Source organism: Muntiacus reevesi, chromosome 12 (assembly GCF_963930625.1).
Source record: "Muntiacus reevesi chromosome 12, mMunRee1.1, whole genome shotgun sequence".
Lineage (NCBI taxonomy): Eukaryota > Metazoa > Chordata > Mammalia > Artiodactyla > Cervidae > Muntiacus > Muntiacus reevesi.
Window position 1 is genome coordinate 75,108,822 of NC_089260.1, and position 125,009 is coordinate 75,233,830.

Here is a 125,009-nt window from a genome sequence, read left to right on the forward strand (position 1 = left end):
GCCCCAGCCCGGGGTCTGACCTAAAAAGGCTGGGCCAGGATGTTGGGTGGGCCTCATCTCCTGCTGGCTCAGCCTAAGCCCACACCTGAGCCAGGTGAGGCAGGGGTCCCGGGGGTGCTGGGGGGCTCAGATATGGACCCCAGGTTGGGAGCTGGGAGGGCCTCTGAGCACCACCCCAGGAGCCCACACCCACGGGCAGGCCCTCCCCGCAATGGGCCCTCAGGCTCCAGGGAGGCAGGAGCGAAGGTAGGGGCTCTGGGGACCTGGCAGAGACACACCCACACTGGGATCTGGCAGGGAAAGGTTTATTAAGCTTCAACCACAGAGTAACAGCGCAACAGACACAGGGAGCCCAGGAGGTGAGCGCGTTACAGACAGGACCTTGTGAGCGGGGAGGGGCACACAGCGCCATGCAGCCACAGCCCCCGGAGCAGCCAGCAGAGCGGGGGCTCAGCGCTGAGGCACACACACCAGGCTGCGTGTGCCCACCTGATACAAAATTCAGTAATGTGCGATATTACTCTTTATAATCCCTTTTCCTCATAAAACGTTATGTGTTTAACACACACTTATATCACTGCTAAAATCAGCAAGAGCTATTATAGTGCTCCAACTTAATAAGTTGATAAAAAAATGTTGTCCTGTGGCCAGTTCACAATGGAACTAAATAAGTCCTGTTCCGAGACACCGGGGGAGTTCCTCTCGTGACAAGAGGCATTTCCAATAATCGGGTCATCCGCCACCGAGACACAGTCCTGGTCCACAGCACATGGAGCCTTGCCCCTGGCCCCTGGGGACAGGCTGGGTGAGGGGCCAGGGTGGGGCGGCTGGCTCCCCAGGAGGAGGTAGTGATGGGGGCCCCGACGTGCTGCGTGCTGAGGGCCACACTGAGTGGACACCACGCCCTGGGCAGCTGCGCTCAGGAAGTGGACCCTGGCAGCCTTGGCAGGCCGGCCAGAGCCCCCAGGCCCGGAAGCAGGCAGAAGACGGATGGAGAGTCAGAAGCAGCTGCTTGCAGATGTAGCGTGAACAGTCGTGCATCTGTCACCAGTAGCAACATTCCTGGGAGGGTCCTCACCTGTGCTCGGGGTAGGGGTGGCCATGGCCAAAGGTAGACGGAGGCTCAGGTGTGAGCCCAATAGCTCGAAGGTACTCTGAGTCCAGTCAATGTGGTGTTTGACAAACTCACTCCGAGTGGCTGTCTCTGGCACTGGCGGCTCACACCCTCGGCCACAGGAGGGAACGGCTGGGACCTTCTGGAGTGTTCTTCAGACACACCACACAGGCAGTCCCTTCAGAGGCTTGACTTTGGGGTTCTGGGGGGCAGAGAGCTACTTCTCCACACACTCTTACGCCTTTAAGAAACACACCTGAGGACTATTTGGAGCCAATGACCTTCTTGGTCCAGCCACGGCCAGCCCCCAACGAGGGGCAGTGGGGAGTGGCACCCTACTGCCAGCCCTCCACCCACCCCCCAGAAACATCGCCAATGTTGACTGTTGGCAGAATGGGGACAGGGTGATCCCTGTCTTCACTGACTTTTTAGGGAACCAAAGGCGTGGATCAGATCCACCCCACCCTATCTGGGTAGTCCATTGATATGACCTGGCAACCAGCCAAATCCCTACCAAGCCCTCTGCTCACAACACCCAGCCCTGACTGGTACCCATGACGCCCAGGGCCCACAAGGCCAACTCCAGGCTCGACTCCGGCATCGGCTACCCAGCCAGCCTACCCCGTGGGTGGCACAAACCACTGGTCACCTTGGCTGGAGCACCAGAGGACCTTTCAAGTGAGGGGGCCACAGCCGCGCTCCTTGGAGCGGTCCGCTGGCGGCCCCCACTGCTATCTGAGGTACAGCGTTAGGAACCAACCACAGCCCCCAGCCACGGCCGGCCACCACTGCGCGGACAGCCCGCTCTGCTTTTCTTAAGACGCCAGGTGATGCCAGAGCCTCGGGTCAGTGCAACCTGGGAATAACCTCGCTGCGGGGATGGGGCTGAGGCAAAAGCACTCACTCCACAATACCCCCACGCAAAGCTCACCCCCAGTCGAGGGCTGGAGGCTGGCTCCATGACCGCTCTCTCCTGACCTGGGCCGTGAGGCACCTGCCCTCCCAGGCCCACATGGTAAGACACACTCCGGGCACACACAGGCAGAAGGCTTGGCGGCCTGCAGGACTCGAGATGGCTGCACACGTACCCACTTCTGTGCCAGCCGCCGACAGAGGCCTTTCCCCAGCGGGCCTCCGCCCCGAGCACGTTCCAGGGTTGTTCTTGTCCTTCCGTCTCTTTGCTGTTTTAGATCAGGTTTAAGGCTGGCATCCCCAGGGTGGTGGTCCTGCCACAAGCCCAGCTTGCTCCTACACATCAAGCCCAGGCCGGGCTGTGGACAGCGTGGGCCTGGGAGGTGTGGCCCTTCCGGCTGGTTCATCTCAGAACTTGACTCGGGCTTTCCCCCACACCCCTACATTCTCAGCTCACTGCCCCCCCGTTTTCTAGCTGTCAGGAGACCCCCTCGAGGATCAGAGCAGCTAAACAGAGGCTGCGATCTATAGTGTCACAGCAGGAGGACTTTCCATCCTAAAGCCACGAAGGCCATTGAACGGCATCAAAGGGACCTGCCGGGTACCTGCCGGGGGGGGGGGCGAGGGGAGGTGCGCTTGGGAGTGGGAAGGACTTGCCCGTCTGGGCACAGGATCCCCAAGGCCCTTCTCCAGCCGTCATGCACGTCGAAAATGCTCCCGTTTACCAGTCGGCTCTCCATGACCCTGGACTTCTGGGGGCAGACACGTGGCTTGTGGCTGCATCCACAATGGACAGGCACCGCTGCTCCTCAGGGACAAATTGCAGCTGCAAAGTGCCGCCAGCGACGGAGATGGGACGGGACCAGAGGCCGGTCAAGTACACGAAGCACGGCTGCTCCTCTCAATACACAGGAAATTCAAGTAATTTAAAAACTGCGTAGCTTCATCTTGAAATATATCTATCTATATATATATATTTGCTTTAGAATGATCATATTGCAGCATGACTCTCATGCGTTTTAAAGTACTTTATTTAAAAACACATCGACTTGAGGCAGCGAAGAGTTACAGTCCTCTCACTTTATCCGGGCGATGTGTGGGAGGCCTCCCTCTTTCTCCTGAGATCAGCGGACTTAGACTGACCGTCCCAAAGAAGAAAAGCAGAAACTGCTTACTTAGAAAGAGATTGTGGTTTGAAAAGCATTTCCAAACAGCTGCAGCATGTGACGACTGTGCTTCCCTGGGGTGCAAGTTTGGTTCTGCGCTGAAACTAGAAACGCCGCGCGGAGCTGACCTGTGGGGCGGACCGTGCCCCTGTCCGAGACCCGCTTTCTTCACGGCGGGGCGGCCCTGACTCCGGCAGCCAGCGGGGGTGAGCAGGTGCAGAGGTCAGATGGGCGTGGAGTATCCAGCGTGTGGGCCTGGCGGTGGGCGTGGGTGGCAGTTCCACGCCGGGAGCTCTGCCCCGTGGTCCCCCGACAGATGGTTCAAAGACAAAGTGCAACGCAAGTCACAGCATCTCCCGGAGCTTCGGACAAGACGATGGGTGGGTGGGCACAGATGCGGGCGGGCACGGCGACGGCGCTGCCAGCTCCAGGGCTGCCCCCGGCGGGCGGTCCAGCCGGACCAGGCGGGTCTCCCCACCAGCGTCCCGGGGGCCCAGCCTCCTCCCAGCTTTGGTGTCCCCGCTACTGCTGCCCGCCGCCCGGGTACAACGTGTCAAACAGGAAAGCAGGAGATGTGTTCTTCAAGAAAACCACAGTTTTGGAAAATAAAGACAAAAATTTTTTTTTCTAAAATAATCATAGAGAAAAGTACTCTCCAATAGCTGCAGCACCAACAAAATGTGACGTGATCTGACAGAACGTCCAAATACCTGTAGGCATCCACAGGGAAAAAATGTGATAGAAAGTGTTTTAGTCACTGACTACACGACCATTATCTGAAGACTTCAGATAAGATATAGCAAAATACATCAGATACTTTTTTGCTTTCAATTATAACTTTAGAAATGCAAAAATCTTTTTTTTTCTAAATTGCTTCTCTAGAAGGTAAATCTGCTTTATAATTTTAAAACATGCAGAATAATATACCTGCAGAACAAAAGGGACAGCTGAAATTAAAAGATCTTTTTTGATTAAAAAAATGATTCTTTTTAATTGTGGAAAAAGTAATTAATAAGGTATTTTTGCCTATTGGCGCAAACCTACCCTACAGCTACTGAGCCTCCACCAGGGTCGGTGAAGGGTTTTGGTGCACGCGGCCACCAAGGCCACAGCAGCCAGGCTGCTGGGCGCCACCCCCGCCTCCCCGCCGCCCTGGAATGTGTGTGCGGTGCAGCTCAGACCATCGACTCGGTCTCGACGAGCCCCTGAGGGCCCTCCTCCCGGGACAGCTTCAGCACCATAGGCTTCTCAGTACTGCCGCTCGCGCCTTCACCCAGCGGCTGGGAAGACAGGCCCTTCTGCTCTTCCTTGGCCTCTTCGGACACCTCTGGATAGATGACCAGGAAGGCGGCTGTCAGGAAGCCCAGGAAAGAGCCCACGGAGGCCACCATGGGGATGACACGCACGGTCCCCACCGCGTCGACCACGCTGCCCAGGGCGGAGGCCACCAGAATCTGGGAGATGTAGACCTGGCAGGAGAGGATGGCGCAGTCGATGCCGAAGCCACGCCTGGACGCCCCAGGGCTGTGATGCACGTACTGCAAGAGAGGCGGGCACGGCGTGAGGGCAGGGCCAAGCCGCGCTGGCGTCCCCAGGGTCTGGGCAGATCTGCCTTCCCTCAGAGGCTGCACACCTGCTCACCTGGCTCTCCCCCCACCCCCTATTTATACTGAACACGGTACTGGGGGTTCCAGCCACTGCAGGAAGGCAAGGAAAATAAATAAAATCTTTAAGAATTAGAAAGGAAGAGATGAAACTCATTACCCATGGAGGATGTGACTGTGTGTGCAGAAAGCCTGGAAGAATCTATAAATATGCTATGACAATTAATACAATATATATTCAGGGAATATTATAAAGGCTCAATACTACAAAGTTTTAACTCTCTCCAAATAATTGATGCATATAATCAATGTGTTTCCAATTAAAAAAAAGAAGTCCAGAAGCTGATTCTAACATTTAAGTAAAAAGGAAATGGTCAAGAGTAACCCAGTAACAATGTTGAAGAGCCAAGTTGGAGAACTTAAAACTACCAGGTTTCATTCAGGTCTTCTTGTAAAACTACTGAAGACAGTGTAGCCACTGTGAGCGGACAGACAGCCATGGAAGAGAAGAGAGACCCCCCAGCGGTGACCGTGGCTTGGCAGTGTGTGTGTGGGGCGGGGGGCCACCGGGTCACGTGACCATCCTTACTTGGGGTGCTGTAAAGTTCTGATTGACCTTAGACCACACACACACACACTCTATCCCAGGCAGACCACAGGCCGAGGGCGCGAGTGCAAGGGAAGACAAGGGCGAGAACGCTCCACGTGGAAAGTGCCAGCGAGAACCCCAGAGCCGCCACAGCAGGTCGCCCGCCCCGCACCTCTCGGAGGTCGTGGTACTGCCCGAGCAGGGCGTAGGGACAGTAGGAGATGCTCATGGAGACGATGCCCATGGTGCTGATCATGATCATGGCCACGTAGACGTTGGCGAACATGGCCATCACGGCCGTGCCGATGGAGAAGCCCAGTGTGCCCAGCACGTAGATGACCCTGATGCTCAGGTCGTAGTTGTCCAGGTACTTCTGTAGCAGGGCTGCAGAGAGGGGCCGCACGGTGATCGGAAGGCACAAGGCCTGCTCGCGCCCCTACCTCCGCTGCACTCAGCCTGGCTCAGGAACAGGGATGGGACGCCCCTGTCTTTCACCCCCCAGCCACCACGCACAGCCCCTGGATGGACCCCCAGCTCACCGTGCCCCAGTCCACTGCCAGGGGCTCCACACCTCAAAAGGAGGTCGCCCCTCATGGTTCCAGACCTGCAGCCCAGGTCTGTCCTGCAGCCCCGGGGGGACTCCCTGCCTTGCAGGGCCAGGCCTTCCGATCCTTCCACCAGTCCAGGCCCACGCTGGCCTTGGGCCCTGCCCTGCCTCGGGGACTAAGTTGTGGCTGGTTTTCCTCACGAGGCTCTACCCCTCTGAGTCAGGCTTTCTGACCCAGCCCTCCCGAGGAGCCCTTCAGTAGAGCAGACAGCACTGTGACTGTCAGGTTGGCTGTCTGCTGCCTGTGGCCGTTATCCTGTCATCCTCAGGTGAGACTGGGCAAGGGCCGGGCCAGGATCAGCCGGAGGCCCCTAACTGCGGCTCTGCCCCATTCCCGGAAGGCGTGCCTGCACGCCGCTGCTGAGCCTGAAGCCTGTCACTCCCACCCTCTGTCCTCAAGGACACAGTGGACCCCAAGGAAGGCCACTTATCTCCTCCAGCCACCCCGACCTCCGGCAGACCCCCGACACACTGCGTGCACTGAGGCAGGACCCGGGACGCCCACCCTCCCGGCTTAGAGTACAGCTCCTGCAGCGCTGCCATCGCCCTGAGCCCTGGCAGGCCCTCCCCGGGAGCCAGCAGGCGTCTGCACGGAGAACAGCTGAGGGGTCACAGCACTGCCGTCCCAGCAGCAGCGCTGCCGGCTCTGCCTCAAAGACGGCGATGAACGGTGACACGGCTGCTGTCCCTGAGGGCCGGCCCCGCTGGGGCTGGGCCTGTGGCCCATGGAGCAAGCCGCCTGTCAGTCTTTCTGGTCACGGAGCGCGTCCAGGTGCTCGGCTCCCCTGGCTGGGGGCCGCTTACCTGAACAGGTGGCACCAGTGGCCGCGTAGATGACCAGGCCCCAGCAGCCCATTTTCACGCCCGCACTGTAGGCCTGCCACTCCGTCGAGTTGGACAAAGCCTGTTCCAGACACAAGACGAGGGTTCAGGGGGTGGGGCTGGTGTGCTGCGCCTCCAGGGAAAGGGGTCGCTTACGCCAAAATCACTGACATGTCTCAACTGCGGCAGCGTCGGGAGGAACAGCAGCCTCAGCCTGGCAGCCTGCGTGGGGCGGGGAGGCCTCAGCCTGGTGGGCCGTGTGGGGCAGGGAGGCCTGAGCCGTGACCACCTTGGACCTCCTGGTGCCTCTCTGAGCCACAGGAGCAGAGCTGTGAGCCCGCAGATGCCCTGGGGCCCAGAAGCCACACCCACGTGGCCTGGACACCGGCAACAACAGAAAACTGCTTCAGCCTGCAGGTTCTGGGGCCATCTGTGTGTGGTGGGAGCTGGCCTGCCTGCCTCCAGCTCCCTGGCATTCTCACACTTCCAAAGTTGGGGGGGGGGTGCTCAGCACAGACCCAGGCCCGGATGCCCTCGCACTCATACATCGGGACCCCTGACCACGTTCTCAACAGGGGTGCACCCGGGCCGGCTGTCACTGCTCCCTCCCACGAGGCAGGGGGTCCCGGGTGCTCACCTTGGGGTCCCCCTCGAAGATGACCTGGCCCATGAAGTCGGTGTAGAACACGGCCTCGGCGATGACGGAGAACCAGGTGAGCAGGTGGCAGAGGCAGAGGCGCACCAGCTCGGGGGGCATCTTCAGCATGGACAGCCAGAGCAGCCGCACGGTGGTCTCGCCCTCTCCCTCCTCGCTCTCCGAGTCCCCGCTGGACATGGTGGCCCCGCTCTGGTGGCGGTGGCGGTGCTGCCGCGGCCGTGCCTGCAGGTCGTACAGGTCGCTCATGCTGCGTGAAGGCTTGATGAGCACCACGGCGTTGGCGCGCCGGTGGCGGTAGCGGTGGGAGCCGATCTTGCCGTAGTAGGAGAAGGTGCTGGAGGCCTGCCGGCGGAACACGTGCCGGCGCCGGCGGGCAGGGCCCACCGTGGCGGGGGCCTTCAGGGCCGCCCGGCTGTAGCTCCCTGGGCCGTCCCACAGCCCTGCACCGCCCCCGTTCGGGAGCCTGGCCGCGCTCAGGGGGTCCTCCAGCAGGGTCTCATCCTCGCCAGCGGGTGTGTGGAGTGGCTGGCGGGGCGGCCGGGTGGGGGCGCACTCCTGGCTGGTGCTGCAGGGGGTGCCGGGGCGGGACGCGTCATGGAAGATGGAGGGCTCGATGTCCTGCAGGAAGAGCTTGGGCTCCAGGCCCAGTGTGGCCTCACGCATGTGCAGCACTGAGTCGCTCTTGCTGCGCACCAGGCCCTCGTCCAGGAAGTCCAGGGCCAGCTCGTGCTCCGACTGCACCTCGTCCGGGAACAGGGCGCCGCCGTCCAGCACGCAGGTGCGGGGGCCAGGGGCTGGCGTGCCGGTCGAGTCCCCGCTGCGCTCCTGCTGGGGGCTGTACTGCTCCTCCTCGATGCTGGACAGGTGCAGGGCCACGGACACCGTGAAGATGATGGCCGCGAAGAAGAATAGCACCTGGTTCTGTGTCCGGAACCAGGAGCCCAGGAAGGTCTGGGTCCAGTCCAGCCCGCCCAGCACGTAGCCAACGGCCCCGCCGAGGCCTGGGGACAGGAGGGGACAGCGCAAACGTGAGCAGAGGAAGGGGATGGGCCGCGGGGCGGGGAGCCCAGACAGGTGTTCACAACTCCCCCCAAGGGGGGCTCCAGGGTCACTCAGAGAGAGAAAATGGGAGGAGCAGGGACAAGGCGACAGCTGAGCCCAGGTTTGGAATCCTGACCCGACAGCTTCCTGCTTCCTGAGTTAGGAGGGAAACGGGCGGCCACTCCGGGACTCTCTCCCCGCTGGCCGCCATCCCCAAAGCTCAGGAGCCCACGTTCCCATCCGATGGGAACGCTGCCTGAATGGAGGAGGCGGCCAGCAGGCTAGCACACCCCCAGCTCAGACCAGGCACTTGGCCCTGCCGGGTCCCTGCTTGCTGCCTCACCCACTGGGGTCCACGTGAAGCCGCCTCCCCCATACCCGAGGCTCTCAGACAAGCGGGTAAGGCTGGGGGTGGGGCTCAGAGCTGGGCAGGGCCCGCTCACCAGCAGAGAAGGCGTGGATGTTGAGGGCCATGTCCTGCTCCTCACTGTCCACCACGTCCAGCAGGTATGCACGGATGGGCCCCTCTGTGGCGTCAGCGCTGAAATCCAGGACCACCACCCCCAGCACGGTGAGCACGATGCCGATGGGCTGCCGGGTCGGGACATCACCGAGGGCCAGGCCTGCCGGGGCACCGAGGAACAGCAGCTCAGTGCCCACCGCGGCCGTCTCAGGGGGCTCTGTGCTCCTGGGCACAGCCTCTCCACACAGGAGGTGGGCTTCGTTTCTCCCGCCGCTCTGAAGCGGGTTATGAGCCGTAATCACACACCTGCCTCGGGTGAGTCTGCCCCCCTGAACCCGGAGACCAGCCTGCTGCCTGAAGGCTGAGCTGCTGCTGGCTGTACTGGATGAGGAGCACTCCGGGCACAGAGGTGTTGGGGAGCCTGGGGCACCCCCCAACTCTGCAGGTGGGGGTTCCCAGACAGCCCCGCCCCACAAGGGCCAGGACAGGGGCTTCTGGCCAGGAGAGACATGGCTCCAGGCCGGGGGCGCCAAGTACTGCGTGTGGGCCACAGTGGGCTGGGGCTACCCCCACAGACGGGTCCCTGCGGAGGCCAGCGTCCCCTCTGAACCGAGCCTGCAGGTGCCTGGAGGGCGGCTCCCTGTGGATTCCTGACAGCCAACTTTGGAGGGGCGCGGTGCACAGCTCAGGGAGGCCCCTCTTGCACCCCCTGCAAGTCTGGGACTGCGCCCGCCCTGCCAGCCCGTGTGGGCCCTGGAGGAGCTGAGTGAGGCTCTGCGGCACACGGAACTCTTCAGCCGTCTCCCTTCCTGAGCCTCCCAGCGTCCGTGACCGCCTGAGGACCAAAGTGGACACGGGCAAGTTCACCTGCGTCAGGACACAGGTTAAACTTTTGTCTTAGAAAGCTGTCACCAGAAAACAAGACTTTTGCTTTTTCACATTTCTGACAGGTGCTCTTAAGACAAAAGGTATTTTTCCACAAATAGCTGCTTTAACTGAAAACAAAACAACAACAGAAAAAAACAAAACAAACCCCCGAATATGTGAACCAAAAAAACAAGCAGCAAACTAGGTCTGGACATTTTCAATACCAAGTCTGAGAAAAGGAGAAAAAAAAAAGATAATTTCTGAAATAATGCTGGAAACAGGACGTGGTGTCAGATACGCATTAAAAACAAATGGGTCACAACAGGAAGCGCTCCCTGAGAACAGGTTCCCATGGTGTTCCCACGTGGGGCCCACGGCCCGGCCACCGCCCGGGGGCCAAGGACGCCTGCCAGCAGCCCTGGCCAGGACCGGCGGTCTGGGCTTCTCACACCTGCATGCCCAGTGCAGCCCGACTCCATGCCCCCGCACCCAGGGCAGGACACTCACCGATGGCAGAGCCGTTGAGGAACAGCGCCACTCCGAAGAGCACGCCCACGCAGAGCGCCAGGATGAAAGGCCGCCGGCGGCCCCAGCTCAGGGTGCAGCGGTCGCTCGCAGAGCCGATGAGGGGAGTGAAGATGAGGCCGAGGATGGGGCTCAGGAACCAGGTGAGGCTGTAGTACTGCTCCGGAAGGCCTGCAACACACACCACCATCATCCTTGGGCAGGCAGGCGGCTGGCAGCACGCGCCACGCACACACACCCGCCAGCTGGAGACCCCTCCAGGCAGGCACCCCTCTGCAAGGCCAGGAGTCTGAAACCAACCAAAGCCCACCTGGGAAGCATCAAGTGGCCCGAGGCCAGACCTGGGCCGTGGAGCTGGGCCCCTAGGGTGCACAGGGCCTTCGGAGCAGCACCCAGACCCAGCGGGTACAGGCCGCCGTGCATGCGTGGAGAACGCGGTGTCAGCCCCACGCAGCAGGCCCTGGGCGGGGGAGGGGGCGGCGGAGCAGGGCCTTGGAGCAGCACCCAGACCCAGCCGGCCTGGGCTGCCGTGTACGCGTGGAGGACGCGGTGTCAGCCCCATGCAGCAGGCCCTGGGTTGCACAGGGCCTTGGAGCAGCACGCAGACCCAGAGGGCCCGGGCCGCCGTGCACACATGGAGAACGCGGTGTCAGCCCCATGCAGCAGGCCCCTGTGGGGGCAGTGGCGTGAGGGTGAGGCCCTCTCGCTCCACTGGCGCTGACTGGGCCTGGGGTCTCGGGGGCTCTGCTAAATGCTACCCTCAGGGACCAGGCCCCCATCAGCCCAGAACATGGCGTACGGCAGGGGGCTGCAGCTTTAGAGACTAGAGGACCCGTGATCCTGGGACCCTGGGCCTCACTGGCCAAAATCTATCACCAGGGCCCTGCAGACGGACCCTGCGCCACTGATGCGCTCAACAGCCCCAGCAGTGGGCTTCCAAGTGGCTATTGAGGGCGATGAGAGGGGACACTTCTGTGCATGTCCAGCTGGAGCCAGGGGGTCGGTTCTGGTGCCTAACCTTCCCACCTGCCTAGAGGTAGGGATGACTGTGCCCGTTTGACAGACAGACAGTCTGAAGCTCCGAGGTCAGGTGATCTGGCCCCGTGTGGACAGAGCATGAAAGCAGGAGCCCCAGCACTTAAACCCAGGGCTGCCTGGTTCCCATGTGTAAGCACGGACACTCCCTGGCCCCGCCCTCCACTCTGTCGCCCGGTGATACAACCCTGAGGCCCGCCATCCCTGGGACAGAGACGGGTCTGGCCCGCTCACGCCCAGGATGCACCCGGCCGCATCCTGCACACTCTGCGGGTTCCATTCATGCCACAGCCACAGCGGGGAAGCAGCCTCCGCTGGAGGGGCCAGGTGGTGGTTGCCCTTTGGCGGGGGACGGACGGGGGCTTCAGGCTGGGGTGATTTGACCTTGACCTGGACGGGGGTCCCTGGTGACAGCTCACCCGGCTAGGGGACGCGGGTCATGCACTTCTGTGTGTCAACTTCAGTGAAGAGCTGACTTAAAAAAAAATACAAGGTGCTCTGGCACGCCAGCAACTCTGTCAGCGAATGTTTTACACCGCCAAGGGCGCTGAGGAACGGAATATTATGCTGAACTACCAAGAAAAATAAACTGTGTAGGAGGAGGAAATCATTTTCAAAGGAGGAGGGAAGCATCTTTCAAAACCGTTGCTAGTGTGCCCATTAAAATATTGACGCGTTCAGCCCAGAGTTCAAGGTGTTGGCCTCGACCTTTCTAGAACCTTAGGTAGGGTGAACTTCGCTCCTGCTTCTAAGTCGGTAGGATGAGCTGCTGGTTCAGGAGATGGGGAGCCTGCTGAGAGTGCTCCACTGACGCGCTGGGGTCTCCATGGCAGGCCTGGCTCCTTGATGCTCAGTGTCAGGGTCCGGCGCTGCCCACCCTCAAGAACGCGGTGTGGAGAGAGGGCTTCTCAGGAACGACTCCCTCCCTGAACCACTCCCAGGAGCCTGTGGTCGGCTTCAGAGACAAAGGAGAGCATCCTTTACCCCGGGGGACACAGTGTCTCTTGCTGGGCTTTTTCAATGTCACAACCTTACTACTGAACACTGACTAGCCTGGTGATGGGGCTGCAGCACGCACGCACACACGCACACACTCACACAGGCACGCGTGCACACGCCCGCCGTCTCCCCTGGGGGTCTGGCCTTCCTGCTTCAGGCACCAGGAAGTGTTCCAGACTCCACACCTGCCGACTCTCACCTCCCTGCCCGGTTCCCGGCAGAACCCTGAGGGGAACACGCCCTGCGGCCCCGACAGAAACCGCCTGCCCACCTCTGCTCTAGACGCAGGGCGGTCCTGGTGTCGAGTCTGCCTTCCCGGTGTGTGTCAGTGCAGGAAGAGGGCGTCTCGCGGCTCTGACCCCAGGACACGGGCCCCTCACTCTGGAGCCGGCCCTCCCAGCCCGGGCAGTTCTCTGCCCCTCGGGTGAAGCTCCGCGCGCACCTGAAATCCCCTGTATCAGGGTCAGCGCTGCCCCAGCTGACTCAGGCTTCCTGTCCCCTCCTTTTCACCCTTAACCCCCATGGATCACAGTATTTCTGCTCCGTCCACTCTCCCGAGTCTCCTCCTGCAGGTGTGCTCGGCCCCTGCTGCTGACAGCAGCTGTCGTGGGGCGACGCTGGGCCCACTGCTCCACTGCCTGCTTCCGGCTGCGCCTCCGGCCGGCTCTGTCCCTCTCGCTCCTGCCTTCTCTTGGTGACGCGAGTCCTCCTCCACGTTCCATGGTGATCCGCACACTGGCATTTCAGGTTTATTTGGCAGTGGCTGCTCTAGAGGCTATTGCACGTCACCTTCAGCCTGAGTGGAGACTGCTCCCCTCTGGTGAGACCCTGGCACCTGTATGTGCCCGTCCACCCCAGGTCCGTCTATGCTGAAGCGGCACACACGTTACGTCTGCAGACACGATGAACCTGGGCTGTGCAGGGAGCTCTGAACAGTCGCTCATTCTAAAGGAACCAAGATAAACTGTCTTTCTTCTTACCATCCCCATACCCTTCTTTCCTTCCTCCTTGGGATCCTGGGGTCACGGGGTATCACTTCCCTTTGGACTGAAGAACTGCCTTCAGCTTCTTCAGCATTTCCTAGAGGTCTGCTGATGACAGTTGACCGCAGTTCTCCTCCTTTTGTCCCTCAGGGGTATTTTTGCCACGTGCAGGACTCTGGGTCAACGCCTCTGCAGCGAGCTATGCTCGGTGTGAAGTCTGCGCAAGGTGGTCTCTGGGAGCAGGGCTTATGGGGGCCCGTGCTCTCTCTGTGGGCGCGTCTGTCCCCTCAGACGCGGGCCTGTGGGGCTTCAGAGACATGACCTGGGGAGCTCTGTCAATCCTTTCTGAAAGGGGTCATGCAACTGATAGCAAATCTCGGGAAGCTTGTCAAGCTGGGTGCTGCTCAGCAATTCACCCCAAACCTGCGTCCTGCTCGCCCAGGGAAACCACCGCCATGCGGCATCAGCCGCCCACAGCCCTGGCCCCACAGGAGCGGCTGTGGGTGTGCACAGACTGCCTGCCTGGCAGGTTCCCAGGGCCTGAGCAGGGTCTGCCGGCTCACGACCCAAGGGGCTGGGGGAGACCACCCGGAGTCAGCGCCCCCAGCCCCGCCACCGCTTGGCTCCGCCAGCACCACCTTGGGCCCGTCCCACAGCTGCCGTGGCGGCTGGCCTGCGTCTCCTCTGGTGAGGCTGTCACTGTCACCCCTCTCCCCACCTCCCATCCCCCTCCACCCACGGCAGCCTGGACCCCTCTTCAGCTCCCCCAAAACTGCCCTCGCAGGCCACCAGGCTGCCTGCCTGCCAGTCCAGCCGGCCCGCATTCAGCAGGCTTGGCCGAAGCCCCATGAGGGCAGAGCACGCTGGCACACGCACCAGCTCCCCTGGCTCAACGCTCCAGGGCCCACCCCCGCACCCCTGCACCCCCGTCTCCTCCTCACCCTGCACGGGACGCCCCGACCAATGCCAGGGAGGCCTCCGCGCAGAGGCAGCTGGGCCAGGAGCTGGTCAGGCTGCAGAGCCCAGGGGGCTGCCTGGACCGTCGGTGGGGTCCGTCTCTGTGCTTTGTCCCCAGTTCTCCTGAAAGTCACAGCGGGGGTGTAAGCCCCCATCAGCTGAGCGGTCAGGCATTGGGGAGGGCCGGGGGCACCCAGTGCTGACCACAGCAGGGACATGTCTTCGTTTAAACACAGGGGCGACAAAGATGAATGCTTCCCATCACGTCCCCGGGGCAGCGACGAGCCTGAGAACACAGCCCCAGGCCGGCCCCTGTCTGTCCCCAGCACGGCTGCCGCTGGGACGGCCCGGACGTGGCATTTCCCAGCAAGGCTCTAAACACACACAGCACCGGTGCGTAGTAAATAATTTTTGTTTTCTTCCAGGCAAAACTGAACAACAATGGTGGGACCAGGAAGGCTGCCGGTTCACAGGAAACGCCGGGGGCGTCGCGGCTCGCCGAGGGCTGAGTGAGGTCACGGGCGACTGCGGCCACGCTTGGTCACGCGCGGCCTCCCATTCAACACAGTCGCTTTTTGATAAACTGGTCCTTCTGGGGGGAGGGGGCCAAGGTACCGGGAAAGCGGCCTATAAATTGTTTAACAAAAGATCTGAAATGGGAATAGGAACTTCATTCTTTCTCTCAATAGACAAAGCCTTCCTCATCAAGATACGCTTGTATTGTCAGACAAAAACTTCACGATAACACCAAAGCCGTGAGAACCAGCTCTCCGTGGGAACTGCTCAGCAGCCTGGGGTGACCTCGGAAGGGTCTAACCAGCCCCGTGGGGAGCCATCACCAAGTGGCCCCAGTGAGGGGCACAGGTGTGAAAGAGCAGCGGTCTTGCCTCCACACACACACACACACACGAGACCCTGGGCACAGGCCGGAGGCAGGGTCCTGGGGAAAGCGGCCCACGCCCCAGATCCCCGAGCCAGGAGGGTCTGCGCTGGGCAGCAGGCAACACCTCCTCCAGCTGGAGGGAGGACCACAGAGCTGCAAGGAGCCTCCTAGAGTCCCAGGGGGGCAGGGAGAAAGAGGAGGACGAAGGAGGAAAACTAGCTCAGGTGCCTCTTCTGGGGCCTCTCCCTTGGGACAGCAAGCCCTGGGGTCTCCAGGTGCGACAGGCTGGGCCCGAGAGCCCAGAGCTGAACGAGACGTCCCTGATCACAGCATGGAAGGGCTGGGACAGGTGCCTGAAGGTGCAGAGCACAGAGCCCGGGCCACGCCGGGCCAGTCCCATCAGTGCCGGGGGAGAGCCGTGTGGCGTGGCTGCTTCTGTCCAGTTGGGGTGGACGTGCTCCCTGTGGGGGGACCGTGGTAAAGAAGTTGTTCCAGAGGGAGGCGACCGCCTGGGAACAGCATGATTCAAACTTATTGAAGGCACGATTACTTAAGTAACGGAAGGTTCTGAACAGTCCTCTGGTAAAAATAAACATCCTCCAGCCCGTGTTGGCCCTGAGGCTGGGCCTAGTTCCCCAGGAATAGACTGGCAGCCCCACATGGGGGCTGCCCAACACCCGGCGGGGGCCCTGGTCCTCTGCTGGCCCAGGAGAGGCCTCCACAGCCCAGCAGGGTGCTCCTGGCCAGACAGGACTGGACACTGACGCCTGGAAAACCAGTGGGCACCCCTCTGGGGCCCCTGGGCCCGGCTGTGGGGGCCTCTCCTCCGGGCAGCTCCCAGGAGCACGGTCCCCCGCAGACAGGGGCACGGGCTGCTCTCCGCCGCCCACCCATCCCAGCTCTGACACGGATGCTGCACCAGGCCACAGTGCCCAGGTCACGGTGGGGGCATCAAGTCTGTCCCAAGCCTCGTGGTGGCCACTCGGCCCCGACTCAGGCTGGTGCCTGTACAAGGCCTGGATGTGCTGGCAGACAAGGTCTCTCCCAGCCCCGAGTCCATGGTCTTAACTGGGGAGGGACCCCAGGCACCACCTTACATGCTGTGATTCACAGTGCTTTGGTTTTAACAAGTGGAGCTGTGAGGGGTGCAGGGACTCCTGGGGTGCCAGCGGACTTCCACTGCCTCGGCAAAGCTCACGACACCTACGTGATGTCAGTGAAGCAGGAGCTCACACACAGCGCGCCGGGATCGCCCAGGGGCTGAGGACAGTGGCGTACAGATGAGCAGGCAGGAAGGCACGCGTGTGTGCTACCTTCCTGTCAACACAATTCGACTGTAAGCGTGTAATTAACTTTTAAATAGTGGATGCGCTCAGCCAAGGGCCCCGAGGAGTCCTGGAAGTTGGGGAGCCAGCTCAGGCACACCCCGGGCTGCAAACAGCAGGGCCTTCGCAGCCTGCCTCCTGAAAACACAACGGGAAAACTAGCAGGCTGTCCGGAAGCTTTAAAAACGGAGTTCTTATGAAAGGTTGTACCACCTTGACCAAGAGAGAGCTCGAGCACTTTTGAAACCCGCTGACCAGGGCTCTTTCTCACAGCTGCAGGCGGCACAGCTGGCTGGGCCGCCGGGGGCCACCTCCCCTGGGAGAATCTGCACAGTGATGCCATCTCCAGGCTGGGGGAGGATCAGGTCGCTGGACTAGCGGCTGCTGGCATGGTTACTGTGGGGTCCGCACATCTTGTTTCTAAGAGCAGGGAACACCTAGCTCTCTCCTAGTTCATGGCAGCCTCCGGTCTGGCCCAGCTGGAAGAAAAGGAGAGGCTCGAATCCTTATTCTACACTTTCTGGCCATGGAACCCTGGGCAAGTCACCTACTTCCCTGAGCCCCAACTCCCGTGGCACAGAGCAGCCTCATCCAGGGCTCAGAGGAGACGGCCAGGTCCCTGGGGCAGCCCGGGAGCCTTGCTCATGGCCTGTTTGACACTGAGCTTCTGTGCCCAGCCTCGCCTCTCTCCATGCTGCCCGCCCTGGTGGTCAGGCAGCGTACCGCTCTGTCCGACCCTGGTCCTAGACTGCTTGCCTCCGGCACGGTCTCCCCACAGGCCACAGCCACGGTCTCACCATGCTCTGCCTGCAGCGTGGCAGGGCCCAGAGCCGCGACAGGGGAAGGCGGCGGCCCGGACTGGCCCCCACACCAGGCCCCGCGCTGAGCCTTCCTCCCGGCCTGCAGTGGCCACCCTGCACGTTGACCTTGGAGCTTGGGGTTAAAGGGAGTGGGCTCCTTTCGTGCTGGCCGGCTCTCCCTGAGGACAGGGGCTATGGGCCCCTGCAGGTGGGGGCTCACTCCAGCGATGCCAGTGACCTGCGCCCCAGCACTCTGCTCACCAGACCCAGAGGCGAGGCTGGGCCTGACCCACGCTGGCCGCACCACTGGCCACCCGCCCCACATGGAGAAATCCACAGCATGAGACGTCTACCCTGCTCTTCGTTTCAGTGAAACGATTAAAATGCATGAGCTGCACGTGAGGCCCCGTGCATCCACCATGAGTGTCCGATTACAGGGGTGGGCGCCTGGGGAAGCGCTCCCCAACCAGGGGGCAGGTGCGTCTACACGGGCTGCGTTTCCCGTCTGGCTCTGGTTAACTCCCGCTTTTCAGTCACACTCTAGCACGATGAAGGTGAAGGAAACGAGGATGCACTCACAGTCTGAGAGACTGCGGGGAGGACGTGGGGACCCAGGGCTCCAGCCGGACCTGCGGTGGAGCGCTCTGGGCAGCAGAGCCCCAGGGGCGGCGGGAAGGGAGGTGCTCAGGGTCGGGGTCTTGGCCGAGGCAGAGCTTGGGGCCCGCACGGAGATTCCCCGGCATCGATTAGAGCAGGCAGCGACACCCGCTCACCGTGCCAGTAATAAGCGACAGGGACAGGGACACGCGTGAACATCTAGAGGGAATCTGAGGACACTTAACTTGGTCGAAACTGATAAAGCCCAACACTTGTTAGAATAGGTGCCGCCTCCCCCGACACCCTGAGCCGAGCCTGTGCCAGCTGCTCTACTGCCCAGGGCAGGGGTCTTCCAGTTGTGGTCAACAGCCCAGCAGGCAGGCGTCCAGCCCTCAACGGCCTCGGAGCGAGGCTCAGGCCTTCAGTTTTCGCCCAGTTTTGCAGCGTGACCTACACCTCCTGGGTGTGAAGCGCTTTTCCAGGTTTGCAGATAAAGTACTTCTAACACAACCATTCCCAAGTCCTCACAAGGGCTGGCAGTTCCTTCAAGTTTCTTTCTGTGATGTTTCTCTGAAGCTTACAAGCTTTAAGATACACTCACATGCTCTCTCCATTTAAACGGGGGAAAACGACCTACACTGCATCCGAAGACAAACCCTATCCTCACACCATTCCCGTCATTTATACATGTATGCATTTTGCATGGGATTTAAATAGTTGGCTTTTTAATGACAAAATTACTACCATCTGGGACATGTCTTGCTGGTGGACACACTCTACACTGACTGCTTTTAATAGCAAGAGAGCCTTTGTTCCAAAATTTACCATTTAAAAAACTCCTCTCTGTGATTATCATCTTGTTGCAGGTTTAAGAGAAACACTAAACATTTAGAGTGATTCCCTGGAGAGCTCTGCCTTGACGAGCAGCAGGAGGCCTGTGGGCTGGGCTCCCCCGAGAAGGGACCACGGAGAGGACAGATCACCCTGAACCCGGCTCTGCACTACCCGGTTCCTTATCAGTCCAACACGTACTTGTAAGGCCCTGCTAAAGTTTATTTGACTTCTTTCTGGCTTTCGTTACAAAGTGACATGACCCCTTTCTGCAGGAATAACTGACAGCATCTTCTGTCCTTTCAGCCAAGTGCACGCTCACCCCTCAGTGTCCACAGAAGGCTGGCCCCAGGACCCTCCCTGAGCATTTTCACAGGTGCTCAAGTCCCTGATGCAGACATCTGCACGTAACCTACAGGTATCTGCACGTCCTCCCATATATTTTAAATTGTCTCTAAGATTACTTACCTAACGCAACATAATTGGTCCATTCATGCTTTACTAAGGCTCACGTGTGTAATACTGGCAAAGGACAGAATCACTCAAATTTCTCTGGAAATCTAAGGCCTGCTGTGATCTGGCCAACCAGGAGCCAGAGCTTCCCGCACAGGACTTGGCACCAAGCTTGTGCCATTCAGACTGAGTCACGGCTCCCCTAGCAGGCCACACTTCCCTCTGTGCCTCTCCCTGCCACGCCGCAGGCTGGAATGTGGCAGCGACTCCCCTTCACTCACTGACCCCTGGGCACCTGGCGACCAGGAGGCCCAGGGCCGCCGCCCCGCCCCCTCCTGTCTGTGCCCAGCTCTCGCCTCCTGTCCCGTTCCCAGCGCCCCCACGCTCGCCTTCAGTGGAGAGGGCAGTGGCCTGTATTCTGACTGCCCTTCCTTCTCCAAACCATAAATCACAACCTTGACCCCAGGCCCGTGAGCACAACGCGGCACCGGGCTGGTGTGCGGAACCGGCGGCCTCCCCCCAGGCCTCCCCTGACCGGCGACCCTTCGGTCCCTGGAGCGCGGAGCCCGTCACCCGACAGGGACCCCCACGTGCTCAGCCCCCGGCCCCAGCGAAGCAGGAGCCTTGGCTGCTCACCCCGCCCAGGCATCTGGCACGACGCCCGGCACCTGGCGGGTAGGTGCTCAGTAAGTGTTTGATGAAAGAAAAACAGGCGTGGAATTCCTTGGGAAAAACGACGGCGGCTGACATTGCATTGTCTCTAAAATACAATGATCTGAAACACAAGGAAATCCAGACTTCCCAATCCAAACAAAACAGTCCTGCACGACAGTTCTTCAATTATTTCATCGAACTCCAGGAGATTCTGACGGACTCCTGCCTGTCCTTGCAGCATGCTGCTTGGGCTCTGAGGGGACCGCAAGGGTCCCCCGGCCCGGGTGGCTGTCACGTCAGGGCCCCCAGGCACGGACAAGCGTGTGTGTGTCTGGAACTCCCCTCCGTGGGTGAGCGTGGGCCCTCCGCCACCTCCCAGCCCGGGCCATGTGTCACCCTTCAGGCTTCCTCAGTCTCTCGTCAGCAGGAAATCCAGTTTTCAGTCAGAGAGAATGGCCAGTCCAATTTTTTTCCACATTTAAAAAGCGGGGGTAAAATATCCACCATGTAAAAGTTGCCTGTCTAACCGCTTTGAGGTGTCTGGTTCAGTGACTTCAGGGACATGTCCCCTGCTGTCCCCACAAGACCTTCGCCTGTGAAACTTAAAACTCCGTCCTGTTAAAGCCCCCCGGGCCCCGTGCTCAGCCCCCACGTCCTCCTCCTGGGTCCTGAGTGGAGGTGCAGACACACAGCGCTCGTCCTCCTGTGTCTGGACTGTTTCACTCGCACAGATGCCGGTGAAGGCCCATCTCATCTGTTTACTGTCCTCCTTGGCGCCCTAAGCCTGGCGGGCACACCCACCCCTCCCCTGATGGTGCTCTGGGGTGGGGGTGGGCGAGGGCCTGGAGCCCAGGGCTCTCTGCCTGCGTCTGCGTCCCAAACCGGGGCAGCCTGGGGACCCCTCCCTGAACACCGGGGGACCCTGCCCTCTGGGCCTGCAGACCAAGTATAAGCCCAGACAGGGCGGGCGGGTGCCGGGGAAACCCATCTTGAGAGCAGCTCCGATAACATTCTCTAGGCCTGCACAGCATCAGCTTCCACAGATGCGAAAACAACTGTCAGATCAGAAGCAACACAAAGACCCGTTCCCCCACCCAGAGGAGGATGGCCAAGCCTGCTGGGGTTGTCGCTGCTGAAGAACAACGGAAGCACCAAGGCAGAGCCTAAGCTCACATGCTCTGGGCTGCCCTCGGCCCAGGACCGAAGTCCCACATGGGGGGTGGGGGGCGCCCGCGCACCGAAGGGCGGCGGGCTGCGGACGGGCACAGGGCCCTCTGCTCGTGGGGATGGCCAGGGTCCTCACGCCGTCTCCTGTGCCGGCTGCCAGTCTGAAAGCCTCCCGCCAGGGGCTGGAGGGCCTGTGGGCATCGTCTCAGGAGGCAAGGTAGTGACATGGGCTGGGCGGGGTGTGCCCCCCGGCGCGGGCCCAGAACCACCACTCCAGCCTCCCCCACTTGGCCTCTTCCCAGCCTCCTTCAGCCGTCCCTCTTTCGGGGACACGGCGGCCCGATTCTCTGAAATAGCCCTTAAGTGACGCAGCTTTGTGCAGAGTGCCAGGTGACCTGCAAGAACCAGACAGGGGTGCCTCAGGAACCGGGTGGCACAGAGACCGAGGGCAGCGGGGTGCCAGCTCTTGGACAGAACCAGGAGTGCCCCTGCAGAAGGCCTGGGGGTCACTGTAGACAAAGGGAATTCCCAGAAGCGCGTCTGAGCTGGGGAAGCACTAGGCGTGGAAAGCAGCTGCTGTGAGGGCCATGCTGGAGGCCTCACGCTAAAGGTGCCTCATGACCTGTGGGCAACATCCACGCTCGCTTGAGAAGGGTGCAGGGCACGCGCGTGTGCTCCGAGGCACGTCTCCTCTTGATCCCATGCAGCATGCCAGTGCACACGCGGGCACACTCCTCACTTTGGATACAGCACGAGACCACAGCGCTCAATTCTCACCAAAGACGTGTGTGTTCCCGGGCACTGCCCGATGGATGGCAAGCGCTCGCCTTGAGTCGGTGGCACCAGAAGGCACACAGCTTTAGAGACAGGCAGTGAGTTCCTGGGGGGCGGGCGGGGGGGCTGGATTATGGGGGCGGGTGACTCAGCGTGGCCGCCGGGTCACGGCCCCACTCAGGTCCGCCAGCGCTGGCCTCAATGTCCGCTTTGCTCCGCAATCCAGGGAGCAGAGGAAAGTGACTAGCACTTGCGGCACTTCAGGCTCGCGTGCTTTCTTTAAAGCTGGCTGCTAAAGGGTAGGTTTTTCCCACAGGAAGAAAAGGTGAGGCTCCAGTTCTGACACATCACATCCTAGGGATTCTGATTCACATTAAGTTAGGACTGAAAGTGGGAAGAGTGCTTTAAAAAAAAAAAAAAGACAGACATACGAAATGAACAAAGTTTCGCCCCTCCTGAATGAGACAGACAAGATTAAACCTAAGCTTCCCCATAAATAAATGTACGAAGCACTTGGTCACTCTGGGACAGCACAGTGCACCGCCCCCCACAACCTCCATCAGGAGAGAAACCGGCATCTGTCAGTTAAGAGGCCACAGGACACCCTTCTAGGACTTTCCTTTTCCTTCAAGGGTATTTCCGGAACCAAGAAGAAAACAGTGGGGGGCGGGGAGGGGGAGATGTCTCCTTCCCAAGGGGAAAGCTGCCTGGGACCAGACCGCATCAGTCCAGAGGGCTCCGGAGCTTCGTGGGGGTCCGCTCTGGCTCTGGACAGGCTATTCCCAGACTCTCCTCTGACAGGTGACCCCTGGTTCCCACTTGACCCTGACTCTGAGGCCAGGCTTGTCAGAAGCATGTGAGTGCACACACAACACATGCACACATCACACACACGCGCACCATATACAAGTGCACACAATACACGCACACATTGTCCATGCGTGCACACATACACACACACACGGCGTGCAAACGCGGGCACCTACCTGCAGTGCCAGGCTCGCACCAGGAGTTGGTCTGCAGCAGTTCCTGGGCAGCCTCTCCTCAGCCCCCAGACCACCGGCCCTGCAGGAAGCAGGCACGGATGCTGCTACTCCTAGCGGGGCCCGTGGGCCCCCCTGCCCCCTGCATGTCACATTCTTACCCTGTTTGCCTGCAAGCGTGTGGGACTTACTCACCAGAGTCCCATTTGGCACTAACAAAGCAACAATTTTTAGCTGCTACTCTTCCCTCCTTGGCTTCTCAGGTGGCTCAGATGGTAAAGCGTGTGCCTGTAATACGGGAGATCCCCGGTAGGAAAGATCCCCTGGAGAAGGAAATGGCAACCCACTCCAGTACTCTTGCCTGGAAAATTCCATGGATGGAGGACCCTGGTAGGCTAGGACCCCTGTCCATGGGGTCACAAAGAGTCAGACACAACTGAGCGACTTCACTTTGAGCCTGAAGCCTAAGAATGTTCATATCTTTAAAGGTCCCCTCCAAAAGCTGAGATGTTTGACTAACGGTGTGGGGATCTAAGGTATAAGAGATGCAGCCTCTCAGACAGGTGAGGGAGGGGTGATGGAGATGCTGAAGGCACCTGGGTCAGCCTCAAGGTCGGAACCAAAGTGGGTGGGCCCATTGGGAGGATGCAGCAGGAGCCTGGAGAGACCAACGGGCTTTCTGCTCCAACCTGGACCTGGGCTCTCATCTGTCTGGGACACGCTCTGCTGCTGGTGGGTACGGCGTGTCTCAGGTCACACATGCGGGAGAAGTCCATAAGGAGGCTCATGAAACCTGCTCCTCCAGGGACAGAACCAGGTACTGACACAGGAGACGGACGGAAGTCTCACTTCCCTGACCTCTGAATCCCGAACCTGGTGAAAAGTGCTTTGGGTCCAACACAGCAGAGGACCAGTTTTTAAAGGCCCCTTCCCTGCAGAGGCGGAGAACCCGTGGCTGCCCCAGGCCTGCGGCACGTTCTTCCAGCTCACGGAGCTGTGGTCTCAGGGCTGCTGCCTCTGCATCTTCCCGAAGGGGTGGGCGCCACCTGCCCGCACCGCCCTTCTGCCCCCTCTGCGGCCTGCTCAGTGGGGCCAGGAGGGGCGGCTGTCCCGGCCACACCCACCTGCCCCCTGCCACTGTCCCCAAGGCCTGCTGACTCGGTGCTGCCCTTGCAGCGCCGAGGAACGGTTCTGCTGCTGGTCTAGAGACAGCAGCAGAAAGAGGTGCTTACGTGGAGTCAGGAGCCCTCGCCGCAGGTCCCGGCCTGGCCAGGCAAGGCCTTCCTGCGTCGGGGCCCCCAAGGACGAGCGCTGCGGTGTCCTTGATGGCGGGGGCACCTTGGACACCAGGGCCAGCAAACACACAAAGATGGCTCACAGTGCTGCGATTTAAATGGCACTTTCCAAAATTATTCACCTCTTTACGAAAAGAGCGTGGTGATTTGACTTCCTATTACACCCCCCACAGGGCAGGTGGCCAAGCAGCCACCAGTGTCAGCAGGTCCAGGATCAGAGAGAGGAGTGAGGAGGGGGTGGGCAGAGACCCTGTCCCCTAACCCCCTTCACAGAAAGATATGAAAACAGAACGGCTCCATCACCCCAGAGCTGGAACCAGACAAGCCCTGCCAAGGCTATCGGTCAACACACGTGCAACTAGCTGAGGATCACAGGAGACAACTTGTCACCAAACACCAAAGCCCCAAGACTCGAGTTCATGTGAAAGAAAAACAAAAACGCACAGCTGAGAATGACAACTAGGACTATCAACAGTCCAGCTCATGTGACAAACCGAATTTAAGAAACAAACCAAAGTAAGTACTGGAATTACAATTCTTTAGTTCCCCACGCCCAGGAATGCAATAGGCCAGGCCCAGATGCCTTCCAGATCATAGCAGGAGTGGTTATCTTTCCACTGAGAACCCGAGTCCTTCCTCGGGGAGGTGGACGGGAGTGAAGGAAGCACCGTGGGGTCTGAGTTCTGACCACCAAGATCCTAACAGCTTGGGTGCGGGCCCCCTCAGAGGGGGCTGGAGCTCACCTCCCTGCCAGCAGGCTCCCTCCACCTGCTTCTGGGCAGGTCCCCCACACCCTCACTGCACGGTACTCCCCAGTGGCGGGCGTCCCAATCTGCGGCCACCCATTGAGGACTGACATGGTAATTTTGTGGCATGCCGAAGGGTAGTGGCTTTTCTAGAATCTGTATTTTCTATTTGGCTGGAGTAACTCTCTCCATAATTGCAGGTGTCTCTGGAATCAGCTCCTCCTGCAGGCTGGCGGCCGTGCTGGGCAGGCGTGGAGCTTGAGGAGCTCATGCCTGGCTTAGAAACCACCACCTTGTCCCAGGTTCCTGCAGCCTAGGCGGCCCTCAGCCTGCACATGCCCTTGGGGCAGTGGGGCGACAAGGTACCTTGAGGACTGACAGATGGGGTCAGTATTGAGGTTAGAGTCGACCTCCTGGGCCCATGTGTAAGTTCAGGCCGCGGCCAAGGTAGGGAGGGCACTCCGTCTTCCAGCTGTGGTTCCCCAGGTCCTCAACGCAGCAGACCTGCGATGTCAGGTGAGGGGCCAGGCAGAGGGCTAGGGATCTCAGCGGAACACAGCTCCCAGCAGACGGAGCAACGAGCTCTGTTCATGGATGGCCATCGGACCAAACCAGAAAGTCCGGGATGCTGAAGCTGAACTCAGGCCAGATGCTTCAAGCTTTAAACACAGCCCATGTGCCCCTGGTGGGCTCTCCCAAGGCAGGTGCACCAGCCCTCCCAGCCTCTGCTTCCTCATGTTGTCACCAGACAAAAGACCTGCCGGTGGCAGGGTGACCAGCGCTGCGTCCACAGTATTTACCTGTGCCAGCATCTCCACCGGAGACAGGCCCAGTCATTCACAGGGCAAACACGTGTGACGTGAATGAGAGGCAATGCATGTGGCTCTGTTGGGGTGGGTACTGAGTGGCTCCCTGGGGAATCCCACGGGCCTTCTGTGTCGCATGCATCAATGGGTCTGGAGGCTCCAAGACCCTGGGTGGGATCAGGCTATCAGGGACCAACTCTAGAAGGCAGGAAACCAGGAGTCTGGGCTTTCTTTCTTTCTTTTTTTTTTTTTTTAGTGGAGTGCAGAGTCTGGGCTTTCACAAAGGCACATGGACACGTTGAGCATCTAAGCTGTGTCACTCATTCTTTCCTCCCACAAATACTCACTGAGCCTCCCCTGAGCCCGGGGCACTAGGTGAGCATCTGAAACTGCCCTGGGCCCGGGAGATAGGGGCGGGGGGACGGGGGAGATCATGCAGAACAATGATGAGAAGACCACACTTCAGTGGTTCCTCGAAGCCTCCCAGGTGGGGAGGACATGCACAGGCTGGCCACAAGAGCCCAGCCCAGTGATGGACTCACCACACAAGTGATGAGCAAGTCGATCACCCCTGGACAGAACTGGATGCCCAAGGGCAGACATATCTGATAAAGGGCTTTTTAATGAAGAACCCTTGCAACTTATTAATGAGACAAACCACCTGATTGAAATATCAGCAAAAAAATCTGAGCACGCACTCCACCTAAGATACACGATTGCCCAATAGGCACAAGAATAGTCGCTTAACATCGGTATTCATCAGAGAAATGCAAGTGTTCTCAAGGACGTGGGGAACGGTTGGAATGGTCTCTTCTGTAAAGTAAATGCCGCACTCCTAGGTCTCTACTCATGAGAAATGAAACACAAGTCCACACAAAGACTCGTAGGTGAGGCTCAGAGCAGTTTTATTTAGAACAGCCCCCAGATGGAAGCGATCCAGACGTCCATGAGCTGGTGAATGAACAGGGGGAGGGGCGGGGGGCGACCAGTGGACCACCTGGTGCAGCAGGATGGGCTGCCGAAGCATGGCAGAGGCCAGGCCACCTGCTGTGTGATTCTGCTCATACAAACTTCAGATAGGGCATCATCACGGCAGAGGCAGGCCCCCACCACGCAGGGGCACTGACGCGAGGGGCCACAAGGAGGCTGCTGGGGCGGCGGAAGCACTGTGGTGGTGCTTACACCTGCAGACACCTGTCAGGTGGGTCACACTGTCCACACCGAGACAATGGCTTCAGCTACACACACACACACACACACACACATGCATACACACACACATATGCGCACATATACACATGCACACACATACATACTTATACACACATACACATACACGTGCACAGACACACATACATATATGCACACACATGCACATACACACACATATACACATATATATACACACACAAACACATACGGATGGATGGATTTGGCAATGCTGGGTCTTAGTTGCAGCATGTAGGATCTTCAGTTTTCATTGTGGCATGCCAGATCTTTAGTTGCAGCATCTGAACTCCTAGTTAAGGGATGTGAGATCTAGTTCCCTGACCAGGGATCGAACCCCAGCTCCCTGCATTGGGAGCTTGGAGTCTTAGCCATTGGATCACCAGGGAAATCCCTGTTTCAGCTTTAATCATTATTAATATAAAAAATCCAATAATAAACATTGTATTTCTGGGTGTGACAGACCACTTTAAGAAACCCTGACTCAAATTAGAAAATTCTGACCACTACATTGCCTCTAGGTCCATCTATGGTTTTTCCAGTAGTCATGTATAGATGTGATAGTTGGACTATACAAAAAGCTGAGCACTGAAGAATTGATGCTTTTGAACTGTGGTGTTGGAGAAGACTCTTGAGAGTCCCTTGGACTGCAAGGAGATCCAACCAGTCCATCCTAAAGGAAATCAGTCCTGAGTTTTCATTGGAAGGACTGATGTTGAAGCTGAAACTCAATATTTTGGTCACCTGACGCGAAGAGCTGAATCACTGGAAAAGACCCTGATGCTGGGAAAGATTAAAGGCAGGAGGAGAAGGGGATGACAGAGGATGAGATGGTTGGATAGCATCACTGACTTGATGGACATGAGTTTGAGCAAGTTCCAGGAGTTGGTGATGGACAGGGAAGCCTGGCGTGCTGCAGTCCATGGGGTCGCAAAGAGTCGGACACAACTGAACTGAACTGAGCATTGCCCCAAGAGTGAAATTCAAGTACAACCTTGAGAAAAGGATCAGGCCTTATTGTCTGGCGCCTATCTAAGCCCATCTCAGAACAACTCTCATTAAGCTCCGCTCCTTTAGCCCACAGAAACAGCTTCTGCCAGAGTCCTGCCCTCCTGTGCACTGTCTAGGGTCAGTGACAAGGGTCACCTTCATTCCCTTTGGGTCGTCCTGTCACAGTAAATATGATGACAATGGTCCTGCTTCTCATCGGCACTGGTGCATGGTCACATGGAACAGACACACTTGCAACTTTCAGGAGCTACAATTAATGCATAACCTAGGCATTATATAGAAAAATTTGAACATACATTACCCTGGATTATCTAAAATGGATGCAAGTCTCGTGTAGTATGTATACATGCAGAACCACACAGTGAAATGTAAGCTGTGTGGAAACTGAGACGCAGAACCTGTAAAGTGTGAAAGTGCCAAGGAGCTGTGTAAGCACCAGGGTGCTGGGCCATCATACACGTGACCTGTCATCAAGGAAACGCTCCCAAACCTCCACTCCTGCTACCAACCTACTTCTCAGTAATCAGAGCCATAACTGTAAGAGATCATAGAAGTTAAATATGGGACCTGGCTCTGACCACCTGAGTCTGGCCACACTGCTTTCGGAATGACCTCAACCATGAACCCACACCCCTGCACATCAGAGGTGTGAAATAAACGCCTGGTCAGGTTCTGTGTCGCCGCACACGGCCCGCCTGGGGTCTGGCCACAAAGGTGGTCTCCAAGCCTCTCCCTGCACCGCTGCCCCCCACCCAAGAGGTCTTCCCAGGCCCTCCAGCGGCCGGCGTCTCACCTCAGCTCTCCTCCCAGCAAGGCAGGTCTTGCTGAGCTGAACACGTGCTGGCTCCCAGCACCAGAACGAGCCACGTGGGGACTGCCAGACACGGTGCTCTGTCTGCCCCCAGCGGCCTGGCACCTGGGGGTACGGAGGAGGCAGAGCAGAGTGAATGCAGGGATGGCCAGCATGCAGATGGAAGGCAGAGCACGGCCCATGCGGTTCATAGCTCCCCGGGAGAGGGTCTCGACTCGTCCAGGCGTGGGCCGTCCCTCCAGCCTCACGTTGTGAAAGATGACAGACAGACACCTAGGGTGTCACAGGGAAAGCAGGCGGAAGCACAGGGACGCGAATGCAGAGAGTGACCAGCCTGCCCCTTCAGTAATGTGGCTGACGACATGGTGAGGGCCAGCATGGCACTGCTGAGCTGGGACCTGCACCAGACCCTGCCCACAGCCCTGAAGGGGACGCCGCTTCACCCACGACCTGCGCCAGGCAGGCCTGAGCGTGCGCTCTAAACAAGAAGCACGCCATCGTGTTCAGAGACAGACACATTCCCAGGATAGCCAAAATAAATAAGAGTTTTAAAATATTTTACAGCGCACATGTGCAATTCTAGAATGAAGCATGCTTCTGAATAGTTTGGCTCCTTACCCGGATCTCTTACAAAGTTGGGAGTTTAGCGATTTTAAGACTTTCTTAGACAATGAGACAATGAGAAAAATTAAATATTCTGACCATGTTATTTTAGGGCCTGAGACATTCCCTGCGGTAATGTGGAAGGGATGACACTATTTTCAGAGTGTATCTCTGAGAATCTCAGTATTTCTGGAAATACCCATCATTCAGGCACCTAACTTTCACAATAAACTTCTATTTAAGCCAATAACAAGATGAAAATAAAGAAAACAGCATGCTTCAGAGTTTTCTACAGCGAGGCCTTATTCTGAGTAGGTGCCTGCCCTGTACGTGACCTGCGATTCATCTCACTCTATGAAAAAGCACTTAGGGGGGTTGCTCACGGGCTCGGCCAGGATGACGTGGTTGGTGGCCACACTTGGGGCGAGGCTCACAGGCTCAGCCAGGATGACGTGGTTGGTGGCCACACTGGGGGTGGGGGTGGGGGGCTCACGGGCTCGGCTAGGATGACGCAGTTGGTGGCCACATTGGGGGTGGGGGTGGGTCCAGGGCTTGGCAAGTGGCACCTCGTGGGAGGCAAGCGTGTGCCAGGTCAGAGCTTCAGAAGGTCACATGTGCCCAGACATCCAGTACCACCTGGCCAGGGCCTCTGACCCCACATGAATGTCTGGAGGACCACCCCCGCCGGCCCTGCCCCGCTGACACAGGAGGCTGCCACGAGGGGAGACCGGGGACGTGGTCAGCCCGTGTGCACCCGCGTGCAGGCACTTACCGATCTGTAACAGGACTGGCGTGACCAGCGCCGTCTCCATGGCGTAACAGAACTCCCTGCCGAACATCACGGCCCCGTGCATCACCCACAGGCGCATGGGGATGCGGTCGATGGAGCCCTCGCTGACGGTCTCATCCCGTGTCTCCGCCTCCGTCCTCCCTGGCTTCTGCAGGTCCAGCAGGGGCACTGGGAGCTCCTGAACTTGCATAGATTCTGAGTCGGCATTCTGCGGAGCCATTTTCATCACCACCAAAAATATATATATATATCTCTTTACTCTATCTAAATAAATAATTCTATCATATATCTTTAAGGATAAATTAAGACGTCTTCGTTTTCTGCTTCAGCTGTGCTCCTCCGGCAAGTAACACTTATATTCCTCTTTGTACAAACAGGTATCTTGAAACTTCTCACAATCGGGTGAGACATGCAGCAAAACAGAACGATTTTTGGTTGGATTGAGCATATGGCTTTCTGGTTTACTGTGAATTAGAGTTAAAAATCCATAAATGCCATTCAGTTAATACCAGTTTCATCATCATTACTGAAGAGGTGCTGAAGCTCCGTTCCTCGCTGCTGAGAGGCGGGCAGGTGACACACGGAGGTAGGCCGCCGGCGTGCCCCATCGAGTGACTGGGCGATCTGCAAGGGAGCGAGAGCCGGTCACACGGGCCGGGGCCACCCACCCCCACCCGCCATCCGGGCCCGCCCGGGGCCCTTGGTTCTCTGAGCAGAGCACAGAGTCACCTGCGGAGAAAACAAAACCAGTGCCCGGAGAAACGTTTTCCAGTACGGAATCGATCCTGGGGGAGGATATAGCCGGGGCAACATCGGGAGAGGGTACGAGAGAAAAGGGCATGGAAGGAGCTCCCCGTTTCTGCTCCTTGGCCAGGCCAGGGACCGACCACAGGCACTGGGGCCCAAGGGCCAGACGCTGACCACCACGTCGAGGTGCACTCCAGGGGGCGCGAAATCCGGGCCCTGTGTTCCCACCCTGGTACCGGTGACCCAGTCTCCACCTGGACGCATACGCCAGGAGCAGGTGCCGACTGCCGAGAACCTGCCTAGAAGCTTCCCCCTCACCTCTCCTCCATGGAAGGCCAGACAAGGATGCACCTACATCCCTGCTGCCTGGACAGGGACCTCCGTTCAAGCTGAAGGGACCTGACATCACACAATAGGTGACTATATTAAGATAGGTCGGTGGGCGGATATCTTACCAAAAAATTTCAATTGTTTTAAATAAAAATATTTCTTCTTAATATTCACTTAACCCGACATCTAGTTCCTACTTTCCACCCCAGAAATGACCAGAAGTTGAGGGGTGGTCTTCACTGAGCCCCCTTCTCAGGGAGCCTTGGAAGAGATAGGGGGTCCCTGGCCTGGCTGCTGGCAAAGCTGAGCTGCTGACTCTGGGGGTTCAGAGCTCCTGCCTCACTCTTCCACCAAACTGAGGCTTTCTCATGCTCTCTTTCCTTCCACCAAAACTTCTCGGGCAAGCACAGGTCCAAGGGATCCAACCTATGTATCTGCTTCTTATGTCTTCAACTTCACTACAAGTTCACAACTACAGCCTTCACCTGTGACTTCTATCAAACTTACAAATGTCCTCTACCATACAATCAATCATCTCGATTAAAATCAGTGTTTCCAAACTGTCACCTTCCTACAATCTTTTTTTAAAAACATGTTATCATGACACTTTCTCATATATACAATGTAAACAGAACAGTATTAAAGAACCCAGCCTGAACCCTTAGCAGCACTCTCTCATTTCATCCCTGTAACCAGTTTTCTCTGAGACCCTAAGGACTTAATTATAATCTTCAAACCCATTAGTTCTGTCCCCTCGCCCCGGTACCACTGTGTATATATCCTGAAAGTCACGGTGAAATAAAGCAAACTCTGTGAGTTGAAAGTGAAAGTCGTTCAGTTGTGTCAGACTCTGTGTAACCCCATGGACTACAGCCTGCCAGGCTGCTCTGTCTATGGAATTCTCCAGGCAAGAATACTGGAGTGGGCAGCCATTCCCTTCTCCAGGGAATCTTCCCAACCCAAGGATCAAACCCAAGTCTCTTACATGGCAGGCAGATTGTTTACCATCTGAGCCACTATCATGAGAAATGCCGGGCTGGTTAACGCACAAACTGGAATTAAGATCGCCAGGGGAAGTATCAACAACCTCAGATATGCAGATGATACCACTCTAATAGCAAAAAGCGAAGAGGAACTAAAGAACCTGTTGATGAGAGTGAAAGATGAGAGTAAAAAAGCTGGCTTAAAACTCAACATTCAAAAAATGAAAATCATGGCATCTGGACCCATCACTTCATGATAAATAAATGGGGAAAAAGTGGAAACAGTGGAATATTTTATCTTCTTGGGCTCCAAAATCACTGTGGACAGTGCTGCAGCCATGAAATTAAAAGACACTTGCACCTTGAAAAAAAGTTATGACAATCCTAGACAGCGTGTTAAAAAGCAGAGACATCACTTTGCAGACAAAGGTCCATCTAGTCAGCTATGGTTTTCCCAGTAGTAATGTACGGATGTTAAAAATTGGACCATAAAGAAGGCTGAGCACTGAAGAATTGATGCTTTCGAACTGTGGTGCTGGAGACAACTCTTGAGAGTCCCTTACCAGTCAATCCTAAAGGACACCAATCCTTACTACTCACTGGAAGGAATAATCCTGACCCTCCATCACTTTGGCCACCTGATGCAAAGAACCAACTCACTGGAAAAGATTTTGATCCTGAGGGCAGGAGAAGGAGATGACAGAGGAAGACATGGTTAGATGGCATCACCGACTCAATGGGCATGAATTTGAGCAAGCTCTCTGGCAGGCAGTGAAGGACAGGGAGGCCTGGCGTGCTGCAGTCCATGGGGTCGCAAAGAGTTGGACATGACTCAGCAAGTGAACAACAACTGCGTGTCGGAGACTGAAGAGTCATTTCAGCAACAGCTAACACTGAGGCAATAAGGCTCTGCAGTTAAGTGCACTAGGATTATTTTAAGGCTGTGAGGCTCAGCCCTGGGGGCACTGGGCGATGCCTGGAGATGTTTCTGGTTCTCAGGACTGGAGGCAGGGGTTGGTATCATGCTTTGGGGGAAGAGTCCAGAGATGGATTCAACATCCTGCAGCCCCAGGGTGCCCCATAGAGCGACTGTTTCCTACGGTTATTATTAAACAAGAGGAAAAGTGCTCTTAAAAACGCTGAAACCCTCATCACACTGAATCAGTCAACCAGCCCAGAACTTACAAACTCAACCACACTTCCTTCCCCTTTGTTTTCTTAAGCCAGCCTCTGCGCAAAGCAGAAGAGAAGACACTGGTGAGCTCAGGACAGTGGTTCCCCGAGGAGGGGTCTAGGGTCAGGTTTGTAAGTGGGAAGGGGTGCGAGCTGTCCCCTCCCAGTCAGTCACCCAGGCCACAGGAGGTGGCGTTACCTGGCACTTATTTTCAATAGAAGGTGAGAGCCGCCAAGGGGCAGTGAAGGAACCCCCGCCGGCCTCCTGGCCTTGGTCACATTCAGGCTGTAGGCTCCAACCCCAGGCTCAGGGCTGCACCTGCCTAAGGGCCTGCAGAATCAGCTAGAAATGGCCAGGAAGCCCAGGAGGCCAAGGCCGTGCGTGGGGGAGCGAAGGGCCTGGCGCCAGACCACCAGCCAGTTGCCAGCGCGCCCCCTCTGTGGTGCAGAGCGAGTCTCCACACCAGAGTCCCTCCTCACACCTGGGGTCCTCACCAAATGTCTAAGAACGGCCCAGCCATAGCCTCTGGAAAGAAGGTTGTGGGGGCTGAGCCCCTAGTGGTGGTGGTGGTGATGGTGGTGGCCGCCTGCCCTCCCGGGACTCTTCCAGGCAGAGGATCCAGCCACCTGCCATCTCCCTCATGGTCAGGGGCGGGCACGGCCACCTAACTGGTCAGCAGAGCCTGCCTCACGTGGGGCATCTGCTGGCCAACCTGGCAGCCCAGGGACTGGGCATTTCCAGACTTCAACCATGGTCGTGTGCACAGTTTGCTCAGAAGGGGGCCTGGCTGGGCTGGGCTGGCGCTGTGGCCTGTCGGGGGGCTCACCCACCCTCCAGTTCTGGCCCTGATACTCCTTCGAGGGGGCAGCAGAAAGGACCCAGGCTTCAAGGCAGAAGAACTGCCCCCCCACTTTTCGCCGCGTCCCACCTTCCCAGTGGCCGTCCAGTTGCTTCTGCATGATTTATGAGCCCACCCCCAGCACTCGGGAGATTCCGCCTTCCTCTCCCCGACACTGACTCTGTCTGCACTGGGTCTGTGCCCCTTCCATCCAGCGAGACCATCTGCCCAGCCCAGCAAAGGCTCTGTAGGCACAGGGCCCCCAGCAGGCCCTGAGCTGAGGACACACCTTCCCTCTCGCGGTTTCTCCCCCCAGAATCTCGATCCACTCTGGCACGTTTATTTGCACGAATTCTATGAGCAAATGACCTTTAAGAGTTTGACTAGCTCTTGGAGGGAAATGTCAGTATTTTTACTGAGATTTCACTGATTTTATAAATTAGCTGAAGGAGAACCACCACCCTGAGGGCTGTCTCTCTATATACCCGAGTCCAAACCCAGTGCCTTTCAGGAGAATTTCAACACGTTCCTCCTCCGGTTTTGCACATTTCTTGTGAAGTTTCTTCCTAGTGATTTCATCTTTTCTGTGGCCACTGCGGATGTGATTTTCCCTTGCTTATACCTTCCCAGTGGCTGACTGTGCACGTGAAGGGTACCAGGGCTCGCTCACTTCCTTGGGTATAACTCACACACAGTGAAAAGGTACCATTCAATCAGTTCTGATATTTCCAACACCCTGGCAAGTCCAAGTGGGTCCTTTCCCATCCAGTGAAGGCTCATGGTTTTGTATTTTAACTTGATATCCTGGTTCTCTAATTGTCTGAGTGAGAATGGCTGGGGGGAGGAGGCTATAACCATATAACCAGGCTGACAGCAAGTCTAAGCAGCACAAAGATGCACTAGTCCCCAGCTCAATGGAGGCTTGGACTTGGGTCCCCTCGGTCCGATTTATGCACAGCACCTGCACAGGACACGGAGCAGGGACCCAGGCGGCACACGCCGCCCCCTCCCTGGGCTCTGACATCCCTCCTCCCCCACCCCCCACCCACTGCGAGGGGGCCCTTCTCCTCGGGGCTCTGCTCTGCAAGAAGACAGAAGGAGAGCGGCTTTGAGAAGAAAAGGAAGGAGTGAGCAAGGAGGGTGTCTGTCACTCCATTTAGGGGACAATCAGACACCCCCAAGCCAGATTCACTCTGGTAGTGAGGAGCTGCGAAGTACTCACACAGCAAGCAACTTGCTTTCTTTACGGAAGCTGTTTTTGAGAAAGGCTAGAACTGTTAATTACAACATCTAAAACCGTGAGAATGCTTTCTTCTGAAGCACCTGATGTAAAAGGCCCAAGCTAAAGTGTGACAACACACGGAAGGAATCAGGACTAGTAGGCTGTTGCCTCCCGAAAGCCACCTCCTAACTTGCTGGGAAGAGTGGAGAGGTTTCCGCTGTGACCTGTTCCACTAGGCTCTTCCGAGCCCGGAGCGACTCTGAAATCAGGCCTCCCTCTGGAGCCTCCCTGACGACGACCTGGCTGTGATTCGCAGATGCACCGAGGCAAGTGAAAGTACAGTTGTTCCAATCAACAACTTCCTCTATTGTCCTGCTTCTAATATCAGGGTGCCTGGTGCCAAAGCACGTGACTTCCTACAATGTGCCGTGTAGAAAAGCTGGCTGTAAACTTCATGTCATCAAAAACTGAACTGACGCATAATTTTTTGACAGGCAATTAAGAGTCTATGCAAGTCACAGTATTCGACGGGAATATGACCTTGAAGGTCAGGGACCCACACATGCCGGAGAATGGCTGGAGGGGGGTTCAGGCACCTTGGCTCCTGTCTTGGCCCCACGCACATGTGCGTGCACCGCGTTCCAGGCACCGGGACAAGCAGCCCGTGCTTTGTGGTGTCTGGTTTGTGGCAACGGCTGTTTGATTTGTACATTCACCGTCTAAGTCAGGCATCTCTACCCTCGAAAAACGCCCCAGAAATGAAAATGCTAACATTTTCATAAGGCATCGTCAGCTATTAGCCTCAGATAACCCACCCAACCAAAGCACAGCCCCCCACCCCCAATCAGCCCACTGTGGCCTCCCTCTCCAGACGAGCAGAGCAAAGGTGACTAACCGAGGACAACGCCGAAGCCGGCAGAACCGGGCAGACAGCTGCATACCAAAGAAGACCAGCTGCTGGACCAAGAGTAAAAAAGGTGTGAAATGGAATCAAGCAAAGTCAAAGTACCCCTGATACGAATGGGGAAAACATTCTGGTAAAAATTTGTTTATAAAGTTACGTCCTTCAAAGCATTTCAGAAATGCCATTGATTTCCAACATAAAATCAACACTGTATCAAGAGAAGAAGAAGGCAGGCCCCAGACTGGGAGAAAATACTTGTAAAAGACACAGTGATAAAGGATACTATCCAAAACAAACCCGACGGTGAGGAAATGAACAACTCAGTTATAAAGGTGGGCCAAAGACCCGGACAGACAGCTCACCGGAGAAGACAGAGGTGGCAGACGAGCGCAGGGAAGATGCTCCACACCCAGCGCCTGTTGTCAGGGAAATGCAAATTCAAACAGCAGTGAGACACCCCTCCACGCCTGTTAGAACGGTCCAGGCCCAGAGCACCGACAGCACCAAATGCAGACGACAATGTGGAGCAACAGGAACCCTCATTCACTGCTGGTGGGAACGCAGACTGGTATGGCCACTTTGGAGGACAGTTTGGTGGCTTCTTACAAAACTAAACATACTCTTAGCATGCAATCCAGCAATTGTGTTCCCTGGTATTTGCCCAAAGGAGCTGAAAACTTATCCATAAAAAAACCTGCACATGGATGCTATATAGCAGCTTTATTCACAATGGCGGAAACTTGGAAACAACCCAGATGTCCTTCAGCAGGTGAATCAACAATCTGTGGTACATCAATGAAATATTAACCAGCACTAAAAAGAAATGAGCCATCACACCATGAAAAGCCATGGAGGAACCTTAAATGCACATTAATTCCATGAAAGAGGCCAATCTGAGATGGCTACATACTGCCATATTCCAACTATAGGACATGCTGGAAAAGGCACAGCTATGGAAACAGTACCAGGACCAGCGGTTTCTGTCCCCCTAAGGCAGGAAACAGAGAGTCTTGGACTTCCCCACGTGGTGTCCTGTTACAGGAGCCGAATGGACCGGCACACTGGATCCGTGTGAGTCAGGAAGGCCACGGGAGCATGTTTGAAAATGCAGACTGCAGGGCTCCCCTGCGTCACTGAGCCACAGCTCTGGGGACAGGCCCGAGGGTCTGTAGGCCTGCTCGCCCCAGCTGGGAGCCTCTAGCCGCAGGTACCTGGCCCGAAAACCCGCGGCCCCTCTAGGTAGAAATGACTGGTCCGTGACTTCGTAACCTCGCCTGTGTGTGTTCCGTGCCACGAGACCTGGCCGAGGGCACTTCAGATGCCGAACACCACATGCTGGACGTGCCTTCTAATCGGCTTGCTGGGAACTTGGTGCAGGCAGAGGGGGCGGGGGAGTAAGGAGGCATGTGACTGCGTGTGTCAAATACTCTGAGTATGCAGAGACTGAATCAAAGGAAATCTGGAAAGGGGCCCCAGGGAGCGAGGGGATGAAAATATTGCTACACTGTAACAAGCCAGTCTAATTAAAGTGTTTCTCAATGGATTAGTATCCCAGCAACCAGCAGGAGCTGCCGGGCCCAGGCACTCCAGCACGCTTCTCCCGGACAGCTCTTCTGTGACTCCCTGGCCCGGCAGGCACCCTGGTCCCTCCCCAGACAGTGCCCGGGACCTCCCCATCAAGGGCACCCAGCCTGGGCCAGGCTGCCCACTCCCTGGGAGGCTGGCTCACAGTCCTCCTGGCAGGGACGCGGGGATGTGGCCCCTCTTGTGCGTCATCAGGACAGGAGGAAGCGCACCCTCCTAGAGATGGTTTTTTAAATTCCTGTAAACTGGCATACTGCAACTTACTCTCAAAACACACTCTACTTAAGAACTACTTTCTAAAAGTCATCTCTTGGGAAGAGAGCGTACAGCAGGATGAGGGGGAGCACGGAAGGCTCAGCTCCCCTCCACCAGACGACCTGGGGGGGGCCGGTCTGCTCTGATGAGGGTGTGTGGGAGCCCCCTGCAAGCCCCACACAGAGCACGCACGCCGCCGAACGGGGCTCCATGCTGCCCCTGCCCTCATACCCTGGGGAGGCTGTCGCTCTGGACCACCTAAAAGCACAGCATCAGGTCAAATAAGCAGAAGGGCACATGGACGCAAACGTGGCAAGCTCCAGTGACAGCTCATATGACAGCAAAAATGTTTAATACTGAATCATATCAAAGCACATACCATCTGGAGTGGGTGAGAACCCGCCTGCCAATGTAGGGGACACAGCTTCAATCCCTGGTCTGAGAAGACTTCACGTGCCACGGAGCAAGTAAGCCCGAAAGCATGAACTACTGAGCCCATGTGATGCAACTACCAAAGTCTGTGTGCCTAGAGCTTGTGCTCTGCAACAAGAGAAACTTGTGCACCGCAACGAGGAGTGGCCCCTGCTCGCCGCAACTAGAGAACACCTGAGCACAGCAACAAAGACCCAGTGCGCTCCACTACCCCAAAAAACCCCACATGCTCTCCAACTTCCTAAAGCTGGGGGGGCAGGGCATTAGGATGGAGCCCGAGAACATGCTCAAACAGGAGCTGTCTTCACCCACTGCTGAAGGAAACTGCGACCCACACTTGAAGCAAAACTCAGAATGCTCCTGTCGGAGGAAGTGACCCTGAAACAAGGACAAACTGCTGAGTCCCCAGAGAAAACATTTCCATGACTTTCACCTTCTACTAAAAACAAAGACCTGTTCACCTGACTTCTCACCTCTGACCTTTACCCTGTTCTCCTTCATTTGCACGTCAGGTGAGTAGGAGGGTTTTTGTTTTCCAATTAAAAATCTCCGAGAGGTTTTTTGCCTTCCTCTTCTTGTAAATGTTTCTAGCATCAATTTGCCAGTTTAAGCCACTAGGGTCAGGATAAAGCTTTGGCTGCTATGGAAACAGCAGCAAGCTTTTAAACCACACTGCACCTGGAATCCCAACTGGCCCAGGAAAACCGAGCTTTAGGATCAACCTAGGGCCGACTGGGCAGCCACTGCCAACAGTTCCAGAGGAGACTGGTATTTCCCCAAAACTCAGCACTTCATCTAAGGTACCGGGCCAGGTACCAACAAACACAGACTCTGCTGCCTACAGTGTGTTACAGACAGGCAAGCTGCCGAAGGGGGCGCGCTAACAACCAAACATTGTGTTTTTTTTTTTTTTTTTCCAAACATTGTTTTAAAAAATGAAAACAAAGACTCCTCACTTTACATACATATAATCAAGAACAAGGAATTCCCTGGTGGTCCACTGGTTAGAACTCTGCATTTTCACTGCTGTGAGGCTGGGTTCAGTCCCTGGTGGGGGAACTAAGATCCCATAAACCTCAAGGAACAGGCAAGAAAAGAAAAAAATACAGAAACAGACCTCAAGGACAAGGGTATAATTAAGGGCTACCACTAAAGACTGCAGAGCTGTAATGAAACCTTCTGATGGTACTTGTATCAAATCAAAGAAGTGTCCAGAGTCCCCTTACAGGCAAAGAGGATGCAATGCTCCATGAGGAAGTGCTGGAAACCACTGAACTGTTGTGAACAACACGGAATTATTTGAATTACAGTCCATGTGTCAAGTGAACACAAAATGGCCAAATGTTTTTAAAGTGAAGAAGTATGAAATATATTTGAGAAATGTTCAAATCAAAATTAGTTCTCTAAAAAGGTTAGCATTTTGGTGAATGAAGGGAACACACACAGCTTTAGTCTGGGATTACATTCATTCTTACTAAGACCATCAAGACAACCAGCAAGAACATCCTGCAGTCACCGCTCCCCCCCCCTCCCCGCCCCCAACACACACACACCTGAAGTCAGCTGAAGTCAGCGCACCGCACCGGGGATGAGTCATGTCTGCACCATTTACAGGACTGCCAGGCGCTGCTGAGCCACCAAGACCGTGGTCCAAAGGCACACTGCAGACCTTGTGAAGTCTTTCCACCCTTCCTAAGCCTTCCCACTGTCTCAGTCACCTATGGTCCTGTTTTACCAGGAGGAGGGTGTGGTCCTAGGACGCTGGGGAGCCCCAGTGCAGGCAGGCACAGGGGAGGGCCCACTCCCCTCTGAGCTCAGGATGAGTGCATGGGACATCACCCGAGCCGGAGGGGAGGGAGCCTCCCAGAGGGCATCAACCAGACTATCAGCTCAGGAAGCTGCCCTCTGTCTTGAGCAACCCCTTAACCTGAGGGCCCCCGAGGATCTGTGATGAAGAAGCCCGCTTTGGTACCTGAATCCTCCTGCTGTCTGGAGAAGTCTGCGACTCAGGGCCAGCGCTTTCCTGGGTCACCGGGGCTGACGCGCTCACAGCAAGTGGCACAATCACCTGTGGGATTAATCCCGGCCATCCCGACTCTATCAGAAATGATTTCTCACAGTTGCAGTCCTCTCAGTAGATACTGAAAGCCTCAGAATGTAAATACCCTTTGATCCTGCAATTCTACTCTTTGAAAAGCAAAGCCTGTACAGTCTGTGGATCAACACCACTGAGAAACCTGCTCGTGTAAATGGAGATCGATTCTGACACAAACTCCACATTGTGGGATTACCTGTTGACGTGGAAATGTGCCCAATAATAGGCACAAAAGGCACATTATAAATCAACTATACATAATGGTCCCATAAAGTTTTTTTTAAGGTATGCACGCAGAGAGGAACTTTCTGGTGGCTCAGCCATAAAGAACCTGCCTGCCAATGCATGAGTTCAGTCGCTCAATCATGTCCGACTCTTTGCGACCCCAAGGACTGTAGCATACCAGGCTTCCCTGTCCATCACCAACTCCCAGAGCTTGCTTAAACTCATGCCCATTGAGTCAGCGATGCCATCCAACCATCTCATCCTCTGTCGTCCCCTTCATGCAGGAGACGCAGGTTCAATCCTGGGTTGGAAAAATCCCCTGGAGGAGGAAATGGCAACCCACTCCAGTATTCTTGCTTGAAAAATCTCATGGACCAGAGGAGCCTGGTGGGCTACAGTTCATGAGGTCACAAGAGAGTCGGACACGAGTGAGCGACTAAACAACAACGCTGAATGCAGAGAAGGGGTATTCTAAGTGATTCACCATTATATATATATATTGTTATTGCTTCTATATGACCCAAAGTTATTTCCTAATTTAGTTTCCCTATCCAAACTTCACGTAAGAGCTTGATATGTGGAATGACATTCAGGACTGTTCTACAATGAAGCTGAATCTCAGATGGTCCAGAGAATGCTGACACAGGCTTGCAAGGCCAGGTAGCCCAAGAGAGTTGGATGGGGATGAAGGGTGGGGAGGCACGTCTGCAAAGCCAACTGTGGACTCAGCTTCTGGCAGGTCCACTAAAAGACTCAGAGCTGATCACCAAGGACCAGCACAGAAGCTCTTCCCAATCTGTCATCAGCAATAAAGTAATTGAAGACTGTTCACCCACCAGGAAAGCAGCAGGTCCCTCGCAAACAGTCCGGTACATGGACGCTACCCCTCTGTCCTGTGTCGCTGGTGAGGCCCTTCACTCAGCGGCTACTCCAGTTTCCAAGCACAATCACAGGGCTTTTCGCCGATAGCACCTGTCACCCCTCCTAGAGCTCAGATTTCGCTCTGCCACTTTATTTATTTAGCCTTCTCCCCACTGGACTGACACCAGGCGCCCATCCCAAGCTGCATCACCGCCTGCTTCGTTCATCAAGGATTCTCCCACAATGCACTGCACTCAGGGGTACACATGGCCAGCCTCCACTCCCAGGCATAATGCCCATCAAGGAGTCAGGGATCAACCCTCTTCTCTCCAGGCCACGAGCAACAAGACAGAAAAGCCCTGCAAGGTCTGAAACAGACCCATCTGGGGTTGAGCAGCTCTCATGCTTGTCTAGCACGTGCCCCTCCTGAGGCCCAGATGGCACCGGACTCCCCAGGTCAAAGCCCGAGTTCAAGTTTCTCAGCTGCAAACACCAACAAGCACCTTTCTCTCCCACTCATTAACCCATGGGTGCTGACATCACCTGGGACTAAGTGCTGCCCCCTTCACCCAACATCCCAGAACTGGATTACAGCCTGTGAGCCAGCAAAAGGATGCTGCCTCCAGACACAAACACAGCACCGGGAAACAGAGTCTGAGCCGGAAAGGAGGCCCAGGGTCCCCACGCATCTGCCAGCCACGTAAACACTGGAGGAAGGGCTAGGTGGGGTTCCAAAGCGTAAATTTACGAACATACAGCACAGACCACAGAAACTTACCAGTGATGATGGGTTTCCAGATGCATTAAAAATATAAGGGGACTTCCCTGGTGGTCCAGTGGTTAAGAAAAGTGTTGAAAGTGTCAGTCGCTCAGTAGTGTCCGACTCCCTTGTGACCTCACAGACTGTAGCCCTCCAGGCTCCTCTGTCCATGGGAATTTTCCAGGCAAGAATACTGGAGTAGGTTGCTATACCCTTCTCCAGGGGACCTTCCTGACCCAGGGATCAAACCCGAGTCTCCTGCATTGCAGGCAGATTCTTTACCGTCTAAGCCACCAGGGAAGTGCGCCTGCCAGTGTAGGGGACCAGGTTTGATCCCTGGTCCAAAGATCCCACAAGCCGAGGGGCAGCTAAGGGACTGAGTCCACACTCTAGAGCCCACGAGCCGCAGCGAGAGACGCCACCGTGGCAAGCAGCCTGGGCAGCGAGAGGGGGCCTCGCCCAGCAGTGAGCTCCCAGCGCAGCCAAAGACGCAGCTTTTTTCTTAAAGTAAAAAAAAAAAAGTGTGTTTTCTCATTGTAAATAAGCTTGTCTTCCTATCCAGATTTCTGTGTACGTGTGTTCTACTAATTAACTACTTCTGCAGTTCTATTTCTTCTTCTTGGTTTTGTGTAAAAGGACAAAAATGAAAAAGTTGGAATTCTTCCGAAACAAATAAATAAACGTAAGGGGTACAGAGTTTCTGTTGGGGGAGAAGAAAAAGTTCTGGAGATGACAGCGGTGGGAGGCACACCTAGAAAATGACCTGGAGAGTCACGATGGCCAGAAATGGAATTTTTTTCCCCTGCAGAAACTCAGTGCATCCCCCAAACAATTCAGTTAACCATCAACCTTTTAAATACGGATTCTGCAGCCACAGGGACACTGGGGCGCGGACAGGGTGTGTACCTGTGTGGCCGCAGTGAGGAGAGCATGAAGATGGGCTCTCGGCCCCGCTCAGGCCACAGGCAGCTCCGTGCGCAGTGCAGGCTGAGTCAGAAAGGAGGGACAGAGAGGGAAACACTGAGGCCAGGGAGGAACAGCGAGTCAGCAGCCAGAGTCAGCTGACCCAGGAGGAAGTGCCTGGTCCTGACTGAGGTCTCTCCAGGGCAGAGGCACCGCCCCCCGGGCACCCGCCCTCGGGCCCCTCCAAGGAGAACCCGTCCCGGCACACGTCCCCACGTCCCAGCCTCCAGCCCCAGCACAGCCCGCCTAAGGCCCCTCTGCCCCCACCGGCCTGGCCCCGTACCCACCCTGGGCTCTCAGCCCCTGGTCACTAAGGCTTAACTCGCTTCTGGACCTGCCTCTCATCAGAGCCACACGAGAGTCCCCACCTCTGTCCCTGAACAGAAGCCGCAGGACTCACCTCCACCCTGGACCTCCAGGCAGGAGGCAGGGGCATGAATTTGAGGGTGCTTGGTGCTAAGGCCCTGGACACCCTCCCAGCGCCAGAGGACATCCCCACCTCCTACCTGGACGCTCAGAGTCGAGAGGGGCTGCCTTGTAGGGAAGCGGGCTCCAGAGAAGACCCAGGAAGCACTCCTTCCACTGAAAAGTAACGGCCTCAGGAAAGTTCTTAGTTCATCGTCAGAGTGCTTTCCTTTAGATCTGAAACCTCCTGACCACCCATAAGCAATACCACTTTCTGCACATTCTTGTTACTTCTATCATTTTTTCTTTCTTGCACACCGCTGAGTCTTTGAAGACTGCATGGTGAGGCCAGCTCCCCTCTGAAAGGCAGCAGCTCCACTTTTAAAGGGACGATTCATAAAAACCGAGGGCTCCATGTACAAAGTCCGCGTTCCTGAAAAGCCTGCCAATCATAGAATGAGTAACACCTGAATGTATTACAAAACCAGCTCTCGGCGCCAGGTCTCCCCTCTCCCAGTGCATGCCAGCGACAAACAAAAAACACAAGGATAAAGACCTCTTTACCAGAACAGCCAACAGGATTCCATCTGTTAACAAAAACTAACTGTTGCATTAAAGGTTGCAAGTTCAAACACAATCTGGCTATTGTAAGCAGTGCCTCAGTTTATCAACGTAACAATGACTCTCTTTCAAAGACTGATAAAGCTCTCTGCAAATAACTTGCCCTCCAGCATTTTTAAGATACTTCACAGGATAAATATTAGCTTGGGACTTGCCTACATGAGAAGTGAAAGCTGCCAAAGAAGCAGTTTTACAAAGGAAAAGAAGAAGGGACAGCAGCAGCGGGAGGGGAGCAAGTCGCCTCACCCTGGGTCCCCAGGCCCTGGGACCCCTGCAGCCCATCCTGGGCCGCTGGTGATCAGGGGCACAGCGCCAGGCGCTCACACAAATCACCCGGCAGACAGAAGGAACTGGAGAACGGAGTCAATTAAAAGGAGAGATTTTAAGATGATGGTTGAGATGAATGCGAACAAGGAGCGTTACTGCTCAAATCTGATTTAAACTTAATTTCCTGACAGACAGGTGAGTCTCCTGGTGACCAGATGCAGGCAGCAGGGGGAGGGTGGGCCACAAGGGCAACGCCCAGGGACCCCATGGGTCAGCACCCCGAGGGCCAGGCCCATGACCGGCTCCAGACTGCCCCTCACCCTGACTTCACCTGGGGCAGCTTCACGTCTAGTCTGTCAGCGTGCCGCTCAGCAGGGACAGGACGCCAAGTCACAGCAGCAGCTGCCGCCCAGGGGACAAGAGGCCCGCGAGGGGAGACGAGAGCCTTGCCGGCAAGCGGGCGGCTCAAGGAGAAGGGCTCCCCGAACCTGGTGGGGAAGGAGACTCAGCCAGGGTCCCCCAGACCTGGACCCCGGCATCCTGGCTCCTGTGAGCCACGCTTTCGAGATAGAGCAAGGCAAGCTCTGCATGGAAGAGGGGGTCAGCATCCCGCGGGCCCAAACCCCCGGAAGCAGCTGAGCTTCTGACCTCGAGGTGGGAAACGGAGCACAGACGTGGGTGCCGCCTGAAGCACATGCACAGCCTCCACCCACGGCCCCCACCTGGAGAGGCGGTCACACTGCAGCAACACAGGCCTCCGGGCCGTGAGGACCGTTCTGGAAGCCCCCTGCCACGTGTGTGCCAGGGGAGGCGCCGGGCAGGCACTCAGTCCTAAGGACCCCAACCACCCAACACCGGGAACCAGCTCCCTGAGAATCTGAGCTACTGGGCAGGCTCTTCTCTGGGCGTAGACAGCCCAGAAAGACAAGAGGGCACTCTAATGATTACGACACTGTTGGCTTTATGAGGGTTTTGACCCGGGGTTGTCACTAAAAGTGACAAAGTTATTACAAAAGCATAAATTTAAGGATTCTACTCGGTTATCAGAACCAAGCGCAGCCTCTCTCTATAAAGGCAGGCACAGAGCGGCTGACCACAACCTCCCCTGCACGGTACCTGGTCAGGTACCTGCCTGCTGCTAGGACGACCCTGGGATGACCCTCGAGGAGGGGCAGGCTCAGAAAACAGGAGAGCGGGGCGGGCAACTTGCCAGCTGGCCGAGGGACTCCCTCTGACCCTCACACCCCCACTTCCAGGTGCCTGGAGGGGACGGACCTGGCCAAGACCATGAGGGAGCCTGTGTCCATGCTGCCCGCCTGCCAGGAGCCATGGGCAACAGGGCTGGAGGTCTTAGCCGTGGCTGCCACAGGGTAGGGGCTCCCCCCCTGCACCGTGCCCACCCTGTCCCTTCCCCCGGCCCCTCACAGTGACGCCCAGATGTGCACCACCCCGCAGGAGGGCTCTGCGCCTGACCTGCATGTTCGCCTGTCTGGGCACACCGTGCAGCCTGGGACCTGTGGCTGCAGCCTGGACACGCGGCCACAGCTCGGGCCAGCGCTAGTCTCCGCGCCTCCTCAGGCTCCGGGGTTCCCTGCAAGCGGCACAAGCTGGACGAGGTGGGGATGAGCAGCCTCCACCCCAGTCCAGAAGGCCTCGCCCAGCCTGGCAGGGCGGCCCCCGGAGTGTGAGCTGGCTCCACATGGACCCAGCACCAGGCGGCCGGTACCGGGCATCATCGATAAGTCACCCGAGCCCTGTTATTTTACAGTTTGCTACATCCAAACCCCAAAACCTCACCACCAAACGACCCTCCAATGTCCTGAGCTGTATGCAGAGCCTCGTGGGAGTGGGGAGTCAAGCCCAGGACCCCCAAGGACAACATGAGTCTCTGTGCTGAGAAAAGCTGGGGGCACTGGTGTGCTTACCCCTTCGAGAAGCGAGCAGTGGCCCCCTCCAAGCAGGCTGATGTCTAGGTCACCCCATCTCCTGCCAGCCCCAGGTTCTGGGCCCCCTCGGGCTTCCCACGCAGCGTCCTGGGACCAGCGCCCCGGGACACACAGGAGAGGCGGGCGGCAGGAGAGACAAACAAGGACACCAAGAAGACCTCGGGTTCCCCAGAAATGCCAGGTCGACACCAGCTCCCAGTCTGCCGAGGCACTCAGGGCAATCTCGCAGCCCCGCCCAAGCGGGCTTCATCTCCTCGGTGCACAGCCACAGGGATCCTCCGGACAGCCTCTCCGAGGCTCAGAGGCAGAGAGAGGCGGCAATGCAGACAGGGATTTGCACTCAGTTACAGCCCCGGCAGCAGCGTGAGGTCAGGGTTGCCAGGAGGAAAGGCCACGGCACTTGGCGGTCGGTGCCCAGCACACGCGTGTCCACGCAAGGCAGCGCCCCTGCTGTATGGTCACGCATGTGCGGCCTGCACCTGAGCCAGGTACCAAGGCTGAGGATGGCGGCAGTGGGGCGTCTCCTGTGACCTCGACGAGGGCTGATGTCACACCGCCATCCCTGGCTTTGACTACGGCCACAAGTGCTTGCTTCACCCTGGGACTCAGTGACGACACTGACTTCCTGCAGGGCAGTCGTGAAAATGCTGAGGTTCGAAGATCCCAGGGGCCCCGATGCGGCTGGCGGGTCGCAGGGACGTGGGCAGGCGCCGGCCGGCTCACGGCACACCCTGGCACGCTGGGATGGAAAGTTGGCCAGGGCTGGCGAGGATGTGTGGTGTCTATAAAAATGTTCCTCCCGGGGGAGCCTCTGGAAACAGAGACTCCGAGATACTTTCATTCTTTTCCTTATTTGCCACTCTGAAAAATAAGCTGTTCTTCCTATTCTGAAATGGAATACGGTCAAAACCTTCTCCAGTGAACAATGACCCAAAGAAAAAGGTCACCAGATCCAAAATATGTCTCGTTTGGCCAGGGGCCCGAAGTAACTCTATTCTGTTTATTTGGTTTCTCTCCTGGGGGATAAAAGCGCAATCCAGTGCCAAGTTGGCCTCTGCTCGTCCAAGTCCTGCGAAGACGCCGAGACGCAGGAAGCTTCTCGCCCCCTCTGGGGGGTCCCCCTGGGCGCAGCCCCCACCCAGGCCCAGGGCTCATCTCTGTCCCCAGGGGCCTCACAGGGGAAGGAGTCAGCGCTCTTTCAGCTCCGGCCACCCAGTGTGTCCCCTCCATGCGCTGACCCCCAGCCAGGACGACTGCAGGGAGCAGGTGACCCAAGGAGCAGAACCAGAAACGCGGCTGGAACTGGGGCTCAGCGTCAGCCTGGCTCCACAGCGGGCGTCCCCCACCCCAGGAGGCTCCCTCCAAGCACGAGCTCACCATCTCTGGAGGTCCAGCGAAGAAGGGACCATGGGTCCCCACCTTCCCCACTCCGGGTCCTCGGCCTGATGGGTTCCACAACAGCAGCCTCTGGGACCATGCCCAACACCCAATATCTCAATGGGCCTTCCTAGGTCAGGGACCCACCTGTCACTCTGAGCTCAGAGTCACAGCCTCATGCACGGCCGGCCCTGCCAGGGCTGCAGCGCAGGCCATTCCCATGTCCGTCCACTCCTCACTACAGCATTGCCGACTGCCAGTCCAGGGCGACAGGCCCGTGGTGCGGCCCAGACCCGTGTCCCACTGGCATGCACAAGGACCGGCTGGGTGTGAGCCCCACCGAGCCACCAGCCCCCGTTCCACCCTGCCAGTCTGCGTCCCCTCCGCACCCTCTGCACCCACGCTCAGACGGTGTGCCCCAGGACGCGCACACCCCAAGACAAGGCCGACAGGCGAAGGGGAGGGGGGTGGGCAGGGGCAGGCACAGACACTGAGGAAGCAAAGAGTCTTGAACGCACGGGCTTGGACACACTTCCTGAGGCCCATGCAGTGGAGCCCAGGATGTGTGCAAGCGTGAGATTTCAGTCTTCCCCAAACAGTCTCTGAAGACACTCCATCTTGAGTTTGAGCAATGCTTCTAGAACCAGTGAGCAGGCTTTTCAGCCCCTGACGTCAGTCCACAAGCTGGGTGTCCACAGCGTATCAGGACACACCTGAGGCCGCATGTCAGCCTGAAGAGGCGGCGGGTGGGGGGATGTCACATGGGGGAAGGCGGGTGGGGAGACCTAGGGGGCCATCCTTCTGGGCTTCTCCTGAAGGAACACTGCCTCAAAGGCACAAGGGAGCCCAGCTCGGCTCCGGCCCTTTGGGAGCCTGTGCCTCCTCCCAGCCCAGGAAGGCGGGAGTCTGACCTCATGGTCCCTCTGGCTTTCAACTCTGGGCCAGAAAGACGGGGCTTGGGCACAGACAAGGAGGACCCACAGAGGCTAGCGGCAAACGCCCCTCTGCACGCCCGGGGAGCTCCTAGGCTGGGGAGGGGGCAGTCTCCACAGGCGCTCACTGGAAACAGACCACAGCAGAACACATAAGCATGCAGGCTGCAAAGATACCTTACTGAACCTTTAGACTCCTAAACCAGCTTAAAGCCTTTCCAGAATAAGGCAAACATAAGCAGAGCAAGTCACCGCTCCCAAGCGAGCGTTTCCCCGTCGGGCGCAATGCAGTGACGGCACGAATCTGCAGCGGACCCAGTTCCTGCCCACTGTCCCCGTGGGAGCAGGCCCAGGAGACCCCGCTCGCTGTCCCCTTAGCAGCAGCCTTCCTGTGACACCGCTGTCTTCCCCCCGTGCACACCTGCCCTCAGCAAACAGAAGCAACTGCCCTTCACAGACCGCTCACACCTGGGTGCGGCCGGCCCTGCGAAAGCACCATCCTGGCCAGCCGCCGGGGGCGAGGTGCCCCTCGTGGGGTCAACGTCCGTCCCTGGACACTGAGAATAGCCCAGAGGCACAGGGCAGATGGGGAACCAGGGCCGCTGCCTCTCTCCAGGCTGCGGGCACTGTCCCTCCTCCCCCAGAGCCACCAGCTCTGATCCCACTCAGAACCGCACACCGAGGGCACCGCCATCGAAGGACAAAGGCCTGCAGGGCCCGTGGGAAGCCTGTAAGTGACGGGCGAGCAACTCCGCGCACCACCTCACTCTCTCCTCGACACTAATTTTAACAGGGAGAAGACATAACCGCAGCTACAAACCTGCCCTGGCGGATATAATTTACAGCGTCATGACTCAGCTGCCCTGACGGCTGACAGGTGAGGTCACCTGGAGGCACGGCGGTGTTTGCACAAGGGAGCCGGCATCCCGCAGGGCCAGGAGAGCAGGCTGTGCACCGCCCCCGGGACCACCCGCCCTCCTCCGAAGCCCACTGAGCCCCCCAGGGCTGGCCCCCTGGAGCACCCTTCGTGGTGCGCCTGCACTCCCCGTGTCTCCCAGGGAGCACGGAGCATCCTTGGGAGTGGCAGGATGGCCGGGCTGGCGCAACAGCCAATTAAAGGCAGTTAACTACAAATAGGAAAATTATGTATTTGGTTAAAGAAGTTATTCTTTGGGGCATCTGGTTAAGTCTGTCAAGAAAACACTTTGGGGAACTTCCCCAGCGCTTCCACTGTGGGGGGCATGGGTTCAATGCCTGGTCAGGGAACCCACAAGCCGGGCGCTTGTGGCCCAAAAAAAAAAGAAGAGAGAAAAACCTTCAGACCATAAAAGGCTCACGGTGTGGCTCACCACACCACCCTCCCCGAGGGCTGCGGCGGGCGCACGCTGGGCCCGGGAGTCAGGCTGGCTGCTGCCCACAGGGCCCCAGGTGGGGTGAGGCCCTCGGTCCCACGCTGCCCCCACCCTCTCCTGTGCTCACAGACCCGACCCCATGCTCGTGGCCCAGCGCAGGGGACACAGTGGACAGCGACACATCCACCTGCACACACTTCTTCTCACATGTCGCCCGACTCCATGGCCCTGGCCAGGACGCACGGCCCAACGTGCTGGGCCAGCCCAGCTGCCGGCCCCCGCCAGCTTCCTGCCCAGCCGCACAAGGGCACGCGCTCCCGCCCCCAACCCGGGCGTGCATGGGCCTGGGAGGTCCCATCTCCCACTGGAGCGCATCCATCCCTCGTGGAAGCCGCCAAGCCTCTCCCTGGTGTTGCATCCTCATGCTTCATGTGGGTGCGTCATGGCAGCTGAAACTCTGAGCGGACCTCCTAGGTGCCAACTACTGTCCATAGAGCTTTGTGTGCACAAGCTCGCTCTATCCTTGCAACAGTCCAATGTGGTGAATGACGTTCTTAGCCCCAGTTTGCAGATGGGAAAATTGAGGCACTAGGTTGCCTGCCCAGAAGCTGCAGGATGGTGACTGCTCGGCCCTCAGGGGGACTGCTTTGTCCCCTCAGGGGGACAAAGAGCAGCCCAGCCGGCGATGCTGCGTCCCAGCGCTGTCGTGAGCCTGTCAACAGTGTCGCTGCTGGGCTGGGAAAACCAGTGGGAACTGGAGGGGAGAGGCCAGAGACCCGTTCTGGTCTTGCTTTTTCGTGGGAACCCTCCCCCAAACTCAGGGGTCAAGTGGTCGCGGAGACCTGCGGCTCACGGGGTGGGTGGGTGGGAGGTGAGGGCCAAGCAGGGGCCAGGCTGGTTCCTTTCCAGGCGGAAATAGAAACCTGGCCAGATCAAAAGTCTTTAGTTCAAAACAACCTCTATTTCACCTTTCACATAGGGCAGACAAGCATGAGCGTGGACCATAAAGTCACAAAGACGTGATTTGACTTGCGGCTTCCTGTGAGGACGGGATTCTAATCTTTAGGGCTGCAGACGGGGTAACAGATTGCTGAGAATTATCAGGGACGGCTGTGTGCTCTTCATCTGGAGAGTATGAAGAGGTGGTGCTATAAGCATGGGGGACTTCCAGGTTTTCCCAGCTGAGAGGAGATGGGCTGGAAAGGATCACATGGCCTGTCTCGAGAGGAACTAAGTGGCCGCCTGCCAGAGACCAGCGGGGTCCCTCTGTAGAGGGGGCCTGGAGGAGGCCCACAGGGAAGGCTGGAGAACACCCCAGGCCCTCCTGTTCTGTCAAGCAAAGAGACTCAGCGGAGGAGGCCGCCCCCCACTCCTCTGAATCAGGAGCCAGCCAAGCGGGCCCAGCGGATGCCTGGCACTGTAGCTTCAGACCCTATGTCACGGTCCTAACAAACACCCTGTCCCTCATGTCATCAATGAAAAGGAGCTGGTGGGGCAACTAGAACCCGGGACACCCCCTCAGGAGCTTGAAATAATATACATGTTACGATAGTAGTAGACTGTCACACACATTACATATGTCTGATTATGTGTGCTACAGTATGTTACACTATGCAGTTAGATAAACAATGTTACATACATTGTTTAATACACACACACAAAAGAGTGTACTGTTCTGCCCAGGACTCCCCAGAGGGCCTTGAGTCCTTTATACTATGAAACTGCACAATGCAGCCGCCCTCGGGATCCACGCACGGGGAGCCTGCAGGTGCAGGGGGCCCACTCCCCAGGCCGTGACGCATCTGGCTCTGGGGTAACCACATCAGGGGCGGCAAAATCAGAAATCTAACCTGGTGCCCCTCTTAAGACCCTCTCAGAGCTGACACCAGGGCCCCTGCGAGCTGCAGCTGAAGGCCGGATGCTTCCACTGCGGCTTGGCTGGGAATTCCACCCGCCACCCCGAGCCTGACCTCAATGTGACACTGTTCAACGCTCTTGGACAACCTTGACTCTCAGAGGCTCTCGCTGCTAATTTTAACTACCCTACATTCCCCACAAAGTGAACTGGAGCATCCTAACGTCACAGGCACAACAGCATCCCCGGCAGGGGCTCTGCTCACAGCTTCCAGGCTCTCCAGGGCCCGGGATGGATGCCTGAGTCCGCTGGGCAGTCACTGCTCTTCCCCATCATGGCAGTTAGAAAACACCGCCAGCCATCACCTGGAGGCTGATCTCTAGCCAAGGCCAGAGCTAGACGCTTCAGGAGATGGAGCAGGTAGCCCACCTGGCAGGTCCGTGACCTGTCTCCAGACAGGGACTTTTGGCCTACGTCCTAGGGGTGCCAGGAGAGCCGTAAGTACCCCGTGACGCACACCTAAGATGGTGTCTCCACATTTTTGTGAGAAGGAAGTCCATACCTTTCAGTCTCAGAGGATCCATGGCCCGACTGGGTAGAGAGCCACCCTGGCTGGGGGACAGGGAGCAGGGCACACACACGGTCACTCAGCCGGTCAGGGGCATTGTTGCCGTGACGTGGCCGTTACATCATCTTCTCATAGCTTTTCAAGGTCAGTCCCTCCTTTTGTAATTTCCTTTAGAATGTAGTTGAGCAATTTAGGCACAAACAAACAAAAAAGGCAGAAGAAACAGAAACCAACAAGGGCAGCCCTGATTGTTGCAGAGCTGGGGGTTTTATGAAACAAACATGGTGACAGCAGAAAGATCAAACCACACTTTCTGGAGCTGATCCTAAATGAACAGACAAAAGTACAAACCACTGTGAGTAAAACAACCGTCATTCTGTCAAATGCAATAAAGTCAGCCTGGCGAGCCCTGACGTCTATAGAGGAGTCCTGAGTAAATGTTATTTACTTGGCTCGCCAGGGTGATAATGAGCTTGTTTTGAACCTTCTGTATGTTATATTAGCTCATTCATTTAGAAAAGTAACCCAGGACAGACAGAGCTGGGAGGGATGAGTGAGAAAAAAACAGGTCAGCAAAACATGGGTCTCACGTTTCATAACCAAACACAAGTCGTACTCCAGATAACACTCTAATCTGATCTGTACGCCGACTTCAAACGAGGAGTCTGGGCATCGCCGTCTCCCTCAGACACGGTCTGGCTCTTCCTTCCGCACCCGGCTCCAGGCCGTCTGCCAGGCGCTGCACCCCCAGTTCAGAGCCGACCCAGGCCAGGTTTTCTTCCCTCATCCAGCCTCTCACTGCACTGCCAGCACACACGCATCAGCCCTGGCACACATGCATCACACCAGCGCACAAACATCAATCAGTCCAGAGCACATGCATCAGCCCCGGTGCACACGCATCAGCCCAGAGCACACGCATCAGCCCCGGCACACACGTATCATGGGGCTCAAACTGCCCTCAAGTTGTTCCAAGGCTGCCCTGCAGATAAGGAACGGAGCCCGCCTACAGCCCTGGGGAAGGAGGATGCGGCCTGTGCACAAGGGGCCTGAAGCCCCAACCCCACTTGACCTGGGCTGCTCAGGACGTGGCCCAGAACCCAAGCCACCTTAAACCCACGGCTGTCAGCTCCCACTCAGACAGCTGGCGGCAGGAAGCTGGTCCCACAGGCAGGCGCCCACACTTGACCAGGCCCCTCTGTGGAAGGCCACCCCATCTCCAATAGACTCTTTGCCTCACATGGCCTGCTCACTGCTCCTCCCGGTACCCCGGGCCCATGAGTGGAAGGCTCTCAGTGGCAGCCAGGCCCTGGATGGGCTGTCACCCCCACTACTGTCTCCCTGAGCCCCGCCTGCCCCCCATATGGACCTAACTCCCCTGGCTCTGCCTGTGGGTGCCACCTGCTCCCCACCACCAGGATGAGCCAGATGCAGCCAGACCACCCACCTGCCATCACCCAGGGCATCGAAGCTGGCAACCCCTGCGACTCCCACACGAGTATGAAGGAGGGACTCTGAAATGCTTGGTCAATTCATCATCACATGAAGACAAAACCCATCAGCCTTGAAACTGACTCTCGGAAGCAAGACGGTAAGCAGGAAGTGTAGGCAAATCCAGGTCGTCTGCATGCCCTCAGGACCCGGAGTGTCCCTGAGACATCAGAACCGGGCTCTGGGCTCCCAGGCGTGCGGCCACTATGCTCAGCATGAGGAAAACGGAGCCTAATGGCAACTCCACGTAAACTGAACGTGCAAACCCTGTTTAACATAAGAGAGCAACTCACCTACTGGTATCGCATCTACAAGATGGAAAAAACACATGATGCTCACTCTACAGAGTATGAGATGGAACCGCAAAGGTGCCACGGCAGCCGGCCTCGTGTGTTCCCTTGGGGCTTAACTTCCAGGGGTGTCAGGAGAGGGCAGTTATGCTGGGAAAGGAATATTGCATGCGTCAAAGACTTGCAATAAAAAAAAAAAAAAGAATGTGAATCCAGACAAGATCTTCCTGGGGTGGAAATGTGCAAAAAAAAAAGAAAAAGAATGGTTTGAAAAAAAGGTTGAAAAAATCCTGGTTTTGGGCTTAAGACCAGACTGTGGTAAAAATAAGACTCAGCCAGGTCAAACTCTGACCAGGAGGACCCTGGGCCCATGGGCCAGCACCTTGGGCCTCCCCTGCACCCTACCACGGTGAGGCATTCCACCAGGCCAAAAGGCACAGCCTGCATCCGCCCTTGAGAAACACAGGTAAGCAGTCCGGTCGGGGGTCACTGGACAAAGGTCCCAAACACCCACTACAAAGCTACCATTACCTGCCTGCCTTTGCCCACTGTCACCGCCCTTGCCAGCCTGGGCCCAGCATGCGAGCAGTTCCCTTGGGAGCCAGTTGTGAAGGACCCGTCTCCGGGGGTAGCTGGGGGATGGGGGGAGGCTCTGCCTGACAGGTGGGCAGGACACAGGGGCCCTGCCGGCCCCAGTCAGGACCCATGGAGCCCCAGGGGGGCTTCTCCAGTGAAGGCACGCATCTGCACTGTGCCCCCGGTGAGAACATCCGTCATGCGGACAGCCGTGGCGTGCGGTGACGACCCACACCCATCCAGTGGGGCTGACCCAGTCAGACCCAGGGGCCTTCCTGGACAGTACTCCCCACAGCCTCTGCTCCAGCTCCTCTCTGAAGAGCCTGGGGAACAGTATCTGATCACATCTCCTGAGGTGTTGAGCTGTTCTCAGATGTGAAACCCCCCCACCAAACGGAGGACGTTAACTCCCTAAGCCCATGAGCACACAGCCCCAGCCCTCCCGGAGCCTCAGGATGATAAGGGTAACCCGGGACACCACCGTGCCCCCTCATGTCAGCCAGTCGGGGAACGAGCTGGTCACACCCGTGACCCTCCCTCACCGGGCTGTGCTGAACTGGGAGCTTGGGGTTTTCAGTTAGGGGAGCCATGGCCGGTCCCTAAATAGAAGGACTTCTCGTGTGAAAAATGAGGCTAGCCACTCAAAGGCTGTTTTAAGTTGAAATGTTATCAGAAGCTGTGAGTGTAAGCGGCCGGGCTCTGAGCCAGGGTCGGGCCTGATGGAGCCCCGCCCAGTCCCCGACCTGCAGCCGCGTGACGGGATCCAGGGCAGAGAGACAGGTCGAGAGCAGCACCTTCCCTCGGGGACGCAGGGGAGGACGCGGGGGACAGGGCAGGACCCACCGAGCCGCCTCAACTTGAGCCCAGTCTCCCGAGCTGCCTGGGCGGGGGAGGGGAAGGGATGCCCACCACAGTGGGAGCACGCAGGGACCCTGAGGAGGGCAGCTGGGAAGCCAGGCCAGGAAAGCGGCTGGGTGGGCAGTGGGCTCAGGCACTCCACGCCCAGTGCAGGTGCCTCGCTGCACACCGGCTGAAGGCAGCTCCTCTCCACGGGCCCAGCCGCAGTGGGCACGGCACAGCGCGTCTCTCCGCGGCTGAGAGGACCGGAGAAGTCCAAGGACGCCACGCTGGCCAGCAGCACATCACGTCCTGTCCCCTGGCCCCTCCCAGCCGCGCCGTCCAGGCTTGGCGGGGCCTCCTCCCCCGGCACGTCTCTGTGGCAACCTGGGCAGGTTGTCCCTGATTAAGGTGGGCTCAGCTGGAGGCCCACCCCACCTCCACCATGCACAGCCACGGCGGCGTCCTCCCGTCTGGACAGTCGGGCTCCTTTTCTTCCTAAGCCAGCTGTGAGGGCCTCCACTTCCAAGAAGTCCTCCCTGAACAGGCTCAGGTGAAGGTGACAACGACCTGGAGCGCTCGGCCAGCACTGCGGCCCTCGTCTGCGTACCCTTCTTCAGCTCTCACCTCTGCACAGACGAGAACTGCTTTTGCATTTCCCACGGTCCCTAGTACGCTTTCCAGCAGAGGCACTCAGCTAGGAGACAGAACTCCACATGGACTCCTTAAGCTCTCTGGGCCTGTTTCCTCATCAATAAAGTGGGGACACCACCCTCCTGTGCAGAGTGGCTGGCAAATTCAGAAGTTACCTCGGAATCTAGGCGGCACCTCGCGCAGAACCTGCCCCCGGTCCCCACACACAGGCGCCTGATAAAGATGCCCGGGGCCCTCCCAGGGGCCGTGAGCGCCCACAAACTCTCAGAGAGGATGGGCGATGCCTGGGCACATGGGTGCCACCCAGTGACCCCCATGCATCAGGACTACTAAGGACGGCCCCCCAGGCTCAGCTCACGTGATGGCCGCGCTGAGGATCCGCGTTCCCCCCCAGACAATCCACCTGGTGGTCTTACAGCTGCCCCTGCCCAGGTCATTTAAGTCAAGAGCACAGAGGACTTCCGCCAACAGCCAGCGGGGTTGGCGGGGTGGTAGGAGCAGTCCTCCAGCCCTCTCTCATGGAGCTGGCCTGCCACGGGGCAGGCCTGAGACCCCAGGCCACATCTGCTCGAGGGCTCCAAGCCCAGGCTGAGCTGGGCGGGCAGGAATAATCCCCGGATGGACAGGTTCTAAGGGGCCGCGAGGAAATCCATGTTAAAACTGGTAAACTTTCCCCAAACCGTGTGGAAAGCAGCCAGAAAGCACAGCCTGCGCTCCAGGCTCCGGGCGCTCCCTGCTGCTCACGGCGGACCAAAGGCCTATCTGACCTTTACAACCACAAACTGCCGCCTTCCACGGGCTCTTATCCGCACACAGCCTCTCCGCAGAGGCGGCACCTACGGCCGGGGACTAACCGAGGCCTGACAGTCAGCTGTCTCTGAGACCCGGCCGGCGGCAGCCTGCCCACTTGCCCCCACGCCGCTCCTGTCTCCTCTTCTGTTCACAGCATCGGTGTCACCACCACTGTTCACCCATTGGGAGAACGGTCCCCACTCTCACCTGCATTTGGTGAGTGACAAGCATTTCACCCTGTGAAAATGTACTGATGTTTTCCACACACTGTCACAGCACGGGAGAGCCAAAGTCATGTTCCCCAGACTTCCAGAAACACGTATATTCATATGGGTGGAGGCGCCCTGCACCCCCAGGGCTCATGGCCACACAGGAGACCCAAGACCTTAGGCCCCGCACCCTCACCGGCTAAGTCTAAGGTGAGCCCACACTGTGTGGCTTGGGATAAGTTGCTTGACCTCTCTGTGTGTGCCCCCTTCTCCTCTGTCACACATAGCACAGCCCTGGCTGCGTGGTTAGAGGAGGACCCGAGTGCTCCTCCCAGGAGGACCCAGCCCTCAGGGCCTGCTAAGTGCCCACATCATGCTCCCCAGGTCCTAACACAGGGGCTGGAGCTCCGAGTGGTGGGCGGCTTCGGTCAAGGCCACCCGGCCGGGGCTGGACCAGAACCGGGCGCTATCGTGTCTCTGCTGCAGAAGGCGGCACAGGGCCCCTTCCGATTAACCCTCTTCAGAATTAAGAACACTTTCAACGTCTGAATAATTTGAGGATGAGCCAGCTCGACGTGTTTTAAACAGCGCTGAGCCTTCTCTCAGCTGCCCTGTCCCATAAGGCTTGCTGAGCCCCATGCCAGCAAATCCAAGAACATGCCGGCCTCAACCCCACAACCCTGCCCTGCACCGAGTCACAGCTGACTGCGATGGGTGCTCGGAAGGGGGGCGGGGGGGCAGCGCCAGATGCCCTGGAAGGCCCCGCTCCCTCCGGCAGAGGGTGGCGTGCAGGCTGTGAAGGCGAGGCTTCCAGCCGCCGGCTTTTACTATAAGTGATGTGAGGACCCCAACGGTGACACCAGCACCCCAGCTCCCCGAGCAGGACGGGCATGCCGAACCCCTCGGTGTGGGGTCACCTGGACACCCTGGTTTCCCGTGAGCAGCCCAGGCCTCTCTCTAAGCCCCTGTGGCAGGGGCCCTAATCCTTTAGTACCAGGTCCAAAAGGCCAAGAAGATGTGAACGTGGATCTGGGCACAGGGGTCCCCACGGGGCGGGGGAGGCGGCACGGCCTGGCCCACCACCTCACCACCGGGACACACTCCAGGACCCCCGGATGGGGCTGTGGCCTCGCGCCTACCTTCCCTTATCTTTAGAAACCAAGGCTCTGCCTCACAGTCCGAGGACACATGTTGCCCACGTTCAAGGTGAAGCATTCCTAAGCGGATTGCTAATGGCTGGACCTGAGGACACGAGACGGGAGGACGGCAGGCTGACCCACATGAGCAGGGTCCGCAGAGCTGGGAGAGCAGCCAGCCTTCATGCCCAGCACGAGCACCAGCAGCGGAGCCCCCTGGTCACTTGGAACCTCCCCTATGTCACAGACTGCCCGCAACACAACGTTCTACAGCCTCCAGCCAAAGCCTGTTCTGGTCAGGGAGGGAAGGCAGAGCAATCTGCTGAATTACTAAACTTGCTGTCATATTTAATATCAACTGGGTTTTAAAGGGTAAACACAGTACATGTTCACGTTTCGAGGGCATCTCCGGCTTACCTAGGAGAAGGCCAGCCTGGACTTCGAGCGGCTCTGAGGAAGGTCTGGAAACTGACGCCAGCACCACCCGCTTCCTAGGGAGAGGCCCTGCTTCCCAAACCCCGACCTGCCGGGCCCCTCTGCACCCCCAGCCCCGGGGCCCTTGCCCTGGAGACCAGCAGCGGGCACACTCTCCTCCCTGGTGACACTCTCACTGGGCCCGAGAAGGGAGACTTGCAGAGTAGGCTGATGGATTCCCACAGGGGGAACAAAAACCTCTTTAACTCACAGCACTAGTCCATAGGCTTGCATTTTAACCCAACCGAATAAAAATGCATTGCCACTAACCAAAACACACTCGTTTATGAGCTGCACCGTCTGGTGCCCTTTAACACAGTCCACCTAGGAAACATGCAGTCAAATATCCCAGCACATGCAGAGGAGCACAGAAGGCACCATCCAACAGCAGCCTGCCGCTCCATCCCCCGGCCCGGCCCGGCAGCAGAACAGCACTCTACAGCCGCGAGCAAACGGGCAAACGCCAAGCTCCTTCGGGGTTCTCGGGCGTGGGAGACTCTGAGTTCACAGATCCTCGGCGTTATCCTGTCTGTGACAGTGGTCAAGTCTAAGGCCCCCCCCCAACAAGGTCACCTTCACACTCTCCCTTCCTCAGTCCCTGTTGGAAGTGGGGGTGCTGGCATCAGGGACAGGGAGATAATTCCTTTAATAGAGGTGCTTTAAAGGGACCCAGCCAGCTCTTTAAGACACATTCTGCCTATGTGTAGTTATCAAGTAATTATCAAGACCAACAATACATTTCTGTTTCTGTGATCAATTTTGTACTGATATTTACAGTGATAAAAATCTCTCCTAGGGGACCTGCCTGGTGGTTGGGGATCCACCTCCTGGTGTGGGGGGGGTGTGAGTTCAATCCCAAGTCAGGGAACTAAGATCCCACATGCCGTGAGGCAACTGGGCCCCTGTGCCGCAACTGCTGGGCATGTTCAACACAACCATAAAGAAACAGCACCGAGCCTGTGTGCAGATGCAGCCATAAATAAATAAATACTTTTCAAAAATTTCCTCTGGATTAACACAGCTTCATGATCACAGAAATGTTTTAAACTGCAGTTTAGGTATACTCTGGTGACAGAGAAGTGTGAAGAATGATCAATAAAAGGCTTTCAAGTATAAAAGTGCATGACATTAAAATTCCACAAGGAAAGATGGGGCAGACATACAAGAGGAGGAAGAAAAGAAGACACATGTGTTAAAACTGTTAACAACAGCTTGCTCCTTTTCACACAGGGTGAGGGTGAGCTATCAGATCATTAGAGTGTTTAGTTATTTTAAATGAAAAACTCAAGATGGCAACTTAAAAAATGTGCCAATAGTTTTGTTATTTCACAGAACAGGGGCAAGAAAGTCTGAAGACCTCTGCTTTAAGGGACGGTCACTCTGAAGCAGCCCTAACTTAACAAGTGATCACAGTGATGAGAGGGTTGCCTTCCAGTCCCTCAGCTGGTGCCCCCCTCACCACCCCCCAAGTCCACATCCCAAGTTCATACCCCAAACCCCTCTCCCAAAAATAACTGATGGAAAAACACTCCTCTTTCCAAACCAAAATTCACCTCTGCTTTCGGATAAATGTATTTTCCTAAAATGGTGATTAAAATGTTGTTTGTCTAAAACTGTACAGGAAGATCTGTATGTAAAATCTCATCAACCACGACATCTGGACCAGAATCCATTCTCTTCCAATCCCTCTTTATCTAAGGGTCTGCTATGGATTTTGCACTCAAGACCTTCCTTTCTTTCCAATGGGAAGAATTTGGTCACCAACCAATTCAATGAGCTCCAGGATTCAAGGGTGAAACCCCAGGAGAGACCCTCCAGGAAACTCCAAAAACTGCAAACCAGCTGACACAAAATCCCAGGCTGGAAGGTACTTTTTGAAGGCAGTACAATAAAGAGCCTCTCGGGCACTGGTTCAGGAATGCGGCTTCCCTCACTGCCAGCGAAATCCTGCAACAGGTTTGGGAGGATGCAAACAACAACGGCCCAGGTGGAACAAAGCCTCCCTCACCTGGGCTCAGGGCCAGCAGAGTGGGGGAGTGAGGCCAAGGCAGCCTTGCTCAGTAACTTGAAAAGGCTTTGCCAACCCTCTAGCTGTGGGGGGATCCCACTTTGGGAGAGCCAGCACCTCAACCCTGCACCTGGGGGCAAAATGCCTGGCACAGCACACACCCTCGTTTGGGGGCTCCCTGCAGGCCCAGCTATGGGCTCCAGCGACCTGTCTTCGCTTGAGGTTCCGAACTAGCAGATGAGAACTCAGAGCCCTTCCCTCCAACCCTGAGGACTTGTTTCCTTTCCCACCATGTCTTACCCCCAAGATGAGCGTGCTTACCCCCAAGATGAGCGAGCTCAACAGAGGACCCAGACAAACCACCGCCCGCGCTTCTGGGCGTCACATCTGTGTTGAGTGTCCGGGCCGTGTCCCGGGGCTGCTGCCGACCCGGGTGTGAGGGGAACACTGTCGATGCCCTAAAACAGCAGGAATCATGCTGCCGCCCTGCAAGCCTGCGGCTCTTAATCTTCTTAAAATGCCTCCTCTGAAAGTCATTTGCCGAAGAAGCAGCTTCACAAACACTACGAGGCCCCCAGTGAACGTTTCCAGGGTCACCACTACCTAAGTGGCAGTGGGTTGAAAATGACGGCCGTGTAGGCTGGTCTGAATGCAGGCAGGGAAGCTTCCTTTGCGCACACGTTCAAATGTCCACAATCTCCTAGTTAGTTGGAAGTGCCTTACTTCACAAAGGGTTAGCATTTAATACTCTCAAAAAAAAAAGCCACTCGAAGCACATTTTGAAACTTCCACATTAAAAAGATCCTTGTTCATTGATTTTGGTGGGATAAATAAGCTAATCTAAACAAGGGGACCTTGTGCAGGCAGCGGTGGGGGAGGGGCGGTGGGTCTGGCCTCGATGGTGGGTCTGCCCGGGGGTCCTCTCCCACCTCCTTTCTCTACAGCCGCTCTTCCTCTGGGAGGCTTTCCCCCTCTGGTCAGATTCCCACTCCGCAGAGCTAAAATCTCTCAGGTTTCCTGGCTTGGAGATGAAGACAACCCTCCTAATGGGGTTTCACTGAGTGTCTCTTCATCAGCGGAATTATGCTGTGATTTAAAAAAAATAAAATCTGGGAAACCAGAAGAAGCGAGCGAGGAGCAGCACCCTGGCCCGTCCTCAGGGGGGACTCGGCTTCCAGCGTGTTCTGGCTCCACAAATTACAGACAGGGCTCTGCCAGGGGTGTTCCCGGGGAGGGCACTGCAATTTGGGGTTGTCTGCCACCTACTGTGCTCAGCAGTCACCCTCACTCTGTGCCAGGCCGACAGGCTGTTAGTCACGAACCACCCCTGCCGGCTACACAGGGCTGGGCTGCTGGGCCCTGCAGGACGAGCAGGAGAGGCCAAGAGGGTGCAGACTAGGGGCAGGAACCTACGGGCACCGCGGTCAGGAGACGCCAGCAAAGCCCGACCCCAGCGAGGCCGTCCACTCTCCTCCCCACCGTCCCTCTGACAACATGTATCAAACCAATCCAACACCAAGCAGCCTGAATGCCGGCGAAAATGCCTGTGTGTGCTCTCCTCCACTGGGGATGGGGGAGCAAGCGGCCGCTGCCGCAGCCCCTCCTCCCCCGCAGACCTGCAGGGCGGACTCTCCCGGCTCCGAGAGGCCAGGGTCCCAGTGCCAGGCTCCTCCCGCCCCTGCCTGACCTCCAGCAAGCAGAGCTGAGGGCAGGGAAGAGCCCCAGGATGTTAAAAAAAAAAAACTGCCAGGCACCTTGGAGATCGCCCAGTCCAATCTCTGTTCTGCTTTCCCGGTGCAACGCGGGCCGAGGCTGCAGCACGCATCTCAGCCAGGGAAGCAGGCCCACTCTCACAGGCCCGGAGCCCTGGGGCAGCCTTCCGGCGCGGGGGGGGGGGGGGGGGGGGGGGGGGGGGGCGGAACGGGGGCGGGGGACCATCCAGGCCACACGCACCCTCCACTCAGGGTCTCATATGCATTTCAAACATGTCTCAAACTAGCCCCTACTTTCCTTTACAGCTGATGCTCAGGATTTATCAATTAGCCTGAACAATCGGGACTGAAATTCCAGATTTTTAAGACAACTGACTCCTCCCTCCCCACCACCCCAGAAGCCCCAGCATTCTGCAGCCACAAGGATCTTCCCACCTGGGACCTACACAGCTCCAGGCCACAGCCGCTGCCCCTCCTCACCTTCAAGTGGATTCTGCAAAACCTCTTGAGCACTGAATAAACTCTTACTGTTTCTTTGAGTACATAATTCAGATCCACCAGAAAACTGAGGAAAGTACTCATTTTTAAATGGCTAGGGTCACTCTTTCGGATGCCCTGTCATTTAATACACCACATCAGGGTAATACACCAATCCTCCAGCTTTTTATCGTCTTCCTTTTTCTCCTACTACAGGCGCAAAATAGAAGAGCTGAAAGACTCCCCCTTACCCTACCTGTCCATTGCTGATGGGAGAAGTGGGGACCACTGAAGTGCAGAGCACATTCACAGAATGCTGGGAAGACTGACTTGGCTTTTCCCGGAAGAAGCAGGCTTCAATTCTGACAATCATTTGACCCCACAACGATGGCTTCAATCACTCATCTCCTAAACCCTCCTCCCTTCCCAGGCCTCAGGCTAGGAGATGCCCCCAAAACCAGGAGCGACCAGGCTCCTTTTGGCTGGAGTCAGCTGAGGTAACCGATGGGGTTGGATGGCTCAATGGCCCCACTCCCCAAAGGAAAAAAAAATCTCACACTCCCTAGAAGATCAAGTGTGTATCCCCACCCCCCAGAATCACTATGAATGATTAACCAGAAGGCTGTGCTTTCTTCAAACCACCACCCCTCCCTTTTTGACATACCTCCTCTGAAAAAGCCCTCTGGAAGGTGTTCCCCCGCAGCCCAGTCAAGAGCAACACACCCTGGGGAGGAACGGGTTAAGTTCAAGAGCTCTGGGAGGCCAGCCGGCAAGGGAAAGGGAGAGCGGTACAGAGATGCAGACAAACGTGCGGGGACTTCTGCAAGGCAGGCGCTGCTGGACCCGGGTGCACCGAGGCACTGGCCCCTCTTCCCCAGGCACAGCTTGGTTGCGGAACTGGAGGTGTCTTCAAAGGGGCAGACCAGAGGACGGTGCAGGTAAAACAGACAAAACACAGGGGCAGCCCCGAGTGTGGCCGCCCTGTGAGGCCGCTGAGGGCAGGCGTGTGCGGGGACAGGAGGGTTTCAGGCAGAGGGGACAGAGGCTGAATTCTCAGAAGTTGGCGGCGTCAGGCCGAGGGCGCGGGGCAGGGTCGGGACCGAGAGGGACGAGGCGCCAGGCTGCCTGCGGGTAGAGTAACCCGAGAAGACGGGGGTGGGGGATGCCGAGGACTGCGGCCGGGGCAGGGTCCAGGGGAAGGCGCAACCCGCGGGGAGGGGCCCGAGATGCTCCAGGAGGCTGGGGGCGGGGGACGGAGACGAGGCCGGGCAGGTGCACCCCGGGCGGAGAAGGGAAGGGGCCCAAGCCCGGAGCGTCCGTGCGGGCGGGAGCAGGCTCTCGGCGGTGGCGTGGGGGGCCTCCTTCCCGGGGAAGGGATGCCGGAGCGGGGGCCGCGCGGGGGCCTAGTAGGGGTGGGCAGCGGCAGGTGCCGCGCGCCCAGGTGCGGCGGGGTCAGGGCAGCGGGCCGACCGCTCACCTGTCTCCTCCGGCCGGGGCCGCGGGGCGGCGGCGCGGCGGGGCGGCCGGGCCGGGCCGGGCGGGGACGGCGGGGGCGCGGCGCTTCGGGGGCGGCGGCGGCGGCAGGGCCCGGCGGCGGCTGCTCCTCAGCTGGCCGGCCGGGCGGTCAGTCAGCGAGAGACGCCGGCGCGAACGGAGCGCTTGCGAGGATGCGGCCAGCGCGCGGGGACAACGCCGCTTTATCAGGTCGGAAACAGCCGCCGCGCGCCGCTTCCGCTGACGCAGCGCCGGCCCGAGCTCATGACTATGCAGCAGCCGCCGCGGGGGGCGGGGCGGGGCCCGAACCACGCGCACCTATTGGTCTTCGCGTGCCCCACCCACCGTCCCGTCCCGCCCCGGACCTAGGCCCCGCCCCGGACAGGCCCCGCCCCCGGACCGGCCCCGCCCCGGCCGCATCCCGCCTCTGGCCTCCGGCGAGGGTCTACAGTTCGCCCCCAGCCCAGCTTCTCCAGACTTGAGCGCAGACCCTAACCGGAAGCCGTGACCCCAGACTCTGGCCGCGGAGGTGCCCCTCGGTAGCCGCGGGAGAGAGAACCTGCCACCCTCTCCCCTCCCGGGTTCATCCTGGTCCTGCCTCTCCGCTAACGCCTCCTGGAAGAGGGTCCTAAGAGCCTCGCGGCCCGCCACCAGCCTGGTCCCTCCGCAGACAGCCTCCTCCCATCCCACTCTCCCTCCATCCCCCGGCCTGACGGGTGAGGTGGGCTCCGCCGCCAGGTGCGACAGCAAACCCCTCCCTTCTGTTTCCCCTCCCTAGCCCTGGGCCTTCTCCTTTGCCCCATACCAGCCCCACCTCCCACACTAAGTGTGCCCCCAGCTCCCCACCCCCTGCCCTTTCCAGCCTTTCCAGCCCTGGAGAGCTGGAGGACCCGGACCAGGGGGCCTCCTACTCGCAACCCGACCCACGCCAGGGGCACCAGTCCGCTATCACCCAAGAAGCAGAGTGGCTATAGTCCCTAGGATGGGATTTCTGGGAACCCCTGGGGACAAGGACAGAGGAGGCAGCTTGATAAACAGAGAAACGGATGATATAATGAGCTGAGGTCAGACAGCCCTGCGCCAGTGCCAGGGTTTAAGTGGCGCTGGAGAAATTACTTCACCTCTCAGAGCCTGGGTGTCCTCATCTGTAATGTAGAGATCACAAAATCCTTCTCATGGGGTTGCTGAAAGGACTGAGAAATAAAGTGTACAACACAGCCTACAGAGCAGTAAATATGGAGAAATCTGACAATATTAAGTGTTGGCAGGGAAGTGGAGCAACTGGAACTCTCATAACCCTACTTGATAGGGATACAAATTGGTGCAGCCACCTTGGGAATCTGTTTAGAAATACTGGATTCTATGTCAAACCTGTGACCTCCTTGATGCATACTTTCTGTGATCCTGTTTTTGTGCATAGCAGCACTGTTTGTAATAAACAGAAAGTGGAAATTACCCAAATGCCTATCAATCATAGAATGGATGTATGAATTGCAACATATTCATACAATGCAATAACAATAATCTGTAACCATAGACAACAATATGGGTGACTCTCACACATGATATTTTTTTCTTTTTTTTTATTTTAAGGGAGTGTGTTGCCATTTCCTACTCCAGGGGATCTTCCTAACCCAGGGATCAAACCCGAATCTCCTATATTGGCAGGCAGATTCTTTACCGCTGAGCCACACTTACATATGACTTTGAGAAGAAAAAAAAAAAAAACAGACCCTAAAGCTTATAGAATTCTATGTGGATAAATCAGTAGAAATGTAAAAATGGTGGTAAAAGTCAGGATAGTGGTTAATCTTGTAGGGGGCAGTGCCAGAGCTGGGACACAGAGGGAATATCTGGGGAGCTGATGAGGTTCTGTTTCCTGATCTGGGTGCTGGTTACATGGATGTATTCAGTTTATGGAATTTTCTCCAGCTGCACATTCATCATGTTGAACTCTTCAGTGTGCATGTGATGCTTCAATGAAGAGTTTGTAAGAATATCTGGCGTGTTTGTAGTAAGAACCCAAAGTTGCCCCTGACACATTGAGTGTGCTCATCACTGTCTATCTATCCTTCCCTGTTGGATTTTGGCTCCTATGGTCAGAAGATGGAGGCAGAAGCAACTCCAGCTGCATGTCCTGTGTGTCAGCTGCACGGGCACCTTATTTCACCTGTCAGAGTCTTCATCTGTAAATGAGACTTCTGACAATACCCAACTCACAAGTCATCTTGAGGATTCAATAATGCTATTTATTTATTTAATTTTGGCTACAGTAGGTCTTTGGAGAAGAAAATGGCAACCCACTCCAGTATTCTTGCCTGGAGAATTCTATGGACCAAGGAGCCTGGTGGGCTACAGTCCATGGGGTTGCGAAGAGTCGGACACAACTGAGCGATTAACACAGAATAGGTCATCATCACTGTGCAGGCTTTTCTCAAGCTGTGATGAGTAGGGGCTAATTTCCAGTTGCCTTTCAAGGGCTTCTCATTGTGGTAGTTTCTCTTGCTGCGGAACACGAGCTCCCAAGCTCAGGCCCAGTAGTCGGGGAGCATGGGCTTAGTAGCCCCACGGCATGTGGGATCTTTCCAGACCAGCGATCAAACCCCTGTCTCTTGCATTGACAAAAGAATTCTTAACCACCGGACCACCAGGGAATTCCAAATAATGCTTCTTTAAAAAGACTTGAACTTCCCTGGAGATCTTGTGGTTAAGACTCCACAATTCCACTGCAAGGGGCATAGTTATGCTCACCAGTCAGGGAACTAAGATCCCACATGCCGTGTGCCATGGCCAAAAAAACAGAAACTCGATACAGTAAGAAGAACAGCCTAAAGATTTAATAAGTTTGTTTAATTATTCCCTAAATGCTGGTATTTAATGAATCTTCTTTATTTTCATTCATTCAGCAAGTAATTACTGAGTGCCCACCATGTGCCATGTACCATGCCAGGTGCTAGGACCAGAGCTGGCAGCAAGATGTACTCTCTATCCTTAAGGATCCCATGATGGAATGGAAAACACAGATGACCATCCACCACAGGATGGGTACAAAATTTGTGAGATAGTCCCAGGTGGCGCTAGTGGTAAAGAACCCACCTGCCAATGCAGGAGACCTAAGAGACACAGGTTTGATCCCTGGGCCAGGAAGATTCCCTGGAGGAGGGTATGGCAAGCCTCTCCAGTATTCTTGCCTGGGAAACCCCATGGACAGAGGAGCCTTACGGGCTATGGTCCTTAGGGCCACACACAGTCGGACGCGACTGAGCGCCTAAGCATGGCCTGCGATGGACTGGTAGCGATGATAGCACCTTACCAGTGCTGCAGCCACGGAGCGCAGCACGGGCTCTGACCTAGAGTGGGCTCTCCATGACTGTCTCCACAAGAGTAAATAAATGCACTCGCCTCTGCAATCCGGAACTCCACAGAGAGATTAGACAGCAAAGTTAAGGAAAAGCACGGCCCCCAGTGTGCACGGGCCCAACGCTCTGCATGTGCGAGTATGCCTGCGTACTTGTGTACCTGTGCACACATGTGCGTGAGGGCCAGGGGCAGGGCCACTCTGCCAGCACTCCGTTCTAGCCTAACCAGCCGGGCCTCATCCGGGAGCCACCACCAAGTAAGGTGTTGTGGACTGCGTGTTTGTGTCCCTTCAAAATTCATCTTGAAGCCCTACCCTCAGCGGGATGATATTTGAAGATGGGTCACGGGAAGTGAGACTTCGTTGGTGGTCCAGTGGCTGGGACTCCCCACTCCCAGGGCAGGGGGTTCCATCCCTGGGCAGAGAACTAGAGCCCACATGCTGCAACTAAAGATCCCGTACTCTGCAACAAAGCCCCAGCGCAGCCAAATAAATTTTTTTAGAAATAAGTATTTTATTTTTGGCCGTGTTGGGTCTTTGTTGCTGTGAGTGCTTTCCTCCAGTTGTGGTGAGCAGGGCTACTGTCTAGTTGCGGTTCTCGGGCTTCTCATTGCAGGGGCTTCTCTTGTTGCAGAGCGCAGGCTCTAGGACACACGAACTTCAGTGGTTGCAGTGTGTGGACTCAGGAATTGTGCCTCCCCGGGCTCTAGATGGCAGTTTCAATAGTTGTGGCGCTCAGGCGTAGCTGCTCTGTGGCACATGGAATCTTCCCGGATCGGGAATTGAACCCGTGTCTCCTGCATTGGCAGGTGGATTCTTTACTACTGAGCCATGAGGGAAGCCCCCAGATAAATAAATATTGAAAAGAACTCGTACGGTCACGGGGTAGAGCCCTCCTCGTGGGACTAGTGCCCTTGTGAGAAGACATGGGAGAGCTGGCCCCTGCCCTCGCCGCATGCGTGCAGCAAGGAAGGCGGTGTGAGGGCACAGCCAGGGGGAGGGTCCCCAGAACCCACCACGCTGGCCCCTCGTCTCAGACCCCAGCATCCAGACCTGGGGGAGACAGGTGTCTGCTGCGGAAGCCGGCCAGTGTGTCGTCTTGCAGTAGCTGCCCAAGCTGCCCAAGACGGGCTGGGAGGTGTGTCTACAGCCCATGGCCACAGCATCCAGCTCCCCAGGGTGACCTGGGAATGGGGCCGACGGGGATCCCACCCACCCGATTTCTGCACCCCCCTCTTGAATGAGTGGACCTCAGTCCTGTGAGGACAGAGCAGGACACGTGGGCAGCCCTCTTGGCCTGGACTCCGCTGGCCTGGCTCTAGATCAGGATGTGCGTGGGCACCTACCTGTCACAGGTGTGCCACTGGAGGGTTGCAAAGGCCCTGTGCTCAGAAGAGCCCCAGGCCTGCTTACCTGCTCGGCTGCCACTCTGTGTGTTCTTACACAAGTGATGGAGCCAGCCCTGTGTCCTCATCTGTAAGCACGTTGACCTGCAAGGACACCTGCGGGGAGCCCAGGGCCTGACAGTGTCTCCAGTGCTGCCTGTGCAACCTTGCCTTCTCCCCTGCTCACCCAGCGGCTGTTGGAACAGGGCTATGCCCCTCTCATCCGTGGAAACCCAGGGCCTAAGAACTGGAAAACTTTAACCATGACCATTTGGAAGTTTGCTTGGAACCACCTCCTCCAGGAAGCCTTCCTAGATGTCCTGCCTTGGAGGAATGAGTGTCTCCTTCCCATGAGCTCTGAGGCACTCTGCCCCTTCACCAATCATTCTCAACTGGGCATTGTCTGCATCTCTGGTGGTCTGTGAGCCCTGGCCAAGGGATGGGTACCAGGCAAGGTTCACTGATTCATCCCAGAGCCTGCACACAGTAGGGCTGCAGACATGTTTGGATGGAGAGGGTGACAGAGAAAAGGAATTTTTAAATTAGGGCCCATGCTGAGACTCTGGGGAGGGGGTGTCCACAGACCCCTGAAGCAACATGAGCCAACCTTGACAGGGCACTTGCTGAGGATTGGACCCACCACTCTGTGTTTCCCACAGTCACAGGCCTATACGGGGCAGGAGTGTTCCTCTTGATCTTGGGACCCCACTTGGTTCCGGGCACCCGCAGCAGAGGGCATGGGGCCCATGTGACCCCTTTTCTTTTAGCCATGCCATGAAACTTGCAAGATCTTAGTTTCCCAACCAGGGATTGAACCTGCACCCTTGGCAGTGGAAGCGTGGAGTTCTAACCGTTGGACAGCCAGGGAACTCCCCTCTGTGATGTTTAGCATCCCTGATCCTGGTGCTAGGAGGGGAGCGCAGGTCTGGGAGAGGTAGAGGGCAGGGCGAGGTTTGGGGGCAGGTCAGGGTTTGGGAAGTGGAGAGGTGATAGGGAGACAGGCTCAGAGGGTCGCAGGACCTGGGATTGAATTTTGACCTCATTGTAAATGAGCCTGTGTGTGTGAAATGGAGGGGACCTTACCTAGAGACGGACTTCCCAGGTGGCGTTAATGGTGAAGAATCCATCTGCCAGTGCAGGAGACACAAGAGATAAGAGTTTGATCCCTGGGTCAGGACGATCCCCTGAAGAAGGAAACAGCGACCCCCTGCAGTATTCTTGCCTGGGAAACCCGATGGACAGAGGAGCCTGGCGGCTACAGTCCATGGGATCGCTAAGAGTTGGACCCAAATGAACAGAAACATTTTCATACCTTACCTGGAGAAGGTGACAGTCAGGAGCACACCTGGGAGTCAGCCAGTCAGCCTGAGCTGAAACCCTGGTTGTGCTGCTGACCAGCTATCTGACCTCAGGCAGGTCACCTCAGCCCCCCGGACCTGGGTATCCTTAGCTACCAGGAGGTAAAAGTGGCAGTTCCTGCCTCCCGGGGCTGTTATGAGAAATGAATGAGCCAGCGTCTATTAGTGTGAGTGAGCAGCGTTTCCACCTAAAAAGCACTTTCCAGGGGCTGGGCCAGGAAGGGAGCTGGTGTGCACGGAACTGCGTGGCTTGGCATGGCTCAGATTTTACTGTGATTGAGACAATGAGGCTGCTCATTAATTGAGGGCTTACTGTGCGCCCGGCCCCTTGCCTGCCTCGCCAGCTCTCTTTAGGGAAGGAGGCGAGGAGCTCTCGCCTGAGACAAACGAGCGCCAGTTGGACATACTTACTGGATGCCTCCTCTCACCTTTGTTTTTTTAAGCAACAAACAGTTTTAAAAACAAACTCATTTACAGAGTCCCAGGATCTTAATTAGCATGCTCATTTATCACCACGTATTTCTGAGCACCTGCTCTGAGCCAGGCTGGGTTCTCGGGGTGCTGGCTGGCAGCTGTCCGCCCGACAGCCGCCCTGCCTCCAGAGCGGGGCGCACAGGGGCAGGCGTCCCCCCTCTGCCACTTCCCTGCATGACCCTGGGAGAAACCCCATCTCTGTGAGCCCAGAGGTGAAACGCAGGGGTTGGGAGCCCCAGGGCGTGGGGTGCGGACTTACAGGGATGCGAGTCTGTGGGCCCATGCCCGATAGGTACCAGATCTTCAGAGGGGCAGAGCCCCCCGAATGCCCATGACGTACCCCAGGACCTGAGAAGACAGTGCCTAGCCCAGCCCCAAGGGGGATGAATCCATGTGGGACCTCCAGGTGCTGGAGTTGACTAGAGAGCAGCAGGCTCCCTGAGGTCATAGAGGTGCGTGGGATCATAAGGCTGCCCAGAGTGCCTAGGATCACATGGCCACTGAGGGCCGTATGGCTGCCCCGGGTCACACAGCCACCGAGGTCCTACAGACACCCAGGGCCACACAGCCTCTCGAAGTCATCCAGCTTCCCAGGACTGTCCAGCCAAGTGGGTCATATAGCTCTCCAAGGTCATATAGCTTTTCGAGGTCACAGGGCTTCTCGGGATCATGTGACTACCTGAAATCATACAGCTACATGGAACCAAAGGCTGCCCAGCATCATGCAGCCTCCCACGGCCGTAAGGCTGCTTGGGGTTCCTATGGCCGTCTGGGATCATGTAGCTTCTTGGGGTCACATGGCTACCTGGAGTCATACGATCGCCTGGTCAGACCATTGCCAGGAGTACATGCTATCTGGTCAGTGGGTGGCCCGTGCTCACGTGTCCACTCAGTCATAGAGCTACCCAGGTCATATGGACACCCAACGTCTCAGGTACATCTCATTGGAAGTTTAGGCTCCTTCCAGCCCGTTCTCTTGCCTCTGTGTCCTGGGTGAGCGCACACAGATGCACACACACCATGGCTGGAATGCCAGCCTCTAAATTCCCTTCCCCACTGGGGCCTAGGGAATGACCCGTGCCCTTATTAAGGGATCCCTCCTGTCAGATTCCCTGGGGGGCCTGTAGTGTCCACCGGAGCCCCAGGTATAAGGCAGCCTACGCCCTGGTGGACAGGGACCCAGGAGTGGGGTCCTCACGTGGGGACTCACGTGGGGACAGGTGGGTGCCAGCCCGTCTGGGTTCCAGTCCCAACTTTACCCCTTCCTTGCCAGCTTCACCTGAGCCCTACGCTCAGAAGGGCCCCGCCCTTGGTTTAACACTCTGCCACCACTTGTGAACAAAGGGATTTTATTTTTATTTTACCCAGGGGCCCCAAAATTGTGTAGTCAGTCAGTGCTAGCTATGAACCAGTCTCTGCTTCTCCATCTGTAAATTGGGTGCACGGGTTCAGCGCTAATGCTTAGAGCCCAGAGGTGATGAGCGGTGGTGACCATGCTGGACTGAACACCAGCTGGGGCTCAGCCTGGTCAGGGTCGCCTCACACCCACAGCAGGCTGTGCTCCATGTTAGTGCTCCCTTCTGAAAGAGAGGGAACAGAGGCACAGAGAGGTAAGGTGGCAGCCTGCCGTCACCGGGGGGCAAGTGGCCGGGCTGGGATTTGAACTCCCACTGCCTGGCTCTGAGTCCTTGTCATGGAGCAGAGAGCCCCCAGGCTGCCAGGGTAGGGAGGGGCTGCAGCCCCGCTCAGCGTCTCGAGTCCACTAGTCAGGACGGTGAGGGACAGTCAGGGTCCCTTCAGCCCTGAACCAGATGACCAGGTCGCCTGGAGAGGAGATGGGAACCAGCCGCCCACGGCAGGTGGAGGGCGGGGTGTCTGGCAGGACTTGCCGCAGTGAAGGGTGAAGACAGGTGATGCATGGGACCGCCCCCACCCAGGGCCTCTGGCGCAGGCTGCACCTGCTGGTGTCAACAAGGGCGGGGCCGACCTCTGAGCTGCTTCAGCCAGGTCACGGTCCTCAGGTGGAACTCCCACCCGCACCGCCGCCAGTCAGCAGCCCCCTCTGTCCTCCGGGTCTGCTCTTGTCTCCTGCCTTTGTTCCTTCTATCAGCAGTGCCCGCCTTTCTCCTTGGGTCTGCTTTTCCATGCTTGCCTCCTCCAGGAAGCCCTCTAAGACCACCCCAGTGCAGAGTCATCCTTATCTCCCTCAGCAGGCAGCAAAAACAAAGCTGGGCTGGGAAATTCTTGGTGGTCCAGTGGTTAAGATCTGGTGCTTTCACTGCTGAAAGCCCGGGTTCAGTCCCTGGTCAGGGAGCTAAGACCCCACAAGCTGCGAGGCCAAAAGAAAAAGGAAAAAAAAAGCTGGGCTGTGACTGTGTCCTCTTATAAGGCACTTTGCCAGTCCATGGTCTCATCTGGAGCTCACAGAAATCCTATGGGGTCAGATTTTTTGTCCCCATTTGGCAAATGGAGACCTAAGAGGCAAGGGAAGGGCCTGAGTTCACATGGGGGTGTAGTTGCACCAATGACTGGCTCTAATGCGACCTCCCTGGGTGCCAAGGGCCGGCCCACGTGACTGTCATTCATTCGTGCAATAAATGTGGACTCGCACTTGGTCTGTGCCAGGCGCTGTTGTAGAGGCTGTGGAAGCAGAGACGAGCAACACAGGCCAACACGAAGCCTTCCTCCTGGGATCTGCACCCCAATCAGGAGACGAGCAGTGAAGAGGCAACACACAGTAAGGAGCTGTGGAAGCAGGAGGGAGGAAGTGCTGGGCCGGGAGAGGTCACGTGAGACCCCTTGCAAAGGGCCTGAAGCTGGGGAGGGGACGGTCCTGAGGGTGTCCATCCTGAAAGCAGCCTGGTCTCACGCTGGGGGCTGGGCAGCCCCTCCACCCCCGTCAAGTACAGGGGCGCCTCTCACCGCTCCTCACCGTGGTTCTGCCTGGCCGGCCTGCCTGGCCCTCCCCTTGCCCCGGCCACTGGTCCTGGGACCCTCAGTTCTTCAGGATGGGCGCCCCCTGGTTCGCTCCTCCCTGGCTCCCTGCCTCGGGCTGGCACGAACACATACGTGGCCACTTCATGATAGCATGGCCGATGAGAAAACGTGTGGGCGCTGGGCAGGTCCTGGCCCTGCTCACAGGGGCCCGGTGTCCGGGCAGTGGAGGCCGGGGCCACAGAGGAGCTCATCCCCTCCCAGGGCAGGTGGAAACCAGCACACCCTCTAGAAACTTGCTAAGTGGGGCCCCTTCCCGGTTCTAAGGTTCCTGAGTCCATTCACACATCCTCACGTTCACCAGTTCACACTGGTGAACCAGGTCACTCATTCAGCAAACAGAATAGATTGTCCACGCAATCCTGGGGTCTCACTGAGCCTGTGTGATGCAAACAGACTAAGTCCTCACTCTCAGGGGACTTATACTCTGGTGGGGAGACAGCCCATGGTTATAAGTTCTATGGAGAAAAAGAAAGCTGAGGAAGGTGGCCAGGGAGGGGGCGCTGCTGTCTGCTTGGGTGATCATGAAGGTCCCCAGAGTGGGTGTGGGAGTCAGGAGGGTCTGAGCAGAGGGGGCACACAGAGGCAGGGCAAGGGGACTAAAGGGAGCTCCTGAGTGAGTGCAGGGGAGAGCTGCCCATGGCAGTGAGGGGAGCAGTGCCTGGACACACTTCAGAGCCACAGGACTGACAGGTGGCCCGGCCAAGAGATGCGGAGTGTAGTCGCTGCCTGTGGTGAGAGTCTGTCAATGAGCCTCCTCAAGCCTCAGATTTGTCTCCTGGTCGGTGGGGTGCTCGGACCTCTCTTCCTGCCCAGGCTCTGGTGCGGAGCGACCAGGAGCCCTACTGAGGTCTGCTCAGCGCTGAGCCCTGCTCTGGCCTAGGGGCACAGCGCGTGGTGCTGGTGCTGGGGTGGTGGTTTAGTGGCTGAGTTGTATCCGGCTCTTGCGACCCCATGAACTGTAGCCTGCCACTGTGGTGCTTTGCAAATGATTGTTCCTTGTCATTTATTTTATTTTTGACTGTGCTGTGTGCCTGCAAGTCTCAGTTCCCTGATCTGAACCCAGGTCATCTCCCTGATTGAACCCGGGCCCCTGGCCCAGAATGCTAACCCCCAGACCACCAGGGAACTCCCTGGCTTCTTACTTCTTTAAAGGAGATGGTAGAGGGCAAAGGGGACGAGGGCCTGGAAATGGGACTGGGTCCCGAGTGTGGGGTGGAGGCAGGAATCTGGGGACAAGGGTGGTAGACCGGTTTGGTGGCTGCTCCCGGCAGGGTGGTATTGTCTGACCATTTGGTCAGAGGGCCTGAGGGAAGTTGCCGGGGAAGTCTGGGGTCCAGACCCAAGCTCACAGGCTGCCGAGAGTGCTGAGCCCACTTGCCCAGGCGGCCGTGCCAGGGGGCCCATTCTCCATGGCATCTCCTGAGCTCCCCCAGCTCCAGGGAGCTCTGAGTGTCAGGGCCGAGGTCCTGGGGTCACCCCCACCCCCAGCAGCCTGCTGGGGGGCAGGGAGCAGAGGGGGTGGTGAGTCATGTCACCTGACCCGGTGGGGTCGGGGTCAGGGTTCTTTGGCCCTTCCTGAATCTGCAGATCTGGTGACCACCCCAGGCCCCGCTGTGATCTGAGCTCAGAGCTGGGGGCTGGGGTGGAACTGAGCAGAGACCCCTTTCTCCAGGAGGGGACAGGGCAGAAGCACAGGGAATCTGACTCAGGAAACAGGAACAGGAGTGGTCAGGGGTAAACACGGCAGGGTTCAGTGGGTAAAACTAGAGCCAGGGTAAGAGATCAGGACTGAATGTATAAGCAGGGTTAGGATTCGATGTCTGACCAAAGTTCTCGAAGTGGGAACAAGGATTAGGGCTCAGCGAGTGAGCAGGGTCAGGACTCAGCTCACGGGCAAGGTCAGCGTTCAGCCTGTGAGTGGGATCAAGGCTTCGAGTGTCATGAAGATCAGAGTTCAGTGCGGATCAGGGCTCAGTCAGGTACTAGCTTCAGGATGAGTCTCTGAGCGGGATCAGTGACCACTGTGGGGCTCAGTGTGGGGCTCAGCGTGGGGCTCAGCGTGGGGCTCAGCGTGGGACTCAGCGTGGGGCTCAGCGTGGGACTCGGCGTGGGGCTGGTGCCTTGAGGCTGACGCGGCTGCTGCAACTCTGGGGTGGACTCAGGGTTGCCGGGTCTTCTCTGCACAGTTCAGCTCCATTCAGCTTCTTCTGTCTTTCATTTATTGTGTCCGACCCCCTGAACTGTGGCCCACCAGGCTCCTTTGTCCATGCAATTCTCCAGGCAAGAATACTGGAGTGGGTTGCCATTTCCTTCTCCAGGGGATCTTCCCAACCCAGGAATTGAACCCGGGTCTCCTGCATTGCAGGCCGATTCTTTCCCAATTGAGCTATAAGGGAAGCCCAAGAGGCCTTTATTTGAATCTAAAAAAGAATGGATATCTGTATATGTAAAACTGGTTCACTGAACACTCGAAACTAACACAACATTCGTAGTAAATCAACTATACTTCAATTAAAAAAAAAAAAGGACATGACCATTATAAAAAGAGAGGAAGACGCCTCTGCTGTGTGCCAGGCACGGCTCTACTGCTTCCGACTCCAGGGTCGCTTGCTGCAGTTCCCGCCCTGGTCCAGCCCCTGGTGGCTTAGCCAGCTCTCCATTGAACCAGGTACTGCAGGGCCCAGAGAGGACCAGTGATGTGTTTCTCTCAGGACTCCGAGCTTCCTGGAGAAAACTCTGAAGGCTGCTTCTTTCAAGCACGTGGGCAGGAGGGCATTCCAGGCAGAGGCCACCACTTGAGCAAAGGCTTGGGGGCTGCTCGGCTCAGAGCAAAGGAACCTGGTTGCCGAGGAGAGTGCTTGGCCGGCGTCAGAGCCAGGGGCCCAGCTGTAGATGAAGAGGGCCCGGGGCTCAGAGGGCGAGGTTCAGAGAGTCCTGTTGGGACGGGCAGCCTTGCTGGCTCAGAGGTGGCCCCGGCCGGGTCCCGCCAGGTGACAGAGTCGTTGCTCTGGTGGGTCCTCCCCACCCTGAAGTTCGCCCACAATGGGTGGACCAGAGGCAGCAGACAATGGGAAAGAATGAAGGTGTGTGAGGCCGACCAGGAGGGCTGGTGGGAAGGGGCGGGAAGGGAGAGGGAGGGCGGGTGGGTGGAGGCCAGGGCGGCAGAGTGGCCAGGGCTGCTCACAACCCTGGGAGGGCCACCGTCAGCAAGGGACACGTAACGGAGGCCTGGGATGCCTGTGGGGCTGGGCATCGTCTCTGGGTGCTCGGTCCACTGGCCGGGTCCTTGCAGCCTTGAGGCCTCCCTCACACCCGCCCCGAGTGTGCAGACCCAGGCCTGGGGACTTCCCCCCTCTCTTGTATCATCTGTGTGGGGGTGTGCAGGACTGGGAGGGGACGCTGGCCCAGCCTGCGGCCTGCCCAGACCATGGCTCTGACCCCTAGTCTGGCCCGTTTCATCCCCACTGTCACAGAGCTTTCCCGAGCACAGCAGGGCCAGGTCCTGCCCTGCGTACCCCCTCCCGGTCACCCTGCCCCCACCCCTGTTCCAGGCCACCAGCTTCTCGGGCCCCTTCCCACAGCTTGTGCATCCCCACCCTACCCAAGGGCCGCCGCTGGCGCAAGCAAGGCTCTGGTGGTGACGGCCAGGCTGTCAGAGGGCCAGGGGCGGGTCTGAATTCAGAGGTGACTGGGCAAGGGGGGCTGGCGGGTCCTGCCCAGCACCCACCAGGCACCTCACGCTGGCGGGCCTGTTGCTCTCAAGGACGTAGCATCACTGAGCCTGAAGTAAGCACAGTCGGCCTTTGCTGACCGTTTCCTCTGTGCTAAGCCCGTTCATTGCCTGCTGGGGTGAGCATCACCCCACAACTTGGGGGCCACGTCCTGAGCTCCACCAAAGGACACGGAAGAGAGTTTGAGAGCAGCATGGTGGCCTGGCCCCATGGCAGGTGACGGCAGAGCACTGACCCTCTGTCCATGGCCCCAGGCCTGTCCTCCAGGCCAGGAATAAGGTCACACTCATCCTGCATGGGTGGGGTACGGGGACGGGACCAGGCCCACCTAGTTCCTGCCCAACCTGCTGGGTTGGTTTGGCCCTGCCAGAGCCCCATGCCTGGGGAGCCCTCCGGTGCCACCCTCCCCACTGGCTGCCTCTAAGAGCAGGGACTTTTAGAGCCAGCTGTGCCCACGAGGGGCGTGGGCCCTTGGGATGCCCTCCTTAGCCTCCAGAGGGGACGAGTGAGGTTTGAGGAGCCAGGTAAAACCTCAAGTCCGCCAGCCTGGGGGGTGAGTCCAGGTGAGCCCGGGGGCGGCCCAGGGCCTGCACAGACCTGGAGGCGGCCATGTCGTCAGAACCCTGCCTAGGACGCAGACAGCCCCGTCTGGACCCAGACAAGTCACCTTGTCGGCCGGGGCCTCGGTTTCCGTATCTGCCACTTGAGGCCGTGAACCGCCTCACAGAAGCCCGGGGAGAGGTTGGCGGCTCTGAGTGCAGGCCCAGGGCCTGGCCCCCGAGAGGCTCAGTGCCCCAGTTCTGGGGTTGGAGTCAAAGGGCACAGGCTGCTCTCAGATGCAGATGTCCCAGTGCCCTAGCCTCCTCCGCCCGCCTGAAGCCAGACAGCGGGCATCCCGCCCTGTGCCTCGGGGTGCCCGGGGGTGATGGCATGGGGCACTAGCACAGGTATCTGGGGGCCTTTGGTTCTCTGACACCTCCCGGGGGTGGGGGTGGGGGGACCCCTGGCACCTGACGCGGATCCACGCAGACCCCACGGTGAACATGCTCACACACACGTGCACACTCCAAACGTGGGCACATGTACTTCCACGTGCACGAGCCCGCCTGGAGGCCACACCCGCGGGGAGTGCCCGCCCCGCTCCCTCGGCACGCCAGCTCGCAGACCAGTCCTCTCCCCGCTGCGAGCGGAGCGGCGTCTCTCTGTCTCCCCTCTTCTGCTGCCTGATCCCACCCCCACGGGGCCCCCTGGCCCGACAACCCTTCCGGGTGGCCAGGCAAGATTAACTCATTGTGAATGAAGAACCGGTGGGGGGTGAGACTCACAGAGGAAGGTGATGGGCCCCTGGCTGAGTTCACGGGAGCTCTTGGCTACCGCCTGCGCCTGACTGGGCTCTCTGTACCTCGCTTTCCTCACCTGTGCAATGGTGCAGGGTTGTAGGGTGGGCAAGGGAATGGCCAGAGCTTGCTGCTGCTCATGAAACTATGATCAGGGCTCAGGGATGCCTCCCCGTGTGAGCGCTGCTGAGCCACGTGGTGAGGAGGGGCTAGTCTCTATTAACAGACGAGACAGGGAAAAGCATTCCAACAGAAGGAACAGCATGGGCAAAAGAATTCAGGCCTGGAGGCCTGCTCAAGACCAGACAGGCCCCTGGGAGGCCTGGAGCCAGGGGCGGAGGGGGGTGGGGGGTGGGTGGAATGGGGTGCGGGGGCTGCTATGCACCAGGAGGCTGCCCTGAACGGTGGTCAGTGGTCAGCCGCACTCCCAATCACACATGCCGTTCCTTCTGCCGTGATGCCCGGCACTGCCCACACTCTCCACTCCGTCCACCTGGCTCACCAAGGCTTTCCTTTCCACCACCAAAGTGCAAGAGCAGGAGCAACACCAGGCTTGGGCCAGCTCAGGACACACAGCGAGGGGTCTCCTGAAGAGGCTTTCCTGGGGGTGTGACTCCACAGTTGGGACTCAGGGCAAGGGACAGACAAAGAGGGACAGGGAGTGAGGACCCTCAGGTTGGGCTCATCCAGGCCCAGGGTCCAGGCCTGCTCCTCTCTGAGCCTGATCACCACTCACGAGCTGGTCTGGCAGCCCACCAAGTTTCTCTGAGTATTAGAGAGACCGCCTGAGCTCAGCAGAGTTGAGACCACAGTCCACAGTGGGGTTTCCAGCCGCCTGCTCCCCCAAAGATCCTTGGGGCCCTCAGTGCAGTCTTTCCTGTTCCTCAACCCTCATCGCAGCCCATTCTACAGACGGGCACACGGAGGGCAGGAGAGCAGCGCCCCAGCCCCAGGCTGCTCCCTGGGCAGGGTGGGACCCACGCAGTCTGTGGGAACGACCGCCCTAGACCTGGAGGAGAAACATCGATACCCGCCCCGGGGAGGAGGCTGTTGCAAGGGCCTGGATTTTGAAATTTGACTGTGACAACTGCCCTGGTGAACTCGATTCACCCACAGGCTGGGAGCCACCTTCTCCCGGGCCTCCCTTCCTGCAAGAGGCACTGCTCCCTCCCACGAGGGGTCCCGGCCCCCTTCCTAACCACCTCCTCTGGATTGTAGGGTAGGGGTCTTCCCTTTCGAGGGTATTATGGGTTGAAATATGCCCCCAAATTCATGTGTCCAGATCCTAATCCCTAGGACCTCAGAGTGGAACCTAGTTTGGGGATAGAGCCTTTACAGAGGCTGTCACGTTAAAATCAGGTAGGGCAACCCTAATCCAACCTCATCAGCATCCTTTTAAGCAGGGGAAATTCACCCACAGCTTTGCACCGTCTCTGGAGAAGGAAATGGCAACCCACTCCAGTATTCTTGCCTGGAAAACCCATGGACAGAGGAGCCTGGCAGGCTACAGTCCATGGAGTCGCAGAGTCGGACGTGACTGAGCAACTTCACTTTATGCACCGTCTACAAGCCGAGGAGGGGGACCTGGAACTAAACCTCCCTCAGGCATCAGGAGGAGCCTGCCTTGATCTCAGACTTCCGCCTTCAGAGCCCTGAGACAATAAAAGTTGCCCTTTCAGCCGCCCCTTCTGGGGCCCTGTGGCGTGGGTTAGGCAGCCCAGCAAACCAACTCAGGGAGGTAGTTAAGATCATCTACGTTAACACCTGTCAGATGCGAGCTTCCAATAAGTGTGGGCGACTGCATTAACATTAAAAAGCCCATCACTCTCGACAAAACAAAAAACAACTTAAGATCTGTATTCAGCCACTGGAGTAAGGTGGGGTTCCAGGTTTACCTTTCAGATCCTGGCTGGAAGGGCAGGTGGAAGGGCAGCTGGGAGGCACCCTGGGATCAGCTCCACCGCCCGGGGCACCCAGTGCAGGACTTGGGAAGTTTGAGAAAATCCCTGGCTCCATTTGGGAGGGTGGCTGCCTCACTGTGGGCTTCCCAGGTGGCTCCATTGTAAAGAACCCCCCGGCAGTGCAGGAGACTGAGGTTCGATCCCTGGGTCGGGAAGATCCCTTGGAGGAGGAAATGGCAACCCACTCCAGTATTCATGCCTGGAGAATACCATGCATAGAGGAGGCTGGTGGATTACAATCTGTGGAGTCGCAGAGTCAGACACGACTGAGCTCATGTTACTTATCCACTGCCTCACTGGTTTCTTGACTTTAACAACCCTGACCAAAGGTCCCCAAGCACCTACTGTGTGCCAGCTGGCTCCTAAGCGAGTGTCTGAGCACATTCTCTCTGAGCTGTGCCTTGGCCTTGTGAAGGGGGGTGGGGGTGGGGGGGAACACATTCCTTTGCTCCCATTTTACAGATGAGCAAACTGAGGCTCAGAGGTGAGTTATCCAGCCTGACCTTGGCACCAGGTACCCACCTCTTTGAGCCCAGTCCAGGGGTTGTGGCAGGGGCTGCTGGAGTGGACTGGACACGAGAGCTGGTCAGGGAAGTGTCAAGGATGGGGTGACACTCATACAAAGGGGAGCAGAGATCCAAGAAGGGCATTACCCAGAGGGGAACGGCTCGTGCTGGGCCCGGAGGTGGGTGCGGCTGTGGCACAGTTGGGGCAGATGGAAGGTGGGGTTAGCAGTCAGAAACAACACTGAGTCACAGGAAAAGTCCACACTGAGCATGAAGGACTTTCTCTGAGTCCTTTTCAGTCAGAGACTGATTTAGATTCGGAAAGTTCCCTCTGTTGGTGGTGTGGACAATGGTCTCCAATAGGAATCGCATAAGACACATAAGCAACTTTAAATTTTCTAACAGTCATGCTATAAAAAGGAAAAGGTAATCATGCAATTTATTTAAGTAATATATTTTAGTTAACTAATATAAATAAAAATCATTGAGATGTTTTACATTTATTTTTCTCATACTTACAGCACATCTCATGTCAGACTGAAGTGTTAGTTGCTCAGTCATGTCTGACTCTTTGCGACCCCATGGACTGTAGCCCACGAGGTGCCTCTGTCCATGGGATTCTCCAGGCAAGAATATTGGAGTGGGTAACCATTTCCTTCTCTAGGGGATCTTCCTGATACAGGGATTGAACATGGGCCTCCTGCGTTGCAGGTGGGTTCTTTACCATCTGAGCCACAGAACTCAGCGGCCACCTGAGGTTGGTGGCCGCGGCCCTGGACAGTACAGATGTGGAAGAGGGGCTGGAGGGGCTGGAGTGGAGGCAGGGAGGCCAACGGAGGCCACTGTGTGGAGAGTCGCGGCCGGCTCTGGACCGCCCCCTCCGCCGCCAGCCCAGGTGGGGCACGCAAGGACGGACTTGTAATGACCAGTCCCAGATGGCACCAGGTCTGGGCCCTGGTGGGGGCCCCAGCAGGCAGGTCACAGAGTAGTACAAGCTGGTTCAGCCCAGACAGCTGGTGTTCCCAGCTGGCCGGGTCAGTCTGCTGGCCCCTGCCTACCCCCACTCCAGACTAATGGGAGGCTTCCTGTCGCGGCTAGAGGGTGACCCGAGGCCTGACCCTGGTGGCCCTGGCAGATGAGCCCGGAAGGAAGGCCTCTTTCTTGATGTACTCTGTGGCGGGCGGCTGGCGGGGGCTTCCCTGAGGACTCCCTCGGGAAGCACTTCACACGCTGCTGGGCGTTGGGCCAGGGCAGCCCCCAGCAGCTGTTAAGAGGCGAGGACCTCAGAGGCAGGGAGGGCCAGCACCAGCTCCCTCCCGGGGCTCCTGAGGAGCGCCCACGGCACCTGGGTCTGGGGGTGCATCAGGGTTAACCCCCACATGACGGCTGGGGCTCTCAGGGAACATGCAAGCAGTCCAGGAGGCCAGCTGCCCGTCAGCCCAGGCCCCTGCTCCAGGACGTGCGGCAGCAGAGATGGGGTCAGCAGCACCTCTTCACATGGGGCCCGAATGAGGCCCTTCACCTCCCTGGCCTCCACTTGCTCCTCTGTGAATTGGGGGCATGGGGACACCTCTCTTGTGGGCCAAGGTGAGAATTCAGCGAGCTCACGTGTGAGAGCTACCTGTGACCACATGATGGAAGTTTCGGGCCGCTCCTCATTTCTGCTGTGAGTCCTCCTCTCACCTGAGCTGCACTCTGCTCCCAGCGTGGAAGCCCCACCCTGCTCTGTCAGTTCACTCCCTCACGCTTTGTTGTTCATCCTCCTTCAGAAGAAGCACTCGAGGTCCTCCAAGGACCCTACAATGTCCACCCTCGGGGTTCCCCCCTCCTTCCTCTCCCCTTCCTCCTCACCCCCAAATATTTATTGAGCACCTACTGGGTGCCAGGTGCTATGATGGGCACTGGGCATTGACCTGGGAATGAAACAAAGGCCTGCACTCCTGAAGGTGACAGTCTGGCGGCAGACACTAGTGACTTACAGAGAGTAAATGCAAAATTGTGACTGTTTCAGCCCTGTGGGCTTCTCTTGTGGCTCAGGAGGTAAAGAATCCGTCTGCAATGTGGGAACCCGGGTTTGATCCCTGGGTCAGGAAGATCCCCTGGAGAAGGAAATGGAAACCCACTCCAGTATTTTTTTTCCTGGGAAATCCCATGGACAGAGGAACCTGCCGGGCTACAGTGCATGGGGTCACAAAGAGTCAGACACGACTGAGTCAGTAACTCAGTCCTTTGGAGAGATACTTGGCTGGCAGTAGGAAGGAAACAGCAGAGGGATGGATCATTGATAACTGAAAGAAGCATGGAGAAGCAGGTGGGATGCCGGGTGGGAGGGAGGGGGGGGGGCGGGCAGAGCAGCCAGTGCAAAGGTCCTGTGGCCGAAGCTCCACTACTGGGCATGGAGAGGAGCTGGAGACCAGGGCAGGGTCGAGCAGGCAAGCCCCCTGGAGCCGACTGGGGATGTCGGTCTTGAAAGGACTGAGCCGGATGGGTGTGATCTGATCGAAAAGATCAGCCTGGCTTCTGGGAGAGTCCTCGGAAGGGGCAAGTGTGGGTCCGAACTTGGACAGGAAGGCAAGCGCAGAAAGGGGGAGACGTGGGTAGCTGTGGTCCGCAGGAGGCAAGACCCTCTGCCAGGATGGCCAGGAGGCTGGTGGTGGGGGGCCAAGGGTGCGTCTCCTCCACTCGGGAAGTTTTTGCACGTAGAGGGCGCTCTCCCGGGTGCTGCTCCTGGCCGCCAGCACCTCCCGCCTCTCTTTGCCGCCCCCAGACTGATTCTTGTGCGCAAGCTCAGTCCGGGAGCCCCTCCCGCAGGCGGTGCACCCTCTGCGCATGCCCAGCCCCTGAACCGGGACCGCAGGTGGCGCGCTCTCTGCGCATGCCCAGCCCGGGACCCCCGCCCCACTAATACGGGCGGCGCGCCCTCTGCGCATGCCCAGCCCAGGGCCCCCTTCTACGGGCGGCGCGCCCTCTGCGCATGCCCAGCCAGCGACCCTTGCCCGCAGGCGGCGCGGTTTCTAAACTGTTCTCGAGGCCGCCGAGGTCAGTGGACCCTCGGGGGTTAGGCGTTTTTGTCGCGTCCTGGGGAGGATCGAGAGGAGCCCACTGTGGCCGTACGCCCGAGGACCCTCTCCAGTATGCGCGGACTCAGAAATAAAGGTGGCGTTGGGCTTTCCTAATGCCTTTCTCTCTTATCTGCTCGTGAGCATTAGTTGGGGCGCGCGTCGGTGGCGGGGTGGGGGCGGGGGGTGGGGAGGAGCCGAAATCTAGGTCTGTACCTGGGCGGCAGGTGAGCTGGAGGGGGAGATGGGGTTACTCTTCAGGATTTCGTCTTCCCTTAAAGTTCTAGAGTTGATGCTTCACGTCGGGGACTCGAAACTGCATCCTGATGGGTCCCGGCCCTGCCTGCTTACCCTCCACCGCGCCCTCCCCCTGGGATTTTTGCTTCCAGTTTCAAGTGTCTCAGGCTGTTCCACTTCCATTCCCCTATCCTGAGATGTCTTGCCAGGCTGATCCTTTGGGAAAGATAGTGGAGGAGAATGGATTCACCATTCAGTGGAGAACAACGTTTGACCTGGGATGGGGCTTAGCTGCAGCTGGGCTGTGGGTGTGGGTAGGAGAGCTAGAAGTTTAGGGGAGGGGAGAGGGCCCCACAGGCTTGTCCTCCTGTGCCTGTGAAGCTGGGCACCGGATTTAGCCTCATTAACAGACCCAAACACTGGAGTTTACAGCAGAGAAAGGTTTATTGCAGGGCTAAGCAAGGAGATCAAGATTGCTGGGAGAAATATCAACAACCTCGGATATGCAAGCCCACTAAAGGCAGAAAGTGAAGAGGAACTCAGTAGCCTCTTCATGGAGGTTGAAAGAGGAGAGTGAAAAAGCAAATCATGGCATCCAGTCCCATCAGTTCAGTTCAGTTCAGTCACTCAGGTGTGTCCGACTCTTTGCAACCCCATGAACTGCAGCACGCCAGACTTCCCTGTCCATCCCCAATTCCCAGAGCTTGCTCAAACTCATGTCCCTTGAGTTGCTGATTTCATCCAACCACCTCATCCTCTGTTGTCCCTTTCTCCTTCCGCTTTCAATCTTTCACAGCATCAGGGTCTTTTCATATGAGTCAGTTTTTTGAATCAGGTGGCCAAAGTGTTGAAGTTTCAGCTTTAGCATCAGTCCTTCCGATGAATATTCAGGACTCATTTCCTTTAGGATGGACATCAGTTCATGGCAAATAGAAGGAGAAAAAGTGGAAGCAATGACAGACTTTATTTTGTTGGACTACAAAATCGCTGTGAATGGTAGCCATGAAATTAAAAGACACTTGCTCCTTGGAAGATAAGTTATGATAAACCTAGACAGCATAATAAAAAGCAGAGATATCAATTTGCCAACAAGGTCTGTATAGTCAAAGCTATGGTTTTTTCAGTAGTCGTGTACAGATGTGAGAGTTGGGCCAGGCTTCCCTGCCCATCACCAACTCCCAGAGCTTGCTCAAACTCATGTCCATTGAGTCGGTGATGCCATCTCATCCTCTGTTCTCCCCTTTTCTCCTGCCTTCAATCTTTCCCAGCATCAGGGTCTTTTCCAATAAATCAGTTCTTTGTATCAGGTGGCCAAAGTATTGGAGTTTCAGCTTCAGCATCAGTCCTTCCAGTGAATATTCAGGACTGATTTCCTTTAGGATGGACTGGTTTGATCTTGCAGTCCAAGGGACTCTCTCCCTTTCCTGATTGACAACTTTGAATCTGTTCCTTGGAACTCAGGGAAGGTTCCTAGGAGGCTGAATGAAGCCTAAATCCAACAAACAAGAAATGGGGGAACACAGAAAGGCTTTTGTGTCCTGCAGGGCCCTGACTGTGTGTTAGTCACTCAGTCGTGTTTGACTCTCTGTGACTCCGTGGACTGTAGCCCGCCAGGCTCTTCTGTCCTCTTGCCTGAATTCTTCAGGCAAGGATACTGGAGTGGGCTCCAGGGGATCTTCCTGACCCAGGGATGGAACCTGGGTCTCCTACAACGCAGGCAGATTCTTTACTGTCCGAGCCACCGGGGAAGCCCATGCAGGGCCCCAGGGGATCCCGCTAAGCTTCACTGGGTCCCTGTGGCCAAGGACCTGGGTAGGCATGCTGCGTCTGAAGGGTAAGCCAGGGGACTGATTCAGGATGAGCGGCAAGTGGAGGCTGTGAGTTGGCCCCTATTTCTGTTCACAGCATCAGGGCTGGATGGAAGAGGGGGCCGTTGGGCTGTGGCGGTTCTCAGAGCCAAGGTTCTGGGGGAATGGCAGGGTGTCACGCTGTGCTGGGTAACAGGCTGGGCCTAGCAGAAATGAGAACTCATTCTAAATTCCGTTGAGTGGAGGGCAGCACTTGATCCGATAAGATCCATCCCGAGGGCCCCATAATCCCCTCAGCCAGCACTCTGGTGACCGAGCAGCCGGTGAGGGGCCTTGATGTGGGCTTCGGGCCTTTGCAAGCTTTCCCTTCCCGCGACTGCTGTCACAGCCCTGAAACACCCCCCATTAGGGTCGCATCTGATCCTGTAATGTTCCTGGATTTTCCAGCCTTAAACAGACACTCATGAGATGCTGCCAGCAGCTGACACTTATTAAGGGTGTCCTGTGAGGCAGGCTTTGTTCCTTTTTTTGTTTTGTATTATCTCTTATTTATTCAGGAAATAAATCCTCTTAACAGCCCATTTACAGACTAGGAAACAGCTCAGAGAGGTTAGGCAGCATGCCCAAGGTCGTCCTGCTGGGGAGGCAGACGCGGGATGGGACCCTGCCTCTGCTGGTGGAGCAGGGAGCACTCTGATCTTCCTCTAGAAGCTCCGCCCTAGCCCTGGGGGGAGCAGCAGACCCCTGAGACCAGGCTGATTGAGCTGATTAACCAGGCAGCAGAGGTGGAGGGGATGGGAGTCTGCTCTTGGTGGGGGGGGGGGGGTCCCCACAGTCCTGGATTCAAACTCTGCAACGAAAGAGCTGTGTGCCCCAGGCAAGTTACTTCCCCTGTCAGAGTCTCTGTATCAGAGTCTTCCTCTATCAAACAGGAGGAACAGTGAAAGTGTTAGTAGCTCAGTCCTTTCTGACTCTTTGTGACCCCATGGACTATAGCCCGCCAGGCTCCTCTGTCCAGGGGGATTCTCCAGGCAAGAATACTGGAGTGGGGTGCCATCCCTGGAGATCTTCACAACCCAGGGATCGAACCCAGGTCTTGTACATTGCAGGTGGATTCCTGACCATCTAAGCTATGGGGAGAGCCCACATGTATACTAGTGCCTGTTTGCTCTCTGTGAACTAGGAAGCGGTCCCCACCCTGTACCCTCTCCTGGCAAGGCTTGCCTGGGAAGAGCAGAGGTGAGACGACTGGCAGATAAAGGGCACCCTCTGATCTGGGAGCGGTGGAGAGGTCTGTAATTAACATTTCAGCAACCCCGATAGCATCGCTCCTGTCTTCAGGCCGCTCCTCTCCCGGTTTATCCACTGCTCTATTTGTCAGTGATGTCTGACCTCGACCACACCTCCCTGCCCTCTGCTTTCCCTGTCCCGCCTTCCCTGCTGCTGAACAGGGAAGACTGTTCAGCAGTCTGCTCTCCGCCTTGGCTGGCTCACCACCGCCTAGCTCAAGAAGGGCTGCAGACCCAGGCCCGCCCAGGGGCCAAGGCACCCAGGGGCCGTCCAGGGCTGAGGACTCTCCCATCTGCTGCTCTCCTGAGTTCTCGGTGTGGTCTGGCTCCTGGACCACAGGGTTTCCGAGGTCCCCTTGGCTTGGGGGACAGGCTCCTGGAACATGGGGTCCCTGAGTTCCCCTGGGCTATTCTAATATAAGGAGCCATGGCGAGTCCTCCAGGTCCTCCCAGGCCTGGAGTCTTAGCTGAAGCTTCCCTCCCTAGGGTGGGTGCCAGCCTGGGTTTCCTCTTTGGTGAGATGAGGTGGGGGTCCCCGCCCTCCTCGAAGAGCTGGAGCAAGATCGCCAAGCCCCCAAACTCTATAAGGAAGGACACCAAGGCAGCCTCACTGTGGGCGGCTGGCTGCTCGTTGGGCTCATGGCACTGTCCCCACCAGGGGAAGGGCTGCTCTGGGGCAGGCTGGGGGTGGGCAGCCATTGGCAGGGTCTTCTGTGTTCTCATCTCTGAGTCAGCGGTGACGGGAACATTAATTTACTTGAGTGGCTGGCACGGCCGAGGCCTGGGAAGACAGAAAGGCTTTGCCAAGGCTGGGCTGAAGACACCGGGGTGGGAGCATCCTAAACCAGCAGTGGGATGGTGGAGCACTTCCCTGTGGACCCGCCCTCAGGGAGCACCAGTCTGCTGGGGGAGCAACAGGAGATGTCTGCCTGGAAACAATAGGCCCCAGGGCCGGGGGCAAGGACAGGGTTGGGGGAGAGGCTGCATGGGCCTGGGAGCTCTGCTGGCTAGAAGGGACAAGAGGGGCTGGAAGGCCAAGGGATTGCCCCCTGGAGCCTCCAGAGGCAACCAGCCTGCTGATCTTGGGACTCCTGGCCTCCAGAACCCGGAGAGAATAGATGGAGTTGTTTTAAGTCACTGAATGTGTCATCATTTGGTGCGGCAGCTCTAGGAGACAGACTGGCTTTTCTAGGGCCAGAGGCTGGCCAAGGCCCGGGGCCTGCCCAGCTGCCTTCGTCGGGCCGGGGTGGTTGACCAATCCTGGGACCTGCACTGGGAACACTTAGCTGGCCCTCGCCTGCAGGCCCGAGGAGACAGGTGGGCCTGGGTGGCCCCCAGGTCACATGCAGACTCTTCTGGGGGTACCCAGCCCCCTTCCTGTGTGGTGTTGGGGTCCCGACGGGAATGGCAGGAATGGTGGGTGATGCACAAGCAGGTGAGGACCCTGGCCACTCTCTGGGGTCCTTTGGGGTCTCCCTGGAGACTCTGGAGACAGCAGGGAGGTTACACTTCCCTGTGCTGACTCACCCCAGCTGCCTGCTCTGAGCACTGGGCTTGGCTGCAGGCAGTGCTGGGCGGGTCACACAAGGTACAGATGGTACTTTTGGTTAATCCTGTCAACGGTCTTATAGGGTGTTGCTCTCCCTGCTTCTCAGATAAGGAGTTTTTAATAGTGTTTTTTTTTTTTTTTAATTGAAGTGAAATTCACACAACATAAAATCACCATGTTGAAGTGTACAATTCATTGGTGTCTGGTACATTCACAGTGTTGAGCAACCACCTCTCCCTCTGGGTCGAGAATGCCCCATCACCCCACAAGGAAGCCCTGGATCCATTAAGCAGTCCCTCCCTGTTCCCAGCCCCCAGGCCCTGGCAACCGCTAATCTTCTTTCTGTCTCTGTGGATTTGCCTGTTCTGGACATTTCCTATAAATGGAATCACACAGTGTGATTGCTGTGTGCATCTGGCGGCTTTCACGTAGCATGTTTTCCAGGTTCATCCGTGCAGTGGTGTGCGTCAGAGCCTCATTCCTTTTCATGGTTGAATAATATTCCACCAAGTGGCTGTTTAACTGCTCACCTGTTGATGGACATTCAGGCTGAAGCTGGGGATTGAGCTCCTCTGTCCCCCAGCGCTCACCGCCCCAGGCCTGCCCAATCCCCAGGGCGGGGCCAGGCTGGGCTGGAATGGGGTTGGCAGGAAGGCTTTTGAGCAGGCTTTTTGAGCACAGGAGAGACCTGCAGATAACCTTCCTGCCCAGGTTCCGGAATTGGCAAATCCTGCAGTTCCACAGACTCAGAGCTCTTGGACCTGAAGACTCTCAAACACTAAGCCTCTGAGGGTCCAGGAGCCAGAGTATTCTGAGCAGACACCTGTCCCCACCCCCAGCCCCATGACAGACATCACTAATCAAGCCGGCTGGGCCTTGGGGTCCCTGCAAGGGCCTGGGGTGGTGACCACCACCCCCTCCCAGTTGGCATGAGGGCTCTCGGTCCCCGCTTCCAGCAGACTGTCCATCTCCAGCTGACCTTTGCCTCCTCCCTGGCCTCCCACCCTATTCTCATGCCCACAGGTCCTTCCCGGCCTCCTCCTTCCCTCGGGGCCCTGGTCTTTCCTGCCCCCCATCCTATGCCACACCATGTGTCGGCAGGGCCTGTGGACTGCTGTGGTGGATGCCCCAGGAGGGTCCCTCAGATTCCTGAGGTGGGGAGAAGCGGTGAGGATGGGGGGTTTGCAGAGGCTGGGGGAGGATGCCCAGGGTGCCCGGGCGCCTTGGTCACAGGCAGAGAGCCTGGCGGGAGGGCAGGGAGGGCCCCCACACTCCCTTCTTGCCCCCTTGCCCTCCAGGTGTCGGCGCCCCGGGCCTGTCCTCTGGGTGGGGAACGGCCAATGGTGGGCTGGTTTCTGGGAGGGTGGGGTTGGTGGTGATGACCGGTGGTGCTGGTCACTCCTGTCGTCCCCTCCCCCAACATCCTGTGGGCCTCGGATTCCCTGCAGCTGGAAAGCGTGGGCTTGGATCTGGAACTGTGAGCCCGGGGCTCTCAGACTGGGTTCTGGGCACCCTGGGCTCCTGCCCATTGGGGGGTCTGTTGAAAGGTGGATTCCGTTTCTGCCCCTTGCGGCTCCTTCGTTGTCCTCCTGCCTGGAAGCCCTCCTACCGCAGCCTGGGAAGCGGGGATCATTTGTGGGAAAGGGCGAGCTCTGGCCTGGAAATAGCCAAGTGTGCACAGAAATAACCCTGGCCTCAAAAAAGAACATGGAAAATTAAATAGGGAACACCAGCATTTGCCTGCCCCTTTCCATGGCCATTATCTCAAGACAGCGCTCCTCCCCTCATTTTACAGATGCAGGAATTGAGGCTGGGGAGGAGGGTGACCTTCCTGAGGGCCTCCCACCAGGCCGCCGGCCTCTGACCCCGTGTTTCCCATGACGGCGTGGCTGCCCGACCCCTCTGAGCCTCTGCTGACCTCACCTGCTTCTCTGAGGGCCAAATGCCTACGTGTCCCTCAGAACCCAGGGAAACGTGCTTTTCTCTGCAGAGCCTCCCCAGCTCCCCAGAGGGCAGCTGTGGTCTCTGCCAGGACCTCACTGCTCTGGAGCAGGTGGTGGGCTCCCTGAACTGTGGCTTCATCCGCCCCGCGCCAGGCAGCACAGTGCGTGCTCCGTGAGTGCCCGCTGGGTGGCTCATCCCGGACTGTCCCCATCAGCCTGCGAGTAGAGATCGGTGGAACCCCTTGCCCCTTCCCTGCATTTTCATCCCAACAACCTGAGAAGTTCAAGTGAGTATGACCACTTTACTGGTGAGGCTCAGAGAGGCTAGCTCACCTGCCCAAGGGTCACACAGCAACCGAGGGCTGGATCTGGGATTTGACCCTGGCCCCCCAAGCACGGATCTTTCTGGAGAGCTCACTGTGTGTCTGGCTCAGGGCTGAGAGGGCCCCTGACTGCCCCACCTGTCCATTCCCCTCTCTCCTTGCATCCTGTGGGCTGGCTCTCACTCGGGGCCTCTGCATGCCCTTCCTCACGCCCAGCATCCCCTCTGCGGGGTCTGGTTTGTCTCCGGGGGGCCCCTCCCAGGCGTGGGGGACATGCCGTCCTAATAGCACTGCAGGGATCTTGCGTGTGTCGCCTGCAGCCACCAGGGACACCAGGCAAGCGGGATTTTCCCGGGAGGCCCAGGGCTTGGTGCTCCAGCCAGAAGCCCGCTTTCAGGTCCGCAAACTTCCCTCTCTCGCCTCCCTTGCCTGGCCCCTTACGTCTCATCCCCTTCGAGGGGTCCTTGGCAAGCACCGAGGCCTGAGGCTACTCCCATGAGGGGATGGGGTGGGCAGAGGCCACAAGCAAGGAGGAGGGAGTGGACGAAAGTTCTGGAGCCATGGCAGTAAAAGAGGAGGGATGCAAGGAAGACGGGGTTCTGGGATAAAGAGTTAGGGTTCAGGGTTCCAGGGTCGTCTCCATCTCCCCGGCCCAGTAAAGGCCTGGTATTTGGGAAAACCTGAGGGGCTCTGGGAATGGGTGACAGGTCCTGGATGCAGGAGAATAAAAGGGAATACGAGGGAAGGACAGGCTGGCCCTTGTTCCGCGAGGCTTGCCAAGGGTCTCGGCCCCGGGGACCCTGACTCTAGCTTCCTCTGGTGCCCGATGGGATATGGCGGGAGAGGCTAGTCCAACTGATGTCTGTCTTCAGGAACCCAGGCCCTGAGCCACCCCTGGAGGTCGGGCTGACCTCCTCAGGAAGCCTAGGAGGGGGTGGCTGCCTGCCCCAAGTGGCCGCGGCGTGGATGGGCCGTGGGCAGGTGGGGGCACGGGCAGCGGCACAACCCGGCTGTCGGGCCAGGACCTAGGGTCACTGCCCTCTGCGTCCAGTACAGGGCCTGTCCCCTCTGCCTGAGCAGGCAGAGACTCATACCCAGGGCACGCTCCCTGGCGTCCACCTGTCTATCCATTCCTGCTTCCTCCCTGCCTGGCTTTGGGGCTGGTGGCAGCACTGTGATTAGACACGCCCAGTGCCGCTTGTCTGGACAGCCCAGCCCTCGGTCACGATTCTCTTCTCCTGTTCAACTGCCAGGCTGTGTGACTCGGGGCAGCTGTCTGACCCTCTCTGGGCTCATGAGACAGTGAATGAGGTTCTTAACCTGGGGACTGCGTATGGCCTTGGGGGGCTCTCAGCTTCCCTGAATCGCACGCTGGAGGAGGAGGCAGGGTCTCAGGGGAGCCCTAGCTGCCCACAGATGCCAGCGTTCCCGTGTGTCATGTCTTGTTCCAAGCCCGCCAAGAGGGGCTGGCTCACTGTCTGCTCCTCCCTGTCCATGACTGCCCCACCCAGCCTCCCCTCTGGCTGGAAAGAGGGGCTGCCTTGAAGGGGTCAGGGGCTTCTTGAGGCAGTGCCACCCTTCTCGCCGGAGGATAAGGGAGCTGCAGCTCCTCCAGGCAGCCTTCCAGGGTTGCCCTCCAAGGATCAGATGGTGGAGGTGACGAGGGGAGGTCCCAGCCAGCCTGGGTCCCAGGCTGCAGACACCTTGGGTGCCTCTCCTGGGCCAGCAGCGCCACCTGGTGGCCTCAGCCCCCAGACGCCTCCATCCAACCGGCCTCCCAGGGAATCTGCCGGAGGGGCTGGGGCCAACCTGGGAGGCACTCGGCCGAGATCATTGGCAGCTCCGAGAACCTAGGCGTCCTGCCTGCCTGAGGCCAGAATGTCAAAGACAGGGCTTAACCCAGAGGGATGAGAGAGGACGGAGGAGTCCCAGTCCGTGTGCCAAGGGTGTGCATGTGCATGTGTGTGTGTGTGCGTGTGAGTGCACACACACACGTGGATGGGGAGGGCAGGGGTCCTGTGGGGAGGCAGGCCCTCAGGTCACTCCCGGCACAGGAAGGTAGGGGGCGCTGCGAAGGAATGCAGGGAAATGAATGGCTGTGCTGGGGTCTTCCTCAGGGAAGCCCCATGTCCTTCATTAGCTCGGTTTGGGCTGCGCTTAGTCACTCAGCCGTGTCCGACTCTTTGTGACCCCACGGACTGTAGCCCACCAGCCTCCTCTGTCCAGGGGGATTCTCCAGGCAAGAAAATTGGAGCGGGTTGCCATGCCCTCCTCCAGGGGACCTTCCCAACCCAGGGATGGAACCCAGGTCTTCCGCATTGCAGGCAGATTCTTTACTGCCTGAGTCACCAGGGAAGCCCAAAAAGGTCTCCATTATTTCTTTTCCCATGAAAATGAAAGTGAAAGTCGCTCAGTCATAGGTCTGACTCTTTGCAACCCCACGCACTGTACTGTCCATAGAATTCTTGAGGCCAGAATACTGGAGTGGGTAGCCTTTCCCTTCTCCAGGGGATCTTCCCAACCCAGGAATCGAACCCAGGTCTCCTGCATTGCAGGTGGATTCTTTACCAGCTGAGCCAAAAGGGAAGACCTTAGCTCAGTTTAATCACTAATTATTGACTGTTGAGTACTGTGGGAAGACACACACACATATTACATACACACAATGCACGTTCACACGTACAGATGAATATATAGACAAAAATATGGACACAACACATGTATACATTCACACAGATACACATATACATGCACAGACACGAACAATGCACACACATGTACATATTCACACAGACACACAACAATGCACACACATACACAAGTACACATGTATACATAGACAAAACATATGGACATAACACACATATACATTTACACAGGTACACACACACAGACACCCAACAGCACACACATATTGCACACACACACATAAGTACACATAGACAAAACAGATGGACACAACGTGCATTCACACAGATACACACAGGCACACGATAATGCACACATACATAGTACACATACATGCACACACCCTTTGACAGAGGGAAGGAAACTGAGGCTCGTGGACACTGTTGTCTTGCCCATGGCTGGAGAAGCTGGTGTGGCCAAGGGGCCTGATGCAGGTGGGACACCATATTACCCCTGCCCCGGGGCTGGGCTGTGGCACCCATTCCAGCAGCCTCCAGCCTTAAGGTCCCAGAAGTTGCCCCCCATAGCTTTGCTCTGGAGAGAAACGGTGGAGTAGGGTTCAGAGCCCTGGACCTCACCCTGTGCACTAGAGCCTGACCCTCAATCCCTGGCAGGCAACTGGGAGCGGTGCCCATGGGGGTGGATGGGACAGGAAGACCCTCGCAGGCCCTAGAACTCCTCCACGAAGTGGGTCCCCAGGCCCTGGGGTACATGGGTGCCTTTCACCCCCATGGCTGCTGGATGTGAAGGTTCAGTGCACTGCAGTCACACCTCACCCCTACTTCCATCTGGACCCCCATCAGGAGCCCCCACTCTGCCATGGGGTGCCCCTGGGGGGTGACTGGGGATCCCAGGCCTTATGAGGTCACCTCTCTGCCCAAGACTGGGTTCCGAGAAGCTGAGGGGCTGCAGGGCAGGGGGAGCAGGGCCTCAGGCTGGTTCAGAGACACAGAGCATCTCCCACTTCAGTCCTCGCTGACCTGGGAGCTGAGGGTCTAACACCCTGGGTGCCGTTTGTTCTGAGCTCCGGATGACAGACGAGGAAACTGGGGCCCAGAGGGAGCAAGGGGATCTGGAGGGACTCCTAGGCTTTGTCTCAGGCCCTGTGAGAGCTGTCTCCGGTCTCAGTTCAGGGGGCACCTGTGGTCTGGGGAGTGGGCTCCTATTACAGGGGGCAGAGCTGAGGCTTGGAGGAGTCCCAGAGACCCGCGGGTGAGCTGAGCTGGGATGAGCATGTGCGGTTCTGGTGCATGGGCTTCTGTCCACACACCCACTGAGCCTCAGTTTCTTCATCTGTGGCATGGGGCTGAAAGTCCCTGGTCCTGCCAACCTGTCAGGCACTTGATGCTTGAGAAGTTTCCCAACACCCCAACCTCAGCAGAGGCCCACCTTGGAGAGCAGGAAGCCAGGCTGGCCAGGTGAGGACCAGGAGGAAAGAGCCTTGAGCATCTCTTCCTCCATGAAGCCCTCTGGGTTGCATCTACTTGGCTGGTCCCATGTGGTGTGGTAGGGTGCTCTGAGCTCCCCAGGCGGCAGGCTCCCTCGGGCCCTGTGAAGTGCAGAGCGTTGGCATCATCTGGGGAACCAGGACGAAACGGGGGTGGTGGAGTTCAGTTCCCGAGGGCTCAGCGAGGGGCTAAGGGTGCCGGTGGGCAGGCGACCACTCTGGAGGGCACAGCTGGGCCCTATGGTCTGTCCTGAAGCGGGGTAGGTGCTGGCCCTGGGGGCCTGGGGGAGGGACCCACAAGGAGGACAGTCGGGGTTGGTCCTAGGCAGACCGGCAGGGCAATGGGCCTGCGGAGACTGAGACCCGGGAGAGAACAGGTGCCCCAGGGAGGTTGTGGGCGAGCCCTGTGTCCTCCTCCTGCCAGTGGAGTCGGCGGGGGCAGGGGTGGGGGTGATGGGCAAGCCAGGGAGACAGCAGGGCCCGAGGCTGGTGGCAGGGAAGGGGGTGCATTTCCTCAGACTTGCCCAGCCCCTGAGCACAGGGAGCTCCCTCCCCCCAGCACCGGGGGCAGCCTCCTGTTTGCTGACATTCCGCTGACTGGGCCCACCTCTCTGGCCCACAGCTTTCCTGGCTCCTCTCGGGGTTCGGAAGGTGGGGGGGGCCTGGCCCTGGGGTCACGCAGGTCCGGGTGGGGAGTTCTAGCTCTGTTTTTAAGGTGGCATTGGGGAGCCGTGGATTGCCCCCACTCCATCACCCAGCCTCAGCTTTCTCCTCTGAGAACTGGGAACGCAGACCCCTGGGCATGCGGCCTGCCCCAGTGGGCGGGAGGATGTTGGGGGGCGACCAGCCCCATGGGTGTCTTCGGCTCATTCAGGGGTCCGCCTCACACCCATGGCCGCCTGTGCTCCCCTGCCTGGGGCTTGAGGAGGGGAGGGCAGCGGGGCCGGGTTGACACTGAGCCTCCTGAGGGACTGAGGGGGGTGGGGGCGGCAGCGGCGAGGACAGGGTGTAAGCCAGGACATCGGTGGGACAGCCATTTCTGCAGGCCCCCGCCTCTGCTTAAGCATCAGAGGCCTCCAGGAAGCCGGGGCGGGCGCCCAGGGACATTTCCTGCTATTAATGGAGCTTAATCTAAACAGGCCCTAATATTTACCTCTAGACGCCTCCGGCCTCCGAGGGTGCCAGACAGCGAGAGTGATGACCCCCACCCAGGCAGTGCCCTCCTCACCCTTGCTTCCTGGCTGCGTGTGAGGCAGGGACTGGGGCCTTGAGCTCATGTTCGAGCCCCCTCCTGGATGCCCGGAGCCTCAGTTTCCCTCTCTGGGAGATGGGGGTGAACACCCAGGCTTCGGGGGAGGTTTGGAGATGCTTGCTTGTAAACCCGCTCTGGGAGTGGTACCACAGTCCCTCCCTTGTTGTTGACCCGCCGACCCCTCCCCTCCCGCACCCTCCTTTCACCTTCAGGGGTCTGATCGGATGCTGTGGACAGTCTGGCTACCCCGCCCGGGTCCGTGCCCTCTCCCTGGGCAGGCAGAGCGGGGACCGAGGTAGAGTGAGGACACTCACCCTGCTGGTCTGTGTGTGCCAGGGTGGCACACAGCTACTGCCCCACAGACTGCCCACACCGTGCCACCTGTATCCCCCCGGCCCCCACCCTTCAGAGAGGCCCTGGCATCTGCCCCAGCAGCGATGGCAAAGCCACGACCCCCCCACCCAGCCACAGGATAGTGAGCAATGCTGGGGGGACGTGGGGGCCCCCACCTGCCTCAGTGCCTCTCGGCGACCCCTGCCTGCCAGCCAGAGCGCTGAGTCAAGGGCATGGATTTGAATAAACAGTTTTAATTCAGGATGAGGAAGCCTCGTCGAGGAGACTGTTTACATCAGATATAAATACACAGGCCACCTCACGTCACTTGGGCTTCTCAGAAATCTGGGAAGGGAGGCCATGTAGAGGACGGTGCGGAGGCTTCACACCCCGGCCCCCGTGGGAACAAGTCTGGCCTCTGGAGGCGCCCGGGGCTTGTGTCCCTGTCGAGGACACTGGAGTGGGAGAGAGCCGGCCGTCAGGAGGAGGGAGCAAGTGTCTGAGGAAGTGGTGGGGGCTCAGACGAAGTCATGTGCAGTGAGCCTCTCGCCTCCAGCCCCCTGCCCGCCAGCTGCAAGGCCAAGGAGGGGAGGGGGAGAAGTGGAGAGTGGGGGAAACTGAGGCCCAGTGAGCCAGGGGTCTGCACGAGGCCATCAGACTACTCTCAGGGCGGTGGAAGGCTCACCCGGGGCCCTGGCCTCCTGCGTCCCCACGGTCTTCCAGTCCCCGAGGAGCCCAGGCCAGACGGTGGGATTTCACATGTGGGACAAGGGGAGGGGGCTTGGCCACCGCCGTTCTGGATCCCAGTTCTGCCCTGGACTCTTACCTCCATACGTGGCGGGGATTAGCGAGACAGTGGGTGTGAAGCGGGGCGGGACAGACCTGGGACCCAGCAGGTGCCCAATCAGTGTTTGCCGAGAGCCCCCCTCCTCCTAGAGGTGGGAGGTGTCCCAGAGGAATTGCAACTCCTCCACCCCCAAGCACAGGTCAGCTAGTGTCAGCCATTCACTCTCTAGTGTGAATTAAAGTGAGAGCCTGGCGTCGAATCAGGGCTGCTGACCCTGGACGAAAGGCCACAGTGCTGTTGGGCTGGGGCAAACAGCGGGCACTGACCTTCCCTCCTCTGCTGTGTGACTGCCCAGACGCAGGCTCGCAGGCCTGGGAGAGACAACGCTGTCGGAGCCTCCCTGCCCGAGCCCACCATCAGTGCCACTCCCCGGGGTCAGCATCGCTGTCACCACGGGCTTCGTGGAACAGACAGCCCACTCCTGTGTCCTCCTTTCCCAAGAGCCAGGCCCCTCCTGTGCCCCGTGCAGCTCTGGGTCCCTGGGGAGTCATGGGCCTGCTCTGAGCTAGGAGGTGGGGGGAGGCTCCACACTGTGCCCAGCACCCAGGAAGGACCAAGGATGTTGGTGCTAATGCTGACAACCACGGCCCTTTGCTTCTCGAGCACCTGCGCCCAGCACCCCTACCACTGCACTGAGCAAGCCCTGGATTCCCCCAGGCTCCAGCAGCCCCACCCTGGCCTTCCCACGAGGTCTTAGGGCCACAGGCGCTGACCCCGCGGGACTCCAGCTGATCATACTGGCTGCACAGTCTGGCCTGAGTACTCACTCTGTAACCCTGGAAAGGTCCTTTCCCTCCACGAGCCTCAGTCTTCCCATCTGATATATGGGGATATAAATGGTCCTCCTGCTTCCCATCCAGGCCTCGCACCAGGGCCCTGATCTTGCGGGATGAGGGACTCTGCCTGGAGCCACCTATCCCATGGGACGTTGCAGACAAGGGGGCAAATCTGAGGCCAAATTCCATCTCACCTGTTTCAGTAGTGGCCATGTGTGAGGGTGGAGCCTGGTGGCTAGAGGTGTCTGGGAAGCCCAGAGTTCCTCTCTCAAAACAGACATCCTCCCCTGAAACAGCAGTTTAGAAAGGGCTCCTGGGAGCTTGAACATTCAGCAGAAGTCACATGGAGGCGATCCTGGAGTCCAGCTCAGAGGAGGTGGTCAGTGGACCAAGTCAGAGAAATGCTCCCTTCTCAGGAAAGGTGGCATTAGTGGCAAAGAACACTCCTGGCAACGCAGGAGTCTTAAGAGATGCTGGTTCGATCCCTGGGTCAGGAAGATCCCCTGGAGGAGGGCATGACCACGCCAGTATTCTTGCCTGGAGAATCCCTTGGACAGAAGACCCTGGGCCTGGTGGGCTACAGTCCATGGAGTTGCAAACAGTTGGACATGACTGAGGCGACTTAGCACGCATGCGTACAGGAAAGGCAGGGAGGCACAGTGGGCCAGGCGAGAGGGAGAACAAGGCTCTGTGCGTGGCCAGACGTGGCCTTAGGCCAGCAGGCCTGGGTCCAAGTCTGTCTTTGCCCTTGCTTTCGAATCCACAGGATGGGGCCGGGAGTCTACTGCCCTCCTGGGCCAGCAGGCAGGGTCTTCCGAGACGGTTCCTGGAGTTGGGGGCGCTTTGGGAAGATGTGAGCTGTGTCCATGGGGCAGGTGTGGGGGTGTTGGAGGAGGTGGGGCTGGGTTTTGATTCTGACTTGCCCGTCGCCCAGCCAGGGCACCTGCGTGTGCCACTCAGCTCCTCGCTCGGAGGGGGTAGAAAACAGTGTCTCCTTTGTGGGGTGCAAGTGTCAGCCCAGAGAGCACAGTGCTCACAGCGGAGCGCCCCCCGGGGTCAGCCTGTCTTTCTGGGTGACTCACGGGTGCCTCAAGTGTGGGCCCTGCAGGTGTGAACCCCTCTCGTCTGCTCACGTAACACTTGTGTCCTCTTCCCTTCTGTTCTAGCTCTTCTGTCTCTGGGGGACAGGGAGATGAGGGGGGAGAGGTGGGGAGGGGACCTCTTCAGATCACTTTTTAAACCCTCTTTAAAATTCCTAGTACCTTAAAAGTCCCTGTCCCTGTTTTGCAGGAACCCTTTCTAGGAGTAGAATCATCCAGGTGGGAAGTAGCTCCTGGCTACCCCTCTGGGTCTTCAGTGGACACAATATATCCCAGGGGTGGCAAATAACCAGCATTCAGCCCACCACATCCTGTCTAGAGCCCATGGCAGACATTGTCAGTCAATCACAGCACAGTGGCCTTTGACTTCATCTCCAGGCAGGGCACTGGGCAGCCATCACCAATCGATCAAGGGGAACCCAATCTGCCACTCGAGCAGAGCGGATATCTGCGCTGTCCCCGGCCTGGCCTGCCCAGCCCGGCCCCGACCTTTGGCCGCCTTGCGGAGTCCTGCCGACTAAGCCTCAGGCCCGTTAGCCAGGGCCTGCGTGACGGCTCGTGGTCTGGCCCTGAGGATGTGATGATGGGCTGAGCCCTTGGAGTTCTTGTGCACGCTGACCACGTCACAGCCGTTGGGCTCGCACTCTGCTCCTTGCCGGCCAAAGAGGCCGCGGACGGTGGTCTGGAAGCTGCTGGTGACGAAGCAGTAGACGATGGGGTCCATGCAGCTGTTGAGGCTGCTGAGGGTCACGGCCACGTGGTAGACCACGAGGCTGGTGCGGCGTGGCACGTCGGGCCACAGAGCCACGGCCACCTGGCGGGCGTGGAAGGGCGTGAAGCAGACGAGGAAGATGACCAACACGGTGAGCAGCAGCTGCATGGCCCGCACGCGGCGCTGGCGGCCCTGGCGCAGCAGGCCGGGCCGCGACAGCGCGCACACGATGCGGCCTGTGAACACGCTGATGACCAGCAGCGGCAGCAGGAACTCCAGGACAGTCAGCGCGAAGATGCGGCAGCAGGGGCCGCCGGCGGTCGTCACGCCCAGCACGGATAGGGTCACGGCGCCAGCGGCCAGCCACACGAAGGCGCACACGGCCCTGGCGCAGGCCGGCTGGCGCCAGCGGCGGGAGCCATCGGGCCGCACGATGGCCAGGTAGCGGTCCACGCAGATGCAGGTGAGGAAGAGGATGGAGCAGTGCATGTTGAGGAAGTAGCCGAAGACGTGTGGCAGGGCGCAGCGCAGGCAGCCGCGGGCGCCGTAGAAGACGGCGAAGCGTGCCGGCAGGGACAGGCCCACCAGCAGGTCGGTCACCACCAGGTTGATGGTGTAGACGACCGACGGTGTCTTGGCTCGCGTGCGGCAGCCGAAGACATAGAGCGCCAGCCCGTTGAGCACCAGCCCTGCCAGGAAGATGACGCCATGCACCGCCATCAGCGCCAGCCACAGGCCCGGGAAGGCGGCGTACAGCTGCTCGTCCAGCTGGGCAAACCGGTGGAACAGGGGCATCTCCGGCAGGCTGACGTTGGTCCACCCCGCTGCCGCCGCCGCCGTGGCGTTGGGGGCCGCCCCGGCCGAGGGCCCCGGGGGAGACATGGAGGCCATGACAGTGGCCAGCGCTCCCCTGGCCTGGAAGGAAGGAGAATGGGTTACCCTGGGGTTATTGGAGCCCTGCCCGGAGGCTGGACCCCACCTGGCTCGGCTGCCTGCCCAGCACCCTGACATTTCCATCGTCATACCTCTGCCTGGCCCGGCCCTGGCACTTGCCAGCGTGGAGATTTAGCTGCGTGCTAATGCTCGGAACCTGCTCCTCACTGTTGCAGGAGGTGGAAAGCCTTGCAAGACTGTCACCAGGACGGAGACAAGACAGAGGAGAGTAGTGTGGCGACAGGCAAGATGAGGCCAAGTGTGTGCTGTGCGAGCCTTGTCTCCAGACCAGTTCCTCCCTCACTTGCTGCGCAACGTTAGCTAAGTCACTTAACCTCTCTGTGCCTCACGATGAGTCCCCAGTCTGTATCCCTGGGACTGCAGAGCTGCTGGGAAGATTAACTGAGCAGTGCTCAGTGCATCACTGAGTGAGTGAATGAAAGTCGCTCAGTCGTGTCTGGCTCTTTGGGATCCCATGGGCTGCAGCCTGCCAGGCTCCTCCGTCCATGGGATTCTCCAGGCAAGAATAGTGGAGTGGGTTGCCATTCCCTTCTCCAGTGGATCTTCCCAGCCCAGGATTGAAGCCAGGTCTCCCGAATTGCAGGCGGATTCTTCACCATCTGAGCCACCAGGGAAGCAGAGCATCACACTAGTGGGTACCAAATAAAGCAAAGTTCTGCTCGGCGAGAGCTGTGCCCACGGCCTGCCCAGCCCCCAGTCCCCACGCCCGTGCACCCCTGTCCTCCAGGCCACCCAACCGTTCTCACCTCCTCCACGGCTGGCACCAGGTCAGTGCCCTGGGTGAGGGTCCTCATGTGGGTCTTTTGCCCAAGGGCCTGGGACTGGGGGTGCTGAGAGTCAGCCCCTGGCCGCCCCGGTTTCTTCCCAGCCCGGAGAGACGGCCACCTTTGCTGTCTCGGAGGCTCACGTGGGGTGGCTCGCTGCGGCTGGAGCCTGGAGCCAGGTCCCAGCAGCAGCAGCAGGGCGTGAGTTAAATAAACGCTGCAATCCCGGCCTGCTGGCCTAGACTAGGGCTTGGGGGTGGGTGGGGGGCTGCAGCCGCCCACTCTGTTTATGTTCCTGCTGAGCTGTTTAACTTGCTGAGATTTATCCCTTTGTTTATAAATGAAGGGTTAACAGGCTCTCACCCCCACCCTGGACTGGGCTGATCCTCCAAATAAGGACATTTCTGGCTTTTTCAGGAGAAAGGAGAAGGCTTTGGGGCGAAACAGGGAGGAGAGGGGAGCACGGGGGAGGTTCCTGGTAGAGTGCGCCTCCCCAGCTGTAGGGGAAGGGAAGACATCCCCAGTCCTGGTGACCAAGGGAAGTGAGGCGTCTGCGTGAACAGGCTGCCTGCTGTCCACTCCCCTGGCCGGCTACTGCCCCTCCTTGGGCACAGGCTCCTCCTGGTAGCTTCCACCCAGCAGAAGTCTGGCCTGGGGGATCGAAAGCCCAGACCGGAGTGGGTGGGTAGGGCACGGAAGTGCTTGCTAGCCAAGGCTCAGGTCCCAACACAGCCTGGAGGGAGGCCCTGGCGGGGCAGGCCACCTTCATCCTCCACTCAGAGAGGGTGGCACCAGCTAAGTCTCTGTGTCTGGGACCCTGGCTCTGGGCATCTGCTGACCCTTGGAGGCGGCTGGGAAGAGTCTGATGCTGCCCAGGACCATGGCCGGCCCTTTGCATCCCCTCTGGCACGAGTGGGCCCAGGCTTCCACTCACAGGGCGCTCTGGGAGGTCCCTGCCTGGGGTCCCCAGCCCCCGACACACAGGGCCCTTGGATGTGTTGGCCCATTGGCAGGCAGCCCGGGGAGTTGGGGAGTGAGAAGGACATCCAGGGCAGGGAGAGACTCTATAGGCACGAGTGGGCATTGAGGGGAGGTCACAAGTCTGGGCCGTGGGGCTGTGGGCCTCATCCCCAGGCCACGGGGGCGCCAGGACCTCAGGAAGAAGAGCGGTGCCTCCAATGTGTCCCTCCTCTCCTGTGAAAAACCCGAAGCCCTGCCAAGACCCGGGGAGTGCGGAGCTGGCCCAGACACGCGGCAGACTGGTTTTTGACTTCCCTTCCACGTGCTTTCAGTTCTCCGATGTGTCTGTTTGGAGTCTGCATCCGTGTCATGGTCCGAGACAGATAAACATCACAGGACGTTTCCTCTGGGAGACAGTCGCAGGATGACGCCGGCCCCGGGGAGCCTGCCCTCCCGGGACAGTCCCCAGGGACAGCCTCGCACGCGGTCCAGCAGCTCACTGAAGGCTGTGGGCCGGGGCGGCGGGCCCGGGGCTGCAGAGGTGGGCAGGTGAGGATGGAGGGCGTCCGTCACGCACACACTGATGCATAGGTGTGAGAGTCTGAGCAGCATTTGGGCCCCACGCCGGGCGCAGACCCTACTCACACACTGAGCTCCATCCCGAACACCAGGAACCTGCGCATCTGTCCCGTGGAGCCTGGGTCACGGCCGCAGCCTGGGCCCTCGGCCCTGGCTTCCTACACCCTCAGCTCCTCCTCTTTGCCCGCTGCTGAGTCTGGCTGTCTCTGTGTGATCAGATCCCCACTGTGCTGGCCCACTTACCCACCTCCGGCACGCACCTCTCACGGTAAGAACACACAGTGACCACTCTCTGGGGCACCTACTCACCATCGCTTCTGCTTTGCAAGCTGAGGAACTCGAATGGTGAGACCCTGGACCCTGTGGTGGTGGCCCGGCTGCGGCCCCATGAACCCATGACCTGGGGCCCTCCCCGGTCTGGGGCTGGGAAGCTGCTGGGCTGGGAGTGTCTGGGCTAAGCAGCCCCCGCCCCACATGGTCTCAGGGAGGACACTCCGTCTCTGGGTCTCCACTCTCTCAGCTCCCCGTCCTCCTTGAGGCTCCACAGGATGGGTTCCCCACCCTCTGAATCCGCTTTGGTCAAGTGAGAGTCCTTCCGGCGGGCCCCCTGAGGCCTGAGCCGAGCGCCCCCCGCACCCCCACAGGCTCAGCATCAGGGCCGCCACACCCCACCCCACATGCCTGCCAGTCCTCCAGGCTCCGGCCGTCTCACTGTCTCCACTGCGGCCCCTCACCCCTCTGTCCACACCTGGCATGCGATGTCACAGCTGGTGACAGAGCTGGGGGTGGGCAGGAGGGTGGGCACTGCAGGGAATATATGAACAGTAACAATACGCAGCAGGAGGGCAGGAGGAGAAGGGGGCGACAGAGGATGAGATGGTTGCATGGCATCACTGACTCAATGGACAAAAATGGAGTTTGAGCAAACTCCAGGAGACAGTGAAGGACAGGGAAGCCTGGTGTGCTGCAGTTCACGAGGTCGCAAAGAGTCGAGCACGGCTGAGCAACTGAACAACAAGAAGAGTAACCAGCGGAGGAGGTACGGGCTGGGGGCCGGTCCCCACTCACCACCGGTCGCCCCAGTACTGATTAACCTCTCTGAGCATCCGCCTCCCTGTCCGCAGTGATGTGGCTGCAGCACCTTCTTTCTGCATCTTCCAAGTGGGTGCGTGGCATCTGTTCCTGGGCAGAGTGGGTGCTGGTGGTGGTACCTCCTCACCCACTGGCTCCTGGCCTCCTCCACTCATGCAGAGGAAACCGAGGCTGAACACTGCCAAGAGCCTGGGCGCTGAGATACAGCTCGGCGGGAGGCAGGCTTCTGGCCAGAGGCCCCCACGCCCCTCATGGCCCCACGCGGCCTTGGGTGAGGGTCTGGCCCTACAGGGGTTCTCTCTGAGCCTCAGTCTCTTCCCTTGTGATGCGGGGACAGAAACGGCTGCATCACGCTGCCCCTCGGGGCTGTTTTGGGCCTTTGCTGAGACGGAGCTCCCGGTGTAGGTGTGGAGAGGTGGGGCAGGGAGCAGGTGGGGTGCTCTGCTCCTCCTCCCCCGCTGGGAGACCCTCTGGGCAGGCACGGGCAGGGAGGGGGTGAAGGTCTGCTCCCCCCTGAGACGCCCCTACCCCCCGGGCATCTGGCCACAACTAGCCTTCAGATATGCGGCTGCGGGGGCTGGGGTCCTCCCTGGGAAACGCCCGAGGTTCTGAGCAAAGCTAGGGGAACCCTGTCTCCCATCTCCCTGCACTTCAACCGAAGGAGGATGCCTCAGGCACCCCCAAACCTCCGTGCCTTTCCCACGCCGCCCCGTCTCCCACCCCTGCAGTTTTCCTGACTTCCAGGGCCTCCTCCAGCCCCAGCTTCTCAGGAAGCCTCTCTCCTCCTCGCCAGCTCTCCCGGGGGCTCTTCCCCCGGTTCCCTCTGGCCCAGGACTGCCCCACTGTCCTGACTGCAAGCGGTTCAGGTGGGCTGGCTCCTCCAGTGCCCAGGCTGGCCGGGCACAGACCTGCACCCATCTTTCTCTCTGGCTGAGTGAACCCCTGTGGGAGTCCGCAGGGCCAGCAGGACGAGGCCCCTTTCTCACCCAGGTGTTCGGGGCCCTCCCAGCCTGGCCGAGCCCCTTTGGAGTCCCAGCGCCTGAACTGGCTTCTGCCCTCAGCTCCACCTTCACTACCCATCAGGCTTCCCAGCTGAGCAGGGTTAACACCTCTTCCAGGAAGCCCACCCCGCCCCCCGACCGTCGGGTCCGTGGGTCCCCGTCATCTCCCCGCCACTGCCCCCGGCCCTTGGCGCTTGTCAGTGGTGTTTGGTTCAAGTCTCAGAGACTCAGCGCCTTCACCTGTGAGTCTGGGATTGGTGTTCTAAGTGGACAAGTGAGCAAGCCAACAAGTGACGTCGTGAGGACAGCTGGGAGTGCTGGGTGGACACACACCTGCAGGGCCCCCGCACAGAAGTTGCGTGATGACAACAGCGGCCCTGCTGGAGGCCTCCTGGTCTCCCACCTGGACGACGGTCCCCCTGGGCCTGCCTGCCCATTCTGGGGAGACGCCCGGGTGCTCAGTGCACAGATCCTCAGAGCCTTTGTGGTGCTCCCAGGGAATTCCCAGGGAATAAGCATCTTTTGCTAAGTTACCTGACCCTGTCCCCTCCTGGGGCTCTCTTTCTATCCAGCCTGACCGTCACCCCAAGGGCCCACACCCAGGGCACTGACGGGGGATCGTGCCCGCTGCCGCGTCTCACGGCTTTTGCGTCTTTGCTGTGTGTCCAGAAACACAGGCCGAGACCCAGAGGCTCAGGGTGCCAGTAACTGCCCAGAAACCGTGAGGGGGCCCGGGCCACTCTGACCTCTCGCCAGCGTCCCAGGGCGGGGCCCATCCTGACCTCGTCTCGGTCTCTCTTGGAACCATGCTGCTGTGCCTGTGTGTCCTCTAGCTGCCCAGCTGCCTAGCGGATGCCAAGCCCACAGACTGGCTGCCTCCCGTCCTGCCGCATACGGACCAGGGCAGCCAGGGGCCCTGGCCTCGGCCCTGGGAAACAGGTAGCTGCCTGGGCGTGTGATCCAATATCCCGTGTCCTTCCTGCAGCTCCCACACCTGGAGCCAGGAGGGCCAGTGTGGAGGACAGGCCCACCTTCCCCACCAAGGTGCCCGGAACGTCCACTGTGGGTCAGTCGCCGTCAGACACTCTGCACCCACATGGCAGTCCTGGATTTTATAGACAAGGACGTGGGGGCCCAGAGAGGTGAGTGTCATGCCCTAGGACACACAGCGTGAAACTGATGGAGCGGGAAATCAAAGCCAGGTCCACTGGCTTCCGGCCCAGCAGGAGTGGGATGAGAATGGGGTGGGTGTCTCTGGACCTGGGGTCCGTGTGCAATCGGATTCTGGGTACATGGAGTACCTGGACATGCCTGTGCCCTCGACGGGGTGACCCTCACAACTTCCCAAGGCCAAAATAGCCCTTACTGGAGAAACCACCTGCCTGTTTATTTTGCTGATTATTCTTGGTCTCATGGCATCTGCTTGAGAACATGGCCTGCTGTTTTTGGCTAGTCTGAGCCTCTGCTTCTTCCATCCAGGGACGGCTGGGCCCTTACCGAGGTCCCAAGGGGGCCAGACTAGCTCTGGGTCATCTAGAAGCTCCCAGGGGGCACCAGCTGGAATCAAGGTCCCCATCCCGGGCAGGGCTCCCTCTGCCCAGCTCAGCGACAGGGTCACCTGGGTGTGGGCTGGGTGCCGGGCACCTGGCTCCAGCACGCCTGACTCAGCCTCATGCCCCACCGTCTGAGAGCCCTTGGCCGAGGTCTTGGCTCTAATGGAAATGCAAGTTTCTCTGGGAGGGGTGGCCCCAGGCATCGCCACATGTGGGGGTCCTGCTGCGTGTCAGACAGCCCTCCCTGCCACCCTGGTTCGCCCCTCACTTCATCCTGATGCTGAAACAGGTGTAGCATCCGCCTGTCTCCCCCAGCCCAGCCTCCCTGGCTCAGTGGGACAGGATCCGTGGCTGCACCCACCTGGCCTCTGCCTAGTCCCTCAGCCTGGCATGCCACCTCTGCCTCAGTCACCTGCTGAAGACTCCTGGTACCCACAGCCCCCCTCCTGGGCTCCTGGACACCCCTCTACTGGGGCAGAGCCGTAACCCCACAGTTCACGGGCTGTCTCTGAGATGACCCTTTCCAGGGCCTCATGACTCCTGCCAAGATGCCCCACGTTGGTGTTGCTGGCCTCATTTTGCCTGTTCGGGAACTGAGGCACAGAGAGGTTAAGTGGCCCATCTGGGGCCACCCAGCTGGGCGTGGAGGAGCTGGGCTTTGAACCCTGCCCTCTGCCTGCCCTATGCCACTGGAGGTTCCCCAGGGCCCACTGTGCAGGGGGATCAGAGGTCCAGGGCTCTGCAGCTTGCCTCAGGCCACACAGCTCAGTGGCAAGGTCAGGGGAACTGTGAGAAACATGTCTCAGAGGCATCAGACCTGGCCTTGAACCTGGTGCCGGGGACCCGGAGGGCCTCAGGCAGTCTGGTTCCAGCTTGTGGTGCTTACAGCCAGGGGCGGGGTGGGGGGAGGCGGCTAGACAGTGGCTGGGGAGACCACTTTGGCTGGTCAGGAGCAGGAGGGGCCTCAGGAGGATCTGGGGAGACAGCTTTCAGGGCGGTGGGATGAGAACAGCAGGTGGAAAGGCCCTGAGGTGGGAGCAGGCTCCTGTGCTCAGAGCACCACAGAGGCGGGGCTGAGAGCCTGCATACAGAGCAGGCTCAGCCTCCCCCGGTGTGCTTCAGGCCCCAGCGCCGCCTCCTCCGGAGGCAGGCCACCCAGTCACCCGCACACCTTCACCTTCCACCTGCTTTCTTTTCCTTGCAGCCCTCTTGTCACCCAACAGCTTCACATTTATTTGTTTCTTGCTTTTCCCCTACTGGACTGGCAGTGCCACGAGGGTCAGGGCCTGGACTGTGGTTAAAGGAAGCAATGGATGATTTGAGAGCCCTGCTGGGCTCTTCAAGCCTTAGTGTCCTCATCTGTAAAATGGGCATGACCTCATTGCATCAGGTCACCCGCGGACAGGCTCCCAGCAGGTGCTCAAGACACGTCGGGTTCCTCCCCCACACGCCAGGCCTTGGAAACGGCAGCCTCTGCTGTCCCCGAGGCTCAGAGAGGGGTGGCCACTTGTCCACGGCCACGCAGCCGTAAGGGCACGGGGTGTCCTGGTGACCCTCTGGCTGAGAGTGAACATATGTTGGCGGAAGAATATGAGGGCTGCCCAGCCCCAGCCGCCCGTCCGAGGGCCAAGCATGCTGCCACCAGCCCAGTCCCTTCCATTCCCAGTGCCGCCCTGGGACGCACAGCTGCTCCTCGTCTGCCCTGCCCAGCGCCCTGGCCACCGGCCAGTTCCCAACCGGCCCTCCCCCCTCGGGACCCTGTTCCTGCTGCCTTCTCAGGGCAGGCAGGCACCGCCGGCGAGCCAGGCGGGGGCAATGCCAGCTGCAAGGTCCATGCTGGGGGCTGGGCGCGCCCCGGGCCTCAGTTTCTCCGGCCTTCCAGGGGCCTGCGCTGCGGGGTGGCGGGGGGGCGTGCCCTGCGTGGAGCCTGTCCCCACAGATCCCTCAACCCCAGCCCTGCCCCGGCACGGGGACCATGGCGGCCACGGTCCCAGGGCTCGTCTAGTGCCTCTGGGGTCCCCTGACCCCTTCCTTGGCCCTGCTCCTGGGGCCGCCCAGATGGGGAAATCAAGGCACCTGGTAAATGACAACGAGAGTGCTGAAGCAAGGAAGGAAGGGAGGAAGTACAGAGGAGGGCGTTGAAGCCCGCAGCCCGGAGGGGCGTAGGGCAGCAGGTCCGCCCCTCAAGCTCTGGGGAACTCCCCCTCCCCGACACTCACCCAGCCTGCTCAGCTGTAGCAACTTTACCTTTGCCCTCAGTTTTCTCGTCTGTACAATGGCTCCCTGCGGGGCAGGACCTCAAAGCCCCTTGCCAGCTCTGAGCTCTCTCCTTCCCAGCTGCCCCCCTCCTGCCTGCCCGTCTGCCTGCCTGCCCGGGGTGAGAAGACCCTGCACTGACCACCTCATCTCAGGGAGGGGAGGCCCCGCCTGCCCGAGGGGGACTCACCGCACCGTCTCTGGCTGGGAGAGGAGCTGGCCTCTCGCCGCAGCTCCGCGGGCCACTAACTCCCGGGCTGTGCAGACTGACCGTGCCTTCCTGAGGCCTGACGTCAGGCCTGCTCGGGGCTCCTTTCGGGCAAGGCGGCGGTGGGGGCGGGGTGGGGCGGGGTGGGGCGGGACAGGCTGCTTCCCCGCCCCTGCCAGTCCCTTGAGGAGCCTGGTCCCAGGCCTTGGGGGAGGAAGCCTCGGGCCAGGAGTCCAGTGGCCGGGCCAGACAGGGGGGGAAACCGAGGCAGAAGGCAGCATGGCGGCTGCAGCACCGGGAAGGGCAGGCAGGGCAGCGGCACCCTGGCTCTCTGCGCCCCGGCGTCCGGTCTGGGGAGCCCGCCTGGGTCCTGGGGAGCACAGCTGGCACCCGGGGTACCGCGCGTGCTGTGGCGGGGGCTCAGACAGATGGGCCTTTCTGTCTGGGGGCACAGAGGCAGGGCCGTGCCTCCGGCCATCCCGGCTGCCCCGCGCCGTCTACTTCCTCACCCTCCCCAGCGCTGTCTGCCCTTCTGACCCCGCGGCACCTGTGACCATGACCCAGGGCTCCAGCATTCGCTGTCTGGGTCTGTGTGTGTCCACGCGTGTGTGTTCCGGGGGCGGACATAGCTTTGCGGGGGCACAGGAATGCCTGGGTGTGTCCGTGTGGCTGGTACCAGCCTGTGGCCGTGTGTGCCTTGGCACGACCTCTGTGGGTGCTGCGGGGACGCAGGGTTGGGACGTGGGAAAGACCCGCGTGTGCGGAGGGCTGGGAGGGTGGGGCAGCCTGCTCTGGGAGGGGCCACCCCCACCCCCTGGACAGACGCCCTGGGCAGGGAGGAGGCTGGGGGCCAGGCTGGGGTCAGGCTTTCAGGGTCAAGGTCAGGAAGGGCTCAGGGTCAAGTCTGTGATGGGCTGAGCGCCTCCTCTGGTCTCCTGTCCCCTACCCACCCAGGCCCCTTGGCTAAGCATCCACTGGGCTGGCTGTGGGCAGGGCGCTGGGCTCAGGCCTGGGACTGGCCCTGGTCCCCGCGCTCTGCATCTGGGGGGTATACGCTGCTCCAGTGGGAGGGGACCTGCTGTGGTCAGGAGGGCAGTGCCGTGCTGGCCGGGGCAGGGGTGATGGGAGGCAGGCGGCCTGGGTGGGCAGAGGCAGGGGAGGCCCTTGGGCTGTGCATGGAGGGCGGGGTAAACCCTGAAGCTGGGGTGAGCAGGGGACTTCCACACTGGGTCACGGATGCCCCTCTGGGGACCAGAATGGGCACTTGACTCCGAGGGCAGTGGGGAGCTATGGAAGATTCTGGGGGAGGGTGGTCCTTGGAGCAGTTTCCCTGCCACCCTCAACCAGGCTCCCCAGTAAAGCAGGGCTGAGCCAGCAGACTGGTCTCCTTGGAACACGGTCATGTCTGTCTCAGAAGGGGAAACTGTGGCCCAGAGGGAGGCAGGAGCCCCCTGACCATCCTAGTCTCTTGCCCAGGGGCTGGCGCTGGCTCCTGGCTGGCAAGGCAGGGGCAGCCTGGGTCTGGCTGGGGCAGTGTGGACTCATTGTGGCTTCTGCGTGGGAGCAGGTGGAGGGGCACCCCGGAGCCAGCCAGGCTGTGGGGGGTGCAGGGAGCTGAGCCATCCGAGGGGCAGATTTTATGAGCTGGAGATGGCTGACTGCTGCTGAGTCACCGGCCGGGCTGGCCAGGGCTTGCGCCCATGCTAAGGGCCGCGGGGCTCCCCCGGGCCTGGGAAGGCTGCTTCCCCAGGAAACCTCGGGGAGGGTCTCTGAGCTCAGCGGACACTGCGCGCGGCCGGGGCTCACCCTTTACCTCGGGGGGCTCTCCTCTGTAGGACCCTGGGGTTCTGGGGTGGGGGTGCTGGAGCCCTCGAAGCTTGGGGAGACCCCCCTGAGGCCTTCAGTGGACACGAGTACACAGGGATGATCTTACCCTTGTCACCTCCTGACTCAGGCCAGGCTGTCTGTGTCTGGGGTCAGTGGTCACGTGTTGGCTGGGTCAGGGGTCGAGACATCTTCTGGTGGATGGGACGGGAACAGTTTCAGGTGTGGTTGCCCCTTGAAGCCCAGTCTAGTGAAGAGACGCTCCCCAAGGCTGGAGAAGCCCCCTCACCCTCGCAGCTGGATTGTAAGCTTCTGCAACGGTGTCTTAGGGTTCACGACCCCCGGGGACCCGCTGCTCTGAGGGACGAGGTCACAGAAGCAGTTGAGCAGCCCAGGGGCGGAGGGTCAGGTGGGGGGCACAGGGCGACATCCAGGCCGCTGCTGTCACCACCCGGGGCCTGCTGTGCCAGACCGCATCCCTGCTCTCTCAGCCCGGGCCACGGGAGTACCCGCGGGAGGACCCGTGGGAGGACCTGGGGGGTGGGGCCAGGGCGCCTATGGGGAGCTGGAGAAACCGGGGCGGGCTCTCAGGGGGGTGACAGGGGTGAGGAGGGGGTGGCTGAGATGCACCCCCTTCCCCCAGCCCGTGTCCCACGTGGAGCAGGGCTGTTGGGACTGGACGAGGGAACTGGGACACGTCCAGGGCGCCGAGCAGGGCCTGGGGCACGGTGAGGGTGGGAACGCGCTCTGAGGCGTGGGGACCACCGCCCCCGGCCCCCTTGACTCCCTGAGCTACTCTTCCAGTCCCCACTGTTACCCAGAGCCCCTCGGAGCTCATCTTGGGCCGCTTTCGACTTTTACAGGTGCAGAAACTGAGGCCCAGAGAGTGACAGAGACCTCTTTAAAGGCACGCAGAGAATGGATCGCGGCAGGTGTTGGCGGGAAGCAGGCCTGGACTCGCCGCAGCCCTAGCTCTTGGGCCAGTCCTGAGACACGAGGGCAGGGATGGGATGAAAGCAGACCCTGGGGGCATGCTGGGGGGGTGCAGGTGGACAAGGGATGGTGCTGGGGTGCCGCTGTATGTGGGAGCCCCCTGCGTGTCCCTTCCCAGCCCGCACCTGGAGGATTGGCTCATTTCCTCCCCCCACCCCTGCAGGGAGAGGCGGCCTTCCCTGGTCTCCCCCAGGTTCACGCAGCGGCCCCACGGAGGTAGGGTGGGGACCAGGGAGCTCCCACCCCCAGAGGATGCTGACGCCTGGGTTGGAGGAAGAGGCAGGTGCTCTGGGTCTGTTCGATGCAGAGGCTACTGGGGACGGGGGAGAGGGTGGGAGGAGGTCTCCCTGGGGCTGGAGCCCCGCTCCCTCCCCCACGGGCCCTAGGGACACTTGGCCCCAGCTGGGAGGGGCTCTGGTGGGGCTGCTGCAGGCGCAGGTGTGAGCCCTGGTCTGTGGAGGCCTGGGGACGTGTTGGGGGGCCCTGCCCGTCCCTCATTAAGTCCCACGCATTGTGATACAGCACATGTCAGTGGTCACTGCATTTACCCACTGCTGGATCATGACCTGAGGCTTGAAGACAGGTCTAAGGGTCAGTCACTCAAGCAACGGTGATGGCGCCCAACTGTAGCAGCGGCTAGAACTTCCAACGTGCATCATGGTGGAGCACACTCGTGTTCCCCAACCCCTCCTCGAGGCACCCTTGTCACCATCCTTGTCTGATGGAGAGGAGTTCATGGCCAAGGTCAGGCAGCTGAAAGGGGCGGAGCTGGGGCTTGAGCCCAGACAGCCGGCCAGGTCTGAAATTGCGCGGCCAAGAGGGTCTGTGTCCTCTGAGGAAGCTTCCAGAACCGTCCTCCGGGCATGCTGGAGAGTTCCCTACATCCCAGGACCAGGCCGGGGAGGGCGGGCTCCAGGCCTCTCCCAGGCCCAGGGCCCTGTCCTCAGCCCTGTCCACCAAGGCCGCCCCGGGCTGGGCTGAGCACTGGCTCCCGCGGCAGCGCTGGACCGGCCCCCTTGGGTCAAGAGTTGGCCACATCCCCCGCAGGGCCTTGGGACCTGCTTTCTATTTCGGCCCTTCCCGGCCTCCGGGCGGCCTCGTGGGACCAGCATGCTGTGTCTGTCTCTGCGCCGCAGGACTTAGAGGTTGGCCCTGAATGCAGGCGCTCTGCTCGCCCGCCCTGTAGTGGCAGTGAGCTCCCCGTCCCTGTGAGGGGCCAGAAGAGAGCCTGGGCGGGCAGGTTCCGGAGCTGCTGCATAGTATCAGTGCCGGGCAGGCAGGAGCACTGACGGCCGCGGGGGAGGGGGCAGAAACCCCAGACCCCAAACATCACTGATCCTAGGATTCTGATTCCGAACTGCAGAGATGTGGTCCCATCTAAGAGCCTGGGGTCGAAAGTTCCAGGCCAGGCCCTCCCGGGCTCCAGCCCCTGCCCTGAGAGAGAGGCCACCCTGGGACCTCCCCTCACTATCTTGTGGGAGGGGGGTGGCAAGCTTTTTGCCCCCACTGTTCTCTCAGCGTCTCTCTAGGTCCAGATCCCCCCTGGCGTTGAGGCCACCTCTTCCATGAAGCCTGCATTGACTGTCTTCCCTCAGCCCCAGGGTTCTGAGAGCACTTGGGGCCTGAGTCATTTGTCTGGATTCCTGCATCAACTTGGTCTCTATCTGGATGTTTAGCTCCCCCAGATGAGGCCAGAATTTTACTTGTTTCTTTCTCTCTGATGCTCAGTATATGTGAAGGTATACAGTAGATCAATAAATGCAAATGCCCACTCATTTTAAAAATGGGCCGGCAGGATGGCTTGACTCCATCACAACGCGCTTGGCCCCCTTTCTTGCCTTTCCCAGCTTCCTCAGGGGGCCTTCCAGGTTGCTTTTCACCCCTCTGATAAACAGGGTGCTCCTCCTGGTGGCCGACCCCTCCCCTCCTGCTGCAGCTTCCCCTCGTTCTTGCTGGCCGCCCCCCACCCCCGCCCCCGACCTCTCCTCCAGGGGCCGGGCGGCCGTCTCTAGTCAGTGAAGGGGTTGGGGTGGGGTGGGATGTACGGTCAGTACTGCCCCTCCCTCTTATAGGCAAGGAAACAGACTCTGAGAAGGCAGGGGCCTGCGACCACCCGGCTAATGGCAGGTGGAGCCAGGATTTGAACCAGGCACTCGGGGCGGGGGACAACCCCTCATTTCCCCACACCGAGCCCCTCCTTGGCACTGATGGGGTATGGTGGGTGGTGGGAGCCGGGGTTGGCCCCTGCCTCTTGAGGGTGTCCTGGACACGCCCCAGCCTGCCTCCTCCCTGACGCTGGTCTGCCCACCTGGGCAGCAGGGACAAAGCCCAGCTGAGGGTATTGGGAGGATGGCGGGGTCCTTGACCATGGGGGCCCCTCCCCCCCTGCCCTCTGCCCCGAGGAGCGGGCAGCGGGTGGGAAGGGGAGGAGGGGCGCTGTTTCTTTTGGCTAGGACAGTGGCTTTCCGGAAAGTTGGTGCCAGTTCTCTGGGTTGGTGAGTGGGGAGGGCCCGGGGGGTGGGGCGCCAGGGTGTGGGTGGACAGCGGCCACTGGGCAGCCGGACAGAGGTGCTGGTGGGACAATCCTCACAGCCCCCGCTCGAGGGCCTGGAGACCGACCTGCTCGGACACGGCGAGCTTGCGGGTGAGTCTAACTCAAAGCCCATCAGCCATGACCGGCTGGACAGAACTGGGGTCTGCGAAGGTCCTGCTCAGAGTGAACCTGACCCTGCTGCTCGAGGATCTCAGCATGCTTTGCATGGACAGTCCCAGACCCCACGGCAGGGTCATGTCATAGACTGTGTATGTGTTTACTGTCTTTCTAAAGTTGAAGCCAGAAGCACGTGGCCCAAAATGTTCACACGAGCAGTCGTGGCTCTGACAGCCCCCTGCCTGCATTTTGCAGAGAACTGACCTGGGGCAGGTGGGGGTCTGCCCTGGGGGTGGGGTGTCTGCTCCCCGCCCACCAGGACCCCTGGCCTTGCTGAGGGGGTGCAGTGAGTCATCTCCCAATAGGGAGGCACCTGCCCCACCCTGGCCCAGATCGCTGTGTCCTGAGCTGTCTTCTCAGAGGCCTCCCGGGAGCTCAACCCTCCAACCCCGCCAGCCCTAGCACTGTCAGCGCTGGGCACAGACCCTCTCTGCCCCTGGCCTCAGGGCACTTGCCCAGGAGAGGCTGCCCTGTCTCTCGTGTGGCCCCCAGGGCCCTGGCCAGGCCCTCGGGAGCTCTGGTGGGTGGGAGACAACAGTACCAGACTCGGAGTCCAGGACCTGGGCTCGGATCCAGGCTCTGCGGCTGACCAGCTGCGGGAGGCAGGGCTGGGGCTCCGCGGCCTGAGCCTCAGCCTGCTCGCCTGCGGTGAGGAGCTGCGAGCCCCTCACAGGGGCTGTGCAGCTCAGGGCTTGGGGTGGGACCAGGGTCAGGGCTCAGTGATGACCGGGACTGGGGCTCACTGTGTGACAGGCGAGGTCTTGGTCTGCGAAGAGCGTCAACATGCGTGTGTGACCGGTGTCAGGACTCAGGGTGGGACCAGGGCTCGTTCACTGGCGGGGGTCAGTGGTCAGGGCACCCAGCCCGCTTACATGCCACCCACCACCTGAGCACACACCACAGCTGTCCCTGGGACCTCCGTGCCCTGCCTCCCTGTGTCTGGCCCAGGGAGGTTTCATTTTCTAATGGGGAATGGGGGGAGGGCACTGGGTCCTAAGGGAGGCCCCTCCCAAGTCCTCCCCTTCCTTCCCATGGAGCCGGGGTTATCTAGCATCTGCCTGGGAGGACCTGCTGGCTACTTCCTGCTTACAAGGCATGTCAGGAGGACAGAGGCCAGACCTCGAAGGTGTTTAGATGGGCAGGAGGGGTTGGCGTGGGCTGAAGCTTGAGGAAAGAGTGAGAGAGTCAGGGTGGGGGCCAAAGCCTGGTTTCAGGCTGTCAGGATGCCTGCCCACGGTCAAGGGTGTTTTCTGATGGCTGAGCATCTGGTTCCCATCTCCTCCTGGGTGACCTTGGGCAAGTCAGGGGAGGGAAGGAGGGTTGAACTGAATGCCTGGGCCTGCGCCCTGCTTTCCTTCCGACGAGGGGCCTCCGGGCTCTGACTCCTCCCTGACCTGCTCTCGGGGAACAAGGTCAGTGTCCATCCTGGGCACTTGTCCCAGACCCTGCGCGTCAGGCCCTTCTCTGCTGGGGGCGTGTGAGAGTGCGCGCTCTGGCAGGGAGCTTGGTCAACAGCCACGGACGCGAGTGGACATGACGGTGATGATGACACTGATGGTGATGGTGGTGATGGTGGCCACTGATGGCATCAAGGTGGTGGCCACAGCAGTGGCAGGATCTCTGGCATGGACGGAGCCCAGACTGGCTTCCGGGCATAGGTGGGCTTTCTCACAAGGAGCCGTAATCAAAGTGAAGCAGTTAGGAATGCATCTGTGGCAGCTAAAAGCCCCCTCCCCACCCTATGGCTGAAACAAGCAAGGGGGAGTGCCAGTCACCACAGGGCAGGGCTGGGTGGGAAGCAGCCTGATTCACGAGCCACTCACACCCCTGGGCTCTTCTCTGATGAGTGGGGACAGGAAGGCCACTGGGAAGGCAGGGCCTCAGAGACTCGCAGTGTCAGGACCCTGGGGTGGCAGAACTGACGCTCTCACCCCACCCCGGGTGAGAAGGGAGCTGGGAGTTGATGCAATTCCACTGTCCCCCAACGCCGTGAGCTGCAGAGTGTTCTGTGCAAAATACTTACATGTAGACCTCACTACATGAAAAGGAGAAGGGAGCTGGCTGCCCTGGAGGCCCTGGGATAGGAGACCAGAGACCCCGTCCACCTCCTCCGACCCGAGCCACAGCCTAGGGGCTGGGCAGAACCTGGGGGCTCCATGGCCCCCAGTCAGCCCCTGGAGAGCCCTTCCCCAGCCCCAGCCACTAGTGGGTCCTGGGCAGCAGGGAGGACTAAAGTGGGGCCTCCTAGTGGAGGGGGAGGAACCTCCCCGCTGGGGAGGTGGGGTCTTAGGCCAGGGGTCACAGCTGACGGTCAGTTCTGGGTGGGACCTCCCTCACCTGGGGCTGGAGCAAGACAGGAGCTGGCTCAGCGGGCCCCATGTCTAGAAGCGATGGCTGCTCTGTCCCACCTGCGGTTATTTGGGGAGGGGGCAGGCTGGGCATGGCATGGGTGGGGATGTGGCCTCAGACCACAGGAGGGGCCCCTAGGTGCGGGCCACCGGCCTAGCCTCTGTCTCTCCCAGGCAACTGAGGGAGCAGGTGGGCAATCAGGTAATTCAAAAACACGGTCAGTAAGAGGAAGCTCTTAGAATCTTCTGTTCTTCTGGTTGAATCCTGACTCAGCGTTCTGAGTCTGGGGTCCTGGGTGGTTTCAGTGGATCCATGAATGCCCAGAATTTGTGTGTGAAACCGTCCACATGTGTCATGAGGGTCTGTCGGAGCCTCAGGGGTCCGAGACCCCGAGCGAGTTAGAGTGGGGTGTGGTCCGGCCTCTCTGCAGACGGGGGGCCGCCCCTGGGGTCACACTGAGAGTCAGAGAGTCAGAGCCAGGACAGGCTGGGGTCGCCGCTGCTGAGCGCCTCTGCCTCGAGCCTGGGGACCCTCCTCCTGGGGCTGATTTCTGCCCCCGGCCTGGTCCGCCAGGATGTTGGAGCGACTGGGCTGGGCCTCAAATGAGGTGATGGGGACATTTGGGGATGACAGATTTGAGCTCCAAGCCTAGCCCTTCGGCCTCTCACCTGAGGCCGGTCACTGGGCCTGCCTGAGCCCCGGTTTTACCCTCTGTGCAGAGGGCGGCAGTGTTTGGTGCTGGAGGAGCATATGAGAAAACAGTTGTGTTTGGAGGTCCAGCTCGTGGCCATGCGAGGTGGCGTATGTGGGTGTGTAGCAGAATCACCTGGGAGTTTTGATCCAATACAGATGCCCAGGCTGGGCCCTGGGAAGGCTGACTTCAGTGGCCTGGGTGGGCGCTTGGGCACCAGCATTTTACAAGGCCCCCCAGAATCCTGATGTGCAGCAGGGGTGACTGTCATGGGGCCAACCTTGGCTCCTGCCAGCACACCGAGATGCTGATTGGAGCGGACACCTGACTGGCAGCCCTCTTAGCTCCCAGTTTCCATACTAGACTCTGGCTGACGCTTAGCTACTGCCTGAGGTCAGTCTCAGGATGGTGTGATCTCTTCCCTTCCATCCATCCATCCATCTACCCACCCTTTCTCCCATCCCTGCATCCCTCCATCTATTTAAGAACAGACTTTGTCTGAAACCCTGCAGATAATTATTTTTTCCTTTTTCTAAATCAAATCCTGTCTAAATCCCACTTCAATTCTTCCAGCCAGAGCCCCCACCACCCGCCAGCCTGCTCCTTGTCTCCGGCCTGCCGAGCAGGTTTGTTTAAGGCCGGCTGACACTTCTCCTGCACCTCCCTGTGTTTACACTGGGCTGTCAGCGGAAACTCCAGGTGCAGGAGGGAGGCCTTGAGCTTATTCTGACTGGAGACAAGGGTTGTGGGGGGGGTGCACAGGGGGCTTCAGGGCACCCTTCACACAGTGTCCCAGCTCTGTCACCATCCCTACTGTGTAGCTGAGTTCTCAGACGCTCAGAGATTACTCAGCTGGCCAGAGACAGACCTGAGTCGTGGCCCCAGGCTCCTAGGTCCCTACTGCCTCAGAACTGGAGCCCAGGAAGACTTCTTGGAGGAGGTGACATGTGAACTGGCTGTCTGTGAAGACTGAGGAGGTGGAGGGAAAGGAGTCACTAGCAGAGAGAGGATATTGGGCTGTGATCCTCCAAGCAAGGAGTGGCCAGAAAGCAGGCAGTGTGGGAAGCTCCGGGCCAGCCCCCTGGCTCCCTCATTTACCTGCTGTGTGGCCTGGAGCATGTTTTCTAACCTCTCTGTGCCTCAATTTCCTCACCCCCTAGAGGGAATAGAATAGTTGTATTGACTTTTCAGGATCATCGTAGGGATAAAATAATCTAGGGATATAGGTGGGAGCTATGCTCACGAGTTTGGGCTCTGCCCTGCAGGAATGGGGAGCCATGGTGTGTGGCAGAGCAGAGACAGAGCTGGATAGACTCCTGAGGCTCTGAGATCCCAGGTTCGTTTTGTGTGTCTGGGTTGGGGGTTTTCACAGTGCAACCCTGTGACCAGTCACAGATCACCTACCCTCCCTCCTAGCCAGCGATTGGTTCAGGGTTGGGCAAGTGTAGACTGAAAGGTGACCAGGGGCAGCCTTGCGGGTTCCGGGCTTTCTCCTGTTGCTGGAGAGGCAGGCAGCCTTTTTGTGACCATGAGGGGCGTGCCCCACCCGAGGATGAGGGCAGGGAAGGATCTCAGAGAAGCACACCCCGATCGACGTGTGCCGGGAGCTCGCCTTCCCTTTGTTTCCTGTTACCTGAGTTAACTTTCCTTCCGGGGCAAGCCCGCATCATGCTGGGTTCTATCACTCGCTGTCAAAGCGCCTGTTTCCCACAAAGCCCAGCGTATCTTCCCAGAGCTTAAGTCCCACCCTGCCATTCCCTGTTAGAATCACGCAGGGCCCCCACCCCTTTACAGTGACAGCCCCAGGGGCTGTGGCCTCCCACTGCAGTGGCCTCTGGGCTGCCCCCGACCACACCGGGCACACATCTGCCTCAGGGCCGTGGCTCCGGTGCTCCCTCAGGTTCCCTGCACTGGTTCACCCCGGCCTCATCGAGGGCCTGCCCAGAGTGCCCTGCCCAGAGCGGGTGAGCGGTCAGTGGAGGCCGGGCCCAGCTGCAGCCACACACAGCCTCGACCCCCAGGGCACGTTTCCCACTCACAACGCGTGTCCGCGACCGGTCGGGGGAGGCGGGGCGGGGCTCCTGCTCCCTGGGGGCCTGAAGACCCACCAGGAGGGCGACAGAGGCTCCACCGTCACATGAAGACACCGCGGTCCCCAATGGGAGGCGTCGGGATCCACCCCCACAGGACTGCTCTCTGGTTCTCAAGCACTCCAGCCTGGAAGTGCCCCCGTCACCCCACTTAGGGTCCCAGGGCTGAAGTTGGTGGCTCGGCCACGGCTAGTGTCGGGGGTGGCACGGTGACCGCCCCCCCGAGCCTGGGAGGGGCTCCCTGCCCACTCCACCTCCTCTGCCTGCTCCACAGTGTCCACCTGCTTTTATTCAGGAAAAATTCACAGAACAGAAAATGAACCATGTTCAAGTGTGTAATTCCATGGTGTTTGATACACAATGTCACGCAACCATCACCTCGGTTTAGAACAAATCCAGACAGTCTGCACCACCCCAAAAAGAAACATTGTACCCATGAGGGAGGCTCCCCTTCTGCTTCCCGCTCCCTGTCCAGGCCGTTCCCTCCCTGTCTGTGTCTGTGCATGGCCCGTTCTGGACCCTGCGTGTTCAAGGAAGGACACACGGTCCTTGGCATCCGGCCTCTCACTGAGCGTGAGGCTTTCAGGGTCCACGCCTGTGGTCGCCTGTGTCAGGCCTCACTCCCTCCGGTGGTGAAGAATGTCCCACGGCAGGCCGGACCACGCTGTTTTTCCTCTGACCATGTGACAGACCACCTGCGCTGCGTCCCTCTGGGGCTTCCCGAGTGGGGCAGCCGCTGGAGGCAGGGTTTGGTCTGAGTCTCTGGGCTCAGCCTTTGGGGCGCATACCGGGGTGTCACCCCAGAGTTCCTTCATCACACTGATTCTTCTCTGCAGTCACTGTTCATGCCGGCCTGCGTTTCACGCCTGAGACCCAGGCATGTTCACAATCCCTGCCTCCCCCAGGACGTGTGGGAGAGTGAGGGCCGTTTTCTTTTTCTTTTTTTTTTTTTGCATGAAGGGCCTGCCCTCCGCTGGTGCCTGCCCAGCTGCCCGGCATCGTCCCCTGTCACTGTCTCCTCCTGGCACTGACCTGGCACGCAGCAGGTGTTTTACTGAAGTTCGCTGAACCATGAATAGATTCAGAGAGATAACTTGGGCTTCCTAGGGAGTTTTGTTTGCAGAAAGAAATCCGCTGCTAAAGAAGTGATGAGCACCACACTGTAGTGGCCAGTCTCCTCTGCCAGTGCCCAGGGGGAGGGGTCCCATCTACGGGTGGGCAGCCCCTCCCCCTGGGCCCAGAGCCAGCTGAGGGCGCCCACTGCCAAACGCCGTGTCTGGGCACAGGCGGGCTGGAGCTGGGTGGCGCCTGGTCCTTCCTGTCCCTCATAAATCGCGCCGAAGAAAATTCCCCAAAAGGAGTTTCAGATGCTGCTGTGCCCGGGACAGCAGGCTGGTCTCCCCCACAGGGGCATCTCCTCCCCCCTCTGCTTTCAGAGGAGCCTCCAGAGGGTCACCTCCAAGAACGAGGCGTTCACTGCCTCACCAAGAGTGGGGTCTACTTTTGACGGTTCTTTGCTAAGTCCCAAAGGGACGTGTGTCTCCCCAGCCCCACATCCCATAATGAGCCCACTCAGCTCCTCCCTGCCCTGGGACCTCACCCTGGCTCTGTCCCCAGCTCTCACAGCTGGGGACATCTGTGCATCTGGGAGTGTCTTCAACACCCAGGCAGGTGGGTGGCTAGGCGAGCATCGGCGTTGGGGGCCTGGGTTGCCTTGGCTCCTCTGTTGCCAGGCACGTTCTTGCCGCTCTCTGAGGCTCGGTTTTCTCCTGTGTTAAGTGGGAGACAAGGAGATGCAGCAGGAAGCGTGCTTGGCCAGGGCCCGGCACGTGACGAGTACTCAGAAGATGCCAGCCCCTGCCCTGACCGCGCCTCATGGGCCCCTGCTGAGCCCAGGAGGGACGTCCTGCGCTGCAGAGCGAAGCCCGGGCATGTCACCTGGCGTCTGAGGCCATCCGGGCGCATCTGACAGTGTGCCCCAGTCCCGATGTGCCAGCTGCCTCATGTCCCCAACCTGCCCTGCGCTTCTGCACGTTTGTGCCTTTGCATCTGCCCTGCCTACCCGGGGGCGGGGGTGGGGGTGGGGAATGGCCCTTGGCAGCCTCCTCCAGTCACCTAGACCCCGAGTGGCTCTGCCCTTGGAGGGTGGGGCCCGGGCCTGGCCCCTCCTGCCGCCCAGGGAGCCCAGCCGACGGCCACGTGGGCTCTCCTGGTAAGTGACGGTGTGGTGCAGCCTATTGAGCGGTGGGCAGCTCCAGGATCAGTGAGGGTTCTGCGGTCTGCACCCTCTAGCTGGGAGCCTCAGAGAGGTTCAGCACGGGGTATCCATTTGGGGCGCTCCTGTGATGGGGAGCTCACCACATTGCTAGGCCACACTTTCAGCACTGGCAGCTTCCTGGGGTGCCAGCCACCCCAGAGAGCCTCCTGCGCAGCCGTCAGCAGTCCAAGATGATGGTGTCTGTGATGAGTAGTGGGGTCTCCCCCCACCCCCTCCCCCGGGGCTCTCAGAGAGCCGCCCCAGGGAGCTCTGGCTGTGGACAGTCGGAGAGTCCTTCTGCCCCCTGGTGGCCACGGCCCACAAGGCACCGAAGCTCTCCCAGCCGTGGGTTGGGCTCACACTCCTGAATCCCTCACACCGAGGATGGGGGCGGGGGCCAGGGAGAAGACAGACACACACCCGAATGTGGACAGTGGGCGTCTTCAGGCTCGGGGAGCCCTGAGGGTGGCCCCCTACAGCACCTGGATTCATGCAGTCTTTGTCCTGTGTGTGGAAGGGTTCGGGACCCTCACACTCATCAGGTATGCTTGGCTCGGACCTGCTGTCTCATGGGAAGTGTTACTGTCAGGGACCCCATGACTCTGACGCGAGGCCACCTGTTCCTACGCTGCCCTCTGTTCCCACAGGCTCCCCCGGGGGGCTCACTCTGCAGGTCAGGACAGGCCAGGCTTGTGGAGACCTGACTGGACAGTTCCCACGGCCCCGGGGCCCCCACCCCGCTCTTACCCATCTCTGATTTCCTGGATGGCCGGCCAGCTGCCCCGCCATCCTCTGGGTCTCCTGGGCCCTTGGACTCTCTCTGAACCATCCCACTCCGTGAGCCGCTTGCCCCAGACTGTCAGGAGCTCCTGCCTTTGAGCCCTGTGCTGAGGGTGGGGAACAGGGGGACCTATCCTGGGGGTGTCCCACATTGGGGGTGAGCTCACTGACTTGCTGCAGGCCGCCCAGCTGCCACTGCTGGCTTGCTGGTGGTCTGGGCTGCCCTTCTCCCCCCCAGGCCTCTGAAGCCCCCACCCTGACCTGGACCAACCTGCCCTCTCCCTTCAGGCCTCTGTGGGGGGGGCGTTTCCTCCTCCAGGAAGCCTCCTGACCTTGTCTCAGCAGAGGCTGCCATCCTGCCTTCCACAGGCACTGTGTCCCGTCTCTTGTGTGCTGACTCCCGTGCGGTGAAGTGAACCTTTCGGGGCCCCCTGAGGCCCCCTGACTGTGGACTGCACCCGAGAGGGCTCCCAGCTCTAGCCACTCTGGGCCTCAGTTGCTGAGGGGGGCAATATATTGAGCCAGGCCCATCCC

The 125,009-nt window shown here is 58.8% G+C and overlaps 2 protein-coding genes across 7 annotated transcripts; both read right to left on the reverse strand.

The window, feature by feature from the left end:
• Nucleotides 1-299: 299 nt before the first annotated feature.
• SLC45A4 (solute carrier family 45 member 4) lies at nucleotides 300-65,138 on the reverse strand. Of its 3 annotated transcripts, XM_065903196.1 has the most exons (10): nucleotides 64,928-65,138; nucleotides 64,115-64,174; nucleotides 30,081-30,722; nucleotides 10,351-10,539; nucleotides 8,957-9,136; nucleotides 7,452-8,473; nucleotides 6,797-6,896; nucleotides 5,558-5,769; nucleotides 4,374-4,730; nucleotides 300-3,902 (listed from the first exon to the last, which is right to left on the reverse strand). In XM_065903196.1, exons 3-10 carry the CDS (start codon nucleotides 30,322-30,324, stop codon nucleotides 3,774-3,776), a joined length of 2,433 nt encoding a protein of 810 aa, XP_065759268.1. In that variant the 5' UTR covers nucleotides 30,325-30,722; nucleotides 64,115-64,174; nucleotides 64,928-65,138; the 3' UTR covers nucleotides 300-3,773. The 3 variants fall into 3 exon arrangements, with proteins under 3 accessions (XP_065759268.1, XP_065759269.1, XP_065759271.1); XM_065903197.1 differs by lacking the exon at nucleotides 64,115-64,174; XM_065903199.1 differs by having other exon boundaries at nucleotides 3,813-4,730.
• A 31,264-nt stretch (nucleotides 65,139-96,402) lies between these two features.
• On the reverse strand, nucleotides 96,403-110,850 carry GPR20 (G protein-coupled receptor 20). 4 transcript variants are annotated; one of them, XR_010658653.1, is made up of 3 exons: nucleotides 110,764-110,824; nucleotides 99,797-102,329; nucleotides 96,403-96,496 (listed from the first exon to the last, which is right to left on the reverse strand). XR_010658653.1 is itself a non-coding variant. In XM_065902872.1 (2 exons), the coding sequence occupies exon 2, from the start codon at nucleotides 102,303-102,305 to the stop codon at nucleotides 101,220-101,222; it is 1,086 nt and encodes a 361-aa protein (XP_065758944.1). In that variant the 5' UTR covers nucleotides 102,306-102,329; nucleotides 110,769-110,850; the 3' UTR covers nucleotides 98,224-101,219. The 4 variants fall into 4 exon arrangements, 3 of the variants coding, with proteins under 3 accessions (XP_065758944.1, XP_065758943.1, XP_065758945.1); XM_065902872.1 differs by lacking the exon at nucleotides 96,403-96,496 and having other exon boundaries at nucleotides 98,224-102,329; nucleotides 110,769-110,850; XM_065902871.1 differs by lacking the exon at nucleotides 96,403-96,496 and having other exon boundaries at nucleotides 98,224-102,329.
• Between the last annotated feature and the right edge of the window lie 14,159 nt (nucleotides 110,851-125,009).

Excerpts from the sequence above, each read along its gene's own strand:
- SLC45A4 (XM_065903197.1), bottom strand. The coding sequence starts at position 30,324 with ATGAAAATGGCTCCGCAGAATGCCGACTCAGAATCTATGCAAGTTCAG. Across the intron at positions 8,474-8,956 it reads CATCCACGCCTTCTCTGCTG|GCCTCGGCGGGGCCGTTGGC; the intron begins GTGAGCGGGCCC and ends TCCTGTCCCCAG. Across the intron at positions 3,903-4,373 it reads TCGTCGAGACCGAGTCGATG|GTATTTGGACGTTCTGTCAG; the intron begins GTCTGAGCTGCA and ends GGATGCCTACAG.
- GPR20 (XM_065902872.1), bottom strand. The coding sequence starts at position 102,305 with ATGGCCTCCATGTCTCCCCCGGGGCCCTCGGCCGGGGCGGCCCCCAAC.